Genomic DNA, 144179 nt, shown 5'->3' on the forward strand with positions numbered 1-144179 from the left:
AAAAAACCTGTAGAAGAAACATCAGTAATTCAAGACATGCAGATGACATATTACTCGCAGAAAGCAGAAGTAACTTAAAAGGACTCTTGATTATGGTAAAAAGGGACAAGCAAAAGCAGGACGGCAACTGAACATTAAGAAAACAAAACAAAACAAACACAGAAGAATTAATGTGGCTTTAATGCTGACAGTGAAGAAAATAAAATTGTTTAAAATTTTGTATGCCTTGCTTCAGACAATGTTGACAATGAAGAAATTCAAATATTTTCTTTGTAATAATTTTTGTCTTCTTCTAAGATAATTGTTATATTAATCCACATGCACCAGGGCATCATATTTTCACTCTGTGGAGCCTCATGGCAGAATGCATACAAAATTATATCTACAATGTAGGCATTCTACAACATTGCCACCTGAAGATCTGAAAAGTATCCCTGAGTATCATTGATGGAGCATGTACAGGCTTTTTTCAGACCAAAAATAGCTAGGTCAAACCTAATAAATATACTGTATTTTGTCATGGGCTGCTTTTTTTTAGTTAGTTTTGGATAATGAAATGTTTTGGAATAAATTTTAACAGTGAGACATGATGCAAATACGGAAACTAAAATTGTTATATTCTGGTTATCAATGAGTGGGTTCCATTTAGGTGAACCTCAACTGGTAAATTCAATGACTCTACCAAGATCGTGCAAGCAGATCTGGATCCCCCCGCCTTGCATTTGATGCAGGATAACGTCTTAGATATTAAGGGAACTAGTTTCAGGTCATGGCTGTGTAAAATATTCAATGACTGTCAAAATGTTTAATTTGATGATCTGATTTTACTTAAAATGATCAGCAATAATTCATCCTAGCTCCATTAAATAAATTTGGCTAATTATCCCCTTTAGCTATAAATACTCAAGGGCTATTTGAGTAAGTTACCACTTTGACTGGGTAATTAATTCCTTCTGTGTTAATGGTGCTATCATTAGCTAACTAAGTTTAATTTCCAGAAATAATTAATTAACAGTAGGAATAAAATGAAAAAGAACCAAGCAGTTCTGGGAGGAGAAAATTCAGTACATTGGGGAAAAAATGAGATTCTACATCAATAATAATATGAGATCAAGGACTAACAGTCGATGACCACTGAAAAAATCCAGATTAATTTCTCTATCATTTCAGTGCTCACTAAAATTAGCATCGTTTCCCAAGTCTAGAATTCCTTTAATGTTATCCAAAAGAAACTTCTGCCATGACAGATTACTTGGGTGGGATGCAAAAAGGAACATCCACTGGCAGAGGGGCAAAATCCGGTAGAATACAGTGGATAATGATCCCCCTGATCACAGTTCCCTAAAAGGAGCTCTGGATGGCTAAGAAAACTTCTGGAACGAATGTTTGGAGAGCAGCAAAACCTAAGACAAAAATGTGCTGAGAAAAGGAACAAGAGAGAGCATAAGCCTCCATTTCTTCTCTACTGGCACTCCATCATACATATATCTAGTCACTCATCTCTTACAGAAAAGGGGCTAGAGAATTCTGATTATGAAAACAGATTAAAACTTCTATTTTCTGCTTTTTAGTAATGCAAATTTTTCAATAGGAAAGGTGTGAATGGTGGCAGAGGCAGGAGGAGTTGCAGAACAAGCATATTCTGAACAAATACTCAATTAGATACATCTTCCTCAGCCCCTGAGACTCCATCAAAACTCTTTTAACATTTTTGTCCTGAAAGAGAACCAGCAAAGAGGAGTCAACATAAAAAGACCTGCAGTACATTGTTTTGACATCTTCCCACCAAAAGCATTGAAACTGATGAGTCTTGGTAAAGCAATTTGCCATTGAGCAGCAGAAGTTGGTAGTTAACAAAAGGACACTCTCCTGCTGCCCCAGCATCTTCAGACCTTAGGGAGAAATGCTATTAATGTTTTGGAAACACATCTTTTGTGTCTCTACATCCTTCTGATTCCAAGGAAGCCTCGAATGTGCTTAAGATTCAAATCTGGTGCTTTTCGGAGATGGCCTGTTTTGCCCCTGACATTTCCCAAAGCAATCTGATTCAGGTCTGGCTTTGGGATTCAGTGAAATGCAAGCACACCCACTCTCCAAATAACTGCAATGAACAAAGCACATGGTCAAACTAGGTGATATGCTGCTCATCATGTCCTTCAAACAGGCATTGCCTCAAGTACAGTAGTGAAAAATGTATTTGTTATAGCAGCTGATTTATTTTATCTGCATAGCTTGCATTTAGTGTGTATTGTGTTATTGTGTTACGACTGGTCATTGGAAGGCAAACATGAGCTTTACAGATCTGTTTGTAATTCCATTACAGGAAGGAAAAAGAAACTAGAGGAAATTAACGTTCTCATTAATGTTCAGTTTGAACCTCGGACAGGTTGCAGGTGCTTGTGGCTGGGGATTTCATATCTGCAATCCGAGATAAACACTTAACTAGGAGTAACTTCCACTTGAACTCAGAGAGACTTATCTGTGACTAAGAGACACAGAGCATATTGAAAGGATATAGTTCTACACACACACAAACACAGAGAGAGCATAAATTCCATTATGTGCAGGATTATAGCCTAAGGCAGTGGTTCCGAAACTTGGGTAATTCAGGTGTTCTTGGACTGCAGCTCCCAAAATCCACGGCCAGCACAACTGGCGATGAAAGCTTCTGGGAATTGCAGTCCAATACGTGGTTTCTCCAAGGTTGGGAGCCACTGGCCTAAGGCACTGAGTTCTTCCATGGCATAAAAAAAGAGGAAAAGCTCAATTAGCAAGTTGCTTGAAACTGTAAGCATCAACACTAGTCTATTTAATAGATCTAGTGTCAAGCTGGAAATGGTTTAAATAGTTCTTTTATTGTACCAGAAACAGGGTCTTTACAAACAACATTTTAAAATGCTTAAATAAAAGATTTAATAGGGTGGCCAACCATTAGTGCTAATTGGGAGGGTTTTTTTTTTAAAGTTCCTAATTTCAGATGAAGATTTGTTGGATATATTGTTTGAAAGAATGCTTATAATGTTACTTTACAAACTGAATTTTTTAAAAATAGAAATCTGTATCTAGCTGGTTTATATAAGCACTGTCAACCTATATGAACGAAGGGATCAGTTAGGAAGATACGAGGTACATTTCTGAAGGCATCTTCTATTGAGTTAAACACTCTTCTTAGTTTCTTCTTCTTCTTCTTCTTCTTCTTCTTCTTCTTCTTCTTCTTCTTCTTCTTCTTCAAGCCAAATCCCTTCACTCAACTGTGGCAATGTCTCTTTGCAATTAAACTGTAGGTGCAGGGCCTATATGCTAATCTGATTTGGATTTTTTTTTAGAAGAGGCATGGTCCCAACTGATCTGGATTCAGCTCACAGTGGGGCAAAAAATCTGGATTAGACACACACACACAAAGTCTGTAATTTTATTTTAAAAGCCATTCGTGTAATCTCTTTATTACATGAAGGTGTTGCACCTAGGTTGGTCCTTTGCTCTAGAGCCGGACATGCTCATAGAGTCCAAGATCCCAGCTACACAGGCAGAGGAATACTTTACTCCCACCCCTTTCCATAAATCTCTGCCAGCTGAGGAAATGGCTAACAGGCAGCCTTCACAGTAAGATTCCCCTGTGGAAAATGCATGGCATTTGGCAGCTTAACTTCCAAGTATAGAGAAGGTTACTATATAGACATCATTACTTCTGGAACCAATTGAAGGCAGCATAGGATCTTTCTGCATATTGGTTAATACTTGTGACACATTTCCTGTTATTAGCAAAGCTGTATTGGGAAGCAAAACATTTCCGTTCAATGGTTGTACCAGTATTTCCCAGCTTGGGGTTTGCAAATCATTTTCCGGGGGGGTGGGGGTGGGGGAAGTTGCGGGTTGTCTTCTATGTATTGTAGCCCTTGTTAAATAATTTCTTCCCTGACCTTTCAGAGCAGGATATTAAAGTTAGTGGGGGGTTTTTTGGGAAAGAAGTCTCTTCATTCTGAGAAGGGATGATTTTACCCTATTAAAATGCCTTTTTATGCAAATATAGTGGGGGATGTCACAGGTTACTTGGATACTATAAAAGGGGGTGTGATTTTTAAGAAGTTGGGAACCACTGGTGTAGACTATGTGTAATCCATTGCTGCACTAAGAGTTTCATTTCAAAGACAAGAAGGCACAAAGAACACCAACCATGTGTTGGTTAGTGAACTTACAAGGTCCTTGAATTACAGGCCTTAGGAGAGCATCATTAACCATCCGTTTTCAAAAAGCACCAGTGAGACTAGTGAGACTGAAAGGTGCATCAGAAGGTAAATATGTGATAGACTGCCTTTAAATAGGAAATATAATTAATTATATACAGTCATTTTATCACTCTTAGAAAGATGATCTGAAGACAGACTACTTCCTAGAAGAAAAGTATTTGTTACCATCTATTTTTCCTTTCCTCTTTAGCAGATGTTTTACAATTCTTTAGCTACTAATTATGAAGAAATGGCTGCACCTAAGAGCCAGTTGGAGATTCTGGTGTCCAATGATACCAGGCTGGGGATATCCTTTCCCTCCACCTGCTCTAAAGAGCCTATATCTATATCTATATATAGAGAGAGAGATCAAAAAGTTTTCCTTGTTTCTGAAGAAGGGTGTTAGGAGGCTGCTGGGAGCTGAAAGAGGAAGGATGAAGTCCTCATGCTGACAAAAGCTATGAGGTCCAGCGCAAAGATCGCCACTGGGTTTTGGGTAATATATACATATTTATTCAGGTTTTCCTGCCTCGTGCTCCTTGGTATTATAAGTTGGAATGATTCAATATTATTTTAGTATAATAGTAATTCACATTCCTCCACCTTAATCACATGTATCAGAAAAAAAGCCACATGTTTTTATTCAGTACTGTTCATAAATAACACTTAACAAAAGCAAAAAATAGTAATTTTAAGATAAAGCTATAAAATGAAACATGTTTTTCAAGTTTATCAGTATCTGGACAATACATTCTGTTCACTTAGTTTTCTCTAGTCCTTATTGAAGATGGCATTCTAAGATATGTTACGTAGTATTCCAGTTGTCAAGCCCTGTAGATATTAAAACTGCAGTAAAGAATTTTCTGCCCCAGATTGTGCTATTGTTTTAAATGAACATTTAATTTTTTTAAAAAAATCAGAGCTACTTTGGCTTATTCCAACAATTATTTTAAGAACAAAGTTCCTCACATTCTGTCCACAGGAACAAACCTTTCACTACTGTGGCAGTGAAACTGCCCACCAGCTACCTAAGCAATTTTGGATGCCAAAGTGGAAACTGCATCAGTGCGGGAAATGGATTTCACGCCTGTTGTGATGACCTACGTCCTTTCAGTGGCAAACACTGCTTGATTGCTGTTTGCCTCCTTCTCAGTGCAATAAAGTATTGCTATAAAGCTGGAGAGGTTTTTTCAACAGCTTCTATTTGCGCTGCATTCAGGAGGGTGCCCAGTCGCCATAAATAAATACAAAACAGAGGGAATTCATCTGAGAGGTGAAACACAGCCTGATTAAGGCTCTGTAGAATCTTCTTTTTCTCCTCATCACAATCTGATCTAGCCGCTTTTTCCTGCTCTGTTCCTCTTCCAAGAAGTTGTTCCAATACTTTACATAGAAAGAAAATGTTTTCATATTGGACACTGAACTTGGCTTGCATCTAGGAAGAAAACAGAAAAGGCAGTGTTATAGGCATAAAATACCACTGTGCCCAGTAACATACAAGCGGAAGAACCTTGTGGCTATTCGTACATGCACCCATTATTACTTTATTTGCTCATTCCCTGGTATTGATTACTCACAGCTGCATGTATGAACAGACTGCAATGAAATACACTGTGTTTGAAGTGATAATAAGTTATACCAATAGTGACTGATCTGTGATGGTTCATCCAGAGATGCAACTTGCCACTCATTACTGATGCAACCATCATGCCATAAGCAAGCATAGATAAACTGGCTCTCAGAAAACTCATTGTCCATCTATGTTACATTTGTACAGTACTTTTAAAAAGAATGTAAATTAAAAGAACAGACAGATCACTGTCTATTCTTTGAAATCATCTGCCAAAGAGGAATAGCAAATGCTTTGCTCATCAATGATAAAACACTATGTTTGGCCATGGACAGTACCTAAACTGCATTAGTTCCATAAAATAGAAAAATGTGTGCTTACCAGATCATCTTCACCTGAAAGCTCTTTTTTATTAACAATTTAAAAATAAAAACTTGTCATTTCCACAGTACTGCAGTGATGCAACTACATTTCCAATAGTGGGGTTAAAATCTACCACAGAAGAACCTTCATATGCATTTGCCAGTCTCTCTCTCTTGCAGCACCTGTGCTTTTTCTGGAAGATATTTTATTGAACTTCATCTAGTATTATCCAGTTGAGGAATCATGAATAAGCGAAAAGAAAGGTTACTTACCTGTAACGATGGTTCTTCAAGTGGTCATTCTGTGAATTCACACAAAGGGTTAATACCAGCGCCAGCGTTGGGCCTCTCGGAACGTTTTCTAGCTGCAAGAGAAAAGTAACAATGTTTAGGACTACCCCTACTGCGCACGCCCAGCCTAACCGTCCCTCAGTTCCATTTGTCCGCCATAGGCCCTCGAGTCAGAGAGACGCCAGTGACAGACAGACAGAGGGGAGGCCGGGCGGGATTGTGTGAATTCACAGAATGACCACTTGAAGAACCATCGTTACAGGTAAGTAACCTTTCTTTCTTCATCGTGGTCTTCTGTGAATGCACACAAAGGGTGATTAGCACGCTTACTAACCGGATGGTGGGCTGTCACTGAAGAGCCGATGCTAGCACTGCCCTCCCGAATTTGGTCTCCTCTTTTGCCCTCACGTCCAATCTGTAGTGGGTTATGAAGGTAGAGGCATTAGACCACGTAGCGGACCGGCAGATGTCGGGCAGGTCGACGCCACGAAGTAAGGCAGTGGATGAGGCAACAGCCCGGGTGGAATGGGCTTTAAGTCCCTGTGGAGGATCTCTGTGGTTGAGCTCGTAGGCAAGGGCGATGGTAGACACGAGCCACCGAGAGAGCGTGGACGGCGAGGCCGGGCAACCCCTCTTTGGGCCAAAGTGGCAAAGGAAGAGTCTGTTGGCCAGGCGAAAGTCCTTGGTCCTGGACACGTAAAAAGCTAAGGACCGTCGAACATCGAGCATGTGGAGCATGCGTTCAACATCAGTCGTCGGGGACGGAAACAAAGTTGGCAGAATAAGTGGCTGATTGACGTGGAAGTCGGAGACTACCTTAGGAAGAAAAGAGACGTCCAGGTAAAGCATAACCTTGTCCTTAAAGAACTGAAGAAAAGGTTGGTCATGGCGGAGAGCTGCCAACTCGCTAGCTCGACGAGCAGAGGTGATAGCCACTAGGAATAGCGTTTTTAAAGAGAGCATTTTGAGGTCACAGGTAGCCATAGGTTCAAATGGGGGTCTGGATAGGGCATGCAGAACCAAATGGAGGGACCACTGAGGGAGTGGAGGACGAACGGGAGGTCGGAGGTTAGAGAGACCCCTCAAAAACATCCTGACGGTAGGATGGGAGAAAAAGCGGGATGAGGGAGAAGCTCTGGGCTGAAAGAAGACAACCGCAGCCAGGTACACCTTGATAGTAGAGATAGACAGGTGGAAATCAAACAGGTAACGGAGATACTGCAGAAGTGTGGAAAGAGACACAGGTGAGGAGGCGAGATCCCTCTGCTGGGTAAATTTCAGAAAGCTGTTCCATTTGTAGGCATACAAGCGAGACGTGGAGGGTTTGATGGCATTGGTCAAGACCTCCTGAATTTCTGGACGATCCTCCACGCCGTCAGATGGAGCGTGTCGAGGTCGGGGTGAAGGACTTCGCCTGCTTCCTGGGTCAGTAGGTCCGGCCACATCGGAAGGGTTACTGAGTCCACAGCCATGCTGACTAGGGTGGGAAACCACACTTGGCGAGGCCAAAAGGGTGCGATGAAGATGGCCGGAGTCATCGAGCGTCGGAGTTTGATCAAGGATCTCTGTATCAACGGGATCGGTGGAAATATGTACAAGAGACCCTGGTTCCATGGAATCATGAATGCGTCGCCGAGCGAGTGGTGACCGAGACCTGCCCGGGAGGCATAGCGGGAGCATTTTGCGTTGTGAGGGGATGCGAACACGTCCAGCACTGGGGTCCCCCACTGGTTGCAAAGGTCCTGGAAGACCAGAGGGTTCAACTCCCATTCGTGAGTCTGATAGTGAAGCCTGCTCAGAGTGTCCGCAAGTGTGTTGTCCTCCGTGGCTACATGGATGGCCACCGGGTAGATATGATGACGGTAACACCATTCCCAAAGGAGGATGGAGAGATACAGGAGTGAATGAGAGCGGGTTCCTCCCTGCTTGTTGACATAGTGCATTGTGGTAGTGTTGTCCGTCACTAGCTGAACTCCGCGGCCGCGGAGGAGAGGAAGGAAGGACTTGAAGGCCTTGATAACCGCCAGCAGTTCCAGGTAATTGATGTGGAACATGGCTTCCTGAGGCGTCCAGAGGGCGTGAATGGTGCGACGCCCGCAGTGCGCCCCCCAGCCGGACGGACTGGCGTCCGTTGTAACTTGAACGGTGAGACGGAGTGGACGAAAGGGCCGGCCAACCGTGAGATGGGGTGTGTACATCCACCACTGGAGTTGTCTGGTGAGCTCCGGGGTGACACGAAGGCGTTTCCTTTGACTGTCGATCATGGGGTCGAAAAGGGTGAGAAACCAAGATTGGAGCGACCGGAGTTTGAGGCGAGCGTGCGCTAGCGCCGGCGTCGTAGAAGACATCAGGCCGAGGAGGTGCTGGGCATGGTGGGCTGTCACCCGAGCACCGGGGAGAAATTTCCTGATGGCTCGTCGAATCTTGTGTATTCTTTCCGGGGGAAGAAAGACTCGACCCTTTACAGCGTCCAAGCAGACCCCTATGTATTGAACTGTCTTGGAGGGAATGAGCCGGGACTTCTGTTTGTTGACAGTGAGACCGAGATTGGAAAGAAGATACAGAATGAATCTTGTGTCTTTCAGGGATTGCCTTCTCGAGGTGGAGACTACGAGCCAATCGTCCAGGTAAGGGTAAACGTGAATGCCCCTGAGACGAAGGTAAGCCGCCACCGGAGCCATGACCTTGGTGAAGGTCCGGGGAGCTGTGGACAGACCGAATGGCAGGGCCTGGAATTCGTAGACCGTGTCCTGAAAGATGAACCGAAGGAACCTGCGGTGGTCGGGGTGAATAGTGACGTGAAAGTATGCGTCCTTTAGATCTATAAGGACGAACCAGTTGCTCTTTTTCAGCAAGTGCATGATGGACTCTAAGGTAAGCATCCGAAACCGTCTGGGTCGCAGGTAAGTATTGAGGAGTCTTAGATCGAGGATGGGTCTTATGCCTCCTCCGCTTTTTGAGACGGCGAAGTAGCGGGAGTAAAACCCGCATTGTACGTCGTGAGGTGGTACTGTAGAGATGGCCTCTTTTTCTAAGAGAGATGATATTTCTTCCTCTAGCGAGGAGTCGAAGGGAGAATGAGTAATGAAACCCAGCGGAGGAGATCTTATAAACTCCAGCTGGTAACCGTGCTGAATAATTTTTAGAGCCCAAGTGTCGTTTGTGATGACAGACCAGTTGTGAAGAAACGGTTGAAGGCGGGTGGTAGGTGGTGAATGGGTGAAAACGGGGGGCCGAAAGTCAAAGATACTGTTTTTGTTTTCTGCCAGGTGGCTTAAAAGGTTGGCGGCGATGGGGCGGACGAGGGCGGTATCCCTGATAGCCCTGGACAGAAGAAGAGGACTGGCCAGAGCGCTGCTGAGGAAGGTGTTTGTAAGGACGGTATTGTTGGGAAGATTGATACTGTCCATAAGATTTACGCCATTGAGGGCGTCGCTGTCTAGATTGAGTCTGAACAGAATAGGACTTAGCAGTTCTCTTAGCCTTGTGAAGGTCCTCCAAATGGGAGTCGGTCTTCTCGTTGAACAGCCCGGTAGCGTCGAAGGCGAGGCTTTCAACCTTTGACTTGACGTCCTCCATTATGTCCGCAGAACGGAGCCAAGCATGGCGCCGGATAGAGATGGCAGACATGAGGACTCTGGCAGAGATTTCTGCTGCATGTCTGATGGAAAGACGTTCATACTTGGATACCGTCTGAGCTTCCTCATATGAGTTAAGAAAAGCTTGCCTGGTGTCTTCAGGTATCATTTTCAACCCAGGCAAAAGTTTGAGCCACAATTGTTTGTGATAAGCTCCCAAAACAGTTTGATAATTTATGACTCGAAGTAGCAAGGTGACAAGGGAGTAGATTTTCCTGCCGATGAGTTCCAGCTTTTTACCCTCCTTGTCGACTGGGGTAACATGAGCTTTGGCCGAAGGCCTTGAACAGCTTGTTTCAACAATGAGCGAGTTTGGAATGGGATGCTTGAGCAGAAAATGAGTATCGGCCCCATGAATCTTGTAGAAGTGTTCTGTGCGACGAGGGACATTAGGTGTAGTCGCAGGCTGAGCCCAGAACTCCTTGATGGCCTCCATAACTACAGGCACAAAGGCTATACTGGGGGGAGCGGTACTGTCCCTTTTTATGTCTCCAAAGAACAAGTCCTCTCCCGGAGGGGAAGGGAGATTCAAGTCCAATTTAAGCGTCTTGGCAAGCCTGGACATCATCTGAGAGTAAGAAGAAAAATCCTCAGATGGAGAAGGAGCGTGAGTATCGCCAGTATCGGAAAGCACCAGATCACCCGGAGGTAAATCATGCGGTGGTAAGGGTGGGGGTTGCTCCTGATCGGAGTCAGAAGACCGCTCCGTGGACACCTCATCTGGATCAGAGGAGAAGACGTCCCTCTTCTTCTTTGGAGGGGGCTTCTCGACGTCGACCTGCGTTGTCGGGGGTCGAACGGGGACCACGGTCGGTGCCGAGGTGGGAGGGGCCGGTTGCGGTGGAGGGGCAACCGGTACCGGAAGAGGGTGGTCTTTGGCTCGAATGGCCCGGCGTCGGCGTCGAGGTCGGGTCGACTCCGAAGAAGAAGAGACATATATGTACCGGATCTTTTTGCGGTACCGGTCTCGAGAGGCGGATGTCGACGACGAAGGAGGAGACCGCGAACGGCCGCGTCGACGTCGATGGTGCTTACGACGCTTAGGGCGGTCGGAATCCGCCGAACGGGAAGAAGAGGACCGACGTCGGTGCTTGCTACGACGTCGATGAGAATGGTGCTTCTTCTTAGAGCGTTTACGCTTAGAGGATTTCGAGTCCGAGCGATCGCTAGAGTCGGACTGAGTGGAAGCTCGATGCCTCTTCTTCGATCGTTTCCGTCGAGGAGACTTCGACCTCGAGCGGCCGGAGGATGGGGACCGACTCGGGGAGCCATGCTTCTCCGTGCGAGAACGTTTGCCTCGAGGAGATTTAGACCTCGAGCGCACAGGTGATCGAGGTATCTTCTCTCGAGGAGATCTCGAGTCCGAGTGTACGGACGAGATCGACACGGGAGGCGACCCCTGGCCCGCAGGAAAAGGGCTATGTGGGGCAGAAGCGAGGCCAGTAGTGACAGCGACTAACTGGCTCGGCGTCGGGGAAGACCTTCCCGAAGGTGGTATCACTTCAGTACGTCGAGCAGGAGGAGGCGCGGGTGCCTCGGCCGAGGCCCCGAAGCGCCTCGACAACTCCTCAAGAATCGGCGATGGGATGGAACCCGAGCTCGGAGAAAGTGGAATAGATGTCATTTTAAGCTGGGCGGCCGCCTTAGCTTTGGACGATTTCGACGGCTTAGCTTTCGGAGCCGGAGGCTCGGGTGAAGCAGGAGCGGCCGATTTCGACGACGCGGATTTCTTCGACATTTTGGAAACTTTGGAGACGACTGAGTGAACAGGAGCTGCTCGAGAAGTGGAAGCCATTTCCCCCTCCGAGGGCGCCGTGGAAGACAACGTTGACTCCCACAGATGAAGTTTAAGGCGCTGTTGGCGAGCCTTGAGAGCGGCCTTAGTGAAGGCTTTGCAGTGTGGGCAAGCTTTGGGATTGTGCGACTCGCCCAAACAATACAGGCAAGTATCGTGGCCGTCTTGATGGGGGATTTTGCGGTCGCACACCACACACCTGCTGAACGGCCCTGAAGGGGACATAGGGTAGTAAGGAAACCGAAACGACAAGTCCAAGGATAAGGCAGAGCAGTCCAAACACAGTCCGAGTAAGCCAGAAAATACACCGGGTCGTCAAGTTGAAGGGAAAAAGCGCTAGGGTAGTCCGTGAGCGAAGCAAAGGTCAAAGCCAAAAATCAGATAGATCGCAATAACGCAGCAATAAACGCAGCTAAGACGAGAGGCTCCAAACCGCTAGGCGGAAAAATGGAACTGAGGGACGGTTAGGCTGGGCGTGCGCAGTAGGGGTAGTCCTAAACATTGTTACTTTTCTCTTGCAGCTAGAAAACGTTCCGAGAGGCCCAACGCTGGCGCTGGTATTAACCCTTTGTGTGCATTCACAGAAGACCACGATGAAGAATGAGTTATCTTTCCTTCACTATCAAATTAAATTTAAATTCCTAACTAGAGATAAGTATATACAGTCCATGCCAAGTTCATGTGGATTCATTATGTCCTTTTAACACCTGTCTGCACCTGTTTTAAAAATGCAGGAGAAATAACATTCTTTTTGAAGGCAACTTTCTCTAATAATTCTATACACAAGGTTCCCTAATAAACATATTTGTATATACAATCTTTCTGCATTATCTGTGTCAAAGGAATGTGCAGGGTTAGGATATGTATAACCTAAAGGAGTGTATTGATCTGCTCATTTGTCTGGCATGTCATCTCTAGTTAGGAGTTTAAATTTAGTTTTATACTGAAAGAAATGTAACCCATTTTGGTTAGTCATGATTCCTTAAATTAGATCACTTTGCTTAAAATTTCAGACCAAAATGGAATTCTCCTATGTGGTACTCACAAACTTTCACTACCTTTATTTGTCACTGCCCAAATGACAACCACCTCTAAGCACCTACACGAAGTTTGGACTTACTATTTAAACCAATGAACAGGGACACCACCTCTTGGATTAGCTTTGTCACTAATTAAGACATAACAGTGCTGTTATGACTCTGCTAAAAACTTCACACTGCTTTTTTAAAAGAATGTTTTGGTGAAACATAGGGCGCGGCTGCATTATCGTCACAGAGCGAGCTAGTGTGAGCTGCTTTGGAATGGTCAGGATTGATTAGAATAATGTAATTGAGCCCAACATTTCATCTGGCAAAGCCCACAGTTTTGTTTACATTGGTGACACTACACAAACTATCTGTTACACCAATACTTCAGCAGCATACATGGCTAAAATATAATTTGACTGCTACTAATAAACCAGTAAGTAGGTTTATTAAACCAAAATGAGTTTTTTTAAAAAATAAAGGAATACACAAATTTACTGAAATAATGAAAACAAAGTATAAATACAATGTTTCAAATTGCCAGGTTCTTCAGCAGACATCATAAACCTTTATTTTTATTTTGTACAACTAAAACGCTTTCTGTTCTATATTTATAAAGTGTGTGTGTGTAAACAAGGCAAACCATCTATTCTCAAAACAAATCACACTCATTCTCACTCCCTGATAATATATCCCTTTCCACTCTAACTAATCAGCAACTCTGATGAACTCTCTTACGCATCCCTTATACAGAAATAATCTTTACAGCCAAGAACCATACAGACCAATCAGCTTGCAGTTACATTGATAAACATTGTTTTATACTTCTCAGTTGTCCTAACAGGCACTCTCGGCACATACCCCACAGGTGAATCAACCCTATTAATTTACATTCAAGGAAATACAACTCTGTACAGAAAACCTTGACACTGTGATGTTCTCTATCACTAACCTGAACAGCCATACAGAAGTATTAATAAAACATACTTAAAAAGTGAACCTTTCTCATCTAATTATTAACATTTATAGTAAAATGATTTTCAAAAGTCAAGCCCGTGTGTCAAGTCTTCCAACTATACTGTATGTCTGTACATCCAGAAGTATTTTCCTGTACCTTTCCCTCAGTATAGCAGATTGTACAAAGCAGTGATTCCTCCGTTACATAATTTAGTACCATATGAAGGAGGAGGTACTGGATAGTGACTCTTGTTTATTCAAAGCAATCCTGGTAAGGTTTTGCATTGACTTGTACACTCCTATATTGGTAGAAACTCTGTATCAAACCCGGATTACTTGCAAACAGTTTTTATAATACATTTGCTCTGTAAGTGTCACTGCATTGGACTGTTGTTGCTTCCTTTGCTCATTCCTTCCATTTTTGCTGTTCCATTAGATCAGACTACAAGGGTGGTGGTGGAATTTAGTTGAGAGATGCTGTGTACAAAATAGTCTGTTACCTTTTTTGCCCCTTTCTTTAATTATTTTACCCATTCCATATTTTTTTCAAATAAGGAATTTAGCTGCTTGCTGAATCCTGCCCGGGAAATGGCCATCTTGCCTATCCAGAATTATTCTGTCTCTTATGAACCTGTTTTTTAAAATTGTTCCACTATTTTGCACCAAATAAGCAGTTACACTGTTCTGCACCAATAAAAGCTTCTGCAAGTTCCATTCATTTCTATTAAATTTTGCTCTTTCAAATATGACATTTTGTCTCCCTACAAAATAAATTATGAAAAGCCTTGTTCCCTTCCTTATAATCTTTTCTGGTTTTTGTTTTGCAATTTATTTATTTAATTTAAAACATTTTTATCCCACCTATCTCCTTAAAAAGGACCGAGTGAGAGGTAGCTAATGAGAATATCAACTGAAGCATCCCATATCGTAAAAATGAAACCATTTGCTTGATATACTCAGAGTTGCTCCATGAACCCTGAAGCCGTTCCATAACTCTTAATCTTCTGCTCCAGCCGGGCCAGATACTTCAATATTGAAAATCACATTTCTGAAGTGGAGCTATCTGTGTAACAAAAATCATATCTTCACACAAGAAAGTCTTCTAATTCTCACGTGGCTCTGATTGTTCTGGGCTTCCCATCTTTGCCCCCCCCCCCTTTAAACTTTACCTTTCACTTGGCAGACTTTATTCCCTCCTCTGTTTTGCCTGATTTTAAAATCTTGTTTCTGGTCATCCTCTTACTTTTGATTTTTTGCATACTTTTTGTGTCCCCTTGGAAGTATTATTTACCACTTCGCTTCGCACCAGTTCTTCTCTGCTGTGTCAAAAACCTGAAGCTCTGGTTTCTCCCCTACACAGACCTCTATCTGTCCTTCCCGTTCTCTCTTTAACTCATGAGGAGTGCCAACAGTATCATGCCATGATCCATCATCAAGTGCAGCAAGAATCCTGTTAACACAAACAGGGCACCCCCTTCTCTCTAACTGGAGACACAACTTCTCTCAGGATTCCTTCTGTCGTTCATTCCCTTCTCCCTCGTGCACTGTATATGGAGCTCTAGATTAGTGCTGTTTTCAATGGAGACCTTTAAAGTATTCTGCTTAAACCCTTCTCATTTTATTGGGACTTGCACGGGGATTTGCTGCCTGCTCATGTTTGAAGTGCTGCTTAATAACAGCTTGAGTTCTTATTTTCTTTGTCAAAGATATTCAGTCATCACTGCACCATTTCATTCAGTGTAATGGGCAGCCTCCGTAACAAAAAGATGCACAGGCACTTAGCCATGATACTCAATGCAATCATAAACACACTCTTTTTTTAAAAAAAACAAACAAACAACAAAACAAAAGAATCCTCATGAAGCTCTAAGTCTGAGCAGGAGAAAGCTCCTTAGACGCCCCCCATTATTTTTTCACCATGAATAAAACAGTAAATGGCTTGCCTGACCTGGTTTCTTTATGGGCCACCACTGCTTTTATTTAAAGGCTGGCAACACTGCTGTGGGAATTAACCATACAATCCTGTTGCTCGTGTTGCCAATGTAAATGCCTGAACTAGCTGCAAGGAGGTTAGTAGAGACATCTCCGCAGGCTATCTTGACCTGGCCCAGGGCCCCAAGAAGGTGCTGTACCAGATCTTTTAGGGGAAACTGTACCGGCTGCAAGACATGGCAATGCAGACAGAGGCTGACTCCCAAGGAGAAAACTCATGCCTCTGAGTTCGTGCATGCCCCAAAGGGTGGTATAACTCAAAAGGGAGAAACCTCCTGTCAAACCCTGAGAGAATGCAATGGCCCCTACTCTAACACTCCATGACGAAGCAATGCAAATAAACTTTCCTTCCCAAATCCTGTAGAGCAGTGGTCCCTCACCTTTCAAAACCAGGGTATGTACATGTGAGGCGGGTGTGCAGGAGATCTGTCTCCACGGCCCAGCCCTGGCAAAGGCAATGACCTGGTACCGGGCCACGGACTGGGCATTGGAAGCCCCTCCTGTAGAGCACAGCTGGCTTGGTCCCAGCATAATGTCCTCTACAGGAGAGAGAAGAGGATAGAAGGGATTTGGAACCAGGGATTTAAGGGAGGCATTGGAGGAAGTGGGTGAGAAGTCAGAAGGAGGGATGGGAGACTCTTGATCTGATAATGAAGAAGGAAGGGACTTGGGGAGATGCTCAAGAGAAGTGGAGGAATGATTTCCAGAGTGAGGAAGTTGCGGGAGATTCACCGGAGTCCCCCAAGGTGTGGGATTACATGGTGAAGTAAGATCCCTGGAGAGCTTAGGGTCCTTAGGGAGAGGAGCACACACATCAATATCTTTGCCTTTCTCCCCAGTCCTATTACTAGGAGGAGAGACATGCATGATACAGCCTTACATCTCAAAGCATCACTGAAGGGAACACGACTCCACCCCAGCTGCAGCACTGGAAGCGAAAATGCCAGAAGATCCATCTATGCCATTTCCAGAAGGATCAGCAACAGGGACATCCCAGCACCCAGCCAGAGGGACACAGATACCTCACATGCCTTGCCCTCATTGTGGATGTACAGGGCATTGCTTCTCTGGGCCTCAGGTTTCAGAACCCCCTGACACCCAACATTAAGGAGGATATTACACTCTAACCTCTAGTGGTATTAACTAAGGGGAGCCTAGGAAAAAAGACTGACCTGAAGTGAAGTCAACTAGCCCTGAAAGTGAACTGTTGATTGATTTGTTGATTCTCCTTCCCGATTCAATAAACACCGCTACAATTACTAACTCTGGATGGATGTGGGAATAGAGGCGAGGCCACCTGTTGACTGAGGGAAGTTGGTGGGGCATACTGGCCCTACATTTTAAGCAGTGCTGAGGTTCAGGGGATGTTTTCAAACAGGTTTTTTATTCAGATTGATTTTTAACATTTTTTTAGTGTTTGTGTGTCTGCATGTACACTGTACAGCCATATGGATGTTGCGCATAGAAAACAATAAAATAAAAAATTGTCCCTACATTTTGGGGGAAATGATTTTTTCACTCACTTCCCCTGGGCATTCACATCTATATATGTTTATGTATTTGTGTGTCAAAATTAATGTGAAAACATAACATATCTGCCTGGATATCAAAATGTCTTTGAAATGGGGAGGAAAAAAGACATATTATGAGTAATAGAAAAGGAGAACAAACCTTAATTCAACAGAAATGCCAAAAAAAGTCCTCTACTTACGAACAGCCCTAGTTACGAATGTTTCAAGTTACAAACCCAATCTCATAGAAAACAACAGGCCCTACTTACGAACACTGGCCGAATTACAAACCCAGTCCATAGAAACAGTGGGCCCTACTTACGAACCTGTGGTTCGAGTTACGAACAACAAAAACAAACAAACCAAAAAAAACGGTGAGGGAGGCAGGGAAAGAGCGAAATTTGAACTTTCAGTTAACCGTGGGGCAGCAAAGAGGGTGGTTGTCTGCTTCCTCGCTCTTCCCAGCATTTTGAGAGTGGATTTGGTGACAGTCTTCACACTGCCTGGTACTGCCTGGTACTGGCACAGTGCTTTACGGAGAGTACAGTACAGTACAGTACTCTAAGTTTTTTGGCTTTTTAAAATTTTTTGGATCTTTAATTTTTGACATTCTGAGAGAGACTGCCTGTTCCGGGTGAGTACACTACAGTATGTTTTTACTGTACGGTACAGGGTTTTTGCAGCTCGTTGGGGGGGTAGGGCTAGGTGGGGGGGTTTCTGAGCTCGGATGGGTCTTGCTGGGTAGATTTTACAGTTTTAAAATGGCTGCATGCTTGCTGGAATCTTTCCTTGCTGCGTGTCTCTGGGAGTGTGTGTGTGTTCTGAATCTGTCTGTTAGACAAAAATATCATCTTATACAGAGAAAAATACGGTATATACAATCCTGAGACTGAAGAGAATAAAGCAGTTTCTGCTCATGGGAAGCTTTGTGAGTACATACCAGCCCACATCCTGTAAACAGCTCCACCAGTGTAACAGGAGTGACATCCCCAGCAGTGGCAGATTATCGATACTCAAAAGTTATGTGTGAGTTGTACATGAGAAAAAGTTGTGCATAACCTGAGACTGAAGTAGAAACTCTTTTGTGTGTGCTATGCACCATCAAGTTGCAATCGACGTATAGGAACTCTAATAGGGTTTTCAAGATGTGAGATATTTAAGGAGTGGTTTTACCAATGCCACCTGAGTTCTAGTCCATCACTCTATCCAGTACACCATAATTAAAACTCTTTAATTAGCAGCACCGCCCCTGCAATGACAGAGCTAAGCAATGGTATTTTGTCACTACAGCACCATATGGTAACTTTATAATATATATCTACTGATATGTGCACAACATACATTTGTTAAGTGTCCTAAAACATGTGCTACTATTCTAATAGTCAAGAAGAAAAATAACTTTTTTAGATTGAACCAAAGGTAGTTTTCATCCTTTACATTTCTAAATACATGAGAAAGACACCTTTGGTAGAGGTTTATACAGTATCACCATAAAATTAAATCAGTATCGGACTAGTTTACTATAGGTATGCAACATCGTTGCAATAATAGTTTATCTCTGCTTTACTGAGAAGCAACACTTTCTCAAAACAATGAAAAAGCACTGACATTTTGAAATGATAAAGCATCATATACACTTTAATATTAAAAATGTGATGAAGTTCAAATATATTCTATACTTCAAGGCAAAAATGAATCTTCATACAATGTCTCCACTGTAGACAAATTGTTTTTAGTGATGTAGTCTGTCTTCCTCAAGCCAAAGCAGAAACAAGTATCTCGGCAAAGAAATTGAGTGAATGCTTCTTGTTTTGTTTGATCATTAGTTATAAATGCTTCATTCCTATCTCCAGAATTTCTTGAACTGATCTCTTTAAAAAAAAAGGTTTAGCCAGGTCCTCCATGTAAAATAAAGAAAGGATTAAATAAGGAAAAAACATCAAGCAAATCTCTCCCACAACTTATAAGTCACACTTCTGCAAGTTTTTGTCATAACACATATTGTAAAATCACACAGGCAAAAGCAGCCAAAATACTTATAAACAAAATTGGCAATATAAATAATAAGGGAAAAAAAACACCCAGTCATACCACAGTTCTAGGCCTGAATCCAATGGTATCATTGTGCATTCACAAGGTCTCTTGAGTCAGCTGAAATGAATTTCCACAATTAGTGTAAGGGAAGGATCCAGTGCAGTTTCCAATATACAACCAGTTGTGCAAGAAACAGCACATTGTAAACTATTTCTTGTAGCATTACTCAGTGGTCAAATCCAATGTAATTATTATGGCAGAGGTTTCTGATCCATCCGCATCACATTGCAATCCAGGCCAATTAGACCATCTTTCTAACATTTCCCCTTCTAGCAGAAGCCTGAAGAAAACAGTCATGACTGACAGGGAGAGACTCCTATAAATTATTTCACATAATACTGTCACTGAGCAAGTAATATACTATATAAGTCAGATACGTTTGTAACAAAGACGACAAGAGTATCAGACACAACAGATTTTTGGAAATTGTAGATGTGCCCCCTATCCCATGGCCCTTGTTGTCTTCTCCACGATGAAAGGGATTCCAATGAATCTTGAGACATTTGCAGGGCCGGCGGAGGGCATAAGAAAAGAACTGCTGGATAGCTGTGTGGTTTAGGTATCTGGCTGCAGAACCAGAGGTTGGTGGTTTGATTCCTCACTGTGCCTCCATGACAGGCGCTGGACTTGATGATCCATAGGGGCCCTTTCAGCTCTGCAGTACTAAGATGATGATGATGGTTGTTGTTGTTTAAGTTGCAGCTGATCTGCCTTACATGGGTAAGTTAAAGTAACAGAATTTCAGCCACTGTGTCAGAGAATGAGAGCTGTCATTCACCAAGATTATGCTAAAATAAACCTGTTTAAGGTGCCATAAAACTTTGGTTTTGGTTTTTGCTATACATGCTGAAAGAGGCTAACACAGCTACCTTTTTGAACACTAGACAATTTTGTTTGTTCCTCCTTGCTTATCCCTTTAATTCTGTTCCTTTTTCATTCCTACCCATAAACACATTATTTGGACACGACTACAGGACCAGGCCCTTGTTCTGTAGTAAGCAACCATGGTATTTCCCCAACCCTGAACTGCTTTCAACTCTTGGAACAAGGGATATAAGCTGAGCTGCTGCGGAGGCAAGCTCAAAACACCAAAAGGGACCATTCCTTGTGTCTCCATGCTAGGAGACATAAGGAGGAGAACCAGTCCTCCTGAGTAGGGACAGGAACTTCACAGGGCTCACTGCTAAGCTGCCTGCTTGCCTTGCTTTCTTTTCAGGACTCCATGTTCTCCATAATTACTATGGGTCTGCCCCATGTGGGCTTTGACCTCACTAATATAACAGGACACACTGTGGACATCGTTTATGAGCTAGGCAGGGTGACGGTGACCTGGTTGTGGAAGCAGTTCTGTTTGTCATGAACAAATCACTACATCGTGGGTGTGTGAGTGAAGGCTGCAAAAGCGCTGAAATTTAGGGAAGTCCAGGAGAAGATCCAATAGTAAGATTAGTTATAGTTCAAGCTCATGGTCAAGGAACCTTTCCAGAGGGAGAAAGGTTAAAGCTTCCTTTAATATGTGCACTAGCCCTGGGTTAAACAAAGTAAAGGAAGAGAGCACAGAGGAAAAGGCAAGAGACACAATAGTGCTGCCTCAATTTCATGAAAACTAGGCTCTTAATCCAGTTGGGGCCACCCACTGATGGAACTACTGTACTTCCAGCAGCAGGGAGGCACTTCCTTTGTCGAACTGCGTGTACCTGTGGACCTCAAGGGTTGGAGCCTATTTTCAGGTAACAGGAAACTCTGCAGTGGGGAAGGGAAGAAAGACTTTGGATTTAGATGTAATTATGCAAAATACAGAACTGAGAGTTTAGAACTAGAATAGTTGAGAACTTCGGGTATTTTCTGTGTGTGTTGCAGGAAGAAAGCACCTTCAACATATCTTGTAGATAATATTGGAATTGGATGCAAGTTCAGTATCAGAAATGTCTAACACAGGTATCTGAGAGTAACTTTTCCAACCAAATGATCCTCCTGTGGTCACATAGCTCCTTCAGATAAACCAGAAGTGATCAGAAGCTTACTTCTTGTTAAAAAGAGACAAACATAAACATTTTAGAGATCAAATGTTTTTTGTTTTTGTTCTGTTTCCCCACCACCACCCTTTGCTTTAGAGGAGAATTACATCTTCTAGAGTAGTGCTTCCCAACCTTGAGTCCCCAAATGTTCTTGAACTACAACTCCCAGAAATTCTGGCTAGCACAGCTAGTGGTGAAGTCTTCTAGGAATTTTAGCTGAAGAACACATGTTTACCCAAGGTTGGGAACCACTGCTTTGGAGGCATGATCTTCAAATAAACAAACAACTTAGATAGACAGACACTTTTGTGGGAAACATTTTCCCTGAAAGGACTCTAAAGCCTACAAAAATGTCTTGGGAGGGTGCCATGAAGCCCACTGGCTACATAATTCCCACCCTTGGTCTAATATAGTTGAGATCTTCAAACAGTCATGCAAATTGAATAGAATTTATCAGTATGACTCAGAAGAAGCGTCTAGTCCAAAAGATATATGAGTATGTAACATTTCTAATATGCAGTATTTGGCTAAGTCTAGGCTAACGGTACCACTGTGAGCATGTAAGTAGAAGTTCCAATGGAGTTAAAAACCAATGAGATGTTATGCTTTACACTTTCATCAAATATTCAAAAGACTGGCCCATCCCTTATTTATGTAGGATCACTGGATTTCTGCACATGCATTCAAGACTGCTGAATCAGAAGGGGCTCTGTGGGGTTTTTTTCAACAGACATAAAGTTCATACTGCAAAATATAAAATATTTTACTAATTATTATAAAATACTTTGCTTCTTATTCTACTAGTACCATTCTTTTTTCCATCAATGCAACAGAATCTACCATTGGAAAAACTGGCAAGCAGTATCAATATTTTGTGCAAGAACACATTTCTCTCTCCCAATTGTACGTTCTGATACAAGCACATATCCTTCACATTCTCCTCCCTCTCTGACTACTTGCAACCAGTTAGACAGGATATGATACCTGGCAAAGGATGTGCCTTGACTAGAATAATAATTATATATGGATCATTACTCAGTAGAACATTATTAATAAGCAATTTTTTTGTTGGTCATAAAGAATGTTAGTTTTTTTGAAACTCTTTAAATATAAAATATCAGGATGGTTCCTACCTGTAGCACATCTGGAAAAGGTTTGCTAAATTTTGATGGACCTGGCAAACTCTTCATTTCATTGATGTGTAACATTAAGTATATACTTATGAAGAAACAATCATTCCTATTTTACTACGTAAGATTTTAAGGGTTATATATATATTTTAAAAATAGCTAATTCAAGTTACTGAAATCTCATTTAGAGAGGAATAAGTACAGTATAAAGAACAAACTTTATACTGAACTAACAATTTATGGATTAATATTTCAGAATGTTATTGTTCTGGATATTCAATAGTGGTAAATGAAATATGTATTTCTTACCTTACATTTCAGGAAATGTATCAGAATATTCTAAAAATAATATAATGGGCTGTCACACATGGAGGTTTATTATTTTTAAGGGGGTTTGGTATATATGTTCAACAGTAACTACAGAATACATATTTCATGGGGAAAAACAGAAATTTGAAACAGTTTCCTACACAACATGCCCCCCAAGTTAAAGGGAATTATAAAGGGATTTTTTTTCTTTTTTTAAAGGCTGAAATCCTATGCAAACATACTTGGAGTTACTGTATGCCCCATTGAACTTAATTGGAGTTCTGTCTGAGCAGGTATGCATAGGATTATACTACTGATAACATTTATTTATATGGCTGGTCCATAGAACAGGCCACAGAAAGCAAGTGTAAAAATGTGACTTACTTCTGCAGAAATATGTATAGAATTATAGTGTAAGTCTTTCAAAAGAGCTAGAATTTATTCACTGGTTAAGCACCTAAACCATCATTCGTGGTAAATTACTACAGTCGTGCCCCGCTTTACGATTGCCCCGCATTACGATGACGTTTTTGCGATCGCTTTTGTGATCGCAAAACAATGGTCTGAATAGGCTTTTTTTGCTTTGCGCTGATCGGTTCCCTGCTTCAGGAACCGATTCTTCGCAAAACGACGATTTTCCTACAGCTGATCGGCGATTTCAAAATGGCCACCGGGTAAATAAAATGGCTCCCCGCTGTTTTCTGGGATGGATTCCTCGCAAGACAGCCACCGAAAATGGCCGCCCTATGGAGGGTCTTTGCTGGATGGTGAGTTTTAAGCCCATTGGAACGCATTAAACAGGTTTAAATGTGTTTCTATGTGCTTTTTATTTTCGCATTACGACGTTTTCGTTCTACAGCGATTTCGCTTGAACAAATTAACATCGTAATGCGAGGCACCACTGTATATGCAGGGGCACAGAATAAAACATTGATCTAAGCAAGCATCTTTACTTAGAAGTAAAGGCTCATAAAACTGTGATGCAACTCACTTTCATAGCTGGCAACTAGATAATAAAGTTTGTTCAGTGATCACCACTATACTGAAATCAAATTGGCGAGTTCTAGCACAATGTAACACAAAATTCTATCTAATCATGGAACATAGGGCTCTATGAAGCTAACATCTGTTAAAGTACACTGAACAAAATCCTATGGGTTAGTTACACAGATGTAAGCACTGCTTGTATCACACTCTATATTATGCAGCTGGTATGCAACGAGGGACAGAAGTACTGTACACATTTGTTAACTACCATGTTTCCCCAAAAATAAGATGTGGTCTTATATAATTTTTTCTCTCCAAAAACCGCATTAGGGCTTATTTTCGGGGGATCCCCCCCCCAATGTACAACAATCTACATTTATTCAAATATAGTCATGCCATCTTCTGGTTGCTGCACAATGGCGGAGGGCGAGGTTTCACTTAACTGGGGCTTATTTTTGGAGTAGGGCTTATTTTACGAGCATCCTGAAAAATCATACTAGGGCTTATTTTCAGGTTAGGTCTTATTTTCAGGGAAACAGGGTAGCAGCAATTTGCCACTTTCATTTACTCCATTGCACTTACACAGGCACAACTAACTAATAGCATGGCTTATTTATATTTATATAGATACCTTTTATTTTAGGAGAATGCTTACAAAACAGTTTATAAAAGTGTAAGATAATAAAAACATCAAGGCTTTCATGAGCTTTTTTGGGGGTGGGGGGGTGGGGAAGGATTTTCAGAAAAGTTACTTTTTAAACTGTGGCCTGCATATAAACCCCAGTAAGCTTTCTGATTTTCCGAGACCAACCAGGAGAAAGTGTGGTGACTCGGGAGGAGGAACTTTTGAACCTTCTAGAAGAATCCTGAGATACAGAGACCCGCTACCACTACACTATTGATTGAACTATGTGTGTAAGGGTTATCACACAGTTGTTTTCCTCCTCCAGTTGACGTTTATTCACAGATGTTGTCATGCGACTGGTTATATAACAAAGAGTCTGCCAGAAAGGGGAAACACATTTTTGTTTCTTCTTGCACTTCCCATTTTGCAAACAAGATTCTGGCCTAAATCTTTCATACATATGAGGAAAAACGTCCCTATCATTTGCATAGCCATTTTGATCTCACAACTAAATTACACCATATATTGGGAATATTTATTCACAAAAGTGAATGCATAATTTTTGCAACAGTTGCATTTTCAGGAGCCTGAGCAGTATAGCTGAATAGGCTGTTGGGACTAGGATTCAGGAGACCTAGTTACAAACTCACTGGGATGGGTAGCAATGGTAAACTGAACACTCTCACATACCTTCAAAAAATCCCTGTTACAATTATCCTTAGTGGGAAGCAATGGCACATAACAACAGCATTTTCAAATGGTTAATTCACATCTTAGCATACAATGTGCACCGTGCTTCAAAGTATTTCTTTGCTTCTTACCTAACGAAGATAGGCAGTCAGTCCTATCCCTGGTAAGAGATCCCATCCAGAGTGATTGGGAGTGGGGGGACTAATGGGGGCATGTCCAGTTGGGAGAGCCACTACAGTCCCCCATGGCGCATGACAGTGTGGCTGCCCTAAAGTGGTCTCATGCCCAGAAAGCGTTCATACCCACTTGGTATTCAACTTGGCTGTCCAGCAGGGGCTGGGAGGGTGGCATCGGCTATAATAAAGTTATTACTGCATACTGGTGGTGTGTCTTAGGCAGGCCAAGGAGAAAGTGCAGGGCAACCTCACCCGGGCCTGTAAATGCATTATTTTGTCTTCAGTGTGGGATTTTGAGAAAGTTTGAAAAATGTGTTTGCTTTTTATTGTTATGTGAACATCTACATCCCTTCTACAGACAGCTGATCAGTTCTACATAGGAACTGACAGCTACACAAATACAACTTAATATAAAACAAACAAACAAACAAAAAAACCCCCACACATTCAGAGGCCTAAAAGGCAAAACAGAAAAATTTGACTTACTGTCAGTTAAATCAAGTTGTGCTGCTTTTTCGTTTAGTTAATACAGATGGTACATGAGACAGAACTCTCCAGGGAATAAATGTTGTGCATGGAAAATCAAGTTTGTAACAAAAAATTAAGATTCTAAGTGACAGGCAAGCTGAATCCAAGATTTATGAAATATTTAAAAAATGGAGTGCAATTCCTCAGAGGTATAAAAGTGTAGACAGCTGTACCCAACAGATACAGCTCAAAACTGGAAAAGATTTAAACAAATGAGGTAACTTCTTTTACTTCAGAAGTAAACCAATGAAAACTCTACTAGTTTATTTTAATTAAATTCAAACTTCAACTGATCTTCTTTGTGACGGGAAGGACAATTCATTCTTCAGGTTCTCTATCATATTGTTTCACTGCTGATCTTGTAATTCTCAAAAGAAAATATCTGAATACTTTTTCTGTCTTTCTTATTGAACTATCAAAAGAAGAAAATGTGTAGTGCATCAATAGTCAACTTCATTAAATGCTTAAATTATGTATATAGAAACATTTCATTGACTTCCACAGGCCTGACTACAGAATACGCAACCCCCTACTTTTCTTTCCGAGTACATAGGTCAAAGTTACTCTCCTGTACTAGCTAGACTGGAAGAACTATATTCACTAAAACATAACCTGCAATGGTAGTGGTGAGGAGGGGGAAGACACTGTCCTAGGTACAATTAGTTTCAAGATCTGGAGTTACACAGCAATGTACTGTGTATCATATACATCAACATACAGTAAGCTATATACTCAAATTTACCTCAGAGTAACCTTAAAATAACTAGGATATTAGCTATAGAGAAATACCTGCAACTCACTTTATAAGCATTTTTCACATTTTGTCCCATAATTAAGCATGAAAATTATCAAGCAAAAATACCTTAAAGATAAAATAGGTTAATTTTTAGATTTTTATCATAATTGTGTGTTGACATAGCTAACCACCATTCATACATTAAATTTTGCTCTTTTAAATAAAGCACTGCAGTTATAAAACACAGATCAAGTAATGTAACATGCTGTTTCAATCTGCTCAGCAGAATTAACATGTTTCCTAACACAACAGTTTGAATCACAAAGCAAATACTGTATACTCAAAGAAAGGCTTATTAGTTCTGTTAAAAAGAAGTCAGCACAATACATCCCTGTATTTACTGCTGAAGAGCATAGAAGTAAATTGAAAGTTGGTCATCATAATTTAGTCCACGAAGGCTGACTGGAACTGAACAGTCACTCTGAAAATTAGTATCAAGCCTTTTTCTTCTTCTCTTTGAGCAATCCCAGCTGGATAAATACAGGAAAATTCTTCTACAAATAGTTATTTGTCAGAAATCTAATATATAGGGTTGAAACCGTCACAGAAAAAATACGGATTCTAATCTCTGTTCTCATAGGTCGAGCCATTATAAACACACACAAAAACAACTCTAGCTGATTGTACAGTTGCCCTGTTTCTGGTATTCAAATGCCTGTTGCTGGGAACACATACAGGTAGAAACAGTGGATAATGAGAGGATTAGATGGACAATGATACATCAGAAATAACACATAATCAAATCGGAAAAAACTTACCCATCTAATGCAACAAATAACCTCTTCAGAGTAAAGCACATGTCCAGCACTAATCACAAAAGGCTGTCTACAAGAACTGTAGCTTTTTTGAATTCATTTTCTATTTATTGGTATGTGTTGGCACAAAGTTTGTGGAACTGAACTAATACCCCATTTGAAGAGTACAGTACATGCAACAAGGCTATGTGTGTGACAATGACCACACGTCACGTCAAAAATAACCCACCACTAAAATGTTTACTTGTATGGGTAGAGAGAAAAACGTCATGGTTAAACTGGTGTACTGCAGCAAAAACTGTGCTCATGACCCGGGATTGGCTCAGCCTTCTGTCCTTCCGAGGTTGGTAAAATTAATACCCAGCTCACTGGGGAGGCAATATGTAGCCTGCATAATTAACTTGAAAACTGCCCAGAGAGTGCCCTGAGCACTATGGGGCGGTATATAACCAGTACAGTACGCTTTGCAAAAAACCTGCTCAAATACAACTTAATATGTATAACAGCAAAGAAAAATTCCAAATGAATTATAACTGGAGCCCTGTGTTGGCATTTGCCAAAATACACAAGGGAAACAAGAAGGTAAAGGGGCATATAAGGACATGTGAGCCCTTCTCCTACACTTATACCGTCATATACTCCCATCTCTTTACAATGCCCAACCTTCCTGTGATGAGCAGGGAGTTTGAAATATGTACCACTCAGCTGATCTGAGCATGAACAGAAGCTTCATGTCATTAAGGACTCAAACTAACAAACAACCGCAGGCAACTAAATCCAGCAAATCAGGGAAACTATTTTGAATTTAAATTGGATTCCATTTCTTCATGGCTTACCAGTTCAACTTTATTAAGCACATTCCCAGTTCTATATACAGTACTGCCCTTCCTAATTCTGCTGGCATGTCCTTAAAATAAGGTTATATATGGGGAACGATATAGATGAAAGCCTTGAGAGGCAAATACGTATGGGAATCAAAGGTCACATAGCGTGTATAAGTATTTTAAAAATATTTTATTTTATATTATTTCTATGCCACTTTTCTCCTAATTAAGAGACCAAAGGCAGCTCACAGGTCAGTAAAAATCTCCAGGACTTTTTAAAAATTCAGTTGCTCAAATAGCAATGCCTAGGGATCCAAGTCTCTCTTCTCCTATTCCATTTCTACCCAAGCAGTGTACTGTATTCATTTTCTTTTATTAATTGTGCTAACTGTTTGAACTGGTAATCAATATAGTATTAACTGCAAGTTTAATATAAGCAAGCCAGTTTGGGTAACAGTTTCACAAAAATCGTTTCTGAAAACCTCACCTTCTTTCTATTTGCTATAAACTTCTCTAGAATTTTTTGTTAACTCTACCATTGAGATTTTTCTGGTTGAAGAGGAATTATTTTTAGTCTATTAATTCCTTAAATTTTCAGCTACTGGTTCATTTTGTTACTATTTATAACCTAAATACTTTAGGTTATAAATAAATAAATGGTGCAGTGGTTAAAACGCTGTATTGCAGCTAAAACTGTGCTCACGACCTGGGGTTCAAATCCCAGGTAGCCGGCTCAAGGTTGACTCAGCCTTCTATCCTTCCGAGGTCGGTAAAATGAGTACCCAGCTTGCTAGGGGGGGGGCAATGTGTAGCCTGTATAATTAAAAATTGTAAACCGCCCGGAGAGTGCTTGTAGCGCTATGGGGCGGTATATAAGTCCAATAAATAAATAAATAAATATTTATATGAGAACATGTTACAAATGGATTGGCAAAAAACAGATAACTGAGTTGTTGTAATTTGTGATAAAACTGATCTGGATATTGTTCAACACCATGTTTCAATTATGAATAAATGTGACTAGTCTGCGTAACATTTTTCTCCATTACTGCTAAAAAAAATTGATAATAACTATAAGCTTACTATGAAATACTCTAATTTTAAAGTTGAAAATTTTAAGATAATTTTCCTACTTCGTCATCAATTAAAATATTATATCACAAATCTAAAACAAATTCATCCACTGAAAAATGATAATACTGAAAATTCATTAATAAATAGAAGTTTTGTTTTCTGCATGGAAAGGCACAGCAATTGCAGTATCAGCACTATGTCCTTTAACATTGCTAATATGCTAAATATGTTATTTATCACTGCTGTCCTAAAACTGAATTACCTGCATTAAAATATACCCAAAAGCCTGCATTTAGAATCTTGCTTTTACAAGACTTTTCTATTGTCACCAGCAACATACTATGGACTTCACTTATTCTTTTTGAGATTCATTCTAATTTTTCCTTCATCCATCTTCTTTTAAGACAAGTGACTGGAGACTGGAGAAGAGCCAGGATTTTGCAAAAACATATTTTCTGTATATCTTACTCTATGTATATCAATTAAAAACTAAAACACATAACCATACAAGCTCAAATCTTATTGCAGAGCAAGTCATAATTATAGTACATTCCTTGGCATATCTACTCAGAAGTAGATCAATGCTATATATCCTCTCAAGTAAATGAATATTTACTTCATGGATTGCTGCCTTGTTGTGGCAAAGGGGCTTGAGTAATTCAGAGAAGCTGTGGGCTATGCCGTGCAGGGACACCCAAGATGGACAGGTTATAGTGAAGAGTTCTGACTAAATGCAATCCACCTGGAGTAGGAACTGGCAAGCCACTCCAGTATCTTTGCCAAGAATGCCCCATGATCAGAAACAAAAGGCTAAAAGATATGACGCTAGAAGATGGGACCCTCAGGTAGGAAGGCATCCAACATGCTACTGAGGAAGAGCGGAGAACAAGTACAAGTAGCTCCAGAGCTAATGAAGTGGTTGGGCCAAAGCCGAAAGGACGCTCAGCTATGGACGTGCCTGGAAGTGAAAGGAAAGTCCGATGCTGTAAAGAAAAATACTGCATAGGAACCTGGAATGTAAGATCTATGAACCTTGGTAAGCTGGATGTGGTCAAACAGGAGATGGCAAGAATAAACATTGACATCCTGGGCGTCAGTGAACTAAAATGGACAGGAATGGGCGAATTCAATTCAGATGATTATCATATCTACTATTGTGGACAAGAATCCTGTAGAAGGAATGGAGTAGCCCTCATAGTCAACAAAAGAGTGGGAAAAGCTGTAATGGGATATAATCTCAAAAATGATAGAATGATATCAATACGAATCCAAGGCAAACCTTTCAACATCACAGTAATCCAAGTTTATGCACCAACCACCAATGCTGAGAAGACTGAAATTGACCAATTTTATGAAGATTTACAACACCTTCTGGAACTGATACCAAGAGCCTCGTGGCGCATTGGTTAAAACGCTGTACTGCTGCTAAAAAAACCTGTGCTCACGACCTGGGGTTCAAATCCCAGGTAGCCGGCTCAAGGTTGACTCAGCCTTCCATCCTTCCGAGGTCGGTAAAATGAGTACCCAGCTTGCTGGGGGGGCAATGTGTAGCCTGTATAATTAAAATTGTAAACCGCCCGGAGAGTGCTTGTAGCGCTATGGGGCGGTATATAAGTCCAATAAATAAATAAATAAATAAATACCAAAGAAAGATGTTCTTCTCATTCTAGGGGATTGGAATGCTAAAGTCATGAGTCAAGAGATAAAAGGAACAACAGGAAAGTTTGGCCTGGGAGTTCAAAATGAAGCAGGGCAACGGCTAACAGAGTTTTGTCAAGAGAACAAGCTGGTCATCACAAACACTCTTTTCCAACAGCTCAAGAGGAGACTCTATACATGGAAATCACCAGATGGGCAATACCGAAATCAGGTAGATTATATTCTCTGCAGCCAAAGATGGAGAAGCTCTATACAGTCAGCAAAAACAAGACCTGGAGCTGATTGTGGCTCTGATCATCAGCTTCTCATAGCAAAATTCAAGCTTAAACTGAAGAGAGCAGGAAAAGCCACTGGACTAGTCAGGTATAATCTAAACCCAATCCCTGATGAATACACAGTGGAAGTGAAGAACAGATTTAAGGAACTCGATTTGGTGGACAGAGTGCCTGAAGAACTTTGGATAGAGGCTCATGACATTGTACAGGAGGCAGCAACAAAAACCATCCCAAAGGAAAGGAAATGCAAGAAAGCAAAGTGACTGTCCAACGAGGCCTTACAAATACCAGAGAAGAGAAGGGAAACAAAATGAAAGGGAGATAGGGAAAGTTACAGAAAATTGTATGCAGACTTCCAAAGAATAGCAAGGAGAGACAAGAGGGCCTTCTTAAATGAACAATGCAAAGAAACAGAGGAAAATAATAGAAAAGGGAAAAACCAGAGATCTGTTCAAGAAAATTGGAGATGTAAAAGGAACATTTCTGCAAAGACAGACATGATAAAGGACAAAAATGGGAGGGACCTAGCAGAAGCAGAAGACATAAAGAAGAGGTGGCAAGAATACACAGAGAAATTATACCAGAAAAATCCGGATATCCCGGACAACCCAGATAATGTGGTTGCTGGCCCTGAGCCAGACATCCTGGAGAGTGAAGTCAAGTGGGCCTTAGAAAGCTTGTCTAACAACAAGGCCAGTGGAGGTGATGGCATTCCAGCTCAACTATTTCAAATCTTAAAAGATGACGCTGTTAAGATGGTACACTCAATATAGCAGCAAGTTTGGAAAACTCAGCAGTGGCCAGAGGACTGGAAAATATCGGTCTACATCCCAATCCCAAAGACGGGCAGTGCCAAAGAATGCTCCAACTACCGTAGAATTGCACTCATTTCACACGCTAGCAAGATTATGCACAAAAATCCTACAAGGTTGTCTTCAGCAGTATGAGGACCAAGAACTCCCAGAAGTACAAACTGGATTTCAAAGGGGCAGAGGAACTAGAGACCAAATTGCTGACATGCACTGGATTACGGAGAAAGCCAGAGAGTTCCAGAAAAAACATCTACTTCCTTGACTATGCAAAAGCCTTTGACTGTGTGGACCACAGCAAACTATGGCAAGTCCTTAAAGAAATGGGAGTGCCTGACCACCTTATCTATCTCCTATATGTGGGACAGGAAGCAACAGTTAAAACTGGATATGGAACAACTGATTGGTTCAAAATTGGGAAAGGGGTACGACAAGACTTTATATTGTCTCCCTGATTGTTTAACTTATATGCAGAATACATCACGCGAAAGGCTGGACTGGAGGAATCCCAAGCCGGAATTAAGATTGCCGGAAGAAACATCAACAACCTCCGATTTGCAGATAATACCACTCTGATGGCAGAAAGTGAGGAGGAATTAAGGAACCTTGTAGTGAGGGTGAAAGAGGAGAGTGCAAAAAATGGTCTGACGCTCAACATCAAAAAAACAAAGATCATGGCCACTGGTCCCATCACTTCCTGGCAAATAGAAAGGGAAGATATGGAGGCAGTGACAGATTTTACTTTCTTGGGCTCCATGATCACTGCAGATGGAGACAGCAGCCACGAAATTAAAAGACGCCTGCTTCTTGGGACAAAAGCGATGACAAACCTTGACAGCATCTTAAAAAGCAGAGACATCATCATGCCAACAAAAGTCCGAATAGTCAAAGCTATGGTTTTTCCTGTAGTGACGTATGGAAGTGAGAGCTGGACCATAAAGAAAGCTGACTGTCGAAGAATTGATGCTTTTGAACTGTGGTGTTGGAGGAGGCTCTTGAGAGTTCCCTGGACTGCAAGAAGAACAAACCTATCAATTCTAAAGGAAATCAATCCTGAGTGCTCACTGGAAGGACAGATCCTGAAGCTGAGGCTCCAATACTTTGGCCATCTTATGAGAAGAGAAGAATCCTTGGAAAAGACCTTGATATTAAGAAAGTGTGAAGCCAAGAGGAGAAGGGGACGACCGAGGATGAGATGGTTGGACAGTGTCATCGAAGCAACCAACATGAATTTGACCCAACTCTGGGGGGCAGTGGAGGATAGGAGGGCCTGGCATGCTCTGGTCCATGGGGTCACGAAGAGTCGGACACGACTGAACGACTAAATGAAACTAAACAAAATGAATATAAGACTAGGATTACTAGGGGCTGAGGTAGCTAACTTTAAAAGTCCTCTTGTAATCACTCAGTTTATGTACAGTACTGTTTTTCTTTACACATGGTAATAGACTTCTTTACACACAACAGTATTTACAAAAGATCTGTATGCGTGTTTTCTCAAAACTAAAAAGCCCACTTGAGAGCACCTTTATTTTCACTTCCAATTCTTTTTCCAATTGCCACTGAACTAGATTTCCCTATATCTCATCTATTTTGGGTCCTTTTCCCTTCCGCATGCCTGATGGACCTCAATGAAGTAAAATTTGAAAACCATTCAAGAAACACTGGTAAACAGATTTCAAGTTTGAAGCCCAACATTTTAGCTTTCTCTGGGGTTAACTTGTACATTGTCAAAGACTAGCAATACTTTGTGGTTTTTATGTTGTTTTGTATCTTTATACAGTATTTTAAAAACCAGTGTTATATAACAAGCATTTCACCCTCCTTTGCTTTCCAAACCAGCAAAGTGAACAAGGTGACTGCATGTAACCTTGCTTTGTTTTCCACAAAGCAACATACAACTGTGCCTCTGAAGCGCAGTCCATTTATCTGAAGGAAAGTAAATGCAAATACTGTACTCTGATATGTGATTTTGTATGATATTCTTTTCCACAGCATTTATCGCACTCAGTTTTGTTACGTAAAATGAAAACCAAGGCTACAAAGAAAACAGAGAAATATTTTTGACGTTGGTGGTTCCACAGCTTCTTCTCTACATACAAAGAAAGCTAGTGCTTTTGAACAACTAACTGATTATATATTCCCACTTTGCTACTTGCTTGCGAGTATATAACAACAACAACAACAACAACAACATTAGGTAAATTCTAATTTATGGCAACTCTTTCCAGGGTTTTCTAGGTAGAGAATACTCATAAGCGGTTTACCATTTCCTTCTTCTGGGGGCATCCTGGGGCTGCAGCTTGCCCAAGGCCACGCAGGCTGTCTCTTCTGGGGCGCACAGTGGGGAATTGCACTGTCAACCTCTGGCTCTGCAGCTAGATATCTAAACCACTGAGTTATCCAGCCACCTCAAGTGCATTATTACAGAGGGAGCAGCGAATTCTTCTGCATTTCTTAAATTTAGATGAATAATTTCAACTGTAGCTGTATTCATGTGAAACTGGATTGTAATCATTGCTTTGCTTTTTGCTTTATATACCACCCCATAGTACTTAAAGCTTTCTCTGGGTGGTGTATAATTTAATTATGCAGGTTCCACATTCCCCTGCCCCCAGTACTCACTTTACCAACTTCTGAAGGATGGAAGGTTGAGCCAACCTTGAGCAGGCTACCTGAGCCCAGGATCAAATTCAGGCTGTGAGCAGAGTCTTGACTGCCTTATGGCAGTTTAACTGCTGCACCAATTATCTGCTGTTTCCAGGGAAATCAAAACCACAAGGCTCTTGTTCTCTTAAAGCATCTGTAAGCAATGATTGAAAGTGCTGATTTCTGAGAGAAGGGTTTTCTAAAATGATTTTCAGAAGTGAGGCAAATAAACTATAACACAGAATTTTAATCCATGGGATAACTGCACTGTTTTGTTTCAATAAAATGTCACAGTTAACTCTGGGTTTTGGAAGACAAACAAGAATTGGTACATAGACTCTAAAGCTCATAGAATGGCAAAACAGAAACTTGACTGTGGAGCTTTGGTGAATTATCTGATAGCCTGTTCCTCGAGGGAAGAAAAAAATATCTGCAGCTAAAAATTAGTATAGGAAGGTGTGGTCCAAACTTTCTCCTTGACATCTAGTCTTCTGTATACATGTAGCTTAGATGTTAATTTTTTGTTTATAAAACAGAGAAACATTCTGTCATATGTAGTCTATAATGATATAAACCAGATTTAGGATTATCAATGATAAGTAGAATTTGGATACATTTATGGATATGAATTTACTGAACACAAACCTATACTTCCTTAGCAACCTAGCTTGTTTTCTCTTGACCAACTAAGTATGTGCCATTCTCTGGCTTGGGTCTCAGTACATCTAACTGGCAGAACAATAAAGAATATTTTCTCTTTGTTTCAGGCAATAATAGGATTGGTTCAACATAAACAAATGTCAGCCTTTTTTCAGAAAGTGAAGAACATTTTGAAAATGCAAAGCAACATGGCTTTCTGACATTTTAGGTATGAAATAATTTTATGTACAGGAACTGGGTTATTAAATGCTTTGCCTTACAGAGTTAGGAACGGCTAGGAATCCTCTATCCTAAATCATGTGGATTCCTTCTACTTAAAGCAAATGCCTGGTAAAAACTATTTTTCTCAGACTAAGAGTGCTTTGGCAGCTGTCATCCATTGAAAATTATTATCTGCTTTTCTCTATTATAAGCAGGTGCCCATTGTGACTACACATTATAAATAGAGTGCATTTCAATTTATTTTTTTCTCTGATGTGATATTTTCAGTATATCCACTTACAGAAATACCTCCGACATGAATGAGCATGATGAAGAGTGTGAACCATATTTCTCTGGAATAATTTGTTTTTGCACAGAAGCAGGTATGTGGTATAATTAAGCAGGGATGTCAGTGAACAAGGCAGGGATTTAAACAGGTGCATCTTAATTGTCCATAACCACTAAGATTCACCAACAAGAAAATGATCCTCTGGACTAATGCATGAATGAAAAAGGCTATGCATATTTACAAGAGCCACAGCTGTCAATTCCTAATGATAGCTGAATCAAAAACACTGAGCTGTAACTAATTACTGTAAGAAAGGGAAAACAGGAGGAGGGTAATCCAACTCTGGAATGGTAGAAACACAGTCTTCTGTTAGCTTATTCAGAGCACATCAATATATCACATTATTTCAGCTTGGGCCGCTTCCTCCTGCTGAGGTTCCATTCCATCCCACTTCCTTGTTTTCATCAGGGAAGGAAGTTACAAGGCTCTTTCCTCATGTATGGCAGATGCCTTTGCCAGCTCCACATCATGACATCTGGTGCCCAAGAGAAAACTCAATGCTCAGAAGCAGCACGTGATGTAGCAGTTGGCACTAGGTATTACAATAATGTATGTGTAAAATCGTTACACAGATTAGTCAGATATTGTAACACAGGGCTGGGCAACTCTAGCAGGCCTGGGGACAAAATTTTCACACCCAGCACCTACCCATGGGCTTCACCATGCCTGGAATTGGCAAAAACAAATCTTTCAAACAGACAAATCAAACTGGAAGTGACAAGATGTCTACTTCAACTTTCAATCTTTGTGAAAATCAGGGGTCTGCGATCCTCCCCTGCTACATAAATCACTGTATGTTCAGTACTAGGAGATACATTGCTTTTGAAAAATGTTTTTTTTTCCTAGAATAGGAAGGACATCAGGGTGAAGGAAGGCTGCTGCTCTCAAAAATGGCATTAGGGCACCACATCTGATAGGCCAGTGCTTGGAGATGTTACTGTTTTGGACTATAGCTTCTAGAATCCAGTTTGTGCCTTGTGCAACTATTCGTGGAGGGTCACTCTTTGAATTCTGATGAATAACAGGGGAAACTGTGTTATGTACATCCTGCTGGTAGGAGGAAACATTACTTTGTCGGCATCCTGCTGATAAGTGGTGATTGGTCTTCATATCTGTGAACAGAGGAAAAAATAGCGTACTGCTTGCAGCAGCTGCTAATAATGGATGATAGAAAAATGTGCCTGGCTTCACGGCACAGCACCAAAATTAAACAGAAGTCCTTACTGTGTGATGTTTCCAGGCTGCACCAAACCCAAAACCAACCAAATTAAAACAAAACAAAATAGGAATAAAAACATGCTGTAGTATGTCTGTCGCACATAAGTATCAATAGAGATTGTATAAGAGGATTTATTTTAAAACCCCTCAGTGTCCCATCAAGATGCACTTCAATTAGCAAAGATCATGCCTCCAACACTCAACAGTTTCTTTCCAGTGAAAGCGGAGCTTGCACAGCAAATGAACAAATGCCATCTAAAAGGGAGCATCTGGTCAGCTGCATTACTCTCTTCACCCCCAGATAGGGACCTGGCAGAACTGTGCCTGCAGAGCAATTAACTGGCAAGGGGTTCACAGTCTGTTTGGCTCCCACTCAACAGGGCTTTGTCAACAGGAAGGTTAATAACGGAAACTTAGAAGCGACCAGGTGATTTCAGGAATTGTGCATGCAGTGGATACTGAGGTGTCTTGAAAAGAGTATGGAAGGGAGAGGAAAGAATATTTCTCAACATTTTGTCAAAGGTGATGCAGCTTTTCAAAAACAAAAAGACTAGTGATTATAAAGGAAATGGTAGACCTCTGAGAGTAGAAGAAACAGCCCACACATGAAAAAGTATGTGAAAAACTGGGGAGTTACGTGTGTTCCAGCTATCACTTTCCTTGGCTAGAAGTCTAAAAGCTCTCTGTAACTTGAGGGACTACCTCTTCAAAAAAAATGCATTAACGTTGCTTAATGGTTCCCCATTTCACCAAATCTTTGAAGCATGTTTTTTCCCACTCAGGAGAGTGAAGAAAATACCGTACACCCAGAATCCCAATGAGCTTGCAACCGTAAACATTTGAAGACGAGTGATTTGCACAGGACTGTGAAAAAGACAAATGTGTGTCTGTTGGACTGAGACAGTTTGGATATTTATTTATTGGATTTCTATCCCACCCATCTAGACCAAAGGTCTACTCGTGGTCTACAAATTTAAAAACAATAAAACCAGAAAAATATACTATAAATCCAAGGTGCCAAAAGTATAAGAAACTAAGTTATGGCAGGAGGGAAAGCCTGCCCAAATAGCCAGGTTTTAAGTTTGTTCCTGAAAACACTCAGAGAAGGAGCCAGGCGGATCTCCAGTGGCAAGTTGTTCCAAAGGTGAGGGACCACTGCCGAGAAGGCCTGGTTTGTGTATAGGCTTCCGGCAGTTGGTCTGATTGCAGCTGTGTGTTCTGCTCCAAGCACATGGTGCTGGGGGAAGGGCTACTGCTGATAGGAAATGAGTCGCTGATTTAGTTGGAGAAGAAGCTAGCAACCACAACACCTACAGTACAGCTGCACTCAGAGTCCCTGCAAATTCCTAAACAGGATGAATGAACAGGGGGATTTTGTGTGGGTGCTTAACAAGAGTTTGCAAGGGAGGCCAGAAATGTGTTTCAGCACTGACATCGGATGAACAGGACAGATACTGAAGAAGCATTTGCAGTACCTGTAGCATGTTTGTTCTCCTCTCAGAGGATGTAGAAATCTACACATGCAAGGTCAACTAGCTTGTACCGGTTGCTCCTGGTGAGCCAAAGTACAGCAACTTGAGGCCTGCCTTTCTATACTTTGGCTCACCAGGGAAAATGAATCATTTCTGAACAGAGCTGGAAGAGCGAAAGAGGGAGGTTGTCTCTAGGAAAGGAGGAGAATACCAAATGAAAGTAGAAAGCATTTGGAGGGATGTGACACCGATAAGAAAGTAGCCATGGAGGATTCTGTAGATGGAAGGATTCCAACCACCTTCCAAAGGAGGAAAAGACATGTGTTGGCAACAGGTGACCCATTCTGAGGGGGAAGAGGCAGCAGTTTGTGGGCCTGACTAGATGTCTCAGGATGTGTGTTGTCTCCCTGGAACAAAAATGCAGGACATGACAGACTCATCAAGACTGTTGACCATCATCCCTTCTTTCTCTCTGATGTAGGAAGAAAATGCCAGGCAGGACTTTCAATGTATTACAGATGCCTATAAGGCTCTGTATAGAAAGGTGAAAAGCCTGGAGAACTGCTGTTGTTTTTTCCCCTCATTTTTTCCTGTTAAAGGTCATGGCCCTGGAACAGATGCTGCAATAATGGAAATGAACAACTCATGCAGATGGTGTTATTGGGAAAGCTTTAGCTGCTTAGACCACGATCTGCATTTTCACAGGAAGGGATTCCTGAAAAGTTATGGCTGGCATTTTATAGGATTTGGGAAGAATGTGTTTGCTGCAGGGGACAGAAAGGTAAATTATGTACTAGAAACTGGGATGTTGGAACAGGATGGGAAGAGACAATAAAGAAGCAGTTGGTGGGTATGACTCATAGTTTCAGATATCTCTACCAGTTTACAGAGCAGGAGAAACAAACAAGATGAGCTTGAACTCTTTACACAGGAAGGCTTATATGATAAAACAGGTATTATGGAAACTTAGAGGTATGATACTCACAACTAGGTTAAAAGGAATTAATTGACTAAAAAGGAAGATCAAAGGAGTAACTTTGGATGTAAAGGATGTATACAACTGCAAGATGGCCCATAAACTGAAATAGAGAACATTAGCGGAGGCCATTTGGAAAAAAAAAATAGAGAAGAAAGAAACAACTGTGACACTACTGTGCGGGATCCCCTAGCCATACTGAAGATTTGGATTATACCCTCTTAGTTCAGATTCAAGGAGGAGAGATGTAACAGCACTGGAATACAACTACCTGCTATCTGTTAAAAGTCCACTTTAGGTAAAAAGGTCAAACAAATTCTTCGATCGCTTTGCCAACAACTTTGTCTTTCAGAAAGTGGAAAAGCAACAGTAGGATTAACTATTCTGCACCCAGTTCTTAATAATAAGGAAGAACTGGTCAACAAGATGTAAATAATGTGAACTTCAGGTGGACATGACCAAGCCCTCTTAGACTTTGTTACACTGAAGAAAGGGAAAGATTATAATGTACTCTTTGGATTTTATGAACGCTGATTTCTATGAAATTAAGGAAATAATGGATGAGATATCAGGATCAAAAATCCTGAAAGACAAGGGAATGCACAAAATATGGGAGTGTCTCAAAGGTGAGATGCTGAAGGAGCAATCACAAAAAATCCTACAAGTTGGAGCTACTACATAAGGTACTTTCAGATGAGCTAAGATTTACAGTATAGGAGGCATGACCAAGGAGGTGAAAAGAGGAGCAAACCACCAAGGAAGAATATACATAAGCCAGTGCTTGTAGAGAAAAATTCAGAAGGACTAAGAAGCTCAGAGTGAGTTTACACTGGCAGGAGAATATAACCAAAAAGGGCTTTTGTCCCCCCCCCCCCATGCCTGGAACAAGAAAAACAAGGAAGTGACAGGTCTGCTGCTTGGAGATGGTGGAGAAATGCTAACGGGTGATAGAGAGAAGGCAGAATTACTGAAGACTTACTTTGTTGTCTCTTCTCCAAAAGATAATAATGCTCATCCTAGTGAAAACAGACTAACTGAATCTGGATGCCCAGGTTTTGGCAGTGGCCAGGAGCACATTTGCACAACTGAAACTAGTGCACCAACTATGACTATTCCTAGAGAGTTCTGATCTAGCCATAGTGACACATGCCTTAGTTACATCTTGACTGGATTACTGTAATATGCTCTACATGGGGCTGCCTCTGGAAAGTGTCTGGAAACTTCAGTGGGTTCAAGATGTGGCAACCAGATTGCTGACTGGAGCTGGTGAAAAGTATCACATACCCCACCTCCTTACAGCAGTTCCACTGGCTGCCGATCTGTTTCTGGGCACAATTCAAAGTGCTGGTTCTAACCTATAAAGCCCTAAACAGCTTGCGTCCAAGCTATCTCAAAGATTGTGTCTCCCATTATGAGCCTGCTCAGGTTAAGACCATTAGGAGAGGCCTTTCTTTCAGCCCGACCACCTTCATAGGTGTGTTGCACGGGGACACAGGAGAGGGCCTTCTCTGTTTCTGGTCCCAGACTTTGGAATAGGTGGCCAGGCTGGTGCCATCTTTGCTTTCCTTCTGCAAGCAGGCAAAGGCCTTTTTCCTCTTCAGTCAAGCTTTCCCTCAGTAACTGGCTGCATCAGTGTTGTTTTTAAATGCATTGTTACGTGAAACTGCTTTGAATGTGTTTTTAGTATTGCTTGTGTTTACCATTTCTAGAGTGGCTTTTGTTTGATCCCTTTTAGTATTTGTATACTTACGTTTTTAGCTTTAAATACGGTCTCTTTAAATTATGTAAGCCATCCTGGGTCTTTTTTAAGGAGAAATGTGGGGTGAAAATAAAGAAGCAAATAAACAAATAAAGGTAAGAACAAGTGGTCTGCTGCCAAGATAAATAAAGAGGTGGTATGGGAAAACCTATCTGCATTAAATGAAGTCAAATCAGCAGGACCAGATGAGCTCTATCCAAAGGTGAGGGTATGCGGAAGATGTTCACAAATTTGTAGATGATTCCAACTGGTAGTTTAATACTTTAGGAGACATACTCAAGGTTATCTCAACAAATTAGAAAACTAGGCACGAACAACAACATTAGTTTCAACAGGGAGAAATGTGAAGGTGCCACAAAGCAGTGGATTGAAATTACAAGAAGGAGATTCTAACTAAACAACAGAAGGAATTTCTTAACAGTTAAGAGCTATATGACAATGGAATGAACTATGTTAGAAGGCAGTGGACATCCGTTTATTGAAGGTTTTTTAACAGAAGTTGGATGTGGTCTTTTATCAGGGAAGCTTTAGTTGTGGCTCTGCTACTTCTTGTTGACCCTTAGGGTTTTTTCCAGCTCTATAATTCTATGAGATCAGGGAGGTTAAAAAAAAAAACTACAGTTATGCCTCTCTTTGACAGTTGCCAGAATTATGTTATTGTCGCTCAGAAAAGACTTGCAAGTGAATCTTGGAAAAGATGAAACACAGATAAGAGATATATCTCAGTGGGACATGTGTTGTCTTTTTTAAAAGCCATAACACCTATCTTCTCTTGAATGGAAAACTAGGTTCTTACCATAAGTAATTTCACAGACCTTGCTGATAAAGGGATCACTTTTCTTCTTGAAATCCATTTCAACACTTTTTTTTTCTGCTGAAGAGAAAACACCTGAGTTTTCTGATTAAATGTCATCCTCAATTTTGTCATACAGGAAACCAAAGCAAGAAGCATCTGCTCTTTCATTGCTAGAATTCCATACAGGTATTTCTTCACAGAAATAGTAAAGACGTAAGAACCATTCATCTCCCTCCTAGGTTGACTGGTGTGTCACTTTCTTTTGTACATTTTCTTGACATCTGTAGAAGTCATCTGCAGCCAAACTGAGTTCTAACCAACAAGCTGCTGCTGAGCCATAATAGAAAAAAAACTTGTTCTGTCTTGTTTCATGAGAAATGCCAAACCCCAAATGAAATACTACCTGCACAAATCCTGAACAGAATAAAGGAACTGTGGATAACAGTTGCCTGGTACACATGGGGTTCCGGTTTTTATTTTATTTTTTTATTGAAGTCATTTTTCTGCAGTGCACAGTAATTCAATTTCATTCATATTTCTCACTGATGCCTACAAAAATGTAGCCTAAGGGTGAAGTCTTGATATATTACAAAAAGTGGCAAGGCATATTTGAGACCCAAAGACTGTTGCACAACACTGACAATAAATCTGATGAAGACTATGTAGGCTGTAGGTATGCACATGAACTAATGTGCACGCACATGTATGCGCCTATTTAATATACCCACTTCTGTAAACCATGGTCATTTTCACACAGAGAGCTCCTGGGCTACCTGTCAAAATGCACTGCACACTGGATTGAATATGTATGGATAGTACAAAATTCTTCCAGATAGTCAGAATAGGCATAAAATAGATAGCATCCACTCTTTCGTGGATTTTTCCTAGTATGATGGTAGGAAGAAGCCACAGGAAAAACAGGCTTATTTAAAATTGTACATATGTGCTATTTGAACCCCTTGTAGAATTCCATAAGTTAGACCAAGCAATTGCCCAAGAAAACCTTCATCTGGGAACATCCAATGTTGCATGTGTACTATTACACAACAGGATCTTGCCCACTTATTGTGAAAACTACGATGTACCAAAAGAAAAACAAATTCCTTCCATTGAGAAATATCTCTATTCATATTTACGTTCCAATAACAATATCAAATTTGCTAATTCCAGTTTTTCTGCTGCAGTAGTTCTTAGAAATGGTTCTGTTCAAGTAAAGTGATCATAAAGTCACAGAAGAAACACCAAGTGAGACTTAAATGCTCCCCCTTTGGTTTCTTTCATATATGTTCCTGTTTGAAACATCAGTTTTTAATCTTCTCTCTTGAGTGGGAATCTCAATTAGTACTTTCTGTGATCTGGCTCCATGTACCAAGCTGCAGGGGTGGGATCCCCATGAGATTTTTGATGGACAAATGTGTCACACTTCACTCATGTTTCTAAAGTCAACTTGTACCTCTTATTTTTGTCTTTATCCACATATATTTTCCACAAATACCTCAATATGTATACACATTTGTAAGCATTTTTCAAAATCTACATTTTGCAAACTATGTTTTCTAGGATGATGCTTTTTAGCTGTTTATTTTCATTTTATGCATTTTTTTCATATTTTAAGTGCAAATATTCACCTCCATGTGCATTTCACTTCATGTATGGATTCATCTAATGTGAATTTTAACAGATTCCTACAAAAATGCTAATTCAAAAAACTGCCCACCCAAATCTCTAGAGACACTTCTATTACTATTTCTTACCGACCTGTGAGTTATAACTCTCTGCTGAAAGACATCAGTGTGTGATTCACCTCTCTACTACTGTGAAACCTAACCAGTCTCTACACAAATTCACCTTTGGAATACAGCTCAATTCTTAATCCCAACTGCCAGTGAAAAAGCTGTAGGCACAGCAAAGTTGTGTAACTTTACCCATGTATAAACTAAAGGACAAATTGGAAGATGGCTGTTCAAAATGAGGTAGATTTGTCAGTGAATAAAGTGACTGATCACCAAAAGGAGAAACAGTTGCTAACTGTGAAAAATAAGATTAAAATAAAGGCACAAGTGGACACCTCCAACGTTTAGGAGATGACAGGACTCAGAGGATCAGCAGGTAACAGAGATAATTAAAAATGGTCAAAAAAGAGAGGAAAAAATAGCAGTCTCCATCATTCAATTCCCTGAGGGAAATAACATGGAAACCTTCATTAACTATACCTATACAATTGCTAGCATATAATAGAGACAAGGTCCAAAATGATGGCATGGGATAACAGCTGAGATATAGAAATACTTTCTAAACAGCAAGGCAGGCTGGATGGCACTGCACATGGAAGAGTTCCAAATATGCACCTTAATCCAAGATCAAAAGCTTAGTTAGGGCTTTTTATGTCTCTAGTCCAAGACTACATATGCCACGCTCTAGCTCTTCATGCAAAGTGTCTGTTTGAAAAAGCTACACCTTTGGCTTGAAGTCTACTACAGTGGGGTCTCAACTTACGAACGGTTCTACATACGAACTTTTCGACTTACGAACCGCTCTCATAGGAATATATGGACTCGATTTGCGAACTTAGATTGGAGTTACGAACTCTTTTCTTTCCTTTTTTAAAAGGAAAGAAAAGAGTTAGGTTAAAAGGAAAAAAAGAAAAAAATATCCCCCTCTAGTGGCAGAAGGTGGAATAGCAGCTTCCCATTAGTTTCTATGGATGGAAAAGAGCAGATACGGATTAAATGGTTTTCAATGCATTCCTATGGGAAATGCAGATTCGACTTACGAACTTTTCGACCTGAGAACCACCTTCCAATATGGATTAAGTTCGTAAGTCGAGACCCCACTGTACCAGGGTGGATATGATTTAAATCAAAGTGACTTAAATCATGATTTAAAATACAATTTCATTTTTTAAACATGGGGTTTTTTGCTATTTAAATTAAAATGATTTTTTTAATTTTAAATCATGATTTAAATCGTAATTTCTTCATCATCTTCATCACTGAACTGCAGAGCTGGAAGGGACCTATGGATCATCAGGTCCTGTCCCTGTCAGGGAGGCACGGTGGGGAATCAAACTCCCAACCTCTGACTCTGCAGCCAGAGACCTAAACCACTGAGCATCCATCAATTTAATTTTTAAAAAATCTCTGATGTTTATCCACCCTGCTCTCACAGCAAGAAAAATTTGAGAGGGCATTCTGATATGAGTGGATGTCCTTCAGTACTGTGCCACAGTCTGATAACTGTTCGAAATAATTTCACCTTAATGTACTGCAAATACACATTAGCATTTTTGGGTTGCTTAGAATTTGTTTCCTGGATGAACTGTACTTAAAAGGTTACAGGCAGTAATCACTAAATAATTTTGCATTGTATAAGCTATATTTATATAATTATCTACTTGTGTTTTTATACCTCCTCTATTATGTTATATTTTGCAGTGGCCTGTGGTGATAATTAATAAACCTTTTCATCATATTCATTAGCAGCATGCTGGTGACAAACCATAGTGGCTAGTAGAAAATACGGTAGTAATACTTCTAAGCTGTAGTAATATTTCTTGCAAAGACTTGCAAAGAGAGGAAGAAGATACACATCCTCTCCTTTTTCCACTGTTTTCAGAAGGAAGTGGAAAGTATGTTTCAAGGACCTGGTCTTACAAGCCAAGATAGCTCTCTCCAGTTCAAATTTTGGGTGCTCCTCCAAGGTAGATTCTCTGAGCCCTCAATGTTTACTACAAATCCTGTTTCAAGTGAAATCTGCCACTAGCGCTACCAAATCATTTCTGTACACAATTTTAAAATATAGTTTGAAAACTAATCTCTGAATTACAACTGAAAATCAAAATGGAAATCTTTCTGGAGGCTAAGTTTACACTTCATGAATGATAGCTCTCTGGTGTCAAGGTGAAATCTATAATGTTGAAATCTTTATGACAGCATAAAATCTCAAGCACAACAGTACCTCATTCATATGTTGCAACTCTTCAGCGAACTGAGTCACTTCTCTGAAAAGCAGGGATACTGTGAAGTTCCTTAAAGTGCTGCATCGGCCAAGCAAAACAAGGGCATGGGATATAGAATCCTGCATCTGAAACTGATTAAAAATTAGAGTAAGCTTCATCTTATTATTTTTTTTAAAAAAAAAGCTTTTAAAAAAGTAAAAGTGTGGAATGTTCAAAGGACATTAAAAACATAAGCAAGTAGAGATGGAACAAGCAAGCTAATACAAAGTAAGTTTGTGAAATGCAATATAACAACAGAATTATAGAATCATGTAATCATTTAGTTGGAAGGGGCCTATAAGGCCATCACGTCCAACCCCTGTTCAATGCAGGAATCCAAATCAAATTAGATCTGACATATGGTGGTCTAATTTTCTCTGGAATGCCTCCAACATTGGGGCACTCGCGTCCTCCAGAGGGAATTGGTGTACCAATTGTTGCAATGCTCTAACAGTTAAAAAGTTTCTCCTGATATTCAACCAAAATCTGGCTTCCTGTAGCTTGAGTCCATTATTATGCGTCCTGCATTCTGAGACAACTGAGTCCAGATCCTGCCCTTCCTCTGTATAACTACCTCTCAAATATCTCATATCTCCCCTCAGTCTTCTTATCTCAAGGCTAAACATGCCCATTTCTTTCAGTCTTTCCACACAGGGCTTGGTTTCCAGTCCCCTCATCATCTTTGTTGCCCTCCTTTGAACTTGGTCACAGTGCTTTAGATGAGGCCTAATCAGTTCTAGAGGGGGACTAGTACTTCACAGGATTTTGAGACTATACTTCTGTTAATGCATCCTAAAATCACATTTGCTTTTTTTTTTTTTTTGCAGCCACATCACACTGTTGGTTCATATTCAGATCTTGATCAACAACAATTCCAAAATCCTTCTTACTCACAGTATTACTGAGTCAACTATCCCCAATCTTGTAACTGTGCATTTGGTTCCCCCTACTCCAGTGTAGAACTTTGCACTTGAATCAAACTTTCAACAGGAAGATATCTACACCCCTGAGCTTCCAGCCAGGTAAGTGCAATATAGCTGCCTAATCATGATATGGCACAATTCAATCTGAAAAATTCTACGCATGTTTGCTGAGAGGTAAGCCCAGCTAAATGCAATGGGATTGATTCACAAGTGTAAGTGTCCCTGACACTGTAATCTCAATTACTGAAACAGTTCCCATTCAGTCCAATGAATTCAGCACGTCTGCCTGCTGAAACAACACCAATTTAACTTGTCCACAGGAAGCTGAATATTTATACTAATTTCTAATTGTAAAAACATCAGAGTACGGTAAAGAGGTTTCATATGGGCAGATCTGTGAAAACTCACTACTGATGAGGATAACTGGTTTTCTTAATGAATCACAGTTTTTTTTTGAAAAAAAATGTAAGAACAGCTTTAAAACCTAGCCACTACATACAACTGTCTTCCCCACAAAACCCTTGATTGGTGACATAAATGCTTCTATAGAACAGGGGTCCCCAACCCCCAGTCCGCAGCCTGCTGACAGTCCGTGGGCTTCCTGGAACTGGGCTGTGGAGACAGACCTCTGCCCCCCCCACGGTGGGCATGTCACATTTTGCGGAGGGGCATGTTGCACTCATGTGCATGCCCCTTCACGAGTGCAGGAGTGCCCCTGCCCCCCGCACACAGAGCCTGCACCCACCAACCGGTCTGCGGTACCAAAAAGTTTGGGAACCGCTGCTATAGAAGTTCAAAATGGCTGGGTATGGAGAAATTTAGCAGTGATACAAATATTATTTAGACAGTGCATGGCCAGAATGAGTAAATTAAGTCCAAAGGATGTTCTAAGTGCTACAAGCTTAGCATGTTTCAAATAATCACTGAACATTTGCATGCATAATGAAAAGACAGACTTTAACAAGTAAACTTCTTATCTATGCAGAGCTATAATTAACAAAAAATAAGGTTACATAAATGCAAGTAGAGCGTCCAATACTTTTTATTGGACCACTAAAAAATAAAACAAATAACAAGCATTTGTGGATGAACTCCACTTTCTCAGGCTAAAGCACACCTCTTTCATGGACAGTGCAGAAAAATAAATCAAAAAATTTATGATACATGTCTGTGTTGTTATAACCCAACTGCTGCACACCCACTTGGGAGTGGTGGTTATACAGTATATTCCAATAACAGGGTTCCACTGCAGGCACTAAATTCAGGCTGTCCCCCAACCAGTGGTAGTTTCACCAGATGTGGAAAGATTCACCACTGCTGCACAATGAACAGAGACTAGTCCTCTATTGACCATGCTTCTGATGATCCTGATGCATTGCCTGGGTATCACTTCATACTGCAATTTAGTAAGTAACCACCGTTTTCTCAGTGGGAACTGGAACCTGTAGCTTTGTCCATCACTCAGATGATCTATAAAATTTCAATGCCTCGGTCAGCTAATGATCATTCATTGTGCATCTTTTAACAGCCAATATATCACAGTTCCACTACACAAGATTCTTTGTTTCTGATATTTTATATTACCTGTTTGTATGCAATTAAAATGTGCATTTTTAAATGGGAGATATAAAAATGATAAATATGGCAAACGATTCATGTTAATTCTAGGGTCTATATCATTATTTTGGCACACCACCTATCACTAAGCTGGATTCATGTCTGATCCCTGTTTTATATGATAAAACATTATAATTATAACATACTTCATTCCTGTTTAAAGCTTCTATATCTGTCCATAGCCCCCACTTCTACCCACATTAACTTCAGCAGATAACTATCACAGCTACCTAGCACCGTGACTTATTCTACATCTCACTACTGTGTGCAACAAGCTTCCGAATTAGATGATTATTGCCTTCATTGTCTTTCACAGCACTCATTTTCCACTGATGGGTTGAAGTGATACAACAATTTTTTCTTGTATTTTTGATGCCAATTTTAATAGGAGGAGGAGGAGGAAGACTTCAACCACAGTAAGGAATCAGAGCCGAGTAATGGCAGGTTCTTAGCATGTTCTAGCTAGTTGGTACAGAAGAGAAAGTGATGAAAATCAGAGAGAATAGCAAATAAAATTGGTTTTGTACTGAAGTTTGCGGTCCGAAGGGAGATTAACAAGTCAATACACTGTTCTCTTTTTCCAAAAAAGTAGCTGCAAAGTTGAGGAATTATGGGCATTTTGTTGCCCTTTTGTTTCAATTCATACTAGCAGAATGATACTATACATTCCTAGTCACAAACTGGGCAACTAAGTTCAACACAATTTAGTCGCAGATACAGCTTAGTTAGGTATCCGGCTGCTGTGCCAGACGCTAGGAGTTTGATTCTCCACTGTGCCTCCATGGAGAAGACCCAGTCTGTGTAGGCTTTGGCAAGCTGCACAATCCCACCATATCCCCAGAAGAGAGGAGTACGCCACTTCTGATTACTCTGTAGTACAAAGAAACTGCTGGAAAAGTACATCATAAGTAAAAATTTACTTGACAGGACAGTTATTAAACATGTATAAGAATGTCGTCTGTGTGGCTCATGACAATACTGTAAGAAGGAGGGGGCAGCACGGAATGGACACTGTTGGACTGTAAGGGCATTAGCCAGGTCAGGCCTGCCAGAGACTGTGGACGAGGGACACAAGCTCCCCAAGCCCTGAGGAATCTCTGGCCACAGTCTTACAAACATTAGATTATCTAAATAGACTCTTCACATCAAAAATATTAAAGAAGACAAGTTAGTCTACCTTAAATCATGTCAGAATAAACAGGGATCATTCAACTTTTACAAAAGGAACTGGTTGTCAACTGTTCTGTTGACACTTCCTTACTAGAGCAATTAATTCTGCCAGGCAGTACAGTTCACAATATCACAAAGTGTCAGAAAGTGTGGAATAGTTTACAATATTATAATGAAAACTTTTTTCCATTTAAAAATGCATTATAGTGCTGTCACTTTTCCTCCTTTGAGTTATCACGATTTTATATGCACAGAACAAAAAGGAAATCATATTTCAAAGATTAAAAGGGTTTTGAGCTAAAATATTCCCCGATGATACATGGAGGCTACTCATTCTGTTCTCTAAAACCGTTCTTTTATGTAAAGTCTGTTGAAAGGCGAATTACTGTAAAGAAGCCAAAAGAATATGCTTTAAAGACAAAAAAAATGTACTTTTCACCCTGGTTCTTATCACTCTACTATGTATTAATTGCTGGAGGAACATCTTGCGGAGCCTCTTTTTCTAAGTTGCCAGGCAATCTACCCTCCAGTTTTGCACTACAAAAAACAAGCAGGTGCACAGCCTGCTAGAGAAATGTTTAACCAGCCAAACTACAAGTAAAGGAAGACACTCCTTTTCACTTTTCCCATTTGAGTCCTAGGACTTTGTACAAATATGGAACCCCACAACAACAGGCAGTACTCTACAACCTTCATAATTAACACTATTTCCACTTGTCAGTGAAAATGTAATAAAAAACCTCCAAGCACATGCTGCTCCCTTTCCACCATGGATGTGCAGCTTTAGCCTTCAGAGAAGATAAACAGCACAGATGGACCAGTCTCCATGCTTGAGTGCCCTGTAGATCCCTTTGTGAAAACTTAAATGTGATCCTCACATACTTGGCTAGTGGACTATTTGAGATCACACTTCCCCCTTTATCCAAATCCAGTTCCAGTTTTTGCCAAGCTCCCATGCAGCTGTTCTATACCATTAAAACATCTTCTTTCAGTTGCCTTGCCATAGACAGGTTCTCAGTCTTTTGAACCAAGGACTTATTTCAGCCCATTCAAGCAAACATGTTTTGGATTCAAGCCTCATCTCTCCCATTCCATTCACAAAAATCTTGACCACACTTTTTTTCCCCATCCCTGAAGCAGCTCAGTTCACGGAGAATAAAACTTTGCCTCTTTCCTCTCACTACTTTGCACTGGCACTGAAATAACAATACAACCCATTCTCTTTGGAATTTCCAAAGGAGGAGAAAGCAAGATGGTAACACAAGAACAGCCCTAACCAACCACTCTGGTGGTTTTTTAATTATTCTGCCATATTTACTCTAGTCTAGACTACTTTGTTTTCTTCTCCAATCACTTGGTTTGGATCAGCCTTTTTAAAAATCTCCTAGGTATTTAAGGAGGGCTGGTACTGCCACTAAAATAATCTACAACTCTAGTGCTAGACCATGTTTTGCACTGAAAAACCGTTTCAACTGAAATGATTGCTGTTTAATAATACAAACACATTTTGTGTTACACTGATATACTGCTAAACCATCTCAGCACTATGTTGTTGTTGTTTAGTCGTTAAGTTGTGTCCGACTCTTTGTGACCCCATGGAAGAGCGCATGCCAGCCCCTCCTGTCTTCCACTGAGTTGGGTCAAATTCATGTTGGTCGCTTCAATGAAACTGTCCAACCATCTCATCCTCTGCGGTCCCCTTCTCCTCTTGCCTTCACACTTTCCCAACATCAGGGTCTTTTCCAGGAAGTCTTCTCTTCTCATGAGATGGCCAAAGTATTGGAACCTCAGCTTTCAGCACTATACTGGCTGATAATAATTAAAGAAAAAATCATGTTGAATCAGCAGCTATGTGCAGTGGAAGCATGAAATACATGTACAACAACGCCTTTTGAAGTTGTTTACTGCTTGTGTCTCCTTCTTCTCCTTCTGTAGCCCAGTGCAGAAAATCAGAATAAAATCATTATCCTCAAATCATTATTTGGCTGAAATATTTAATTAATAGCCTATATACCTCCTTTCAACCAACGAATCCAGCTTGCGTACATAGCTCTCCTCTTTCTCCATTTTATACTCACAACAACTGTATAAGGTAGGTAAGGATGGTCCACAGATCATACATCTCCCAAGTCCACCACTTTAATTTGTACATTACACTGGTTCTCAATTTAATTATAGCCTTATACTTCTAACCACATATAAAGATTTCAAGCATGAAATCAAAGCTAACCATAAAAATGAAGGAGGTATGCCCCTCCCTCCTTTTTTAACACAGGATACTACAGTAGATTTCTACAAAGGCTGGTGTTTGATTATATTTCAGGTAGCAGAACTAAACATTGTAATAGTAAGACCTGGCAGAATTTCCTCAAGCAAATCCTTCAAGCAATACTTATAACTAACAGATGAAAAAGATCACAGAAAGAGTACAGAGGGTTGGGGGAAGAAAATATCAAAGTTAATAGCCAACAGATGAAATGAGGCATGAGGAGAATTTAAGGGAAGAGGGTGGGCAGGATCAGGAACAGCCCCCAGTCAATGACACATCAACTCTTTTGTAAAAGTACTTTAACCAGCAAAGAGAAACAGACAACTGCATATAGTCTTCCATTCTGAATGGCACTTCAGTAGCTCTGCAAAAATCTATCTGTCCTGATTATGTTAATAGATTTAAATCAATCCCTTAAGCACTTTTTAAAAAAATGCTTGGAAAGTTACAGGAATTATTATGTTCTGAACAAAACTGAAATCTATTATATTCAATGTCACAGGTAACAGATGAAATTAAAATAGTCAAAGTAGCAGCTTTTTGATTTTTTTAATTTTTTAAACCTCAGGGTAATCTGTTTTATTTTTTAAAAAGTTCTTTTAGGCCTGCACAATATGTGACTCACCAGATCAATGGCAGCGCTGGCTAGGGCTCCTAGTATTCGTAGTCCAATAAAATCTGGGGTTGCAAATTTGAAAACCACTGCCATCTACCTACTGCATCATTCAGAAGACAGAATTTGCTAGCTCACTACTTGGAAGTGCATGTGTGAAGATGGAGAAGTGCCGCATATATGAACTGGCACAAACCTCTAAACCAAGGTTCCTGCCCATCTCTACTATAAACTACTAGTACAGTGGTGCCTCGCTTAGTGATCACTCCGTTGAGTGACGAAATTGCTTAGCGACGGAATTTAAGCGATCGCAAAAGCAATCGCTTAGCGATGGTCCCTATGGGAAAAATTTGCTTTGCGATGATCGTGGGGAAGTGATCATCGCAAAGCCCCCATTTCAGCCAGCTGATAGGCAGTTTCAAAATGGCCACCGGGTAAACAAAATGGCCACCTGCTGTGTGTCCTCGCTTTAGAGGCACCGAAAATGGCCGCCCCTATGGAGGATTTTTGCTTAAGGTTAGTTTTGAAGCCCATAGGAACGCATTAATGGCGTTTTAATGCTTTTTGATGGGCTTTTTAATTCCATTTAGCGATGAAATAGCTTAGCAACGTTTTTTCTGCACAGATTAACAACACTAAGCGAGGCACCACTGTACATCTAATTACTACTTACAACATTCATATAGCCATTTGCTGTATTACCCCAAATATACAGGCTTCATAAATCTATGTTGTTTTATTTATACCTGCTTTTCTCCCTAAAGAGGGACCAAGGTGACTTAAAAAGTTTTAAAACAGAAGTATTAAAACAATTTAAAATACTATACATTTCTTCCTTTTTAATTTTTTTATTAATTTCTTCTTTACAAGGGTAGGGCAGGGTAGGGGGTAACTGGGACAAGGATACATTTAGAGGGGGTGGATTTGAACAAACACAATACAAATCATTATTTTCATAAGTTCCAGTTAACATATGAGAATATATACAATATATGAGGAAAATCCAAAGTCAGACCAATATTTTGTAATTCTAATTATTAATTATGTAGCTGTTAATATTTATCTAGTATTTAAAAGTAACTCTTCATGTACTATGACTGTATATCAGCCTACCATTCTATTTTGTGATCATATATATAGTGACCACCAAGTTTCCCAGTGCTCCTCTCTCTCTCTCTCTCTCTCTTTGAATTCAGCTAGTATGTTAACATATTGATTTCTGCAGTTCCCAGTATTCTTACTATCAGTTCCTGCATTTGTAGTGTTCCAGACTCCTTCCAGTGTTTCACAGATACTAATCTTGCCGCTATTGTTCCTTCTATCGTTTATATAATCAGTTTTTTCAAAGTAATTCTAAATAATTCCTTTTAAGGGTAATTCCAGATACCATATCAAAGTATATACTATAAAGAGGATCCAAATTCAAACACATATTTTATAATTCCAATTATTAATTATATAACTGATAATATTTATCTAACATTTAAAGTAACTCTTCCTAAGCTATGATTCTATATCAGTCTACCATTCTATTTTGTGATCATATATGTAGTGACCACCAAATTTCCCAGTGCTCCTTTTTCCTTTTTTGGATTCAGCTAGCCTGGTAACATAGTGATTTCTTCAGTTCATGGTATTCTTACTATCAGTTTCTCTATTTGTGGTATTCCAGACTCCTTCCAGTGTTTCACAGATACTATTCTTGCCACTGTTATTCCTTCCATCTTTTATATATTGCTTATCTTGCATTATTTTTAATATTTTATTCCTATATGGATCTTCATTCTGGATTTCTGGTATCTTCCGAATTCTTGAGATTTGTGGAACATTCTCCATCTGGATTTGGATCACTGATATCTCGTATTGGTTTTGCTGAATTTCCATCTTTCTTAAATCTTCCTAAATTCTGTCACTTTCTTCTCCATTTTCTTTGCTGTTTTTGCCTTCCTCTGTAATTCTTGATTTTGTTGTGTTACCTCCTCTTTCGTTTGGCTCAATTGTGGGTTTATGTCCTCCTGTTTCTTAGTAAAGTCTAATACTTTAATTTCCAAGGTTGAGATACTTTACTTTATTTGATTTATACCCCGCCCATCTGGCCTAAAAGGCCACTCTAGGCGGCTTCCAGTGAATAGAAACAATAAAATAATACAAAGAGTTACATAAATCATAATTATAAAATACACAAACATCTTGTCTAGATGTTGTTGTGTTACCTCCTCTTTTATTTGGCTCAATTGTGGGTTTATGTCCTCCTGTTTCTTAATAAAGTCTTATACTTTAATTTCGAGGGTTGAGATATCAGACTTGATCTCATCAAACTTCTTTTCCAAATGAGCTATCTGTTGACTAAACATAATGCTCGTAAACTTCTCAAAGCTTTCATTTGTTAGTAGAGAAGACTGGGTTTCCTGCATCAGTCTTAATGGTGTGGTTTCTAATGCTAGACTTCCTTTCTCCAACTTGGGTTTTACAGTCATTTATATATATATAGACAAATAAAGACCTTTATGTGTCAATTCTTCAATATTCTTCCCAAATACCTGCTTTTTCTCCCTCCCTTCTTACACAGGTTTAAATGATCCAGTAAATTAAGAGTACATATATATGAAAAGATATAAGGGCAGCCAACGAAGGCAGTCACAAATCAGTCAACCAGCAGATAAAGATCTCCCAATATATGTTAAGTTAGACAAAAAGTCAACGTTATTAATGAAGAGGAAAAAAATTCCAAAGAGAACACAACCTAGGTTGTTTCACTTCAGGTATCCATTTATGTCTATGTTTGGAGGGGAGGAAAAGAGAAAGAGGCAAAACTGGCTGGTTTAATGTTCTGGGCAGCTTTCCAGACCTTGAGTAGAGGGAGAGAAGATAAGGTTTATGGAATATAAGCTCCTGGAAAAAAAAGAAAGGTCTCTTCCAGCATCGTCACAGATTTTCATAAACAACAAAAGTTAAAAAAATAAAAATAGTAAAAATAATAAACCCAGAAAAATTTATTCTTTCAACGCCTCCCTCAACCACTCTCAACAAAAGAAATAAAATCAAGAAGTAAATTAAACCCCAGTCTATTCCTTTTTATAATCCAAGGTGTCACTCCAAACCTGAATAATCTTCATTAAGTAAGCTTCCAGTGGGTGTAGGCATCTTCTTTTTTTAATAAACATTTTATTAGTTTTTCAATCTATCTACATTGTTTTGTGCTTGTCAAACATCGTGTTACATGCTTGCTTACAATTATTTGTTTTTTACATCTTAGTGTCTTCCCAGTTGTCCCCCCAAATTCCAAACATCTTTCAAACATTCAAACCATTCATGTACAAATTTTAGTATATAGTATGACTACTATCATAATATTACTTTCATATTATATAATATTCTCAAGGTCCTCTAATAACATTCTTATTGAAAGTGGTTCCAGATCCATGACCCAGCTTTATATCTAGTTTAGTTTACTTAAAATAAAAAAAAAAAACCACCATATTACATCTTTACCCTGATTAGGGCTCCCTTATTTCAATTTAACTCTCCTTTTTAATATACAGAGTATACCCTTTTACAGTTCCCGATGTTAAATATATACATATTTTCAATATTAAGGGGCCCTTCCTTGTTTTCCCTTTTTTCATCTTTCTAGGTAATTCCCTCTCTGATTTCTCTTTTCTCATTTAGTATTTCTGTGTCTCTAAGCATTCTGACATCTTTCATATCCTCTGAAACCATTTTATACATCTGATTTATGTCCACTAACTCTTTGTGTACTTGGTCTATTTTCAATGGACCTTCCAGGCTTTTTTCGGTTGATTTTGCTGTTGTTATCTCTTTGTCTTCCCTTAGTACTCTCCTCTTCTGCTCTTGCTTTGATTGGCATACATCATCTGGAATATTCTTATTTCCTTCTTCGTTGTTCCCTGTTGCTTGCGGACTATAATTCTTCTGATGTTGATTGGATAGTTTTGCCTCTAGATAGTGGGATCTCACTATTTCTAGTATTGTTTGAAGAGTAGATTTTATTTCATTCCAAAATTCTCCTTGTTGTGCCATTCTGTTCCTGCTGCCCAAATGCTTATAAACAGATATTCAAAGTTTCCAGAGTCATTTCAAAAAGTCTGCTTTGGCTAAGTAGGCCTGAACCAAATTTGAACCCCCAAAATACCAGGGTGCAATATTTGTATCCGCGGCCTGATGGCCTAATTCCACAGGTTTATGAATGCCCAAGGAACAGTTTTTAAAAGTTCCACTTTAGGGTTAAGTCCTCCAGCCAGACGCATAAAAAAAAAATCAAGAAGAAATAAACAGATTCTCAGACTTAAGCAACAGCAGAGTGCTCAAGGTCACCCCTCCTGGGCTCCATGCCAAACAACTTCAAGTAGTCAAAACAATGTCCAGGTTTAGCTTACAGGAAAATCAAGCTCTATAACGCCAAATTGTAATATTCTTGAAGTATATTTTAAAAAGGTTATTTTCTTCAGCTATCCCTCTCACTAGATTTTTTGGTGCTTTATAAGTTACTGAGATAGATAGTGATTCTTTTTTTCCATATATAGAAATTGTTTTCTCCAGGGGTATATAGGTAATCAGTTGTAAAAAAAATCTCACCCGATGGTAAACAGCGATGCCAGATGCTGATCGTTGCTTCTCTTAGATGGCTGCCGATGACTTGCAAGCGAGCCCAAGCTGCTTGTTTCTGCCTGTTGGCTGATTAGGGAGTTTCCTGGATCAAACAGGGTGACCGCCGTCCCCCCCCCGTGATCAACAGGCTTCCCCCCCAGTTCACCACCCCTCCGGGGTGGTTCCGACACCCTGCGGTGTCCCAAAACAGGTCAGAATTCAGCCCAGGGGACAGAGCTCTGTCCTCCTGCTGCTGTCTCGTCACGACATCAAGCCGGAAGTCCTGGTGTAGGCAACTTCTGAATTATCAGGATTGTTCAATACTATTCACTAGTACTGGACAAGACTTTAAAGGGGGAACTTTACAGAGAGATAATTGAGCTGTTCATTAAAAATCTCTTTGTAACAAACTTCCATGTTCTATGTTCCTCCCATCCTCTTCCAGTCTGCTTCTTCACTGTTCAATGTTCAGTCTACCAGCCTACTCCCACCTATCTTCGTATATCACAGTAACTTTATAAATGTTCAACCCAAATATAATAATGGAGTAGATTTGCTTACAGTAGTGTCTGTAGATCTTGAATACAACTGTGTGTCCGTCATCCTCCAGCCTTCTGGACTGCGTTAATTTCTCAGACCTTCATGGAGTCCTGCCGAAAACAATGCCGATCTTCTGGGATAGGGAGGTAGCAACTGACTCCCCCAACCTTCTCAGACAGCATTTCTCTTCTTTTTGAATACAGTGGTGCCCTGCTTAATGGGCGCCCCGTTTAACTACGAATCTGCATAGGGATACGGATTTTGAGATCGCAAAAGTGACAGCATTGCGATGTTCCCTATGGGGAAAAATCGCTTTGCGATTTTTTCCCATAGGCCCCATTTTCCCCCAGCTGACCGGCGGGTGCTTCGGAAGGACTCCCCCATGGTCCTTCCGCCGTCCAGCTAGGCGAAAATGCCAGCGGGGGCTTTGGGAGGACTGCGGGGGAGCCCTCCCCCGCGGTCCTCCCATAGCCCCCATTTTCACACAGCTGATCGATGGTTCCAAAATGGCCACCGGATGAAGAAAACGGCCGCCAGCAGCATTTTTGCGCCGATTCCCCGCTTACCGAGGCGGCGAAAATGGCAGCCTTATGGAGGATTCCCACTTAGTGGTGAGTTTACCCCCCACAGGAACGCATTAAATGGAGTTTAATGCATTCCTATGGGGTTTTTTTATTCCGTATAGTGATGTTTCCGGATAGCGACGTTTTTCCTGGAATGGATTAACGTTGCTATGCAGGGCACCACTGTATATTTGCCTATCCTGGAAAATTATTTAGGCTATCTCAAGCCTACAGAACCTCCATCAGCGGTTACAGATGAGAGATAACTCTCAGTTTGCAACCTCCATCCATCTTGGCCGCGCCTCCTCTCAAAATACTATACATTTCAATCTAAAAAAATAATTAAGCCTATTATTCATTAAAAGAACTTGATAAAGCCCCTTTAAAACAATTGAAAACCATCTTTAAAAGATCTCAAAGACAATTCCCATATTAAAACTCCTTCCTCTGCAGCAATTTACATATCACAAGCTTGCCCAAAAAGAAATATCTTAGCCTTTCTTTTTAGGCAAGTAGGCAGTAGAAGGAAAATATGGAGGAGGCAGTCCAGTCTCCCATGAAAGGCAGTTCTACAGGCTATTAGCAGCCTCCAAAAGGGCCCTTTCTCATGTCTGCACCAAGCGTGCCTGTAAGGTTGGTGGAACTGAGATCAAACTCCCGAAGATCTTAAAATGCTACAGAGAGGAACAGGATCCCTGAAACAGCCTACACCCAATTTGTTCATAGCCCAAAACCAGCACTTTGAATTGTGCCCAGAAGCAGACTGGTAGTCAGTTAAGCTATTGTAACATGGAAATTCTATTCCACCTGCAATCTGTGGCCAGTCAGGAATCCATTTGCAGCTTCTTGAACCTGCTAAAGTCTCCGAATACTTTCCAAAGGCAGCCTCACATACAGCATGCTACAACAATCCAAACTGGACATAACTAAGGGACATAATATAATTTAAAAAACAGAGTTCTTCTCAATCTAGGACATTTTTTTCTTCTTATGCACTAAACTAGATCGCCATTACAAATGCCTTCTGGTTTCGCCAAAGTCTGAACAATATAACAAGAAAATTCCACTCTCCTTACATTTTCCTGGAGGGCCTGTATGCAAATAAACTTCTCTGTGCACTCTGAGCACCCCACTCCCTTGGAAATCTAGTACTTTAGACTGTCACTCATCATTACAAGGAACAGTTTCATTTAGGCAGCTACTAAAGCATGATCTTGTGGAATTAATGAAGAAGGTTATCAGTCAACTGAGATCAAATGAAGAAAGCTTTAACGCCTTTCTGTTTTCTACACAGAGAAGAAAATGGGCCACTGGCAGTTTTTAATTGCTATGGGTGAGAGTAGTTCAAAACATTCCCTGAACACAGCGCAGGAAAAGGAAAGGAAATGATTGCAATAATGGCAAAATGTTATTTCTTTTTAAACATTGAAATGGATAGCACATGTACCCCATAGGCCTGTACTTAAATTCCAGATACCATAACTTTCATTAAATCAAGACTTCTGGTAATTATGATGGTTAAATGAATCACAGGGGAGCTTGATTGCAGGACTCAGAACTGTGATTTTGAGAAATCGACAGATCATCTGGGTCATTCAAAATGTTGAGATGAGAAAAATTTCCCCTACAGAGCCGGAATGGATGTTGGTCAAGATCCAGGGGTCACAGACCTTCTTTGAGGGACTAACTGAAGGACTACATAATTCAACAAGAATACAGATCATGATGATGGACCAGAACTAGCATACCGGAACTCCTCAATTCTTCAAGAAAACCCAAGAACATCAGAATACTATTCAAATCCTGCAGTGATACCTTCCCAAGCTGATGCGATAGAAAACACCTGACAGACTCTCCTGCTCCCCTAGTTGGACTGACTTCAGATTTGACCATGAAGGAGGTTGAAGGTGAAGGGAGTGCTCAGGAGACAGCAAATGTCATCACAGAGGCTCAATGACTAGATTGGTCTTACGGGCCAGATGGACGGTTAATTAATTAATTAATTAATTAATTAATTAATTAATTAATTAATTAATTAATTAATTAATTAATTAATTAATTAATTAATTAATTAATTAATTAATTAATTAATTAATTAATTAAAAATAAAATTTCCCTCATATCATGGAATGCAAATTGATGGATCGGACTCTCCCAGGACCCTGAATCAAGAGAGTATCTTTCCTCTAAGGACATGGTATTGATGCAAGAAACTTGGATCCAGGAAAAGGTGTCAATCAATGGTTTTCACTCACACTCCATCAGTGCAACCTCCGGGGTAGGTCGTGGAAGATGCAAGGGAGGCTTAGGAGTGCTGATTGCCACATCCCTGTGTGTAAACACAAGGCTGCTACCATCCTTCAAACAACACACAATGGCCATCCTTGCCCATTTTGAACAATGGGATTTGCTGATAATAAATGTGTATTTACCCCATCAAAAGAAGAAATCACAGACTCTGGCAACATGGACAGAATTTGAAGCTCACATAGCAGAGCTGCTTCATTCTTATCCCAATGCATATGTGATCCCGGGAGGGAACCTCAATGCTCGTATGGGCGCTAACAATCAAGCCCTATATTCTCAACATAAAGCATACCCTTCTACACCTGGCCTAAATGGACTTCCATTTAATCGGCAATCTAAAGATAGCAAAGCAAATTATGCCAGGCTCCTCCTACTTCAAATGACCACCAGGCTTAACCTGCACATTTTAAGTGGTGCATATGGGAATGACTACCCAGCTGAATTTACCTACCTGGCAGGAACTAGAATGAGCCAAATAGACTATTTAATCATTTCATCAAATTTAATTCCACTACTGGAGAATCTGGAAGTAGCCCCAAAATTCCAAAGCGACCATCTCTGTGTCTTACTAATTAGGAAAGCCCCTTTGCCTTATCTAAGAAGCGACAATCAAAACCTACCCATGATACTCCCTGAGGGGAGAATATACTGTTGGGCCAAATTGACCCCAAAAATGGACTTGGATCTACAGACTTTACTTGCATCTGACAGCATGCAAAACATTAGGACATCTATAATGCACACGAGCAACCCAGTGGAAACTTTTGAGGAGCTGATCTGCAAGCTGAAACCGTCTATTACTGGTAAGGCAAAAGCGACCCAACAATGACAATATTCAACTTCAAAGTCATGGTTTGACAAGGAATGTGTACTAGCTAAAAAGTCTTACAGAGCACCTACCAAACCTATAAATTAAGTTCAGATCTGAAAGTATGCCAAACCCTCCTGAAAGAGTAAAAAATCTATAAAAAGCTACTAGGGCAAAAGGAAAGAAGCACAGAAAGAAAATGGGAAAAATTGATTCAAGCAGCAAAATCTAAGGACTTGACTCTGTTCTGGCAGCTGATAAAGATGTCCCCAACCTCTGGGCCAACACTCCCAGATTGTTATGCCAGAGACATGGGAGAAGCACTTTCGAGACTTATATGAAGATACAGATGCGGCCCAGTTGAGACAGAATAGCACACCTGAGAATGTTCCACTATAGTCACCTGTGTCAACTTCCAAAATACACAATTTAATAGCCGAGATGAAAATGGGAAAAGGCTCTGGAGAAGATCTGATTCCTCCAGAGGCGGTCAGAAATAATCTAGAATTTTGGACTCCGGTTCTAGCATAGCTATTCACATATATCGATGCTACTGGCCAAATTCCAGAAAACTGGGGATTTGCTATCATAGTCCTCATTTTTAAGAAGGGAAAGAGAGATGATCCTGTATATTACAGGTGTATTAGTCTCCTTAGCACAATCTGTAAATTATACACCAGGCACTTATATTGGAAATTCAAAGATTGGCTGGAGCAGGATAAGATACTTGCAGAAGAGCAGGCAGGCTTCAGGGAAGGTCGATCTACCATTGACCAATGCTTGATATTACAACATCTTATTGAAAAATATACCTCTGATAAAGCAACCTCACTCCATGTAGCTTTTATAGCTCTCAAGGCAGCTTTCGATTCAATATCAAGGGTCAAATTATGGAAAAAAATTAGAGGTTTCTAATATTGACAGGTGTCTGCTTCAACTTATTCAGCCTCTCTATAGAAATACCTCACTCAAGGTAAGATACAGTGCACATTGCCATCTTACTACTGTAATGCTATTCAAACCCAAAAAGGATTCAAACAAGTCTGCCTTCTGGCTCCATTTCTGTTTAACTTTTACATTGATTCTCCAGTGGACCAGTTAAATAATATTGACTTTCATCCCCCTAAAATTGCAGGGAGGCATATAACATTATTACTGTATGCTGATGATGCAGCTATCATCTCTAGGACTCCAACTGGGCTTAGAAGAGCTTTGCGAAGGTTGTCTATATATTGTGAGCAGGAAGATCTGATAATTAATTTTCAACGAACAAAAATCATGTCTTTTGCCAAGAGGCCAGTAATGCGAACATGGATGATAAATCAGCATAGAATTGATCATATCCACCAATTTAAATATTTAGGTGTCGTTTTCCATTCTAACGGCTCTAGGAAAGCACACTGTGATTATGTGGCCCAGAGAAGTTCTGCTGCAATATTACAATTTATGAGAACAAAGGGGAAGCATTACAGTCCCTCGGCCATTAAATTGTTCCACGCAAAAGCAGTAGCCCAACTACTGTATGGCTCCCAATTGGGACCATTCCCAAATACAGTGCTGCCTCACATTACGACGTTAATTCGTTCCAGCGAAATTGTTGTAGAACGAAAACATCATAATGCGAAAATAAAAAGCCCACTGAAACACATTGAAACCCCTTCAATGCGTTCCAATGGGCTAGAAACGTACCGTCCAGCGAAGATCCTCCATAGGGCTGCTATTTTCTGTGCCTGTGCAGTGAGGAATTCGTCCCAGAAAACAGCGGGGAGCCATTTTATTTACCCGGTGGCCATTTTGAAACTGCCGATCAAATGTAGGAAAATTGTTGTTTTGTGAAGAATTGGTTCCCGAAGCAGGGAACCGATCATCACAAAGCGAAAAACCCCTATTCAGACCATCGTTTTGCGATGACAAAAACAATCGCAAAAACGTAGTCATAATACGGTTTCGTCATAATGCGGGGCAATCGTAAAGTGGGGCACGACTGTATTGCAACCTTAGAACGTGTGCAATCAAAATTTTTAAAAGCCGATGAGCCTCCGTGTAACATACAGCACTGATGGTACCTGTCTGTCATGGGTTTGGAGGGAAAGTTCCATCCTATGGGGAGTGGAAGGCGGGACATCAGGGGGAGGAGCTGTACTGTATATATATGTGGAGTTTGTGTGGAAAAGTTTAGGAGAAGCTGGAGTGGGAGTCTGTGTGTCAGACTGGGTACAACTGTGTGTCAGTTAGTACCTACCTGATAGGTTCAGGTTTCTATGTGGGTAGCCAGAACTGATAGGTTCAGGGTCTGTGCTTTACTTTAAAGTGTTCTGTTTGAACCAAACTGTTGTATGTATGATTGAGACTAAGCCACGTTATAGTACCTTATTTACTTGATCTTTTTATTTACCCTGTTTGTTATTTGAATAAACCTTGTTCTTTTGTTTGTTAAAAATCCATTCCTGGTCTGTGTGACTCCTTATAGGGAATGGTTGGTGGCAGCTTAGTTAAAGTGTGGCATACTCCAGTAGGTCTGGGGTTGTCACATTGATTGGTGTCCAGCGTGTGGGATACGACTGGTCCAGTTGTCCAGTGGTCCAACAAAACCTTGGCAAGTGTGCCCAGAGCAAGGGGGGTCTAGTCAGGGAAAATCTGAGAGCGCGTAGGTAATCTTCTAGGCTTACCTCACGGGGAGGTACGCTAGTGGAAGAACGTGCCACCTCAGATTGGGGACTAGATTAGGGAGCTCTGAGGCAACCCGTTTTGGCGGGAAAAGGCTGAGGCAAAGCTGTGTGAAGTAACAGTGATCTAGCCTGTCTGCTGAGAGGCCTAGCAGAGGGGGTGGATTCTGCCTGGCAACAGTAGCAAGTTAGTGCTGAAGGAACAGCAGCAATCTATAGAAGGCTGTTCCTGAGGCAAAAGAAAAAAAAAAGTCGTCATTTTATTTTGAGGCTTGACTTTTGAAGGCAGCCTGTTCTGGGGGGGGGGATTATGCCCTTGACTCGAAGCCAAATGGCAGAAATGGGGGAAGTAAGAGACCCACAGGTAGACCAAGGTTCTGAGGAGGAATTTGGCTCAGTGCAGGATGAGAGCACGGGAGAACAGAACCCAGAACTCAGAAAAATGGTCCTAGCCCAACAGCATGAACTGAGGGTGAGGGAAATGGAGGAAAGATTAGAGAGAGAAAGAAGGGAGGAAAGGGAGAAACAGAGACAATTCGAATTAGAGAGAGAGAGAATGGAAAAAGAAGAAAGATTAGAGAGAGAGAAAATTGCTCTGGAAAAAGAAAGGATGGCGTTTGAGTTAAGAAAATTGGAAATGATGAACCAGAACAATAATAACAATAGGGAGTCTGAGGTGGGCCAATTGTCTAAAACTGACCTGAAGAAATTCCCTGTGTACAACAAGGGAGATTGCCCTGAGGTGTTCTTTTCCCTCGTGGAAAGAGCGTTTGTGGACTTCTCAGTAAGGGAAACTGAGAAGATGACTATTATGCGATCTTTGATCAGTGGCAGCCTGGCAGAAGTCTATGCAGAGATGCCAGTGGAGCTGTTGAAAGACTTCGCTGAGTTTAAAAGACTGGTGTTTGCCAGACATGGGATAAATGCTGAACAGCTGAGGCAAAGATTCAGGTCACTCACCAAGAAACCAGAGCAGACTTTTACCCAAGTGGGGGCCCAACTGGTGAGGCTGCTAGAGAAATGGCTGTCTCAGGAGGGGACAGAGACCTTCCAGCAGCTCAAAGACCTGATAGCGCTGGAACAGTTTTATTCAGTCCTGCATGGGGAACTGAAGTTCCAGGTGAGGGAGAGGAAACCGAAATCTGTGACCGAGGCGGCAGAGATCGCAGATTTTATTTACCAAATAAGAAAGCCCTTAGGTGCTGAGGGGAAATCTGTAGGTAAACCCAAAGAAACCTACAGCAAGTACTCTCAGGGACCAGGGAAAAACCAGCAAAGGGGAGGGGCCCATGTTGAAGGGAAGCCCTCAGACATGAAACCACAAAGACCTCAGATTTTGGAGGGAAAACCAAAACCAGATGAGAAAGACTCCAAGTACAGCAGAAAATGTTATTTCTGTCAAGGAAAGGGCCATCTAATCTCAGAGTGTGAGAAATTAAAGCAGCTAAAGGGAAATTTGCCTCATGATTTGAGTGGAACCAAGCCAAAAGCTGTGTTCTGTGTCCAGACAGAGCAAAGCCCTTTGCCACTGAGGGAGCCTGTTGCCATGGCTACTCAATCTGGAACAGTTACATCTGCTGATCAGGCTGGGGAAAATGGTCCTCTTGTGGAGGTCAAGCGCTGCTTACTAGTGAGGACAGATTCGCAGTTGTTTGAGACCGCAGGGGTGGACGTAGGAATACTTGACCATCAGTATAGGGGGCTAAGGGATACTTGTTCCCAGGTGACCCTGTGCCATCCAGATATTATTCCTAGGAAGTATATAATCCCAAATGAGAGCTTAAAGGTGGCAGGGATTGAGGGACAGGTGATCTCACTGCCAGTAGCTGAGGTACCTGTGAGCTTTCAAGGCTGGAGGGGAGTTTGGCGGCTAGCGATTTCATCGACACTCCCAGCAGCCGTGCTCGTGGGAAATGACCTGGCTGAACATGTGAAACGGGTGCTAGTGATTACACGTTCACAAGCTACCACGGGGACAGTTCAGGGGGGTACGGAAGAGCCTGAGACGGAAGCAGATGAGGGTAGTCACGAAGCTGTGGTAGAAACCTTAACCACAGACAGCAAATTTGGCCAAGAGCAAAAGGCAGACGCCACTCTCCAAAAGTGTTTTGAAAAGGTGACAGACACCCAGCTAACACCTGAAACCCCAGTGAGATTTCGCGAGAAAAAGGGAATTTTATATAGAGAGACCCTAATGAATATCTCAACAGGGGGAGATGGGATCAGAAGTCAGCTGGTGGTACCTGAAAAGTATCGCCCCATGATCTTACAAAGGGGGCACTCTGACATGTTTGCTGCGCACTTAGGGGTGAACAAAACACAGCAGAGAATCACACAAAATTTTTACTGGCCTGAAATATGGAAGCAGATCAAGGAGTTCTGTAAACAATGTGATGTGTGTCAGAGGCAGGGGAATAACCGTGACAGGACCAAAGCGAAGTTGTGCCCTTTGCCTGTGATTGACACCCCGTTCAAATGTATAGGAGTGGATATTGTGGGACCTTTGCCCAAGGCCACAAAGAGGGGGAACCGGTTCATCCTCACCATTGTGGACCATGCCACGAGGTACCCCGAAGCCATTCCCTTGACTAACATCGAAACTAACACAGTGGCAGATGCCTTGGTGGGGTATATGTCCAGGATGGGATTTGCCTCAGAAATAATCACAGATTTGGGTGCATCGTTTACATCGAAGCTCATGAAACGGTTATGGCAAATCTGTGGAATTAAACACAAGGAAACCACTGCCTATCACCCTGAAAGTAATGGGTTAACGGAGAAGTTCAATGGGACTCTGATGCGCATGATTAGGGCTTACTTGGCAGAGAATCCAAACAATTGGGACCAGAAGCTGCAATCCCTTTTGTTTGCTTATCGATCAGTGCCACAAGCCAGTACCGGGTTCAGTCCATTTGAACTTTTGTTTGGGAGAAGGGTGAAAGGTCCACTAGATTTAATCAAACAAAATTGGGAACAGATCACCCAGGATGACCCACAAGATGTTGTGACATATATAGACTCTTTAATGAATGACCTAAAGAGAAACCTAGAGCTAGCAGCAGAGAACCTGCAAGCTCAGAAGGTTAGACAGAAAACCTGGTATGACCAGAAAGCCAGGGAGAGGCACTTTGACCCAGGGGAGGAAGTGCTTTGGCTTAGGCCCTGCAAAGAGAACAAACTGCAGCTCAAATGGGCAGGACCATATAGGGTCATTTCCAAGATGTCGGACCTGAACTACCTTATAGAGCAGGAGGAACACCAAGCACGGAGGGTGGTACATGTGAATGCCCTGAAACCCTACTACAGAGGGGAACAGAGGGTTTTGTTTGCAATAAAAGCAGCTGAGAGTGAGGAAGCTGAATTACCCTTCTGGGAGGGTAGAGGGGAAGTAAAATACAACCCAGATGAGGTAAAGATCAGTCCTGCACTCACCCAAGACCAGCAGCAAGAACTAAAAGTGCTGCTCACCAAATATAAAAAGGTTTTTTCAAATAAGCCGGGGATAGTGAAGGGAGTGATGCATCGGATCCACACAGGGGATGCACCCCCGCAAGCAGTATCCCCATACCGAGTAACGGGACCCTATAGGGACAAGGTGCGGAAGGAGCTGGACGAGATGCTTAGGGAGAACATAATCGTCCCCTCTTCTAGTCCGTGGTCCTCTCCGATAGTCCTAGTGGACAAGCCTGATGGGAGCATTAGGTTTTGTGTAGATTACCGGAAATTAAACCGCGTAACCACTCCTGATGCCTACCCAATGCCCAGGCTAGACAACCTGATTGAAACCATAGGGGGTTGTCGGTTCATTTCATCATTGGACCTAGTAAAGGGATACTGGCAATTAAGGATTGATCCCAGGGATCAGGAAAAGACCGCATTTTGCAGCCCTTTTGGTCTCTATGAGTTTAGAGTCCTGAGTTTTGGTCTCAGAAATGCACCAGCCACATTCCAAAGGCTGATGGACCAGACCTTAGCAGGGCTCAGTGACTTTACTGTGGCCTACATTGACGATATAGGGATCTTCAGCAATACCTGGGAAGATCACCTGAAACACCTGGAGATAGTGCTGCAGAGGTTAAGTGCAGCAGGGCTAACAGTAAAGGCGAGCAAGTGTCAGCTGGGTAGCCCAGAAATAAAATACTTGGGTCACATAGTAGGGGGAGGAATGATCAAACCCCTGGAGGCCAAAATAGAAGCCGTTCGTGATTGGCCCAGACCCAACACCAAGAAAAAAGTCAAATCATTTCTTGGGTTGGTGGGCTACTACAGAAAGTTCATCCCGAGGTTTAGCGAGATGGCGACTCCGCTGACCGATCTGATGCGGAAGAAGACTGATGACCGCATCCCGTGGACCAGCGACTGTGAGGAGGCGTTCCGGAGGTTGAAGGAGGCGCTCATCCATTATCCAGTGCTGCGTGCTCCTGACTTCGACCGGGAGTTCATCATCTACACCGATGCGTCTAACAGCGGGGTAGGAGCAGTTCTTTGCCAGGAGGATGAAAATGGTGACCAGCATCCAGTGTCCTACCTGAGTAGGAAACTCCAGAAAGGTGAGAGACATTTGGCAACAGTGGAAAAGGAGTGCCTGGCTATAGTATACGCGATTCAGAAGGCCAAGCCTTACATCTGGGGAAGACATTTTGTTCTGTGCACTGACCACTCACCACTGCAGTGGTTAAAGACAATGAAAACCCATAATAGTAAACTTATGAGGTGGGCTTTAAACCTGCAAGATTATGACTTTGAAGTGAAGGTGGTCAGAGGGTCAATGAACTGTGTTGCTGACGCCTTGTCAAGAAGACCCGAAGAGTGAAGACGGCGAAGAAACATGGACTATGTATATTTTGGTGACCAAAAGTTAATTGTACCTGTTTATTGATCAGTCTTGGTTTGTATTAATAAAGGTAACTTAATGTATTGTAAATATGAATGTTAAAATGCCTAATTGATATGTTTAACCTAGAGTGTAAGTATGGGATTGTGTTACTGTATAACTGTTTTTGTGTGTTTTGATCCTGGTTGTTTTTTGGAGAAAAGCACTTTAGCTTTTCCCCTGCAACACAACTTATAAAGAGGGGAGGTGTAACATACAGCACTGATGGTACCTGTCTGTCATGGGTTTGGAGGGAAAGTTCCATCCTATGGGGAGTGGAAGGCGGGACATCAGGGGGAGGAGCTGTACTGTATATATATGTGGAGTTTGTGTGGAGAAGTTTAGGAGAAGCTGGAGTGGGAGTCTGTGTGTCAGACTGGGTACAACTGTGTGTCAGTTAGTACCTACCTGATAGGTTCAGGTTTCTATGTGGGTAGCCAGAACTGATAGGTTCAGGGTCTGTGCTTTACTTTAAAGTGTTCTGTGTGAACCAAACTGTTGTATGTATGATTGAGACTAAGCCACGTTACAGTACCTTATTTACTTGATCTTTTTATTTACCCTGTTTGTTATTTGAATAAACCTTGTTCTTTTGTTTGTTAAAAATCCATTCCTGGTCTGTGTGACTCCTTATAGGGAATGGTTGGTGGCAGCTTAGTTAAAGTGTGGCATACTCCAGTAGGTCTGGGGTTGTCACACTCCGTAGTTAGGGGAGATGTTTTGATGCTGTTGTTGTTCACCTCAGAACCGAGTACAGTGGTGCCTCGCGCAACGGTTGCTCCGTAGAGCAACGAATCCGCGCAACGATGCCATTTTTGTGATCGCAAATGCGATCGCAAAACGGCACCTAGATAGGGGGAAAATCACAGAGCGAAGGTCGGTAAGCGATTCGCTTACCGACCTTCGCTTTGCGACCCGCCGATCAGCTGTACCCGTATAGGCAGCCACAAGTAAAACAGGAGCCACGGAGGTTATTTAATAATTAAATTAAAGTGCAGACTTGCATTCAGTATTGTGCAGTGCCCCCCACAACACAACAGAACAATTACCTAGCGTGGCCAGCAGCAGACACCAAAAGCTCCTAAGAGGGGGCCCACTTCGCGACGGGGCAGAGAAAAATCAATGAGAAATAAATGGCTGTCCCGCAATACCGCCCTCTCTCAGGTCGGCTGCTTGCAAGAGAGCCGGAGCTGCCACGTGGCAACGAAGGGGGTGTGTGGAGAAGCGAGTGAATTGCCAGCGCCGCAACAAGGGAGAACAACAGGGGAGCTGGAAACACCCTATCCGCAGGTAAACGGAACCGCCGCCGCTAACGATAACCAGACCGGGGACCCAGAGGGTTAGTGTCTTGTAGCTCCCGCTGTGTTGGGGACTCTCCCGCGGGGCGCGGCACCAGGAGGCTGTGTACTAAGAGGCTGTTTATTCAGCAGGCAGGGCACTTAAACAACGGGGAAGGGAAGAAACGAAGCAGAAAAAAACCCCAGGAGTAAAAGGCAAGGCTCGGGAATGTGAGGGGGGGGGGAACGAAAGCAAGCAGGCACCTCTAGCAGCCCCGTCCACGCGGCACAGCCCGGCTGCTACCCAACGGAGCTGCCGCCTCACCACAGAAAAAAGGGAAGCCCGGCTAGCTAGAACAAGCTCGGCTGGGGGCTGGGAGGTTGTGAGGCAGGGAAAGGCAAGGCCAGCTTCGCTGCTCGAGGTCAAGAGACCCTCCAGCGGCTGGATCAAGAGCGAAGGTCGGTAAGCGGTTTGCGACCCGCCCATCAGCTGTTCCGCGCGCCCCAAAATGGCCACACGCAGCCTTTTCGCGCCCTCGTTCTGCGAGGGGAGGGCGCGAAAATGGCTGCCGGCCATAGAGGAACATCGCACAACGGTGAGTATTCGGCCGAATTGGAATGCATTAAACGCTGTTTAATGCGTTCCAATGGCTTTTTACTTTCCGTTGAGCGATGTTTCACACAGCGAGGGTTAATCCGGAACAGATTAACCTCGCTGTGTGAGGCACCACTATATTTGGATTTGATCCCAATATTTTTGTATACCTCTGTATATTTATATATTTCGATGTTTTATTTGTGGCTGGTCTTTGACCGTAATAAAGTTTTATCCTATCCTATCACTTTCCTTTGGGAGTTACTCTTCCCACGAAGAAATCAAATCAAATCAAATCAATCAATAAATGACATTATTTAAATATCCTGTATCACCACATCAAGCAGACCTAACTTATATTTCTCTATAGAAATCAATGGTGTATCCACCACAGGCCGACTCAATGCCTCCCATAAACCTCCTTGGTGCCCAAACCCTGCTCCCAATGGTTTCTCAGCCCTCTGGAGCAGACTTTTAGGATGGGAAGGGCTACTGCTGGAGGTAGATTACTGACTCTGGCAGAGACAGCAAGATCCAGCAAAGGCAAACCTTTAGATCCCGACATAGTAAGAATCTAGTGGGGCACTTCTGCTGGATTCTTCTAGTCAGTTACTTTAAATAATGACAATTGTTGAATGGGTAATGGCCTTCTTCAATGACCATGAAAAGATAAAACTGGCCAACACAGCTTTCTATTATCATCTCACTTTGCAGATATATGGCAATACAAGAAAAATTCCAGTAATAATTAAAAAAAAAAAACATGAAAACTAAAGGACATTCCATTTTATTCAACAAAGTAATACATACAACCACAAAAAAGAAATAGAAGTACTTGACTAGGAAGAGCACCAAATTAGCTCTTTAGAGAAAGACAAGAGAGTCAGCTTGGGAAGCTGCATTAATTCAGTTTTTCAAAAGGGCATTCTTATACAATAAAAATATGCAGATGCCTGCATTTATGCATGCTGAATTGAAAAAAAGATACATCAATCACTTGGCAAAAACCCTTCATAAGTCCTATGACCTCTCCAGCTCACTCGAAACTTTCATACACCACTTGATAACGATCATGTTCTCCACTCCAACTTTAAAAGAACAAAACACAATTTTAAATACACATCAAACCTATCATCTTTGCAAAATGATCAGTTCAGGTCCAAGAAGAAAAGTATTAAAAATGAGGGTCAAGTTAAAGGTGCATATCTAATAAATCAGTTTTCCAGGGACTACTACTAGGGCAAATTACTACATTTCTGTTCACATTTACCACTGGAAAGCAGGCTATTATGAATAATTTATTTTAAAATTAGTTTTCTCTGACTGCATGAAGAGGCCTCTCTTGATAAGAGAGAACTGAAATTGAAAAACACTCATCAATTTTTTTAAAAAGAAGACAACATACAAGTATCAGTAATGTTCAAGCTTCCATTATTCAAATGTCTATAAAAATATTCTATACACCCATGTATTCTGAGTTCTTTTTTTAAGGGTTCTTCTTCTCACCCAATATTATAGTTTTCTTAAGTCCAAGTATATATATATAATAAGCTATGTTGCCATTTTCCTGCTTATTCTATTTATTTATTTAAGTGGCTTTTAGTTGTTTGACTTATTTTCTCTTATATTCTGACAAGTTATTCCTATACATTCCTATGAAAGGGGAAAAAAATACTTATACTGTACCTGGGTTCACTCCTTTTGGGGTTCTTATTTTCCATTACTTTTATTTGGATGGCCACAACACAATATTGCAGATTAGTCATTTGAAGCAATATTTTTAATTACATGAAATAAAGCTCAAGATTAAACATTAAAAGGACAACATAAAACGTTATAGGGGACCTCTAGAGTTGCTGCTTTGCTCTTGAAACGCATGGTGTGATACATATTTCATAGTCATTTCTCCTTGTCTCAACAACCTCACTTTGTTTCAAAGCACAGCTTGAACAGCTGCCAGGAACACCAGAATACTGCAGCGACATATCAGCTACAGAGTGCGCACTCCCCCCCCCCTTCAGTGCAATAAAGATTGCTGATCTCTGCAACTGGGGAAAATATGCAAATACCTGCCTGACTTCCATGCTGCCAGCCAACAAACCAACAAATTAACTGAGTTGGCCAGTTAAAAGTCGCCCTTTCCCCTTCAGATCAGTGTGGTGAAACACTACCTCACATACCTTCAAAAATATACTTTGTTTCTAATAACGCATTATGCTATTGTGAATGGGTAGTGCTAACACAAATTTATCAAGCAGGAAGAAACTTCTTTGAACTTCCTATTCACTGTATTTGTTACATGCTGTCAAGTCGGTGACAACTTAGGGTGACCTTATGAATGAGTGATCTCCGAAATGTCCTGTCTTTGACAGCCCTACTCAGCAACTGTAAACTCAAGCCTGTGTTGTCCTTTAGGTTAGGGAGTCAATCCATTTCATGTTCGGTCTTTCTCTTTTTCTGCTGCCATCCACCTTTTCCAGAATTACTGTCTTTTCCAGAGAATCCTACCTTCTCATGATGTGCCCAAAGTAGAACAGTCTCACCCTCAACATTTTTGCCTCCAGAAATACAGTGGTGCCTCGCACAACGAGTGCCTCACACAACGATGAATTCACACAACGATGCCTTTTTCTGTTAAATTTGCTGCCTCACACAGCGATGTTTCCTATGGGGGATTTTCACACAACGACCTCCCTTTTCGCTCCTGTAAAAGTGTTTTACAATGTTTGGACGCTGTTTTAAATGATTGCAATGGTTAGTCCACCTCCTGAAACCTATGCAAACTGATTTTGGTGTTGTTCTGACACTTCGTTAATTTATGATGATTTTTTGAATTTTCTCCATTGGAAACCATTGGATGGTCTGTCTAATGGTTTCCAATGGAAAAAACAAAAAATCATCATAAATTAACGAAGTGTCAGAACAACACCAAAATCAGTTTGCATAGGTTTCAGGAGGTGGACTAACCATTGCAATCATTTAAAACAGCTTCCAAACATTGTAAGACACTTTTACAGGAGCGAAAAAGGACTTCGCAAAGGCATTGAAATGTATTGAGTCGGCTTCAATACATTCCAATATAGGAAACATTGTTTCACTCAACGATGTTTCCTATGGGGATTTTCACTGAACGATGGCAATCCATTCCAATTGGAACGGATTAACCGGTTTTCAATGCATTCCTATGAGAAATGGTGTTTCACAGAACGATGTTTCACACAACGTTGATTTTTTTGGAACCAATTAACATCGTTGTGTGAGGCACCACTGTAGTTCAGGCTCGATTTGGTCTAGGATGCACTTGATTGTCCTTCTGGCAATCCAAAGTATCCACAGAGCTCTCCTGAAGCACCACACTTCAAATTAATCAATTTATTTCCTGTCAGGTTTCTTTACGATTCAGCTTTCACACCCATTGATGGTGACTGGAAATACAAGAGTCTGGATGGTCTTGGTTCCCAGTGTCACATCCTTACATTTGATTATCCTTTTTAATTCCTTCATTGCTGCCCTTCTGAGTCTCAGTCTTCTTCAGACTTCTTCACTGCAGTCTCCCTCTGGATTGAGGACTGAACTAAGGTATACAAAATCTCTATTTCAACTTCCTATCCATTAAATAAAACCAACTTTTGATTTTATTGTTTTGACACAAATGGAATCTTGCTTCTGAATCATCAAGTTTTTATTGTCTTTCGTCTTGAGCTCTGTTACTTCCTTGATGCTCTAGAAGTCATTGTTCACTCTTTTTGAATGGCTGCTCCCGATGTCTGAGAATCAATCCAGAGTTTCCTTGGTTCTTTTCTAGAATGACATTCTGTTCTACTCTTTGCCACCTGGATGTTTTCCAGGACAGTTTCCTGTCACATTTTACTACTGAATGGCCTTATTTCTCTCTTTTGATCTTGTACACTCAGAGAGAGAGCAATTTATCAATGCTGGTGAATTATTACTGAAAGCCAGGCTTCATCTGAATGAAGCTCTGAAATGAAGGTACAGTGGTGCCTCGCATTACGATGTTAATTCGTTCCAGCGAAATCGCTGTAGAATGAAAACATCGTAAAGCGAAATTTAAAAGTCCATAGAAACGCATTAAAACCCGATTAATGAGTTCCTGTGGGCTTAAAACTCACTGTCCAGCGAAGATCCTCCATAGCATGGCCATTTTTGCTGCCCGTGCAGCGAGGAATCCCTCCCAGAAAACAGCGGGGAGCCATTTTGTTTACCCGGCGACCATTTTGAAACCGCCGATCAGCTGTAGGAAAATTGTCATTTTGCAAGAATCGGTTCCCGAAGCAGGGAACCGATCATCGCAAAACAAAATTCCCTCATAGGAAACATTGTTTTGTGATCACAAAAACTTCATCGTTATGCGAGTTCATCGTAAAATGGAGCGCTCGTCTTGCGAGGCACCACTGTATGAAGCTTGGGAGTGCTTCTGGATTTGTCTCTGAGCCTGGATGCCCAAGTTTTGGCAGTGGGCAGGAGTGCCTCTGCACAGTTAAAACTAATGAGCCAGCTTTGTCCATTCCTGGAGAGGCCTAATCTGGGCATGGTAACACAAGCCTTATGGCTTATCTACATTTACATCTTCCCTCCAATAAGCTCCATTCTAAATGGATTAGATCTAAAATCACATGACTATTTGAAACAATGTTTGTGTTCCCACCCAGGGGACTAGCAGCAACAGCAGTCCCTGTGTGGGGTTTTGTGTTTGGGTCTTTTCTCCCGCTCACCCCCCAAAAGCATGGAGACAGGTTACTAATAAATAATAAACAGGGTGCATCCTAGGGCATACTCTAGTTGGGATGTGTTTCTCCCCTCCACCATTTTCTACCTCTAGTCCACCCCTTTATGCCTCTTCAGTCTTCCTTTCCCCCCCCTTCCCTCCTGCCTGAGGAGCACTTGGCTTCCCTTTCTCCCCTCCTTCGCTCCAAGGGGTAGAAGATTCTTGGCAGCTGGAGTTTGCAAAAGAAATGAGGTTTCATATCCAGACCCCTCCCCCTCTGCTTCCATCGCTACCACCTTGTCGTCCCTCCCCATGTGTGGGAGAAATAAAAGAAATAAATAAAAGAAAAATGTGGACCCAGCACACCTGAAAAGCTGGCACAAGCATTTCCTGGGATCCCCGCTGCCTGCTGATCCAGCCCTCCCCTTCTCTCCACTTCTCAGAGAAAAGCATTCTCAAAAAGATAGAAGCAGCCAGGCTTTGCACAAACAACTTTCCAGCACATGTTCCTGTGACGTGCCACTTGCATGTCCCCAGATTATTTCACTAACCTAAGGCCCACGCCATGTTCCCATTTATGCTGCCACCAGCTGATCTCTGTTAACAATATTTACTTAGAAAGATTGAAGTCCATGCTGCGTGTAAACTTTAACAAAACAGGTTTATTGGATACAGTTCACAGAAACAGGTTCTTAAAAGACTTTAAAATATTCAGTAGATTCATACTAACTTATTCCACATTTAATTCTCTCTAAGTTCCTCACTCTCAACTGCCTCCTGACTCTCTATCTAACTTCCCACGCTCTCACTATCTGACTAACTGCTCTTATCTGCCTCATCTCTCTCTTCTATTTTCTCTGGCTCCATCTCCCATTGGTGCATGGAAATAACTTCATACATGAGCAAAGGCAGGGTGATCGCTACAGTTCCCTCCCTCCCTCCTTCCTGCCTGCTGCCCTCCCCCAAAGCCTCTGATGGTTACTCCATGGTGCAATTTGCAGTGACAGGGGTGTACATATGCAGAAATGAATAAAACAAATCAAGTTTCACTTGCATATTGTTTTAAACAACCCTCTAGCAGAACAGTATTTTAGCTTGCGTTCCACCTATAAAACACTTTTCCCTGACAAAGTAATTTGGGATTGCATTTGTGTAATGGAGACACTCTTTTGAACATTGACTTGTCTGAAGGCTGATACATTTTCAATAACATTTCTTTCGCCTGTATAATCACAGCCTTAGTTACATCCCAGATGGATTACTGTAACACGCTCTACATGAGGTTGCCCATGGAAAGTGCTCAGAAATGTCAATGGGTCCAAAATGCTGTTACCTGGGCTGGTTACAGAGTTCATCTAATCCCCCTGTTACAGCAGCTCCACTGGCTGCCAATCCAGGCACAATTCAAAGTGCTGGTTTTAACCTAACAACGTGGATCCAAGCTATCTCCCACGTCTCCCTTTATGAGTCTGCCTGAGTATTTAAGTAATCAGAGGAGGCCTTTCTCTCAATCCCACCATCCTCACAGATACACTTGGTGAGGACACAGGACAGGGCCTTCTCTGTGGCTGCTCCCAGATTCTACAACTCCCTCCCATGGGAAACCAAGCTGGGCCCATCTCTACTGCCCTTCCACAAGCAGACTAAGACCTTCCTCTTCGAGCAAGCTTTCCCAGAGTGATTGGCTACCTGAGAAGGGTTTTTTAATGGATTGTTGTACCTTGTTGCTTTTAATGTGTTTTTGGCATTGACTTTGTTTAAACATTTTTAGTGTGGTACTTCTTTGATCCTTTAAAAAAATATTTGTATATTTATAGTCTTTTTAGCTTTTAAATATTGTATTTTAATGATGAAAGCTGCCTAGGGTCCTTTTCAAGGAGAAAGGCAGGGTAAAAGTACTGTAGTTTAAATAAATAAATAAATAATATGGGCAGGAGCTAAAACATTAAGGCTAAGGGAGGTGGTCTGCTAACTGGAAACTGCTCGTTAAAAGGCAGAAGCACCACTGGATGTCCTACCTTTTGACTCCCTCTGAGATAACATTATCCAGACTGGTGAAGCGCCTTGCCAATAACACAATGTCCCACGGCTGAATCTGACACTTAAAACTACAAAACGTGAGGATAGTCTAGACTCACTATATTTTCATACCCTTTGGGAACCAATGAGTTATCATTTGGATTTCCCTTTCTCTTTTAAATAGCCATAGTTTCTCTTGCTGCATTCCTCCCACCTTGTCTTGCTTCTATCGTATTTTTTTACCCCACCTGAACCAACAATATAAGCGGCACTCAAGCGCCCTTGATCTGCCATTTCCTCAGCACTATGGTCCTCAATGAAACCTTAGCTCGATGTAAGTGTCAACCAAGTGTGCGGTGGCAGTGAAGAAGGCTAATTCCATGCTAAGGATCATTAAAAAGGGGATTGAAAATAAAACAGGCAAAATGGTAATGCCATTGTACAAAACACTAGTAACGCCGCACCTGGAGTATTGGACACAGTTCTGATTGCCGCACCTGAGAAAAGACATAATGGAACTGGAAAAGGCGCAGAAGAGAATGATTAAAATGATGACTGGGCTGGGGCACCTCCCTTATGAGGAAAGGCTACAGCGTTTGGGGCTGTAGGCACCTGAGAGGGGGACATGATTGAGATGTATAAAATTATGCAGGGGGAAGATCAAGTGGATAGAGAGAAGCTCTTTTCTCTCACACACAATACAGTGGTACCTCGTAATGGGACGAGGGAGAAGCCAAGAAAGAGCAATGGGACATTCATAAGTCGAGGTACCACTGTACCATAACCAGGGGACGTTCACTCAAATTGAGTGTTGTCCATTCTCAATGGGAGAGTGAGAACAGACAAAAGAAAATATTTATTTACCCAGTGTATTGTTAGTCTGTGGAACTCCTTGCTACAGGATGTGGTGATGGCATCTGGCCTACTAAATGTCTTTAAAAGGCAATTTGACAGATTTCTGGAGGAAAAGTCCATCGTAGGTTACAAGCCATGATGGGGATGTATAATCTCCAGGCCTAAAAGGAAGGCACTTCAAAATGCCAGATGCAAGGGACGGGTATCAGGAGACAGGTATCTAGTTGTCTTTTATGCTCCCAGAGGTATCCATTCCGGATTAACCCTCACTATGTGAAATCGTCGCTAAACGGAACATAAAAGCCCACTGGAACGTATTAAACATCGTTTAATGCGTTCCAATGGGCCCTAAACTTGCCGTTCAGCGAAGTTTCCTCCACAGCGGCAGCCATTTTCGCGCCCTCAGTAAGCGAGGGGAGGGCGCAAAAACACTGCGTGCGGCCATTTCGGGCGTCCGGCAGCCATTTTGGAACTGCTGATCGCCTGACTCTGTGGGAGGCTTGGGGGGGCAGCAGCAAGAGGAAGAGAAGAGGGACACCGTACTGGACACCGTACTGGAATGGATGCAGTCAAATGGATTGAGGCTGAACCCGGACAAGACGGAGGTCTTGAGGGTGGGTGGCCCTCCCGTCAGCGGCATAGGTGACTCCCTTTCTTTTGGAGGGACGACCCTTGCCACAAAGAGTGAGGTCCGCAGCTTGGGGATACATCTGGACCCGGCGCTAACCATGGAAACCCAGGTGGCGTCCGTGGTCCGTTCTGCCTATTTTCATCTACGGCGGATTGCCCAGCTGCGGCCCTCACTACTCTAGTCCACGCGCTCGTAATCTCAAGACTAGACCACTGTAACGCACTCTACGTGGGGCTGCCTTTGAGGCTCTTGCGGAAACTCCAGATGGTCCAGAATGCAGCAGCCAGGCTTATTAGTGGGGTGAGAAAATATCAGCACATCTCCCCCACTCTGGCTGCGCTGCACTGGTTACCTATTCGTTTCCGCATTGACTTCAAAGTATTAATGATTACATATAAAGCCCTAAACGGTTTGGGACCTCAATATTTGGCAGATCGCCTCTTCCCACCCAGATCTACCCGAGTCACCCGACATAGCCAGCAGGGACGGCTGAGGGGACTGACGCCGAGGGATGCCCGGAAGGAGAAAACAAGAAACCGGGCCTTCTCGGCAGTTGCCCCTCAGCTGTGGAATACACTTCCCACTGAAATTCGGCTGGCACCCTCGCTGGGTGTGTTCAAAAACCAACTTAAAACATGGTTATTCAGACAGGCCTTCCCTCCAGTCACCTAAGTTCCTTCCCCTTTTTTCTGGTTCTTAATGTTGCCATCTTGGATAATATTAATTATAATAATTATGTTAGTTATTTTTCTACATTGTTTTAATGTGTTTTAATGTTTGTAAGCCGCCCCGAGTAGACGTTGTCTAGAGGGGCGGGGTAGAAATTGAATAAATAAATAAATAAATAAATAAATAAAGTGGGGGGGAGGACGCGCGAACATGCGGCTTCCCTCCCTTTGCCTGCCTGCCTCGCCGCCTGCCTTCCTCCCCGGGGGCGTCAGGAGAAGGACGAGGAGGAAAAGGGAAAGCGGGGGGGGTGGCGGGCGACCGAGCAAGCGCCATTTCCCTCCCTCCATCTGCCTGCCCGTCTGCGTTTCTCCCCGCCAGTGGCAGGAGAGGGAGGAGGAGGAAGAGGGAAAGCGGAAAAGGACAAGGACGAGGAGGAAGAGGGAAAACGGGGGGTGGCGGCCGAGCGAGCAAGCGCCGTTTCCCTCCCTCCATCTGCCTGCCTGCCCGCCTGCGTTCCTCCCTGGCCAGCGCGGCCCCGCATCACTTTCGCAGCGGCTCCTTCCTGGCACCCGTCTTCGGTAAGCGAGTTTTTTCCATAGGGACCGACGCTATGCCTCCGCATTAGCGATCCCGGAAAAGGGATTGCTATGAGGATTCGTTGTTATACGGTGCGCTCGTTATGCGAGGCACCACTGTATTCCTTTTCATCTGAAGTGGCCTTGGCCAATAGTGTTCAAGTCCTTTGTCTAAAATCTTACCACTGATTTATATTTGTGTAAGGAAAATTTTGTTACCGTATTTTTCGCACCATAAGACGCACTTTTCCCCCACAAAAGAGGGGGGGTGGAAAGTCTGTGTGTCTTATGGAGCGAAGAAAACAGATTATATTTTCCTGTTTTCTTCTCCTAAAAAAATTGGTGCGTCTTATGGAAAGGTGCGTCTTATGGAGCGAAAAATACGGTAAGTCCTTGTGGCACAATCAAGTTCACAGACAGGAAAATGAATATCACTTCATTAAAGAGTGGCAATCTGCCACCAACACTTATATTACTTCCCTTATGCAAATGTAAATCAGCAACAGGATTCCGACCTTCGTCTATTTTAATCAGCCTACAAGTAAAAGCTTCAAAATTTTGTTTCAGAAAGAAGAAATAAGGACTATAGAAGAATAAAATCATAAAAGTGGTTCACTAACGAGCCTGCTCTCACATATTAAGAAGCCTAAAATCAGGAATAGTAAATTAATCTATACCACCTGCATATCATTCTACCAATTAAAACTTTCTGATCTTTAAAACATTTCCAGCAATTTTGGAATTGTTGCTTGCCATTCATATAACTATTAGTTATTCTAGTGCAGAAAAGCAATTCATAAAGTAGAATGAAGTTTAGTGTTTTTGAGGACCCAGTGGTTTCCAACCATAGGCTATAAATGCAAGCATGGTTTTCTGGGATGCTGTCAACAGGAAAAAGCCATTATGAATTGCTTGGTTGTGTAAAGTCACATAACCGTACTCTTCTTTTTTTCCAGTTATTTCGGCAATTCGTCCTGGGCATCAGACGCCCCAGTATTCTTTACTCCTGTTCTCTTTTATTTTATTTAGGCCATCTATGTACCTTTCTGGTAGTAGTGGACAGGGTATTCTTTCTCTAATGTATTACAATAGAAGCTAGGGTTTGTTATTGGGTTACAGGTTCCTGGGTTCTTTGAGGGCAGAATGCTTCCTGGTTAGTTTTTCATTTTCACCAGTATATGTAGGCATCCTTCAGTCTCGAGAGACTATGGTATCGTGCTCTGTATGGAGGTCTTGGAACAGTGTCTTGTGTGGCTGAGAAGGCCAATTCGAGAGTGACAATCCCTTCCACACTGGAGACAAATCCAATCTGTCCCCTGTCCAGCTCCCTGGTTTTGCTTGTTTCAGGACTGCCTCTTTGCCTCAGTCTCCTGTACAAGTGTCTCTTCAAATTGGGAGAGGCCATGATGCACCACCTGCCTCCAGGCTGAATGCTCAGACGTCAAGGTTTCCCATCTGTTGAGGTCCATTCCTAAGGCCTTCACATCCCGCTTGCAGATGTCCTTGTAACGCAGCTGTGGTCTCCCTCGGGGGCGGCTTCCCTTCACTAATTCTCCATACAGGAGATCTTTTGGAATCCGACCATCAGCCATTCTCACGACGTGCCCAAGCCAACGTAGACGACGCTGTTTCAATATTGTATACATGCTGAAAATTCCAGCTCGTTCTAGGACTACTCTATTTGGAACTTTGTCCTGACAGGTGATACCAAAAATGCGTCGGAGACAACGCATATGGAAGGTGTTCACCTTCCTCTCCTGCCGTGCACAAAGGGTCCAGGACTCGCTGCAGTATAGGAGTGTGCTCAGGACACAGGCTCTATAGACCTGTATTTTGGTGTATGCCGTCAACTTATTAAGCCATACTCTCTTTGTGAGTCTAGAGAACATGGTAGCTGCTTTCCCAATGCGTTTATCCAGCTCGACATCTAGGGAGAGAGTGTCAGAGATTGTTGAGCCAAGGTACACAAATTCATGAACAACCTCCAGTTCTTGCATGGAGATAGTAATAGAGGGAGGTGAGTCCACGCCCTGGCCCATGACTTGTGTTTTCTTCAGGCTGATAGTTAGTCCAAAGTCTTGGCAGGCCTTGCTAAAATGATTGGAGGTCTTCAGCAGAGTGGGCAACAATGGCTGCATCATCAGCAAAGAGGAAGTCCCGCATGCATTTCAGTTGTACTTTGGTCTTTGCTCTCAATCTGGAGAGATTAAAGAGCTTTCCATCTGATCTAGTCCGGAGATAGACACCTTCTGTTGCAGTTCCAAAGGCCTGCTTCAGGATGACAGCAAAGAAGATCCCAAACAGGGTCGGCGCAAGTACACAGCCTTGTTTTACTCCGCTTCGGATGTCAAAGGGATCTGATTTTGAGCCATCAAAAACTACAGTGCCCTTCATTTCCTCATGAAAGGACCTGATGATATTAAGGAGTTGAAGTGGACATCCAATCTTGGGAAGTATTTTAAAAAGTCCATCCCTGCTAACCAAGTCAAAGGCCTTTGTGAGATCTATGAAGGCCACAAAGAGTGGCTGTTGTTGTTCCCTGCATTTCTCCTGCAACTGTCTGAGGGAAAATATCATGTCGGTGGTGGATCTATTAGTTCGAAAACCACACTGTGATTCTGGATACACTCTGTCTGCAAGCACCTGAAGTCTCTTCAGCACAACACGGGCCAGCAGCTTCCCTACAACGCTGAGAAGAGAGATACCACGGTAGTTATTGAAGTCGCCCCTGTCGCCTTTGTTCTTATACAATGTGACGATGTTTGCGTCCTTCATGTCCTGTGGTACTCCACCTTCTCTCCAGCAAAGACAAAAGAGTTCATACAGCTCAGTGGTGATGATCTCTTTACAGTACTTCAAAACTTCAACGGGGATGTTGTCCTTTCCAGGTGCCTTGCCAGAGGCAAGGGAATCCAAGGCCGCTTTTATTTCTGCTAAAGTTGGTTCACTGTCCAGCTCTTCCAAGAGAGGCAGGCACTCAATGTTATTTAGTGCCTCTTCCGTTACTACATTCTCTTTGGAATATAGCTCAGAGTAGTGCTGCACCCAGCGTTCCATCTGCTGTGCTCGGTCCTGGATGATCACGCCTGTAGTAGACTTCAAGGGAGCAGATTTCTTCTGTATTGGACCTAAAGCCTGCTTGATACCATCATACATTCCCTTGATGTTACCTGTGTCTGCTGCTATCTGTATCTGAGAGCAGAGCTGAAGCCAATAATCATTGGAACATCTCCTGGCAGTCTGTTGGACTTGGCTACGAGCAGCTCGAAGAGCCTGCAAGTTGTACTCACTAGGACAGGCTTTGTATGCTGCTAGAGCTCTCCTCTTATCCTCGATGGCTGGAATCAGCTCCTCCAAGTGGGCTTCGAACCAGTCAGCTGTCTTTTTGGTCTTCTTGCCAAATGTGGACAAGGCAGTATTATAAACAGCGTTCTTGAAGTGTTCCCATCGTTCAGGTGCACCAGTAAGAGGAGACAAGCAGAAGCACGCAGCACCACATGCTAATCATGAATGAAACCAGAATCTTCAGTCATTCTGGCTTATCATTGTGGGTGAACACAACCAGTGACTGGCCCCTGACAACCTAGTGAACGTCTAACCCAGACTCGGTTTAACACTTTTACACTGGTTGTCCAGTTTTGCTTTCTGCATGTCTACTGATTCTGGTCACATTACTCATGCATTCATGCAGTGCAGTGGTTAAGAATGTATGCTGGTAAATTTTCAATTTAAATCTAAGTACTGTATCATGATTTAACTAAAAGACCTGAGTCAAACCATATTTTTCTGAGCATTCACATAGGAAAATGACAACAGTATTGTAACAATTATTCAAAACTCATGAAAAGTACTCTTGAGTCCTTAGGAAAATCCAATATAAAGTCTATACACACGACTCTTTTTCTAAGACCTGGAGGAAACCTCAGATTAAAATTTTTATCTTCTTTTTTTCTTTGACCACACACAGTTCCCCAAGGGAGATAAGATTCATGTTTGACTAGATACAGGAGAGGAGGAAATTTTGGTTGCTACAGGGATGTTTTTTAAAATGCTACATTAGAATACAATACAAAACAAAAAATACAAAAACACAAACAGTATTTGTTGCAATCAAACAACTCAACCAGCATATGACCCCAGGTCTACATTTAACTATGCCTTGGCCTGAAAACAATGTTATGCTGCATGGATGACTGCCGGCTTCCACTGTATTTACATCCCACATTTTCCCCTCATTATGAAATGCAAAACAGTATACCAAAAGGGAAAAAAAGCAGTTGCTTTCCTAGGTCATCTGCTTTCAGGCACAGACCAAGCCTCAGTCTTCCAAAGCAATTGTATCATATGCCTTCATCTCATACTGTGGGAAACGAGCTAATTAATTTCAGTTGGAGGTACAGAAAAATCTACAACAGACATGAAGTCAATAATTAAAATACACTCTGCTCACTCATCCACACACATTATGTGTGGATGAAAATGTAAGCAATTTAAAAAAAAACTAGTGCTCTTCAAGATAATAACCACTGTTTGAATTGTACTGTTACCTCAATAAAAAGGACGATACTCAGCAGGAAGCAGAATCCTTACTTTCTTTCACACTCTGTATGTTTCCAAATACAAGTCCAATAAATCTTGAATATTTAAAGACTCAGCTGTAGTTCTGCCATCTTATATGATCCTTATATGATATTCTTAAAGCTGATCAACGTGTCTGAGTTTCTCAGTCATACTCATAATCTCTAAGGACTCAATTAATTGAAAGCAACCAAAGCTTTGTAGCTTTAAACTTGAAAGGAAACAGAGAGGCTTATTAATCTATTTTTAAATATTATCTGTTCATGTGTTGAGAAGCTCTTCCATGCAGCACAGGAGTCAACTAGCATCACCAAGGCAGCTCACAACCTAAGGCAACCTTGTAAACTCAACCAAAGTAATTTTACTGTTAGACAGTGAGGTTATTACAGGTGCAAATAAATAAGCCAGCAAGAAAACTCAATACACAGAAGCTAACAACAACAATGCCTGCAAGATTCATTTCTTCTTAAAAGGTCTTGCCCACTAACAAGGCATACAAAGAAAGTATTAAATGGTATCCTTTACAAAAAAAATTTACCATATTTTTCCATGTATAAAATGCTACTTTTTCCTAAAATCATTACACTAAAAATTGAGAGGTGTCTTTTGCATGGAAGTAAGCTGAGATAACTGAGGAGAGAACAAAATGGTACGTACCTTGCCTCTATAAACAAGTTCCTTCAGTCACGAGGCTTAGTTTGCTACAGTCAGGAGACTTAGCTTCCTCCAGTCATGAGCCTTATGGAATTGACATCAGCTGATGCTGTACAAACCAATTGGAACACACCTGCTTGGAAGTGGAGCCTGTAGGCTCAGATTCAACAGGGACTCCCACAAGGGCCAGGGAGCATTGCACAAAAAAGACCAGTTAACGACACCCATCAATCACAGTGACAGATAATCTCTCCCCCCTTTATCACAACAAAAACATGCTGACCACCCTATCTCCTGAAAAAAGACAAAAGCTGTTCCCACAGCTATAAATACTCAACTATCCAACAAACAGCAACAGAGCATGGACAGTTCCCACTCCAGTCCTCTGAAGACACCGGCCACAGAGACTGGTGAAACGTCAGGAAGAACAACAGAACACGGCCAAAGAGCCCGAAAAACCCACAACAACCAAGGGACTCCCAATGTCCGAGCGTTCTGAGCCCAGAGGCTGAATACTCAAAGCTAAGTTTTCTTAATTTTGGGGTTAGAAAAGTGTGTGTGGGGTGTCTTATAAATGGGGTCTCTGTGTTATAAATGGGAAAATATGGTAAGTTTTTTGTGAAGTATTTCAGGCTCAGATCACCATTTCACATCATTGTCACTCCTTTCAGTTCTCCATTTAGCCCCAGTAACAGTCAGCAGAATTAAAATGCTTATATCATGCTTGTCAATCCAAACGGATCCTCAGCATATGTTCACCATTCGTTGGCCTGAGGTTTTCCTCTCCATTTGCATGTCCCCTTCATTCTATTTGTTTGGGAAGACATTACAAAGGAAAGTCATGCACCAAATCACAGCCAGATAAACACATTCATTCCCCACTGGTATCTATGATCTTTTATTGGATCCTTGGATAGTTCCTCAGTACAAACTAGAAAATGACCTATCCAGAGAACATGATGGATCATTATTTTTCAGATCTGCATCTTCTTTTTCCATTTGCATTCTTCCCATTGTGTAGTTCAGTGCTTCCCAACTTTTTTTGCGTTATTAATCTCTGGCAACTCCTGCGACATCGCTGGGACCAGTTGCATTCGCTCTTGCCTTTCCATTGGACTATTTCAGTGATGTGGAGAGGGGGGATTTGCTGGGTAACAGCCTATCCTCCATATTATTTTACCCAGGCTTCATGCTCTGGAGAGGACACTCCAGCTTCACATACAGCTTCAAAGTCCTCTGTACAGAGCACATTACTATAGTCTTTCAAGACTAAAGTATGTCTATGATGATGAAGCCCTTTTATAGCAGCCAAGAAACTTGTGACTCCCCCCTACATATTTTAATGGGTTACAGTCATTCCTTTTAAGAAAGGAGAGACTTCTTTCTCACCCAAAGGACCTGTTTCTCATACATACACATACACGCTAACTTTAATATACCATTCTGAAAGGTCAAGGAAGAAATTATTTAACAAGGACTACAATGACCTGCGGCACCCTCTCCCCCAAAAAACTTTATGACCCCCCCCAAGGGTCATAACCCCTAGGCTGGGAAACACTGGTGAAGTTGCACCATTAGAGAACCTGGACCAGGCAGATATTGCAATGGGGCTTAAACTGCAATTCATTGCATACTTCATTATTTCAGAGTAAATCCCCTTGAACTCAGTGTGACTCATTTATGAGTAAATATGCACAGAATTGGTTTGCATGAGAGTGATTTGTAAATATATCATTGCCACAAAAGTGTTTATCATTTTAATCATTCCTACTAAAACAGCTTCAAACAGCATAGAAAAGTTTGTGAACTGGGAATATTGTCTGTCTGTCTGTCTGTCTGTCTGTCTAGCTATCAAATGAATAAATACCAGAAGGATTACTGAAAATGCTTAAAGGAAACTCTGTGAATATGTGAAGGATACTGTATTGGTGCCTGATCATAATCCCTAATTAAACTGTTGAAAATTGCATATATATATGATTATTCCAAATGATGTCCATGATACTACCACCTGTAAGGAATTCAGATGGTTTTACTGGCCATTCTTACATGCTGACAAAATGCTACTATTGACCTGCTTTTAATGTGTCCACTGTATCCCTGTGCAATTCAAACTACTTAAAGCTAAAGCAAAAGATAGAACGATCTATCAGAACATCCAATGCCTTGAATGCATGCCATCAAATCAATTCTGTCTTGTCGTGACCCTTCCCACAGTCTTCACCCCTCCTTCGGGGTGAAGATACTTAAAATCAGAATTTTAAAAAAATGAAGAAAATGTTGACAATGAACTAAAAGATGACATTAGGCCCACAGTTAAGAGTTCATGGAAAATATCTTCCCAATTAATGTCTTTGTAATCAGCTGCAAGTCTTTGTTGAGAGGCTTTAGGTCACAGCTGTACAAAAGGTTTTACTCAGAGAAAAGATACTTTCATGCATTTGTTTTCTGAAGTCAGACAGAGTAGTTCTACCCAATGTCTCCTTATAAAAGTAAAAAAAAATCAATACTAGTTTTAGCTAGTAATTATCCAATTACTTTGACTTACCACCTAGACAAGACAGATATTTTGCCATAGACCACTGGAGGCAAGAAATCATGAATCAGTTATGCAGTATAAACTTGCTAAACATCACATACACCTGACTACAGTCATGTATAATTCAGAACACACTAGATATGTTACAGGGGACCATTAAAGATTATCAGGTCACAGTAGTCAGTCAAACTAGATGGACTTTTTAGCTTCTTTTATCATCTTAACATAATTCTGAATCTCCGACCTCTCCGTATATAGCACCCAAGTTGGAACCAATGGAGATTACAATTTTTTATTTCAAAGTTTTCCAAACACATTTGGTGACATTAATTAAAATGTTATCTACAGTCACGTGAAAAAGATTGATGGGCAGCAGCAATTGCTTCTCTACGATCACTGCTGATGTTTCTCTTCTTTGGCATTGTGTTGACACACAACTGAATGCTGCAGACCAGAAAACATTTAAAACTTAAACTTTTATAGAGGTGGGCACACTTGATGATGATAGTTACTCAAGGGCATGTTGTTAGCAGCACCTGGCAACTACTTAGCCTCTTAATTCCTATGGAAGCAGTAAGGGTATACTTACTTTTACCCAGTTGGCTTCTCCATTTTGGCTTTATTTTCATAAAATAAATCATGACATAGTGTAATATATCATGTGTTGCTGTTCATCTGAGGTTGTATTTAGCTAATTTTCAGACCTGTTAAGGACCTATTAATTTGTACTATGTCCTGATACGTGAAACCACAGAATTCAAAGAGGGTGTACAGTGGTGCCCCGCATAACGGGCGCCCCGTTTAATGATGAATCCGCATACCGATGTTTTTTTGTGATCGTTTTTGCGATTGCATTGCGATGTTTTAAATGACAAAACATCGCTTTGCGATGATCGGTAAGCTGTTTCGCTTACCGATTTTCGCATAGCGATGTTTTCCTAACAGCTGATCGGCGGTTCCAAAATGGCCACCGGGTAAAAAAAATGGCCGCCCGCAGTGTTTTCGCACCCATTCCTCGCTTACCGGGCAGCGGAAAATGGCGGCTGTATGGAGGATTTTTGCAGAACAGTGAGTTTTTTGCCCATAGGAACGCATTAAACATGTTTTGATGCATTCATATGGGCTTTTTTGTTCCGCATAGCGACGAATCTGTATAGCTACGATTTTTCCAGAACGGATTATCGTCGCTATGCGGGGCACCACTGTACTTTCTTTTTCACATGACTGTGTGAAAAGGTGCTTGGCTGAAATACAAGTAAGCTAAAACTGGCAATGATTTTTTTAAAAACGAAATATTCTAGTGCTGGTATAAAAGCTCAGGTAAACCTATGATGTGAGAGATCCTGGTGCCAAAGTATTCCATGGATTGCCATTATATTTTGCTGTACTGTACGTATTTTTTTCATTGTAAATGCATTTTCTAATGCTAAATCTTCTTGAAATGCAGTGCTGAGGTATTTTTAAACCACCTGTGTTTATACAGGTAAGCATAAACGCCTTGAACTCAGCTGGCTAGGAAAAACTTGATTCTCTAGCACTAAGAAATACTTGAATTCAGATGATATAAGATACCCTTAAAACCCCATGCATAATGTGCTCTTTGAACATTTCTCTGATGTTCCAGATTCCTAGCATGCTCATTAATCAACTTGTAATTTTAACAACAAACTACATGAACATGATAGCAACTCTAGAATGCAAATGTTGTCCTCTTTTACAATACAAGATAGCTTAAGGGAGGTAAAAGTTTCATGGCAGCTTCCTTTGAAGAACGCAACAACACTGGCTATTTACCCTTCAGTTTGTATTGGATGCAGAATGGGTAAAACAGAAGTAAAAACTGAGGACTACATGATATAAAGACAAGAGTAAGGAAGCTCCATGTCTTCCACTGGGAATCTTTTCTTTTTTTTTCAGCCTGCAGAATAATTTATTTTGCTGCAAAATCATTTTTCTCTGCTTTCTGGCACATGTGATCACTACATATTCATATCAATTTTGATACCATTTTAACTACCAAAGTTCCATCCTAAGAAATTGCAGGATTTGTAGTTTGGTGGGTACTTGGATATCTCTGTTGTTCTTCAAGGAAGTACACAACCTCTTTGTAGTAGAGACTTCTAAAGACTCTGTAAAATTACATATCCAAGGTTTCCTTAGGATGGAGTCATGACTGTTAAAGTGGTATCCAAATGCTGTCACTGCACAGATATATATTAACAGAAATCAGTCTACCTCCATTCAACCATGGGCTGTAGTTTGGCACAAAGGCACTCACTCCTTCCAATAAAGACCTTAAACACACAATGCTCTGACTTGGTATAAGGCAAGATCATATGCTTCCTCTCGCCAGCTTCCAACAAGAAATGCTACAGTTCTTGCAGTTCTGAGTAGAAATTCACTCTATGTAAGGGCCACATCTGGACTGAGTTTTAGAAGAGATAGTCATGTAAGTCTGTGCTTGCATATTAGGCAAAACAGAATAAAAATGTTAAAAAGACAAAAATGTTGTATCACCTTAAAGACTAACTGCTATATTTTAATATGAGCTTCTGTGGACAAGTCCACATCTTCACACTTAAGAGTGGGACTGTATGGCAAATATTTATACATTTGGACTGAGGCGACTGAAAGATTAGAGGACAAATTCACCTCTGTGATCTGTCCTACTTTACAGATACAGATTTAGCAAGGCTATGGTGTAACAATAGTGAGGGTCCATATAGACATGATTCCTGGTAGCACTGTTTCCCCCAGAGTTCACCTGCATGCTCCACAACTACCTCATTACATGTCATTCTCTAGACAGAGGGCTACACACGACTATACCCAGAATTTCTAGGACATTAAAATGTTTGACATTCTGGTAAAAGAAATATCAAATGAACATGTTTGCAAACTCAGTTGCATACTGAAATCCCATGTGGCCATGGGTGGCATTTTACTTACCCTATTGAGGTTGTTGTTCTTCAAAATAATTGCTACAAGTCTTTTCACAAAGTCTTCTAGCTTCTTGATACACCTTCCCAGAATCAGACAAGACAAATCGGCATCACTTAATAACCTGGTTATGACACAAACTGCCTGAGTCACAACATCTGAAAAGGGGAGTTCAGGAAGGCTATATAAAGTGACTAGGCCATCGATCAACCGAGAAAAGGAATCAAATATGATGGAGCCATCCTTCCCAAGTTTTTTCATGTCTGTTCTCAGACCTCCAGCCTCTGTCAGTTTTCTCAGTTCAATGAAATATTGTAGGAACTGTATATGGGAAAGCAAAGACTTACTGCTCTGTGCAGAGACAAAAGTCAATATTGGAAGGGTATTTGAGGAAGCATCAGACACAGAATTGACGGAGTTGTGCTCCCTGTAGTTGAGACTAGGGCAAGTTTTTAATGTATCAGCCACATGGTCACTTGAGGTATCACATCCAGAGTCTTCAAAATGATCTGAGCAATCTTCTGTATTAGAAGGCAGCACAGCCTCACCTAAACCACCTGAAGTCCCTGAAACACAAAGAAAATCAATGAGGCAATGCACTGCAGTGAACAAAGTGTGGGACCTCTAGCTGGGTGACTAGGGTCCAGATCATCACTAGCCATGAATCTCACTTGAGCATGTGAGGTCTTTATGAAGTTGAAAGAGAAGAGGGTGTGTAGAAAATGCACTCAATCCAAAGGGCAGATTCCCCCATTGGCTAGTTTTCCAGGGACAGCATAAAATGGCTTTGCTTTTTTCTTCCAAGCCAGACTGTTGCAGAAGGGAAAGGAGGAAAGGGAAAGTGACAGGCTGATGGGGGAGGATCAGTGATTCTTTAAGGGAGGGGGAACAGGAACACAAGTGGACAGAACAAGTAAGATGAGGAGGCAGCAAGCACTGACTTTTCTAAAGGACGTTCTGTCAAACTGAATGGGTACCAGAATGGCCCAAGCTGAACTGAGCTGTTCTTTAAATCACTAAAATTTGTCCAAACTACATCTCTGTGGTAGGTGCCATATCAGCTGATCACCTACAATAAGGTGTGGATGAGTTTCTCATTGCTTCTGTTTTACTCATTCAGAGATAAACTAAGCTATTTCCACCTTTACATATTCCAGTCCAAATAAAATCAATCATTCACTCAATCAATTTACATACAGTACATACATACATACATATCCCGCCCAACTAGTAGCTAGGCTTCTACTCCGGACATCTAACAGGACACACAGTTATAAACAATGATAAAAATAGCATAGTGAAAAAAGGGGTTCCTGACATAGACAGTTACAGAAACCGCAAAAGAAAAAAAAAAAGGAAAATTAATGGCAGGCTGGTGGAAGAAGGGATACATAAAATTAATTGATTAGGAGCAAGCTATTGAAAGGCTTGGGAAAACAACTTCTTCAGTCTTGAGCCGCTTCCTAAAACCAGGAGGGATGGGGCCAATTGCACCCACACTACCTCTAGCCTGGAAGATTGTGGCAGACAATAGTTGTAGGAAAGTGGAGCTGCCGTTTGCATCTCTAGTTCATGGATGCTGAGCTGCAGATCCTTGTCTTCAAAAAACACATAGCAGGGTTAGGTCAGGGGAATCCCAGAAAATTACACACACAAAGCAGCAAGTTATAGAGAACAGGCAGCATGTGCTCATCTATTCTCTTGTGTTCTGCTGATAGGAATGGATGTTGCTAATCTGGTACAAAGTCCCTTGATCAAACTGAGAAACACAAGGCAGGTTTAAACCATTCTGCAGCCAATAAATTAGTATAATCAATTCCAATTTAAGATTAATGGCAGGTCATGTTGCAGAACTTAAGCAAGAACAGATTCTGCAATATTCTCAAAAGGAGGCAAGTCAGTTCCACCCCCAAAACTGAGAAATGGTTTGATTTATTTCCAAGCCCAGCGAAACTAAGAGGAAACCACTGGTCCAGTTGAACCATATTGCTTCTTGGTGCCCACTTCCAGGTAAGTCATACCATTGCTGAAGAATTGGATGTGGAAGACTTTCTCAAGGCATCAGTTCTGCCATCGTCACTTGCCAAAGTGCAAAATGATCCTTTCTGATGCTTCCAGGGCAACATCCAGTGTTGCCAAGTGTCCAAAGGGATTCATGTGTATATATGTGCTCACATTTGTCTATGCATACAGTGGTGCCCTGCTTAACGATTACCTCATTAAACGACAAATCCACTTGACGATGGTTTTTTTTGCAATCGCTATTGCAAAATGATGTTTCTATGGGCTTTTTTCGTTTGACGACGATCAGTTCCTTGCTTTGGGAACCGACTGTTCACTTAATGATGATTTTAGAACAGCTGATCGGTGGGTCGCAAAATGGCCACCCGCTGTGCAAAATGGCCACCCGCTGTTTTCAGCACTGATTGCTCGCTTTACAGGCACTGGAAAATGGCCGCCCTATGCAGGATCTTCGCTGGACAATGAGGTATTTCACCCATTAGAACACATTAACCAGTTTCTAATGCATTCTAATGGGTTTTTTAATTTCGCTTGACGACGATTTCGCTTAACAGTGATCTGAACAGAATGGATTATTGTCGTCAAGCGAGGCACCACTGTACATGCATGGCCTCTTGCTTTTTCTCTCACATACAAACATGCATACATATTTAATTCTTCAAACAAACAAACAAAACAAAACCTTCTGGTTTATAAATATGGGATATTTTGCTTCTGTAACCACAATTCAGAACACCAGGACACAGCCCAAGATTGCTACACAATATCACACTCACCTTGCAAACAGGAAAAAGAATGTCAAGCTTTATAGAGGGCAGTGTGAATGTTGACAATACTAATGGCAGCAGTCAAGATGGTCTGCAGGACATCCTCTTATGCTTACTATCATTCACAAAGTTACACTAAACAAGGAAAAATCCCAGAAACTCCTTTTCTCACCAGTTAACCACTTCTCATCCAAACACAAAACAATTATCATGGCTGGTTTTTGATAAGTGTGCATGGCAATGAGCACAAGAGTATATGCTGTAGACCAGTGGTCCCCAACCTTGTCTGAGTCGCAGAGGGGTAGAATGGGCCCCCGTGCTCATGGGTGGGAGGGCCGCACTTGTAGAGCATGCTCACAGAGGGGCGGAGCGCATTCGCATGTATGCGCAAAGGGGCAGAGTGTGCTAATGTGCATGCACGACGGATGTGCTCGCAGAGGTAATGGGCGCACTTGTGGGTGGGAGGGGATGCATTTGCGGAACATGTTTATGCACATGCACAAAGGACCAGAGTGCGCTCATGGAGGGGCGAGCATGCTCACGCACAGTGGGGCGTGCTTGCAGAGGTGAGGGGCACACTCATGGGTGGGAGGGGCACCCATGTGTGCAAGTAGTGGGCCATGCGTGCAGGTGGGGTGGGTGGGAGGAGTGCATGGGGGGGCAGGAGATCTGTCTCTGTGGCCCGGTCCTGCACCGGACCATAGACCAAGAGTTGGGGACCTCTGCTGTAGATCATCTTGACTAGAGATACATGGCAAAATGTTCCCCTTTTTGGAGGACTGCCAATCCACTACTTTCCCTAAAGCAAGCATGGCTGTGATTTTTTTTTTTTACTTTTTTAAAAAGTGTCTTTTGATTATTTCTATAACCTTTTATTGCCCTTCAAACATGTCTCCCTCTGGGCCATGAAGTTACAACAATGTATCTACTTTGCAATGCTCTTGCTGGTAAGCCTATTCTATATATACTTGGTTTATAACAAAGTCATTGCTTAACCCTTTTTTTGTAGGGCCAGTATTTCAGCCCCTGCATCTTGGATTATTTGCAAATAATAATAGTAATTAAAAAAAGAAACTGGTGGGGTTGACCCTTCTCTTTCAAGACAGTCAGGGGGGACTTTTCAATTTACAGTATATGAGTTTTTGACCATAATAAAGTTAATGGGGAAAATTTTTTAAGGTCACTTCTTTCTGCATGGGAAGGGGGGGGGGTTAAAATAGTGTTACTTTTAAAAAACAGTAAGTTGAAAACTTTCCCCCAGATTTGGCACAGAGCAGCAACAGACTGTCTGCTATATCTGCACCAAATCTGGTGCTAATCCAAAGTCCAGTTTCAAAATTAAATATTTTTTGTTTGGGCTGCCACCATTTTTAGAATTGACTTGTAGGAAGTTGATTTGCTCTGCTGCAAACTCTTGTGCAGTGTGATAATATAAAATTTGTAATTGTAATCTCATCCCATTCCAGTGATTACACGCAAGAATGCTAAGATGTGGGAGGACAGCTGCCCACTGAGAAATGGGAGCTAAAGTGCCCATCCCTGCCTTTACTCTGATGACAGTGCCACCATCTGCAGCAACGGGGGAGGGTGGGGCCCTTCTGGGAGGCAGGAGGCTTCAGTCTTGTCCTGTCCTGACATTTAGCCATGAAGTCCACAAGAGGAGCCTGAGCGCTACATATCACATGTTATGTGTTTCTGTTGTACTGGATAAATTCTCCTGCCCTAGAGATAAAGAAGGAACGCTATTTCAAAAGATGGCTAAGGGGAATCTGGAAACAGATGTTCTTTCTTTCTGTGCTGATCCAGCATGGAACAAATTGTTAGTTTTTTATAATTAGTTCTAAGCCTCTAATTATAAAAAAGCATTATACAATACAGTATAAAATAGTCTATTTGTAATAATATCATGAACACACAAGGTAGGATACTACGTTTAGGTAATGGGGGATGAACAAAATAGAAATTCATAGATAAAGGCCCTCTCAATCTTAAAGCTGAGGGGGGAAAAACCCAAGGCTTTCCAGAATCTTAGGAGAAGGAAGTACTGAAGGCAAAGATGTAAGAAAAGGATAGTCTCTCTTTGCTTTGATCTAGCTGAATTAATAACTAAAAAGTCATTCCAAACTAAAATGAGTTCTCAGGAAATACAGTCCAATGTATGAAAAGAAAGGTGGCAGAACACTCTGAATATCACCAGATTGCACTTCAAATGAGATGTGATTTTATGGGCTGTGTATCTCACTAACTCATTAGTTTCAGAAACACCTCAGAACTGATGCAACTGACTACCAAAGAAAAGAGCCTCTGAAAATATTATGTGCTGTAATTTAAACTCTACCTACACATTTTCCTTACTTCAGTGGAACAGTGCAAAGTAATAGTTTGATGTCTGAAAGGAAGACTCTGATTAACCCAATCAAATGAATTCTGTGGAATTCTGGGAGGAAACGCTGCTCTTCTCCCTTTTAACTAATGGAATAGATGCCGAAGAGAGGGAAGAAAGGTTATATATCTTACCCTAAATGCAGACTGAGGGTTAAACTAGACAATGGGTATAGTTCTTAAAGGACTGAAACATTTCTCTTTGTCCCAGCCTGTATTTTTTCAACTTCCATATCTTGCACTCAAGAATGCTTTCTTTTGTGACCTGACACTAGAAAGTAAACACTGGTTTAATTGCACCTCTGGTTGCTGAGGTCCAGCTATGATAGATAAAATGGTCATGAGATAAAACCCCTTTAACATTTAATCTGACTCTGAGCCTGGAGAGCTTGTGCAATGGAAGAGAAGGCAGTGACAGAATAATTCAGGCATCTCATCCCACAGGATTTCATGAGAGTGCAAAGACTTACCAGTAATCTAAAAGGGAAATGGTAAGGGAGGTGCAGTACATAAGTCGTTGAAATTGATGGATAATGAACATGAATTAATATGAACAAAAGGTGTTAGAATTTGTTAGTTAAAAAACACACACATTATCTAAAGTGTGTTTCACATCAAGAATTGATAACTCACTATTTTCTACAGAGAATCCTGAAGAAACTTCCTTCAAAAGGAGCTGCCGTCTTAAATGAAGAACTTCTGCTTCTAAAGTTTCAACTCGCAATTTCCATTTGGAATTCTGTCCAGATACCGCTTTGGCCAGCTGCTCTGCATATTCTTTGCTGCTTTTATCTGGCGGCTTTGAACGGATAATGGCTATCGCCAGCGCCACCTGTGAGGTTTTCAAGTACCATGTCACATCTTCTTTGTGTTCTATGTCTGCCAGAACACAAAAGCAATAAAAGCTATATTAGAGTTCTTCTCCCTAAATAAATAAATAAATAAATAAATAAAAATAAAAATAAAAATAAAACAAAAATAAAAACAACAACAACAACAACAACAACAACAACAACAACAACAACAACAATAATAATAATAATAATAATAATAATAATAATAATAATAATAATAATAATAATGTTATACTTTAGTTACATAAAATAAATATTTTTGAAGGAGATCAGGTTTCATAGGCCTGCTGAGGCCTCATATCGATCAAAGGATAGAGCCAACCACAGTAAAAATAATTAAGTATTTACAAATACCACCAAAAGCATGTAGTTTTGACTGTTTGAAAACAACAGCATGAATCAAAAGGCTCACTATATAACAGGTTCACTATAAAGGGACCCTATATCAATATATGCTACAGGAAGCATGAAAATTTTAGAGAGTCAAAGAAAATATTCCAAAATTGGTGGTAAATACTTTCATGGGGTATGTATGACATGAGATAGTAAGGAAGCCCCTCCCTACAGCCTGAGGATCATTCCTGTGGAAGTATCATGTGGAAGAGGAAATGCCCAGCTTTCACATTATGCTCCCATGTCATTTAAGGTACTGGTTCTACCTTGGGTTACTCAGGAGTTTTGGACTGCAACTCCCAGAAGCCTTCACCACCAGCTGTCCTGACTGGGGTTTCTGGAAGTTGCAGTTCAAAAGCATCCGAGTAACAAAGGTTAAGAACCACTGATTTAAGGCATAACTTTTCAAAAGTTACAAAATTGCTTCTGTGCTGAGAGTCAGATTAGAATCCATGTTGTAGCAAAACACCCAAACACATTATACATAACATGGCAATAACTGTCCTGACTGCAGAGAAAACTAAACATGTACTGTACTTCAGTGAAAATGTAACATTGGCACAACTGACATACAATACTGAGCGGGGAAACACAGCACATTCATTACAGTAGAGGGCAGCTGTCTAGCAACTCCCTTAATCTCAAATTTCTTTCCCTCCAAAGCACATGCACTGGTAAAATGTGTATACTGTATATTTTTATTAGCACCATATGCTGAAGGAGAGGGAACAGGGAAAAGATATGGAGGGCTAGCTCTTGTAAATGCAAATTGTGATGACTGCAGTAGAGACGAAGAAACAAATACGAACGATGGCATTAAGCAATCAGAAATTATGTATGCGAAATCATGTTTAACATACATTTTCTTAATATTTCAGAAATGCAGCTTTTATCTGAAATATTTTTAATCTGCAATCCTATTTGAAGTTTCCTGGGAGGAAAATACCATTGAACTGAATGGCTCTTACTCCTGAATAAACATGTTTTGAATTAAGCTGCTGTTCTGCGTTTATGTAAAATCACAGAAAAAAAAGGGATAGGGAAAAGAAAGGAGAATAAGAAGGAGAGTAATATATAAACTGCAGTTCTATAATTATTTGGGATTAAACCTGAAATATAGAATTGCATTTTAATTGTTGCTGCAATCACTGTAAAATTTTCAGACTGGTACTATTTTTCCATGAAAATAAGACAGGTCTTATATTAATTTTTACTTCAAAAACACATTAGGACTTATTTTCAGGGGATTTTTTTTCATGTACAGTACTGTACAACAATCTACATTTATTCAAATACAGTCATGTCATCTTCTTCTGGTTGCTGCACAATGGCGGAGGGCGGGGTTTCACTTAACTGGGCCTTATTTTGGCGGTAGGGCTTATATTATGAGCATCCTAAAAATCATACTAGGGCTTACTTTCAGGTTAGGTCGTATTTTCAGGGAAACAGGGTAGTACTCATGAAAGTTACTACCCTACATCTGGCTACCATAAACCATAAGCTATTCGCTACTTCCGAAACACCTGCTTCTGTGAAGTTCATTGGAACAAATTACAGTTGCCAGAGTTCTGAGAATCTTGGCAGCCTAATCTGCTTATTACGCAGATTATTAGGTAACCCTATTTACATAATATGCACATTTACATAATGTGCAAATTAATGTGGATTTTCCGTATTAGGTAAATTAAGGGCATTATTTGTTGCACTGTTTTTTCTCTGTATGTTTAAACTGTGGCATCAGAATTTCAGAAGAACAGTCAATGCTTTACAGACTACAGCAAAGCCTTGGACTGTATGAATCATGAGAAGTTATGGACTCTTCTGAAATAAACAACACTTGATTGTCCAAAGATGCCACACTGGTTGAAAAAAAAAGTTCAACATGGACATAAAGAAAAAGGCTTGCTGGACATGTTTTGCCCTTTGTACCCCCTCACCCAATAAAGAACCAAATAATGAAAGAACAAAAGACATATACACTGGAAATGACTGAACTTTGAGGATACTGTCCACAACTTTTGAAATGACAGTTCTGCAATTCTGCATAATGCCTAAATTGTAAGGTTTACTTCTGTGTTGTTTACGCAACAAACCAGACTGCAGAAGGATTTTTAAAAGGTTATCTTCTAGATACTTTTAATTTCAAATGCTCTTGCTCTAAATTGTTCTCAATTTTCAAGGCATTTTCAAAGACTGAAGATTAAGAAATCACAGAGGAAAAGGAGTATTTCAGTATTAAGAATTAGTCTGAATTTCTGGTGGTGATGGAAGAATGAAGTGTGAGATTAAGATTCAAAATGCAGATTCAGCCACTTTCCACAGATTAGTCCTTGCTGAATCTAAAAAAGAATGGAAAAAAGCTCAAGCTTAGCTTTGTAACAATTATCATTAAGTTTGTATTTGGAGCACTATTTCCCCTTCTAGATAATCCTGTACTGAAATGATAAGATGTGGAGGAATAAACCAGCCTAAATAGCTAACTGGCTAAATAGCTATTAGCAGGATATGAGTTCATCTAGAGACAAAGGAATTCACTGCAATTCAACTAAATTATGCCAAGCCTCCCCCCTCTCCTCTGGCTGTTATTATCATTTGATGATTCAACCATTTTCCTCCTCTACTTTTCCTCCTAATTTGGATCATCACCCTTCTCAGCCCACCAGCATTTATGCCTAATATTAAAGGGTTACTTTCTATTTTTATTACTAACTTAACCAGTTGCAAGGGGATATGAGTAGAAGGATGATATTGTATTCTGACTGTGAAGACAGCGCAACCCCGAATGTAATCAAAAGAGAAGGGCTCCTACTGTTTCTAGCCCAGTTTTCATTTAGTTGAAAAAAGGTTATAAATAGACAAACTGCTTTGCTGTAAGTTCCAGAGTAAATGCATTTCATTTTCCCCATACTCCAAGTAGAAAGAGGCTGTGGTTGGGAAAACAGGTTATGATAGCAAAACACAACCATCCATATCCAATGGTGTTGATCAGTTTCTTGTTGATAACAATTCCACAATCCTCTTTTACCAGCTCTGAAATCTATTGTAATTTCAGAGCTAAATTGAAACTGAAGAAATGTAACAATCCTACAATGTTATCCAAGCAACTGGACCAGCAGAGATATACACAACACTCCTGCAGTGTGGTTCCTTGCTCTGCCCTACCCTAGGTTGGAAGCCTGGCACAGAGATAGACTTGCTGAACACTGCTCCCAAATGGAGTCCACTGTAAGTAATATGGCAGAAGCTGGAATCAATCCCTAGTCAAATGTCACCCATATCTAGCATGTAATTGGATGCAATAGCCTTATATCTCATTTACAGTGGTGCCTCGACTTACAAATGTCCCAACTTACGACCATTTCAAGTTACCACCAGCTCCGGCTGCAAAATTTTGCTTCGACTTGCGGCTGGAGCTTCGAATTACGAACAGAAAAAGGCAGGGGAAAATGCAAGGAATTCTAATTGCTAACCATTGGTAGACGAAGAGGCTGCTTCTTTGTAGCTCTTCCGCCCCAGATCCGAGGAGGCGAAGGTGCTGCTTTCTGCTTTTTAAGGTGGTAAGGTGCTGCTTTCTGCTTTCTAAAAACTGTCCTGGGTGGGTTTCGCAGTGTGGTTTTGCGCTGGGGGGTTATGTTTCTGTGCTGTGATGGGTCTTGGGGGTTTGCTTTTTTGTTCCCATGTCCGATGGGTTTTGGGGGCGTTTGTTTTTTGGTTTTTCCCCCCATTTCCGATGGGTCTTGCACGCTGGCTTGCTTTCTGCTTTGCTTTTTTTTTTTTTGCATTTCCGATGGGTCTTGCATGCTTGGCTTGCTTTTCTCCCCCTCCCCTTCAACCGGAACGGATTAATCGCATTTCGAATTGGTCTTGCAGTGTTTTGTGGGGGGATTGTGATTTTTTTTCTTTGGCCAGAACGGATTAATTGCATTTCAATGCATTTCAATAGGAAATGGTGCTTCGACTTACGACCATTTCGAGTTATGACCATCTTCCAGAACAGATTAAGTTCGTAAGTTGAGGCACCACTGTACTTGCATGCTGACTGCTTGCAATTTCAAATGTCTAAACGCTTTTAAATCATGCACATGAAGTCTTGTGCAAAGACTACTGTCTCTGATCCTAACTTCTGACTTCTACAAAAATCCTCATCTATAACCAGACATAAACACGGGGTACTTCCAAAGTAGGCTTTTATTGCATCACCATCTTATCTCTTTCACAAATCCTTGCAGATAAGTTAATCTATACCATCCTCTGCTCCCGAACCTCCCATTATTTCTCCACCGCTTCCTCCACCTTTCTTTTAAATCAGAAAACCTGTACAGGAAGAATAGACAAGACAGCTGCACAGTGTCTTCTGATTTGAGTCCCCAAATGTTCTAGGACTACAACTCCACAAAATCCTGGCCAGTACATTTCCCCAACCACTTCATGTCACAATCTCACAAAGATGACATCACATCCTGTGAGGGTTCAGCTTGCGGGACCTCCCTTTCCCCAAATAAAGCAGGAGATGTTTTTAAATCAAAAGTGTTGTCTTCATTTATTAACTCAGGTAACTGGATAGAAACATTATGTAAACTTGGAACAAACTTCTCCTGTGAGAGCAACAGCTCAGACAGGGGCAACCACATGTCCATTTCAAACGGGCTGGTAGATTTGTGCTCCCAGGGACCTGCCAAAACCCTCTAAGATTCTCAGGACACATCTTCCTCCATATCCGGTATTAGTAGGTGGGTGGTTTCTTCGTCCCCCGACCAACCCCCAAATGGTGATCCTTCTCCTGGGCTGGTGCCCCAAGGTCCAGGTAACAACCCAGTCTCTTCAACTCCTCTAGATGCCATGCTCTTTTGGCTTCTCTTTCCCACTCAGCAGCCTCTTTCTCCTCCCTCAGTTTGCGCCGCCACTCTCTGGTTTCGGACTCACCCCAGTAGGACGGGCGTTGGAGAAGTCCCTTTCTTCTCCGGCTCTCGGCCTCTTGCTTAGGAACCTGGACCTGTTCCCATAGCCCAGTCCACGGATCCTGCAACCAAATAATTTCCCAGCCACTCGGGATGTCGTCCCGGTTCGCTTTTATATTGCCCACCCCTGCCTCCACCACAGACCACCCACTCTCCTCTTTTCCCGCCATTTCAGGGTAGGTCTGGGTGGCCACCATTAACCCCTTCATGCCCCGGGTTAACTCCTGGGTATCGACTCCTCAATGCACCAACCTAGGAGGAATAGGGGGTGGAAGCGTCTGTGTCCCCTTAGATGTTCTAGGGAGAGATGGCACTCCTAGCATAGCTTCCTGACCCGAGACTTGGGTTCCACACATCCCTTATTTTATTAAATGCTACAAGGCTACCATTTTATGCAGCAGCCACTCCATTTCAATGCAATTTAGCTCCAGTCTACTGAGAAGAATATTTTCATTGGAGTAAAAAGCTTCTGTGTCTCAGTATACGTGTATACAAATACTGCTTCAAAGAGCCTCTTGAGTTGCAAACAATGAAAAAATGGTGCAATAACATTCCAGCAACTATCTCAAGATGATATTTGTCTTAATTGACTTGTCAATTACAGTTGCTGATAAGGATAACAAATTGTTTATAACTGATATTTGGTTCCCATTCTGTGCAACAATTATCAAGAAATGAACTCATAAATTATAATTGTAGTGGCATAAAGTATAAAGAAGTAGGGGGCATATATCTCAAATGGAGTTGTATAGCTGTGTAATTCAATAATTCTAAGTAACAGTATGATAAAATTGGCATTAATTAGTACACCTATCACAACGGCATGTGCTCATAATAAACAGCACCATCAGCAGGGCATTTCCACAATCAGCAAAGATGAGAGGTTACTCAGCATGACATGTTAAGCAGCTTCTCCATAAACAAAGGAAATCCAAGAAGCCCTTTTTTTAACACACTCTATTACCTTCTAGAAACTTATTTATAACGGTCAGATTTCCCACCAACTTTAATTTAGTGATTGAAAGCACCAGCATAAATGTTATCCCACTACCATCATTTTTTGTGCAAATGCTCTTTCATTAATTTTGCAATGAACAAATATTACATCAAAGTTCAATGCTGCACTTTAAAGTGAAAAGAGGAGTTCAAATATTGCACTGTACTCTGATGAATGGGGCTTTCAGGAATATCACACAAGCAAATATATTTGAGCAATATAAACAATGATTTTCAACCATGAGCAAAGGTTCTAAATTAGCAAGGTTCTGGAGCCTGCTTTGTGTCCTGCAGATAGAGTGAAGAGGTAACTCTGCTCTTCCTCCAGAATGTGACACATATGTTCTGAGTGCACACCTTGCACTGACTACTTGTCTCTCCTCCTCATTCCAGTGATGGGGGCTCCCAGAAAGAAGGAAAAGTCAGCTCCCTCTCTAGTCGGTCTGGGAAACTTAAATACATTCCTCTGCAATACTGCTCAGCCTCTTTTTTCAATTGACCTCCTAAGCCAGGGGTCTCAAACATGCGGCCCGGGGGCCATTTGCGGCCCGCCGGATGATAATTGGTGGCCCCCGCCTTGCCTGCCCCCCCGAAGTGCCCATATGTCCTCTGCTGTCGAGAGTCAAAAAAAGCCTAGCCTCACTCGCTGGCTCTCTCCCATAACAGCGCCTCTTGCACCCTCCATCCGGAACTGCAGCCTGTCAGCCAGCTCGCATGTCTGCCAGCTGACAGGCTACAGTTCCGGATGAAGGGTGCAAGAAGCACTGTCTCGGGGGAGAGCTGGCGAGCGAGGCGTGCTGCCAGCCCCTTTCCCAGAGCACCTGAGCCGCCGCCGAGCAGAGCTCACTCCTGGCCCATCCTCGAACAGCGCCTCCAAGCCATCAACAGCAGCTGCCACCGCTGCTTATTCCAGGGAAGCAGCTCTCTCGCTCTTTCTCTCTCAGCAACCCCACCACCAGCCCCACCTCAGTATTCTGGGATATGTAGTCCGTAGTCCGTAGAAATGACACATTATCATATGTGGTAGACTTGCAGGGAAGTTAAGAGTTTTTGGAAAGGGGTCAATGAGATTTTACAAAAAATGTTATCCTGTACAATTCCATATGAACCTGAACTGTTTTTGTTGAATATAATACCAGATTTGACAGAAAAAGAAAAAAAAGTATTAGATCATACATGTAACTACAGGAGCAACAATTTTGTATGCCAAATACTGGAAAAAAGAGGAGACTCCAACAATTCATGAGTTAATAGAAAAAAATGTCAAAGCAGCAGAGATGGATATTTTAATCGAGGTATTAAAAGACAAAGCAATTGTTGAGGCTAGAAAAAACGGGAACCTTTGTATACAGTGGACCCTCGACTTACAGATGGCTCCACTTAGACTTTTCGAGTTACAGACTTCTCTGGCCACAAAATTTAGGTTCGACTTGCAGCCGGAGAATCGACCTACAGACCGGGAAAAAAACAAAGTGGAACAAAAACGGCCGGTTACGGATTAATCGGTTTTCAATACATTGTAGGTCAATGGAGGTTCGACCTACAGACTTTCCGACCTGCAGCCACCGTTCCAATACAGATTGACTCTGTAAGTAGAGGGTCCACTGTAACTGGATGAGAAATGAGAACATGAATGGGTTAAAATTAGAAGAAAGAAGACATAAAATATAATTGTAGATCTTAAAGGCTCAGAAAAAATTGGCAAGATTAGTGTGAAGGAAGCTTAGTAAGAAAACAAACACATCGGTAAAGGTAATAATGACATACAGTGGTGCCTCGCATAGCGAGGTTAATCCGTTCCGGATTAACCTTCGCTATGCGAAAACATCGCTAAACGGGAATAAAAAAGCCATAGAAACTATGGCTTTAAAACTCACCGTTCCTATGGCTTTAAAACTCACCATTAAGTGATGTTGTCCCATAGCGCCGCCATTTTCGCGCCCTCGGTAAGCGAGGGCAGGGCGTGAAAATGCGGCGTGGACCTTCCGGCGGCCATTTTGGAACCGCCGATCAGCTGTTCTCCCGGCTTCGTTATGCGATATTCGCTAAGCGAAACGCTTAGCGAATATCGCAAAGCGAAAAATCCCCATAGGGGCCATCGCTGAGCGAATGCTCCAGCGATGGCCCAGAGCGCCTCGTTAAGCGATTTCATCGCTCAGCGAGGCGCTCGTTAAGCGAGGCACCACTGTATATTGTTCTCTACCACATTCTATATTTTTTATTTACCCCAGTACCTTGCTCCAAATCCCCTTCCCTATGATCTTCCCAATGGAAAATTAATAATATTAAAAAAAAGAAATGACACATTCCCAGGGCCTACAAATAAGCAAGACTCTTCCCTTCAGATCCAACACTGAAACCACGAAGAATGTGACAATGGAGGGGGAAGGGCCAGACATTCCTCTCTAAGAATGTTATCTTTAATGGGTTCCACAATGCCTGAAGATGACGATGAATCTAAAAGTTGGGAAAATGCATTCTATCTTTAGTGAATAAATTAAGGTTTTAGAATTTTTTAAACTACCATATAAATAAACCAATAAAAAAAAAGTCTGTGGCAACAAAGTCCATCAACTTCATCCAAACAGGTGGCTCTTTTAAGGAAACTTAAGAGAAGGAGGTGTCATTTAAGACTCTCTCTTAAACAGGCAGTTCCTGAGGCTTCAAGCTTTCAGAATGTGGCAGGACTGAGTCAAAATGTGGCTGAGGCATCATGAACAACAATCCTAATAAAAACACTGCCAAGAAAAAAAGCAACTGAACAAAAACGCACTGTCACCACCATTAGTTTCTATGAGGGGTATAATACGGTTTAAGACCACCACATAATCCAGCAAGAATTTTTTTAAAATTTCTATCCCATGCAGTGGACATCACACCATCATGAAAAACTTTCTGCTAATTGCCCTGAATGGCCCTCATCGAACACACATTCCAGGCATCCAAAGCTTCTGCTTTTCTGGAGAGTGTGGCAGTGTTATCTTCCTAGTTGATTTTTTTGTCTATTTCTCTTTTTCTGCTGACATAACCTATTTTTGCAGCTGTCCACTGAGTCGCCAGACCTCTTCCTCAATGTTCTAGGAAGAAGCTGCCTGGGCTGCTGCCACGCTTGTCTGCTGTCCTGCTTGGCAGGACAGAAACCACTCAGTAATATCCCCTTTATTATTCCATATGGTCCTATGTATGTTTGCTCATTACTGGATTTGGGTTATTTTTTCTTAATCCATCACAACATTATTCCATTATACTACTTACCATAACCTTATTGGGCACTTAGATGGATCCAGCTTTGAAGGAAAGCAGGGCACTCCCTTGTATGTTTGGGACCCCCTTAAAAATACTGGGGATGAAGGCTCAGCTCAGAGGCTATTGCACTAGATCCACTTCCAAGCAGCAAGGATTCCCATGTCCTGTCGCTCTAACTTTAACTTAATTGGAATTCTGAAGGGTACCCATTCATCACTCATCTCGCAGGCTGTCTGATGCCTGGACCCACTGCCCTACACTGAAGGAAGGCACGAAACTGGTAACCTATAAAGTTTTGGCCACATTTCTACTCAAATTTTAAGTATTTCTTCTCCATATACTCTAACCTGTCTTTACTCCTGGGGAAATGATTTTTCAAAAATGGAATGCAGTGCCTCATCCCAGTTGATATGAACCATTTTCCCTTGGCCTACTCCTCTGTAACAAGTGGTCAAGGCTCTCAAACAGCAAACTACATACAACTACAGTATGCCTAGTTCCTTGAACTTCAAATGGCTAATATTGTTAGGCAGCCAATGCCAGGATGAAGCAAGCACCCTTTAAAAACTGGTGTCTGAACCACCTCTTCACATTCCTGGATCTCCATAGTTACTTGAAGGCACAAATGTTTTCATGTATTCAAAGAGTTTTTTCCCCAGAGGAAAAGTGAATATACATGCACACTTTTCTTTATAGATTTGTTTTTATCTGTTCATTTCACAACAGGGCGGCAGAGAACTTTGGAGCTGGAAGGTAAACATACTCTCCTTTTCAACTGACTGACATTCAGTTCTTCCATACAGTCTAATTTCCTTGCCTTATGTGGGTAACATTATACTGTCTCACCACAACTCTCTTGGGCTTTCATTCCCTTACTTTCTGGGGGAGGCAATTCTCACCATGGAGGGCCCCTCTGCAGCAGAGAAAGGAAATTGGTCTGAAATCTCAGTGACACTCCTTAAATTAAGTTTCAGAAATTGTATTTTAGGGCAAACAGAACATGGAATGGGGAGGGGGGCACCAGTCAGACTTAAGCATCTGCTGAAATAGCTTAATTTGTCAAGTTTTTGTCCAGCTACTAAATTGCTTGGGAGAGAGATTAATGCTGAAAATCTGGCTTGGCCCACTCTAACCCAAATCTCATCCCAAATTTACTTGTCATGCAGTGATTTATAGAGAAATAAATCTGCATCCTTTCCTATATCCAAAGGATGAGAGTCATCTCCCTCCTTCAAGACACAAGCTACAGTCTTCAAATGTACTAATTATCCTTTATGCAGCCTGTGAAGCAAGACATATAAGGGGGTTAGAGCTTCTGAAACACACAAAGAGAGGGGTGGAGGATGAGACTCTTTTTCCCGCAACAGATTAACTGATTTCAGGCTAGCTTATACTGTAGCCATTTTATTAGTGGAATAATATGTTGTAATTGGAAATGTTAAAGTGCAGTTTTTAAATTAAAACATTTTATTAGCAAGCCCCCTCATAAGAGTCATTACAATTTTGGGAGGGGAACGGTGATAAATGGAGGTAAATGGTTGCAACTCCCAATTGAACCCAGGGGAGGGGGAAAGCAGTATGGATAGCAGATATTTGTTAATTGCTTATTAGATGCTTATATGATATTGTTCATTTGTTTTTCTTAAATAAATAAAATGATTTTGATTTTTTTTTTAAAAAAAGAACATTTTATTAGCAGTCTTGAGCAACTGTGGGGAGAAGAAACATTTTAATAAATAGATTTGTATGTTGTGAGATAGGAGTTTTCACCCCAAGGACCTGCTAGGAAAGCATGGAATTTGTAACATAAAAGTGCCTCTGGGCATGTTCTGGGTGTTGAATGAATTTTTCAAGGGAATGAGGAACAAGGGAATTGCAAATCTTAGCCAGAAAACTCATACTTATCATGAAAGCACTTAGAAATTAGAATAATAAAGTGGAAAATTTAAAAAATCCAAAGCATGGGACTTGAATGTTTGCTCTTCATAAAATCAATAGGATTTAGGGAAAAAATGTTAAAGATAGGCACATTCATGTGAAAGATACCATTATTTCTCTTAAAAGTCCCAGCTCACATGGGACAAAGGCCACCTCTTCCAACATAATTTGCCAATTTCGTGTTTCCACTTCCCTGCATTTTTCCTTTTAATTGCTGCCACATTTCACTAATAACTGCTTATCAGTACAGATTAATGCAGAAAACTAGGGCTCCCATGTGCCCCACATGGCTGCCATGTCCGAAGCAAAAGGTGTCAGTAAAAACATATGCCCTAATAAATTGGTTGGGCTTTAAGATACAATTGGTTTGGTTTTAAGATACAATGAAGCTCTCCACTATTAATGAAGCATGTCTGTGTCTCTTGGCATTCTCCTTCTGCTTGAATGGACTACAGAACTCTACATCCTCCTTTATTATGACTGCAGTATGCCATAACATGCTAAAGATACTACACCATATTGCTTCACTGGGTTTCCACAGTGGAAGACAATCAGTGGCCGCAACTGTGTTTTCTTTCACAGAAGAAGAAGAAGAAAAACACAAGTAACCAGTTCACTTGTCTCACATTCCTAGAACCAGCAGCTTTAGAAGCTGCAGAGCCAAAAGTACTGGGCAGCAAAGACGAAAGGGCAACCAAAGCAGGAGATGAACAGGAACAATGTCCACTTAATAACCAGAGATCTGGAATTAATTACAAAGTTGTAAGTGACACAATTCATAACAATACGTTAAAAATCCTTGAGGTTTGTATTCTTTATGGACTTAATGCTTGAATTGTCAATTTATGAAACTTGTTATCACACAAATTATCTCCCTGTTTAAAAAACAGTCTCTTCATCTTTGTCACATGAGGGTATTTAACTTTAAAGACTCCAGAGACAGTGAAGAGTAACCTTAGTTTTAAACTTCATGAATAAAAGCTATGTCTAAAAAGTAACAGCAGAAATAGCACCCATACTATTAGAAAACTAACAAAGGTAAAATATATCCCCAGTCTCATAAATCAATACCCATTAGAGGTGGCCCAATTTAAGTGTGAGGATAAAATGAGAGTTTTCATATCAACTTCAGATTATGAAGAATACTTTCTGAACAAGCAACCATTGTTCATATGTCCATTATTGACTTGTAATGTAAGACACACATGCCACTCTGATCAGGACTACAGTGAGGAGCAAAGGTCTAAAAACCTCTTTACTCTTACATTAGTGCAGTGGTGGTGAACCTATTTGGGCTCACGTACCCAAACTGGAAAGAAAAAAAAATAACCAGCGGGTGGCATGCCGTGGCAGAACTGGAAGTGGAGGCAGAAGGGGGAATCCTGGGCACAGAGACCCCACTCCCCCACTCCAGATCCGCCACCAGCACCAGCTGCTCCAGGTCCACCTGTTCCAGATCCACCTGTTGAAGCACTAGCACCGGGCTGCAGCCATCTTCTCAGGTTTGGTTGCGGGGGGGGGGGGAGTAGCGAACTGGTGACTTATGGCTCGCGTGCCTGCAGAAATGGCTCTGCATGCCAGCTGTGGCACTCATGCCATTGGTTCGCCATCGCTGCACTAGGGTGTCAATACAAAACTGCCCCATCCTGAAAGGAAAATAAACATTCTGCTTCCAAGATAGTGATGGCAAGCACCCATTCTAGTTGGGAGAAAGGGGGCAGAAGGCATAGCAATCAGTGATGGCCAGAATAAAATGCAAAAGCGACTATTTAGTTATCCTAAGTGAGGGGGAAATAGAGAGGACCAGACAGGTAGGCAACCAAGCATTCAGTCATGCAGAGATTTTCTGCCTCTATTTGGATGCAGGCAGGAGGGGAATGACTAGAGACAACCTATGCCAGAGGTTGTACACCGCTTGCCTTGCCTTCAGGAATAAACTGCCCTTGACTCAAGATCACAGTGTTAATGTCATGTGTACTGTGGCCTTCAGAAGAGGCATTACATCCTGAGTAAAAGAAGGTTGTCTCATTTATACAGCCCATCATCTGCATTTTTCTTAACGAACAAAAAGTTTTTTTTCATTGCTACCTTATCATGATTTGAATCCTTTTGACTCATGAAAAATATGTTGTTTAATCAGACCATTTGCTCTATTAGATTTGAAGCCCTGGAAATCACACTTTCTGAAGCTATGTGTTTTCTACATTATTTAAATACTAGCCGTTGGGTTGAATCTCTCAGAAATTGAGCAGTGTTCCTTCACTCACTGGACATAATGGGGCAACTGGTGGAATAAATAACTTTCTGTATTTATTCCAGATTATTAATATGTTTGAGGAAGAGTGTTACTACTTTTTATTATATTTGTATTTATTGATTGATTTGATTTGATTTAATTTATATACTGTCCGTCTAGCAAACTGCTACTCTGGGCAGTGTACAACAGAAATGAAAAGACATAATTTATGTAAAACAAATTATATAAAAATGAACTATAACAACCTAAACCTAAGTAACGATGCAAACTCAATACATGTATTCTCATGTCTGAAGGAAATAGTTACCAAACTCACATAAAATTATTGTGTTTAACCAAATTAGTCTATCAGGCTGAGATATCACATCTGAAATATGTCTTAAATGAGTAGCAATATAGAATAATCTTATATTAGGAAGTCCTAAATCTCCCCTTTTTTCAGATCTATATTTCCTCTTATTAATCCTAGACTTCTGATCTCCAACACAAAATTTAGCAATCGTATTTTGCCAAACTCTTAGCTCTTCTTCACTAGCTCTTCATCAATAATACGATGTAGAAAAACTATTCTTAGGTAAAATCTTCATTTTATATGCTGCAATTCTGCCAGACTATGACAATGCAATTTTCTTTAAATCTTCAAACGTATTCATGATTACTTGTTTCCAGTAACCTTCACTGCTAACCCAACTACGGGCTCATCTCTGAGGGGAGAAATTATTTTCCACACTTAATCGTTCTTTATTTCGCATGCCTGTGACCAGAAGTGACAAATTATAAAGAAGCCATGATAACCTGTTGTCTCAAAATAAATTATCTGTAAGGCTGATTAAAATATTCGCTGCCACAGTATCTTTACTCCAGAAAACAGCTAAGCGTCTTTAAAGCTCGTTTCCAAAAGGGGAGGCCAAGCACGTTCTGATGGTGTAGGGAGGTTATCTGGCAGTACAGTACATGAAATGGCGCCCATTTTTCCCCCCTCATTGGAGCCCTCCGAGTGGAAAGAACCCCATCCCAATAAACAGACTTACCGCCCGGACACCCCCAGGCAGAGGCCCCGAGGCCTTCCATTTCATTCTCTAGGTGGCGCCACCATAGATTACTAGGTGGCAATCCCACCCTTTGGCAATTCCCACGACGCAACACTGCCCCCTGCAGGGCCCCAGGGGGTGATGCGGTTCCCCCGAGAATGCGACTGTGGTTGCCAGCATCTCCTCTATTCCCCTGGTTTTACTTAGCTTGACAAACCCGGGAAGCTCAAGGAGGGCTTCCCAACGAGCGTTCCCGCCCTAAGCCCTTCGAATACTGTAATTTGCAAGGCTGAACCCTATGACGCCATTTTCGCATCAAATAGCTTGGGACTCCGAGCAACAGCGCTGGGAGAGGAAAGGCAAAAGGGGACCAAATCAGCTTGCAGCCTTCCACTCTTTCCAGGCTGTGAAGTATTTCGGGAGCAAGCCGGGACCGTGTTCTTTCAGCTCTCCCCGGGGCCAAAGGAGATGAGAAAAGAGAGCCCCACTGGCTCTGCGCACCGGCCCGGCCGCCCGTGCGGAGAAGAGCGCGGCCAATTGCAAAAAAAGAGAGCAGGGCTCCTATGCCTTTGATAATGCCGCAGCCGCGGGGATTTGAGGAGGCGCCCTTGGCACGCCGGCCGCTGCAATCCCTTCTTCCACACATGCGGCAGCCCTGTTGTCTTTTCTCACTCAGCCACTCGAAAGGGGAAATAATCACACTGTATTGCTGTTTCCACCCTTTCCTTCCCCAAAGTTAGCACGGGAAAATGTGCTATCAAGTTGAACATCAGCACAGCAGCAGCGCCCTGCTTCGGCTAGTTGTCTGTTTAATAACAGCCATGTGTTGGTTTCTTATTGTTGAATAGAGTTTGCTCTCGGCTCCCCCCCCCCCCGCCTTTGGGGAATGCTTGGGAAATAAACAAACAATCAAACGATAGCTTTAGGAACAGTCACGCGCCCCTTTCCACTACAGCAAATAGTATTGTCTGTGGGGTGTTGTCTCCTCTCCAGCCACCATCCGCCGGCGTACTTCTGCCTCCTTACCCCCGAATATGAGTGTCATTATCCTCCACCACCACCAGCAGCTTGCTGAGCCCGCTTCTCCTCTGTCCGCGGTTGCGCACCAGCCGGTATGTAGGTCCCCCTTGCTTTTCCCCTGGCAGTGGTTCAGAAAACTTGGGAGACCCAGAAGTGCTTGAGCTACATCTCCTAGACCAGTGGTTTTTAATCTTTTTGAAAGAAACGCCCCCTTGAGCCATTGAGGAAGTTATCACTGCCCCCCTCCCTGCGGTGATGATATCTTTCTAATTTATTTGTTTGTTTGTTTGTTTGTTTGTTTGTTTAATTATTTATTTATGACACTTAAATCCAATGACCCCTGAAAACAAAATTCAGTTCTAAGAAAATGAAATGCCCCAAAAACATTTAATGATTTAGTTGCAAGCGAATTTTAAGACGCAAAAAGAAATATAAAAAGGGCATAAAAACAAACCACAATGCAGGAACTAAAAATTTCAAGACAAAAACTCTGAAACTAAATTAAGATTGGAGGAAAATATATATTCATGCACACTGTAAAAAGGCTGCAGCCATCTTAACAGGTTTGGCTTGCTCCAGGGCCCCCTACCACCCCCCTTCTGCTCCAGCGCTCCCACACCGCCCCTTTTCGTTCTATCGCCCCCCTGAAAAATGAAATCGCCCCCTGGGGGGCATTATCGCCCACATTAAGAACCACTGTCCTAGACTAGAGAGCTTCCGGAAGACAAGAACAGCCGTGGCCCCAGGTCTGGGAACTTTTGCTCTTGGGGGTGGTGGTGGTGGTGCAGAAAGAATATCTCTTCCCAGGTCCCTGTTTGCTGAAGGAGGCTGGAATAATGCACATACCTAGCAGGAAGAGTAGCTCAACTCAGTGGAGTTACCTCAGGGTTCGGGTAAGGAAGACTGTTGTAAGGTGGAAGACTGACTCACTCCTCACTAGAAGTGCCCTCGTCCCTCCCTGCTTGCTATAATGCTGGGCTCTGCTGGCACGGGCAGGTGGAGGGGGGCATCCCAACGCCACCCTGGAGGGCCCCCATCGCTCACCTACTGTGCAAGAGGAGCAGACTAAAACCTAGCATTCCGTTGTTCGCTTTTACTTCCCTCTCTTTGTCCTGCTGCTTTTTCAAAGAACGCAGAGCTGCATCCCTCTTTACTCTATTTGCTGCCTCCTTCTCCACCCCATCCCGTGTTATCCTTGATCATCCTGTGGAGTAAAAGTGGAGTCTTGGCCTAAGACCCCTTAGTAAGCTTTCCAGCAGAAAAAGGGACCTGGACTGGCTTCTAACCGGACTTCTACCAAGGCTGTAACCCAGTCATTTCCAACCTGCTGCCTTCCAGATATTCTGGACTACAACTCCCATCCTTCTGCCTTCCTGACTGGGGAGGATGTGGTCAAATACATCTGGAGGGCACTGGCTCAGCCAAGACAGCATGTTGAACAAAGTATATTTTCATTCCAAAACCCTGTACTTCAATCGCTTTATTGAAAACTGAATGCATATATTATTTTTAAAAAACATACAGTACATGCATTGTAGGGCAGCATTTATAGTGCATAAATTGCTTGATTAAAAATAAGTCTTTTACAGACTAAATGAAGCCCTGACTTTATATTTTGCCACTCTTTCACATATCATTGTGCCGTACTCCAAATGCATTGAAGCTGGTATTTTTAAAACTACGTTGAATGAATATAGTTAAAAAGATTTATCCTGGAAAGCTTCAAGTAAACTTTTATTTGTACAGTGCACTGTTATCTCTGGGTTAAGAAGACAGCATGTTGAACAAAATACGCTTTCATTCCAAAAACCTGTATTTCAAACCCTTTATTAAAACCTGAATGCAAATATTATTTTGAAAAAATGTATGTGTTTTTGTATTGCAGCACTGAAAGCTTTATGTTCTTCCCCCATTTCATTCTGAAAATAAATGTTTGATAAACAAGAGAACACGGAATAGAGTGAGTAATGGGAGGGATTTGGATATGCATTTAAAAGGCATATTTGTGTTACTGTTCAAAAACATCCAGTTCACTTTCCCAAAATAATGTGCTCTGAAATTCAGCGATATGGCTGTATTTTCAGGCTTTTTTTTAAAAAAAAAAAAATCAGCTATCCCTGAGAACAATATCCAAACCTTTTTAACAAGTGTGAGGGCTGGATAGGTGAGCGTAAAATAATATTTATGTGAGCTACATATAGTGTTGTTGTTTATAGCTAAAAAAAGGTCAGAACCTATTTCAAGTGAAGTTTTTCTAACGTAATGTTTTATTCTGGAAGCTAAAGTGTTCATTCACTAATGCATGTTTTATGTCAATAGTGAAGCAGTAATGAGCATCAATATTTGTGATACTGTTGGTGTCAGAAATCACTGCTTGTGCCAGATTCAGAACACATGAAGAATGTACTGTACTCTGCATATGCAGTCACCTTGATCAGAGTGTCCTTAAATCAGTTTGTAAAAAGTGAGTGTGCTGGTCTATGAGTGAAAATGAAATGCATGCACAAGAGCATGCAGATTTTTCCAGTTTTCCAGAGTTTTCCTTCAGGCCAGGTAATACAAATCTTTCAACCCCACCCCCCCCCCAACTTTCTGTATCGCCTTCTGTGAAAAGGATTTCTGAGGAACTTCAAACCTTGCAGATTATGGTGGCATTTTTCTTGATTAAAAGCCGGTATATGAGGAAGGGGCAGAGCCACACATAGTCAGTAGCAGCTCATAACTTAAGAAAGCTACATGTACTGAGCTCATTTACCACACACACACCTCCCCAGTGTAGTGAGAAGGAGGGGAAGATTTAAAGACAGGAACTAGACAGTTCCAGGTAAGTTTTATGCAGCTTGTGTTATATGTGTTATGCAGCTTTGTTAAATTAGATTTATACATTTTAAAAAAAATCTCAAGATCCAGTTATGAGAGAAAATTGCTGCCATGTCACCCAGTATATTATTTTTCTTACTGAAATTGCTACTGTCCTTTTAATGAAAGATAAACAATTTGATTAATTGGTCTTCAGTACACACTGTGTAATAGATTATAATGAATTTGTAACTGTCTGGGCCTTATTATGTTGATAATTAAGATGACAGGAATACAGTTCAAATACACACAGGCTCCTTTGATCTCAATTTGCAATTCTAAATGAGTGTGTTGAACCAGAATGCTAGAAGAATAATGAAAATTTTTCTCTGCCAACCTTTCAGAATATCCTGATAAGCCTACAGCTTTCCACTCAGCTGAATTCCGGCTAAAATGGCTGACAGAATGTGGGATATTCCTTGCTTCTGTTTTATGTCTAATCTAAAAGCTAAGGACTTTGCAGCGGTTGATACAGATTTCCCTTCATTCATTCCACATTTCTCAGAGATGTTTTTAAAGTTAGCTTTTTATGACTTTGAGTGGCACCTATGGCATTTTAAATGTTCAAAACCAATAATATTATTCAATACCATAGCAGTCTGGTAAAACAAAATGCCATCATCAAAATAATAAAGGCAGAGATCAGTCAGTGTGTAACCTACTCACACTTTGTTTTAGGTCCATAATCAAGGTAAATCTCATGATATATAGCACAAATGTTTGGGGAAGGCTTAAGAAAGTAGCCCTTTTGATTAAAGGTGGCAATGTGGTGGTAACAGGGCCTGCAGAGAAAGACATGATCTGCATAATGATCATAATAATTATTATGTGCTATCAAGTCAGTTTTGACTTATGGCAACCCTTTTCAGGGTTTTCCAGTGATTAATTGATTGATTGATTGATTTTATTGATTGATTCCCTGCCTTTCTCCTTAAAAAAGGCCCAAGGTGGCTTACATAAGTTACCATTTCCTCCCTCTGGGAGTGTCCTGGGACTGTGCAGCTTGTCCAAGGCCACACAGGTTAACTTTACTTGCAGGATGCACAGCAGGGTATCAAACTCCTAACCTCTAGCTCTGCAGAAAGATACCTAAACCACCAACCTATCCAACCAGCTAGAAAAATCCATAGACGGGCAATATCTTCATTAGGACTGAATGTCACAAAGATGTCCAAGCTTCCCCCAGAACTGGATGGTAGATTAGGGAAGGTTAGTGGGGAGATACAAAAATGTGGCCAGAAGATATAAGATATGCCTCACTGTTCTTTAAAAGTAAAGAGTCAGCCGGCAGAAAGAAGAGAGACCACCACTCATTGTCAGGCAAAACCAAAGCAGATTAGAAAGACAAAAGCATTGTGGCACCTTAAAGACTTACTGCTGTGTTTTAATGTGAGCTTTTATGGACAACTCTCCTTCATCAGACATGAGAGTGGGACAGCCCACTTTGAAGAAGACTGATATTGTTGCCCATGTCCATGTCTGAAGAAGTGGACTTGTCCACGACAGCTCACGTTAAAATATAGCAGTTAGTCTTTGAAGTGCCACAATGTTTTTGCCTTCATTTTTTAAATTTTTTGTTATGTTTTCGGCTGACATGCTAGCACAGAATAACACAGCTACCTCTTCTAAAATGACATCACTCATTGTTGATGTTACAGGCTTTATCCAATTGGTGGATGCAAGAACAGCACTTGAGGAGACAATGTGTCAAACAGGAACACATAGAGGTTTGGAGTTCTATACCAAAGAGAAATGCCTAGGGAAAGGAATTGGATTTTGTTTGAACAAATTAGTCTGAAGCATATTTCAGTTGATTAAAGGCACCACTTTCACTATGCATGTGTGTTTCTTGTATTTGAGCAGATTTCATTTTTATTTCTTTCCTCCTAAAAAGTCTTAACTGGGCAGTGATAAATGTCAACACTGTCAACATACAAGAGAAGGAAAAGCCATATATGCTGCAAGGTAGAATTGTATGAAACAAGATGTTTTTCAGCCACACATTTGTTGTTGTGTCCGATTCTTCCTGTCCCTATGGACCAGGACACACCAGGCCCTCCTGTCTTCCACTGCCTCCCAGAGTTTGGTCAAATTCATGTTGGTAGCTTCGGTGACACTGTTCATCCATCTCATCCTCTGTGGTCCCCTTCTCCTCTTGCCTTCACACTTTCCCGACATCAGGGTCTTTTCCAGGGAGTCTTCTCTTCTCATGAGATGGCCTTTTAAAGACCCATCTAAAAATGTGGATGTTTAAGCAGGCCTTCCCTCCAGTCAACACTTAATCCTTCTTTCTTTATCTATTCTTTGTCACTTTGCCATCTTGAAGAATTTGCTTATTGTTTATTATTGTTTATTGTTTATTGTTTAATGTCTATTTTTGTATATTTTTATTTTCTGTTATTTGTATATGTTATTATATTTTTACCTGTCTGGAAGCCGCCTAGAGTGGTCGTTTGACCAGATAGGCGGGGTATAAATATAAATAAATAAATAAATAAATAAATAAATAAATAAATAAATAAATAAATAAATAAATAAATAAATAAATAAATAAATAAATAAATAAATAAATAAATAATTGGAGCCTCAGCTTCAGGATCTGCCCTTCCAGTGAGCACTCAGGGTTGATTTCCTTCAGAATGGATAGGTTTGATCTCCTTGCAGTCCAGGGGACTCTCAAGAGCAACACATTAAGAACTAGTAATAGTGACACGTTCACTTGTTTTTCAGTTGCCTACTGAAGCAGTTCCCTTAACCTTTACTATTGAATGTCAAGAGTAATGGTGTCCGTAGAAACCATTCCTGGTGGAGAAATTAGAGTCAGCTATTTAAAAATAATGCCAGTTTTAACCAAAAGGCCAGGCTTGATGGTGGCAGATGCTTTTGCTTTGCATGTTTAAGAGCTCCCCAGCTTCAGTTCTTGGAACATTTAATGATGGGATAATAAAACAACAATACGATTCTTGTCCTTTTAAGTACAGTCACCAGCAAAGCAAGCTAATTTGCATACTCCCAGAGGCGAGAGAATCTCCTGCTGTGATGCTCAGATGCTTTTATTAGACAAGGGTTTTCCTCTTTTAACCATCAGCTATTTCTAACGTCTGTTTCTGGCTAAAGAGTGGTTACTGCACATTTAAAAATACTGTGCTATATGGAGAAAGCTGCTCCATACCTGAAGATAGTGTATGCTTGGAGCATTTATCAACTGCAAACACAATTGAGCAGCCTCTGAAAATTCCTTTGGATACAAGTGGAAAATATAGGTCCCATGACTGTGGTTGTCCAAGGACCCAGAAGACCTAGAAATGAGAGGGCAGCTAGAGTGCATAAATTTGATTCTGACCAGGAAGAATTAAGTGGAGGTAACAATATTATGAGAGACAGAAATTGAGTTGGTTACACTTTTTGCAAAAAGGAAAGACTGACACCCACTCAGAACAAATGTCCAGTGTTTGTGTGTTTTCTGCCTTTTTCAGATACATTGGAATGCCCTTGATTGCACACCCACAAATGCTCCTCTTGATGCAGCACATTTTTATACTATGCATCACAGTGGAGGTCCCATGTGGTCAGCAAATATCCCAAAAGTCACTCAGTCCTCTTTGCTTGTTTGTTTCCTTTCTTGCTTTATCCCCTTGAATGAAGGACAATATATTTTGGAAATGACTGGGTGCAACTCAGCTTAGACTTGAAAAGATGCATGTTCCTGCATGGTGAAGAGGAGAGGAGAAGAGAGAGGACCACAACATGTTGTCTAGGCTGTCTGTACCTGTTCTGACCTGTGCAGACCTTCCCTTAATTTTAGATTGTTATTCTTAAGGTTGCTGATGTCACTTCCTTCTCACCCCTCTCTTTTGTCCTCAAAAGAGGAGACATCTTGCCTTTGTTCTGGACTCTGGAGAGATGAATGTGAATGTAATTTTGTGCTGTTGTATTATGTTAGACTTTGTAAGGAGTTTACATGGAGTTTTAGCTGAATGAGTGATGCACGCTGTCTGGATAGCACTCTGATGATTTCCTTGCACATATAATGAGAATAAAGTGTTATTCTATTCTATTGTTCTGTTCTATGAAAAGAGCAGCCATGGCCAACTTAGCTAGAACTACTCTTGTCTTTCCAGTCCCATGTATTTCTCTTTAAAAAGAAGCAAGCTTTCTTACTTCCTTAGAATAAAGTGCAGATGCCATTCCTTTACAAAAGAGGAAGTGTGTTCTGGTAAGCATTCCAAATTTCAAGGGCTGAATTCACAAGTTACCTAGCTCTACTGCCACTGCATGTGTACTCTCCATCAATCTCCATTTCAGCAAAGCCATTGTCCCTATATCTAACATTGTCAAGATTTCAATCTGTTATAGATTTACCAGAGCATGGCTTTCTGAGGTTGGAATGGACAAGTTATGAGTTCAATTAATTAAATGTAATGTTGCTTCTACTTTTTATTTTTTTTCTGTAAGGACAATAATTTGTACATTATGCTTCGACAGATATTGGCTGAATGAACAAATTCATAAAATATAGTATCAACTGTAGTGATTCAGTGTATCAAGCAAGAGGTATGTTTTAATTCACTGTAGGTTTTTTTCCAAGTAAACACTTATTTTCGTTGCTTTTAAAATAGCACATGTATCATATAGTTAGCCTTGTTCACACATCCACCCTCCAGCCAATTAGAATCATATTTGGGAGGGAATGAGACCCGTCCTGCTCAGTTCTACCCACTCCACCCCATTCAGATCCCTTTGCTCCATTGTTCTCTGTGCATTCAGGACAGACAAATGTTTCCAGAACAGAGTTGGCTGTACTTGTGAGGATTCCCTCCTGAGATTCACAACTATGTTATGCAAAAAATCTAAATAGCACAAACTGCTTGTGAGACTGAGACCTAGTGGTCCCTTCAGTGCATACAGAGCAACAGAGCCGAGCAACAGAAATGCCATGGCGGGGCAGGAGGTGCTGTATGTGCCTAGAGGGCTAAAAAGAAATTCTCTCGGGGGGGGGGCAGTGCCCAGTAATTGCAGATGGTGTAAGGTTTATGAATTTTAGCCAGGAAGCTCTCAGAGGGTACAAGTCTAGGGTCTCTTGGTTTGTTCATCAATGCCACTGCTTAAATCCTAAGTCCTCCATGATGACCCTAACCTATATTGTGCCATACACCTCCATAGAGGCACCTTGGATCCTTTTTTAAGGAGAAAGGTGGGATAAAAATATTTTAAATAAATAAATAATTCTTTAACAAAGTTGTGTTCTGGTTGAGATAGGGAAGTACATCCTATTATGCTGTCAGAACAGAGCAAATAGTGCTATATATTATAGGAGGGGAAGAGGAGACTATGCAGAGATGCCAGTTTTAGTGTCATCTTCATTTCCCCCCAAATGTGTATTTCTCCCCTGAAGTACTTTTTACATATGTCCTTAAACAGCCAATAGTGGATGGAGATGATTTGCACTTTTCTATGTGAGACCTTTTTTCAGAATATTCTTGGGTCAGTCTACTTATTGTCTTTGTAAATGATGGACACCCAGCTGAAGGTTGGTAAGGTGAACCTGAGTCATATCAACATATTGCCCATTAAAGATTTATACAGAGGTGTCAAATGTTTGTTGGAAGTGTGAAGCACAAGAGGGAAGCTTTTACCATATGTGGTGGACTTGTAGAGTAGCAAAACAGTATTGGATAGCAGTACATACTGTGTTACAAAAAATACTGCTTTGTAATGATCCACTAATCCCAGAATTGTTTTTACTGAGCATGATACCATATACGATAGATAAGACAAAGAACTACTAGTTATATATATAGTCACTGCAGCCAGAATTCTTTATACTAAGAACTTGAAGAAATCAGAGATACCAAAACAAGAGCAACTTATTGAGAAGATGCAGGAAGCGGCAGAAATGGATATTCTATCAGAAGTGTTGAAAGACTATCCAATACAAATGGCAACTGAATGATGGGATTTATTATATAAATGGCTTGAATAACATAGAAACACTTAACAGATACAGTAGTGCTTGAATAACATAGAATTAAACTAAGATGTAACTGTAAGTTGAAACCTGAAGGGCAATCAAATTGTAGAAAGATGAAAAGTCGACTTGATATCGCAACATGAATAAACAGATTGGATGACAGTACATTTTGTGTTCTCCTTCCCCTTCTTTTTCCCCCATATCCCCCTTTGCCTTTTGTACTCCTTACCTTATCCCTAGTTGTTAAAAATAAATAAATAAATAAATAAATAAACATATTGTCCATTGTGTGCATGTTATGTGCCATCAAGCTGAAACCATCCTATAACAACCCTAATAGGGTTTTCAAGGTAAGTGGTATATCTGAGGAGAGGTTTTACCAATTCCCATCCTGCCCGCCATAAGTTTCCATTCCAAGTCGGAATTCAAACCCAGGTCTTCTTAGTCCATCCTTATACCTACTACACCACACTGGATGTGAATATTTTATACATACCTAAGTTTTGCTACTTCCATGCAAGATTCTTCAATGCAGAGAATATTTCTTGTTTGGAAGATTCTGGAAGTAATATTTCAAAAAGATAACATTTCCAAGTTCTTTTTAAATGTGTGACTTGTAATCCTGGAGGTCTGTTTGAGCTGCAGGACTTGGTGATGGTAATAGAATTTGATTGTTTGTTTCATTAAAAAACAAGCCCACGGTGTACTTGGCATGTTTCTAAAGCATCAGAATGTATGAGACAACAACAGTATGAGAGTTACCTTGCTATATTTGGCAGTTTCCATATAATTTACTTGAAGTTGCAATATCAGCTTTTACAAATTGTTTTGATTGATATGAAGTCATATAAACTTTATGTCAGATGTAAGCATGGTGTATTTCCTGCTGAAATATCAGCAGGAAGATCAATATGCAATGAAATTTTTTAGCTCCTTGTGCAATAAAACTTTTATGTACACTGGCTTATATTTAACTGTGCTGTTTCGAGTTTTGGTTTTAATTTGCTTGTTTTTGCTCGTACAAAAATCCACCAGAGCCCTGTTTGGAGATAAGTGCAAAGAATATATTTCTAATTTTCCTTCAATTTAAACAGACATTTGAAGCTCTCTTTTTTATGTGTTTATGATGAAAACATGTAGAACTTCTGCTGGAGGGGAAAAGCATGATCTAATCATTATTAATTTAACTGTGATCTTAATTTCCCAGTCAACATTCCCAGTGAATTATGCTTTCTTTCTGTCTTGGACAGTGATCCTGCCTTTGATCATTTACTGGAGACTACACTTTGTTAAATTCAGTGGGATTTACTTCTGAGTAGAGAGGTATAAGATTATAGTTTTAAAGTTGGTTATAGCTACTATTCCATACACAACCTCCTGGAGTAAGCCTAATGGATTTCAGTGGGGATTGCTTCTCAGTGGAGCACAGGATTACAGTGTGTGCCTTGATTGTGCTCACAATTTGATTCAAACTGGCCCAAGCTACTGTTTTAAGATATAGCAACCTTTCTTTTCTTTCTTTTTTCTTTTTTTTTGGGGGGGGGGAGGGTACATTTTCAGCTAAGATTTTCAAAATGTATCTGATTTCTCTCTAAAATAACCATTTATTATGGTTATATTTAATCATTATTTTAAGACCTTTAGTGCACATGCATTCTACAATCACATCAAGAGGACAAAATAGTACATCATAGTTAGATCATAGGATAGATTACAAAGGGACACCTACACTACCCAACTTGGCAAAAATGCTCATTTGAGGTTAAGTCAATATTTTTTAGCCTAATCTATGTAGCATTACTGCAAAGATAAAAACTGGGAACCATGTATCCTGCCTTAAGCTTCTTCAAGGAAATGTAGCAAATAGTTAACAAATATGTACCTAATTAATTACATCAACATGGACAACGACTTTGAAATAAAAATGGCTTTATTTCTTCTGGGCACCAAACACAGGAAAGGCAAAGATATTTGAAAATTGTGACTTTTAAGTTTAGTATTGATTAGAATACATGTAGACCTACTATTAATATGTTCCCAGAGAACTGAAATTCTGTCTCATAGTGAGAAGAGAAGTTGAGATCACCGAGGCTGACAGTGATATTTTCCATAGGTGTTTCAGTAAGGAACTGCTTCAGTGTTTGGAATGTTCGTAAGTTAGAGATTGCTTTCCTCCCCCTAAAGGTTTGCTAGTTCGTCATTTATAATGTAAAATTACTATTGATCATACCTAATTACATTTAGAGTACTTTCTTGTTATTATCTATTCAATGATCAGTTGCTCTCTCAATTTGAGTTGAAAACTACTTGTTAACTTTTTAAAGGCTATTCTATGATCCCAAATATTTTTCTAGGTCTCACATTTATACTAACATGCTTTATGTACCTATGCATAATAACAATCATTACTTTAGGTAGGTAGGTAGGTAGGTAGGTAGGTAGGTAGGTAGGTAGGTAGGTAGGTAGGTAGGTAGGTAGGTAGGTAGGTAGGTAGGTAGGTAGGTAGGTAGGTAAAAGATAGATAGATAGATAGATAGATAGATAGATAGATAGATAGATAGATAGATAGATAGATAGATAGATAGATAGATAGATAGATAGATAGATAGATAGATAGATTATTGTATTATGTGATATATGTTTTATGCTGTTACCTTGAATAAAACAAAAATACCTAACAATACCTAGCATACCTAAGGCTCCTTGTTTATATGCATAGGCTAGTTCAAAAGTGTATTTTACTATGTACAGAGTTCACTGCTGTTTTTATTAATCCATTGTTTATCATATTTGTTATTGGATTGTGTTGGCTCCAAACAGCATACAATCCTGAATACATTGATTTCATCTTACTTTGGAAGTGAAGCAAGGTCATGGTCAGGATGGGGGGGGGAGTGTCAGACCTCACTAGGAGGCACTGTGTATGATCTCCCTTACAAGCCAAACTAAAGGCGGACTTACAAGGTAAATCACAGAAACCTGTCCTGGTCAAAGGCAAGGTAAGCAGAGAATTTACAGTCAACAGCCTAGTTTGCTGATCATCTAGTTTGGATGTTAGTAATCCCATTCCCTAGGGTCCCCCCCCCGGTCCCTCCCCGGGCCTTCTTGCCTGTGCGTTTTCAAAGTGGAGGGTGGAGTACTGTCTGACCATGACTGCTCCTAAGGTAGCTGTTCTCTGCTGTATGCTTTTCTTTTGTGCTCCCCCGTCTCTATCTCTCTGCCTCTTCTTGTATCCTTTTCCTCTTCTTCCTTATCTCTTCCCTTTAATAGTTCTCCTTTTCCCAGGTTTATTTCCCCCATTTACCATCAGTTTTGAGAGGGTGGCACACAAACAGAGAGGGTCTCCTCCATGTCTCTCTTCTCACACTCAGTAAAGAGTCAATATCAGAATGAAATCAAAGACTAGCATTTCAAAATTCATCTGGATATCTTAGTATGAGTATTTTCTTTATTTAAATAATTATAAAACTTAATATATATTTCGTTAAGCTTTATTTATATATTGTTTCTAGCTTCCATAAGCATAACATGAAATGGAAATGTAGTAAAAACATGTAACTTTTGAGAAGTCGCATGGACATAACTTAAAAATCATTCTTCCCACTTATAAAATTATGCAGGTGTTAAAACTTCAAAATATAGGAACAAAATGCAAACAAATATAAAGAATGTTTTCAGTTACATTCTTAAAAAATATAGGAGCTTATAGCCTATGAAGGCAGAGAATAAATCTAGAGTACATCAAAGTTCTTAATCAGGTAATAGGATAGCCACTGGTCCATTGCAAAAAAGGAGGGCAGACATCATCCTTCCCCCAAAAAGGGAGGAAGCAACATGGAGGGCATGGAACACCAAAAAGGACAATATTCTTCACAAAAAGGAGGATGTTTTTACATTAAATTTGCATATGTAGTTTTTATCGTAATTAGATACTATTACTTTAAGTGGAAATCTACTACTGCTTACCATATTGCACAAGGTTGTGACTAGGTAACTATCTTAGGACATAGCATTAAAAAGATGTGATATAAATCAAATAGATATAGATAGATAGATAGATAGATAGATAGATAGATAGATAGATAGATAGATAGATAGATAGATAGATAGATAGATAGATAGATAGATAGATAGATAAATAAATAAATAAATAAATAAATAAATAAATAAATAAATAAATAAATAAATAAATAAATAAATAAATAAATAAATAAATAAATAAATAAGCCATAGTGGTTAATAACTCTCTGAAATGTCCCATGCCTTGTCTTTTCTGCAGCTTATTGAAATGAATATATATAAGGGGAAAAATAAACAGGGGTCATGGTAGTTTTGCTGAAATATCTAGCTAGACAATAATCAGTAATTTCAGAGGAATGGTCTGAACAGTGCTTTCAGAATGTCGGCTCCCGGGACTAACCTCACATCTGATGTTCATACAGTATTGACATACCCTAGGCATAGCCTTCCTGCCATGCATCAGTAATTAAATCAGGGTCTGTGGTTTGCTTATTTTATTTTAAAAAATGCCCCTTTCCAAACACTTTTACTTGAAAAAGCTTGCATGTCACTAAAAAGAAGGATTTGCATCACCAAAAAGGAGGACAGGTCTTCAAATGGAGGCCCATCATCCCTAATGGAGGACATACAGTATGGCCATCTTACCATGTGACAATGGTATGCAGGTAGATTTAGGAAAGAATTTTATTGAAAAAAATGTGGAGAGCTGCTGTCAAGTGAAGTTGACAGTACAAGGCAAGATGGACCAAAGGTGCCTGCAGTATTTAGAGCTTGGCGAGGTTGGCTCCAAGAATCTCCCATGATCATGTTGGTTGGCCGTGTGACCTAAAGAAATAGCTTTCCAAGCTCTAAATTCCTTGTGTTGATTTCTTGGAACCAGCTACTATTGGAAGAAGTGGGACTTATAAAAATCCAAACAATGTGTCTATGACAAAGGATGTTCATAATTAACTGTGATTGCATCATCTCCTTCAGCTTTCTCCAGAATGCTCTGTAAATATGAAACCTAAATAGGAACAACCTTCCTGTATCATCTGCTCCTCACTGTATACAAAGGTGGGGTTGCATCTCTGATGCTTGCAATTGAATTTAGGTAATTAGCACTTTAAACAATGAAGGCGTTTGCAGACAATTTTGAGTTGTTATGGTTCCCAGTTTTTACTATTAGTATCAGAGACACTATATTAATGTGTCTGAAAGAGCTGAGGGAAAATAAATGAGGCATTGGTTCTGAACCCAAACAGTACTTGAGCTAGAAAATTATAGTCCTAGTAGCATTCCATGAGAACCTGTAGAACAAGAGTCTGTTATGACAGTGCTTGCCTGTTGCAATTCCATTACAGCTGCTTTCTGCAGTGTGTGTAGGTGTAAATGAGTGACAAAAGAGAAGTCAGCTAAAAACATATAATCAGCTATTTCAGCTTCTGTCTTTGCCAGTCATCAGATTAGGTTTCAGGCATCAGAAACCAAAGTGAGAAGTCTATAAATGCTGCAGATTGTGAAACTCCTGAGTCAGAGTAAATACAGCATACAAAATGATTTATATAAGTGTAAGAGTTGTTTTAGAAATGAAGTAAACACATAGGTGAGAACTTGTATATTATACTCCAAGTTAAGGCATGTTGCATCTCTTTAAACTTTTGAGACTGGAAAATTTTTCTGATGGAAATGTTCCTAAATCTGCAATATTGTGGTCATATAATTTAAAACATTTGGCAACCAGCCAGTCAGATTTCTTTGTTGTGATTATTGATTTTTGGTTTCTGAAACAGACATTAATACCTCTAGCTGTTTTTCAAAGATTCCAGAGATCCGACGGGATACCATACTGAAAATGTGACCTAAAGAAGTAGGGGGTGTCTGTAATGCTCAGGCTACATAGAAAAGCCCTGGCAAAGAACTTAATCATATTTATATTTTTAAAAATGATGAGAGAACCTTTGCTGATGTTGACTTTGCACTTCTTTATGTTTAGGTTTGTGCAGTAATAATGTGGTTGCTAGAAGGATGAAAACAACCTCCACGAAATGATTACAAATCGCACAAATACGCTTGTTTGTTCTTCTCCCAAGCAAATTTTGGAAAAAGAAATGACAGATTTGTCTTTTGGAAATAAAAAATGCCCTTTTCTAAATGCAGCTTCTGTACATATATGAGTTTGTGTAATATGCAGTAATAACAGTTAATTTTCCCAACAGGAGCTCTTAAGTCAAGGAGCTAATTAGATGTGCAGAATTTAGGGTGCAGGCAGATAGAGCTGGAATACATTAAAGGATGCGGTGCAGTTCTGGACTGTGAATAATGTGAAAACCCAGTTGGCTTTATATTCATTAGGCAAGGAGAAGAAAGATTTAATCAAGCTCTTGTATTCACTTTTACAAAACATTATTTTGCTTGCATTAGTTTCATTATACTTTTTTTCATGCTAGTGCTCTCGGGAATTTTCATATTTCTTTCCTTCTTAACAATGTATTTTCTGTTTTCTCAGATAAAAGAAAACCTTTCTTCATTCACCTTATGTATGTATTCCTTCATGCAATACAAAGTCTCCTTTCTTTTCTAAAATCTCTTTTCTTACTGCATTCATGTATCTCTCTCCCTCCACCTATGTCACTTTATTGGGTTGCCAAATAAGTAGCATTCTGTTCCCTGACATTTTGGGCCCAAACCCTGACATCAGCTCTGCGTCTTTGTGATGTCAGAGGGAAAGGCTTTGGCGGTATCACAATGATGGGTCCTTGAGATAAGAACCTCATCATCGTCATCTTAGAATTATGTGTTGCAAATAAGAAGCAAGCATGGCAAAAGTGAGCCAGCACACAGAAACACCTTCTTAGGTGAAGAAATCGACAATATGAGTCACCTTGCACACCAAAATCAGCTTTTAAAGCAATTTCATCATGAGATCAGTCACCTTGTCTGAAGACCTAGAGAGGCACAGTAGCTTCCTTACTCCTCAACCGGCATCCAGAGATCCTGCAACCTCACATGACTTTATTCACCGCAAATCATCTCATAATCTTTCAGCCATTGTCTTTTCCCCAGATGGTCCAAATGTAACAACAGGTATTCTGCCTCAGTAATGTTCTTATGAAGTGTTCTTTGAATACACCAGTACATTTGTGATGCACCATGCAAATGGACTTCAAAAGTTTGCTGAAGCTTGATGCGTTCACAGCCAGTCTGATATGGGGTAAAGCTAGTTTATTGGTCAAGAATGGCCACATTTTTCAGAAATGCATCATTCATTGTGTCATTAGATTCCATTAGTTTTGTCATCTCCCTGTTCCTCTGTATTTGGTTTCCATCTGTCTGTTTAACCATGCTGACATGCTAGCATGTACAGTTTTTGAAATGCTGCTGAATTATAGAAACAGATGATATAAGAAGGGATGTTTTGTGCATTGTCCCAGCAATATTAAGAGCTGTGTGCTTCTATTTTGAGGAAAGAAATAAAAAAAAACCCATAGCATTAAGAATATTGAATGGACAATGTGCAACATGCTCTTTTATTTGCTTCCAATAATATTTGAAAGACTACATACTGCACCAAGGGCACAATGGTCAAATGGAGAAGCTGGCATGCACATCTTTAATTTTTGAAATATTTTTCCTCTCTTGGAAAATTACAGAGAAATTGAAAAGCCCTCTTAGATGTTAGCAGAGAAGGGGGGGGGACATAAAATTGCAGAAGTCACTCAGAAAGGTTAGACTAGTTTTTGCTTCGATACCATAAATTAAGTAATAAATTTATGTTCCTTTTGAGCTAAGGTTTGAACATGGACAATTACAAACTGAAATATTGTGAGATTGAGTTCTCCTTTTAATGTGAGACTAAAGGAATGCTGAAAATTTTGATAACAGCAGTTAATCATGTTAACTTCTGGAATATGCAGCCTGGAAGAACATTGTGCATGATTTCTTACCATTTTGAAGACTCAAACCCAAACCCAGCAAATAAAAATCAGTTGGTTCAGCAGCAACCATTTTTTCCAGATTTCTATTCTACTGAGCTGCAGCACCTCCACCGTGTAACTTTCTTCTTCCGTGACTGATTAGGAAAGTAAATGGACTGGAAATATAATGGTGATACATCCTATTGGCTAAAGTCTGAGCTGCCTGTTGACGGTTACCTTAGCCACGAACCCTGGGGCCTGTTTTCACTTACAAAACAAGAGACAAGTGTTGGTGCACCATATTTCTCCCTCCTCCCTCATGCATGAGGTTTGGGGTGGGCATCATTACTGTATAAGATAAATTTAAACCAGGATTTGTCTGCTGTGTCCAGAGCATGAGGGGAAGTGGGCACGCAAGGAAAGGACAAGTAGCCTTCTCCTGCCCCAGCATCCAAATTAAGCCAAGTACACCACCTGTAAGGTAGAGGTCATTCACTAATACCCCTGGCTCACCCTTCGCAACCATTGTATATTGTGGGAATAATGCATGTGAAGTACTTTTGAACACTTGAAATGTCAGGTATTGTACAGAGCCTAGCACAGCTAGTGGCTAATACATTTTGAATGATAGCCAACATACTTCTAGTGATAACAAACAGCAGGCAATCCAGGAACGTGAAGCTGAAATAACAAAAGTTCTTTCCCGAATTTAAATGGCGGCATTTCTGAGAGGGCCTTTCTCAGTGCCAACAGCTAAGCAAACCTTACGCTCAGTAAGGAAGGTCTTTGGTCAAGCTTTGAGTTATTTACTGCCTGCGATTATGGTGTACCCTCTTTCACACTGCCCTGTTTGAATGTAGCTTTGTATCAAAGGGCACTCAGGAGTGTCTGAATTAGTTTTACGTATTCCCACCTCCAACCCAGTCCAAGCTGATACATAAAAGAGTGTGGTTTAAATGTTGTAAAGGATGGGGGGGAATCCTGTCAACAAGTGCAGCCTATTATTTTGCTCATAAATATGCAATTCAACTTGAATGTTGGCATCTCAGCTCTGATTCCTGACCAGGAGTGGTATTCCATGGCCTCTTCAAAATAGTGCTGCCTGCCCTTTCATTTCAGCCTCACTGGAGTGTGTTAAATAATATGGAAACTACTTCCTATGGTGAAGTTTCATATGACTCACCGGTTTTCTTATTATGCTCTTCCCCCCTCCCGTGCCTGTGCTTTATTCAAAATGCCTTTTAGATCAACATAATGTTGTTAATAATCATTAGTGTATGGTTATGTAAGGATTTCAGTGCAAGTATTATCACAAGCCTCTCGAAAGAATTGCCTAGTTAAGTCAGTCACAACATCCGTCTAAAGTATCTTTATAAAGGATTGTTGCACCCACCACTTAAATGGAGTCACATGGAGAGTCAAATAAAGAAGGAAGTACATATTGGCAGTCTTACACAGTGTCCTATGAAAGCAGTAAACAAGAAAAGTTTAATTGCTATGTATTTATATATTAAAAAGCTGGTGGGTATTTGCCCCCAATATCTTTGTTTTAGCTCACACATGTTCATGACTTATCTTTCTATGCTTGACCATGGTCTCTTTGATATCTAAATTCACCAGATCAATGGCATCCCACTGCCCCTTCTGAAATTTCAGGGCCAAAAACAGGGTTGTGAGGCCATGGGATGGAAATTTTGTCACATTACAAAGGGGGACAGAAGAGTGTTGGGAGTGGAGGAGGGTAGAATGGCTGTTGTGGAAAATGGGCACAAAAGGAAAATGCACAGGACGTTTGAGGCTGTGGGAGGACTCCATATTCCCTTGTGTTGTGGTCTCACCTTCTGTTTTTCATTCAGTGTAGTGAGACTCTCTGGTTCACCTTGCCATACCCTCCTTGTTGTTCCTGCAACAAGATTGCCATGTGTCATCTTATACGGAGGACACACTTCTTTTCTTTTTGAATGTTTCCATTCCCATGGCTTATCTGTTGTTATGGTTTATACAGCCATTTAAGAAATGTTGCAAATAAATAAAATTACAAACCACAGACTATTATTTATGTATTAGTTACATTATATTTCGCCTTTGACCGTGAAGCTGGGGAATTCTCAGAGTTATAGTCCAAACAAGTGAGGTTCTCACACACTTTCTTTCAATGAGGAAGCCAGTCTGCTTCTTCTCACTGTGACTCATATCCTTCCTATTATCTGAACTTCATCTCTGACATCTGAGAAAATTAAAAGCAGTGTTCCATCATGACTTCCACTAAGCAGCCTTTCTCCTGCCATCCTATACACATCAGATGCATGGAATTTCACACTGCATTTGTCAGTTCTACCTCTCCTTCTCACATCATGAATACACTGCTCTCCGGCCTCAGCTGTCTGCTTACTTATGCCTTTGTTTCTCTGAAGCACATATTGTGGTTTCCCTCTGGCTACAGCACTTGCTTATGCCTTTCGAGTCCTTAAGTCAGTTGGGTGGGCTTCTCCTGCTTAAACATTTAGGGCCTTCTGTGGTATCTGTGAAACAGCTTCCATTTATAGCGTGCAAAATGCATGATCTGTTAAGCCTTTTGTACCACAAAAGCAAACCTTTTCCTTTGTAAAATGTCAGTAAGCAAGATATGGGATTTACATTCAAATGCATATATTTCATGTCAGTTGGAATTTTGAGAAGCACAACAGAGAAAGAGAGAGAGATGCATATTTGTTGTGAGTTTTCTCATGTTGCAAAGCACATAATAATCAATTGCCATAACACCTTCTTAAAACTGCTGCTGACAACTATTGTTTTTTTTCTCATGGGGAAGAAACCAGGGCAGGATACTAGTGCTATGCTGACCACCTCTACCTCCAAAGATGCTTTTTTTCCCCATCATGTCAGCATATTTGGCTGCTAGCATAATGGAAAATATTAAAGGATTAAGCTCTGGGTTTTTCTGCATCATTCAATCCAGTGTAATATAGGTGTCTTTAAAAAAAAACACCAAAAAAAAAACCTTGTTCAATTGTCCACACCAGCAATTTTGTCAGCTGCTGGAACCTATTTCTTATTGGAAGATGATAAAACCACTTTTGTTGAGCTATCGAGTTATTTTCTCATCAGAGCCAGACATTTTAAATTATTTTATTTTCACCATCAGCTGGAATTAATTCTTTTTCATCTATTTTTAATGCTCATTTTATTTTATTTTTCATTTTCCCACTTGCAGCTCATTATTTTCTTTTCTGAATGCCACTTCTTTTCCTCTTTACAGAGATTATGTCTAGAAACTTCGCCAATACAAGCTGAATATCAACAGTGAGGCACTGCTGTGTATCACTTGGATACATGGTGCATAGAGAGAAACAGAGTTAAGACCACTTTCTTTTCAGAAGTTGTCATTGGAGAGGAGGGGGCATGGAATTTGAGACATGATAACTTCTATATTTTTTTTCAAAAAAGGTTAATTTTAGAATGAGAAAATTACTGGTTGAAACTGCCTAATTGTGAAGGTTAGAGGCTCAAGGACATCGGGAATCCTCCAAGCTCCACCAACCTCAACCCATATGAATCCTATCCATTTTCAGAAGCTGGAACTCAGAGCAGGGTTACTTTTAAGAAGAATGAGTGTTTGACATGATGAATCCACCTATAACTGAGCTCTGATGCCAAAGCTCAGTTATTCAATGTGCCATCATTGTATGTATGAGTCTTGAAAATAACTTTCTAAGCTCTCCTCAGGCCCCGGGTGGATTGTTCAAGAGCATCCTTTTTTTTTTCTCCCCCAGACCAAAATGACACTGAAACAAGAGAAGCTTTGCTGTAGGCTTACTGAACAACATGAATGGCCCTTCAGCCATGCAAGGAAAAACATCATAGCTACTGAGAAGAAACAGATTTATAGTTTCTGGGGAGCTGTTTGAACCATTTTAAATCTCCTGTAGTATAGGGTAGGAGACTGCAACCTCTTGTATGTTGCATCCTTTAGTTGTGTATACCTTGGCCTTTCATTATGTCAGTGGTAGACTTGTCTAGCCCCTCCTTGATAAAGAAGTGTGACACTGCAGATGTGTTTCTGTAATTATGATTGTCCAATTCTAATGCACCTCCTGTCACTTATCAGTCTCTGGACCTTCTGAGACATCAGGAAGCCAACAGTAACTGAGTTATGGATGGCTCCACTCACCTTGTTCAGGCATAAATTCAGTATATAAAATATTTTATTTGGGTTTGCATGCCCAAATAAAATCAACCTTGGGCCAAATCGGTTGTATTAAATATGGCCAGAATGCTACTGGTGTTCATGTGAGGTTTGTGTTAATAGCTATGGCTGATTGACAAGGTGCCAGGGTTCATCTTGCTCTCATGCTTGTGCAATTGAAATGCACCCAGGCTCTTCATCAACCAGCCACAATTAGCCGCATCAAGTTACAAAAAAACTTACAAAAACACCAGCAGGGCTCCACTGTTATCTGTCATAATTTCCTGATTGGAACATGGCTTGAAATTCTGAATGCACTCTGAAATCTGCAGTAGGCAATAACTGTTGTTGTTTAAAATCCAGATCTGAGTAACAGAAGCTGGGGGAAGCATTTGTCTCCTCCCTCCATCACAGCTTTTCCCCCAAGCAGGGAAAAGCTTATTTTATTGGAACAGGTGCTTGGCTGCAGCTGCCAAGACAATAGCATCCTTTATTCTGAGATATCAGAGCCAAACCTGAGATGGGGGTCGGGTGGAGGTAGGTCCCTGTGATGTCACAGAGACAGAGCAGGCAAGGATCTGTAGTCTTTTCACATTTACACTGCTGACCTTGTGCAACAGAAAAGCTGATGTGTTGTGACACCGTTGTAGCCATTTGTTGCCTTGTTTCAAATGGCCTCTGGACCTAATGTTGGCGCCCAAAATAATCATGGATGGAGGAAGGGAGAGAGGCGGTGGGTAGGTGGCAGCTGAGCCCATTGTCCTGCCTGGAACCACAAACTCATAGACAACCTTAGTCTGCAACAGTGAACTCTGGAGCCAGGCAGCCAGAAAGGAGTTGAAGATAGGTGCTTAGGATTTAAAGCTATTACATACTAAGCAAGCAAACAAAGAAAGAAACCACCTTTCTCTTCCTCTGGCAGTATGCACCCTGAAGTTATTTCCCCTCCATTCTGGAGACCCAGAGAAGCATAACAGTTCCTTGAACCCTCACCTGGTATGCACAGACTTGGTACCACTTTACCTATCTAGTCTGATTTCTTTTCTTTATTCCACTCCATGTTTTAAGTCTTACATTACTGTAATGATGTTTTAACTGGCTCTAATAAATATTTTTAAATGCTGTGTAGGTTTTTACCGATGGAGCTAATCCGAGAGTGACTCCTCACTTTCTTCGCTGTATTGTCAAACTTATCAAAAACTGCTGGTGGGCAGTTCCTCAAAGTTCTTGTGTTGTCTGGAAGAATTCTAAAGAAAGAATTTGTGTTTGGTGTTTAAAGCAGCCAAGCACCCACAAACGGAAGAAAGGCCATTCAAGGACAGCCAAGGGGTTCTGTGCACCGGAAACATTTTTTCCTGGCTTTGGTGATTTATGCATCCAGCGGCAACGCCCACTTGCTGTAAAGGGTACAAAGCACCCCACCCCCAGCACCACCAAGGATGTAAGATGCACAAGAGTGAATGGGATTGACAAGCCCCTCTTTGCATCCTGTTGGGTGCCCTCGTGTTCTTCTTTTCAAGAGCCAGTCCTCAGTTTGAAAGGCTGTCCAATCCAAGGCCAATTTAAAGTCATAAAAAATGAAAGAAGAGGCCGCTGTGTTGCTTATCAGTGGTTGGGACTTTACCTGTGTATTGAGCAGGAACAATAGACCACTTATTCTTTCCTACTATGGGAAGTGGTATTTCTATGTAAGTCATAGTAATCTTTTCTACATTTGGATCTATTCTTGAAAAGTAGCAGATTAAAACAGTGCACAGATCCGTGATTGCTTTTGAGTTCTTTCATTTTGGTGGTGTGTTCCCTTTTTATTTCCTTCTCTCTCTCTCTCTCTCTCTCTCTCTCTCTCTCTCTCTCTCTCTCTCTCTCTCTCTCTTGGCAATGAGCAACTAGCCAGTGTCATGAGTAGAAAAGCTATTTAGAGCCCAGACTTTTAAAAATCATTCTTCAAACTGAAGACCATGTGTCCATACATACATGTGTGTGAGAAAGAGAGAGGGAGGGAGAGGGAGATTGACAGAGAGTGTTCATCAGCACAATCTAATCATTAGCATACTGGCAGAAATCAACAAATTCAAAAGATCTTCAGGTGATCTGAAGAAGCCTTCCCCCCTGTAATAATAATAATAATAATAATAATAATAATAATAATAATAATAATAATAATAATAATAATAATAATAATAATAATAATAATAATAATAATAATAATAATAATAATAATAATAAAAGGTTAAAAAGGATTGAAAGCTAGCATTCCTGTATGCCTGAAATATTGGCACCATCTCAAGAGCCATAGGAAACAGACAACCTTGCCGGATTTCTGTGATTTTCCCTTGCCTGCCCGAGCTGTTACATGTTCTGTGTAGAAAAGTATCTCTGTAGTACTTTCAAAGAGTAAATGTTGAAAAGATTACTTATGACGAACATATTTAACAAGTAGAATCTCTTGCTGGGTTATTGTTAATATAGACTTTAACATTTACCTTATGTATCAAAGCAATGGTTCAACCTTCAGATTGTCATTAAAGTCAATGAATGTCATGCTGCTAAAATACAATCAGCTCATTGGAAGTGTACCAGTTACTATGCTGGGTGCCTGGTAGTCATGAAAATGTCACAAAGGGGCAAAAACAAGCTTGAAAAATATAATTAAGATGACAGTCTACAGAAAAGTCACCAGAATAGTGCTATAGCTGGTAACTATGGTAACCAACACAACACAATTGGAAAAGAGTACTATATATGAAAATGAAAATGGGAGCATTTAATAAGGCTGAAAAATTGTGCCAGCATAAGAATGGTGGTAATCTTGATTCTTATTGTTAATTTATGTAACAGTCTTAATGAGTTATGCAACTTGTTTATGAAAAAATAGTGGAATGGTAATTTTATTATACATATTATTACTGATAAGGACCCAAAGAAAGATGAAGATTTGTGGCCAGCTAAAGTGAATGATGTCGTTGAAGCTACCAATATGAATTTGACCAAACTCTGGGAGGCAGTGGAAGACAGGAGGGCCTGGCATGCTCTGGTCCATGGGGTCATGAAGAGTCAGACACGGCTTAATGACTAAACAACAACAAAAAGTGAATGATGTACAGTATGTGATGTATGGAAGTGAGAGCTGGACCATAAAGAAGGCTGACCGCCAAAGAATTGGTGCTTTTGAATTGTGGTCCTGGAGGAGACCCTTGAGAGTCCCCTGGACTGCAAGGAGAACAAACCTAATCTTTCTAAAGGAAATCAACCCTGAGTGCTCACTGGAAGGACAGATCCTGAAGCTGATGCTGCAATACTTTGGCCATCTCATGAGAAGAGAAATCTCCCTGGAAAAGACCCTGATGTTGGGAAAGTGTGAGGGCAAGAGGAGAAGAGGATAACAGAGGACGAGATGGTTGGACAGTGTCATCAAAACTACCAACATGAATTTGATTCAACTCTGGGAGGCAGTGGAAGACAGGAGGGCCTGGCATGCTCTAGTCCATGGGGTCACGAAGAGTCAGACACGACTTAACGACTAAACAACAACAAAAAAGTGAATTATGACAATAACCATAAAGTCAAACAAATACACATGTCACATTTAATTTATGCCCCCCTGTTCTGAATACAAATTTTGTGGTAACTAAATATTACCAGGACTAAGACTTATGGCCTTGCTAAGCCTACCCACAAAGAACACAGCAGAGATGAGTGTTAAACTTAGCAGCTTTTTGTCTCATTCTATCATGATCTTCACTAGACTGTGATTCAGTGCAGTGATAGTCAACTCCATGTAAACCTATAGTAAAATCTGTGGAGAGATGGAGGAGATGACACCTTGAAATAATTTTTGTTTCTTGCATAAATGACAATGGCTTAGTTAAATTTGGTTTCCCTGAGAAAACACTAGGTCAGAAACAGAAATCAAAGGGAATTCCAAGCAGGATGGGAGGAAAAGCAAACTCCTATGTTATATTAATTGGACAGCAACTGACCAGAAAATGTGGAACAACCTACAATAGCTGGTGGCGGGAAGACAATTGGCATATGAATAGTTAGTTCAAAAGGATAGGATCTCAGATATCTGTTGCTGGGATTCACAGTTTGAAGCCTTTGAAGAACTGAGGACAAATACTTCAGGAAATGCGCTGGCCACGTGATCACAGGAACTGTGTATGGACAAACTCTGGCTCTACGGCTTGAAAACGGGGATGAGCTCCGTGCCCTAGAGTTGGACATGACTGGACAAAATGTCATGGGGAATCTTTAGCTTACCTCATAGGAGAGAGAGAGGCTGGAGAGAATGACATGGAGAGAGAAACATCAATGGAGGAGTAAAAAGACCTGAGTTAGTTTGCAGCTATATGCAGAATACATCATGCAAAAAGCTGGACTGGAGGAATCCCAAGCCGGAATTAAGATTGCTGGGAGAAATATCAACAACCTCCAATATGCGGATGATACCACTCTGATGGCAGAAAGTGAGGAGAAATTAAAGAACCTCTTAGTGAGGGTGAAAGAGGAGAGCGCAAAACCTGGTCTGAAGCTCAACATCAAAAAAACTAAGATCATGGCCACTGGTCCCATCACCTCCTGGCAAATAGAAGGGGAAGATATGGAGGCAGTGACAGATTTTACTTTGCTGGGCTTCATGATCACTGCAGATGGTGACAGCAGCCACGAAATTAAAAGACGCCTGCTTCTTGGGAGGAAAGCGATGACAAACCTCGACAGCATCTTGAAAAGCAGAGATATCACCTTGCCAACAAAAGTCCGCATAGTCAAAGCTATGGTTTTTCTTGTAGTGATGTATGGTAGTGAGAGCTGGGCCATAAAGAAAGCTGACCGCCGAAGAATTAATGCTTTTGAATTGTTGTGGTGGAGGAGGCTCTTGAGAGTCCCCTGGACTGCAAGGAGATCAAATTTATCCATTTTGAAGGAAATCAACCCCGAGTGCTCAGATCCTGAAGCTGAGGCTCCAATACTTTGGCCATCTCATGATAAGAAAAGACTCCCTGGAAAAGACCCTGATGTTAAGAAAGTGTGAAGGCAAGAGGAGAAGGGGACGACCGAGGATGAGATGGTTGGACAGTGTCATTGAAGCTTCCAACATGAATTTGACCCAACTCTGGGAGGCAGTGAAAGACAGGAGGGCCTAGCATGCTCTGGTCCATGGGGTCATGAAGAGTCGGACACAACTAAGTGACTAAACAACAACAGAATGAGCAGCTAACCCTGCTCCACATGCCCTTCGGAAGAAAACTAAGAAGCAGTGGAACATGAATGCGACAGGGTAGAGAGGAAAAAGTGGAGTTCAATTTCCATGGCAGAATAATTTGTTTCTTGTTTTCTTAGTGTTGCTTGGGTTCACTGCTTATAAATATTTTGCTATTGATTTTAAGTTTGATTCTTTGTTTTGTGTAATTTCACTCCTTTTTCCTAAAGCTTGTTCTTTGATTTTGTAACTGTTTCTCATAAACTTGTGAACATTTAACTTAGGGCTTTGCCATGTACAATTTCCATTTTGCTCTTACCTTTCTTTTCTTTATTTCTTTTAAATAAAACTTTTGAAAGACCTTATGGTCTGGAGAGTGCTCTTCAGAGAACCACAGGTTAACTAAATCTTGTAGAAACACAGGGAACTGGTACATCCAATGATGCCAGAAATCAGAATGGGAGACTAGATCTCAAAATGTAGAAAATGTTAACAGTCTTTATTCTAGTTTTAAAATGCCCAACATCTTTCAGTGCACAGCCTTCTTCAGGAGCTGTGTATAAAAACAGAAATAAATTATTTATGAACAACAGGCTCTGGACAACTGTGACTGTCTATAACTAACAGTATTTTTTGTATTAATCCCAACAGTTTTGTAACAATGAATATACATTCAGTTTTTCTTATGAATTCTCTACATTATAATCTCTATTTCTAGTGGTGCTAGTCGGCCAATAGGAATCTATAACAACATACTGTATATGATACACACCAAGATTGTAGAACTGAAACTTCACTAGCTCATTTGGTCTGTATTAGATCCAAATAGCTCCAAATACTTAAAATTACAGGAAGAGTGAGATGCACTTATTATCAACCAGCAGCTGAGTCAAGGACATTTAGATAATGTCAGATTTCTCTGTCTGCGAGACTATGGGAGAGATGCTACAGCAAAAGCAGAAAATTTATTTCTTCATTAAGTCCATAAGGGGCCACAGTGTTGAGTTCCAGAATCCAGCCAATTTCTTCTCTAAGCAAGGATTTATCATATTTCACGGGGACTGCATCCACAGCCCAAAAATTTAAGTCTCTTTCTGAGTGGTTGAATTCCCTATAGTGACTATCAAGGTGCTCAGATGTTCTCCTATACATAGCTTGAGGGGTCTGGAGGTCTTAGCTATATATAATTTATTGCAAGGGCATTTTATAGCATAAACCACTCCCTTAAAAAATGTAAGATGTTCATTAAGTGCAAGTGGAGAGTAAACTATGCAAATAATAAAATAACTACTTTGCTTCCTCCAACAGATCATTTGAAACTATCTTTGCAATCAAACTAGCAACCTGCCATGCAAAGAAACAATCAACAGGAAATTCACTAGACTGGAAATCAATAACCTAAATAATAGTCAGGAGGCACATCAGTTTGCAGCACGTAGGAGAAATGAAACACAAGGTAAATGACCCCATGAACGTTAAAAGTAATAAAATTCAGGATGAAAACAACCCAAGTAAATGTGGTGCACCTTTTTCATTGATTGCCGATAGGACTGTCATCTGGCAGACAGTTTCTCCACTCCCACACTGCAAATGCCCATTGTCATATCAGCATAAAGTGATCAAAGGAGTGGACCTCCTATTTCAATGACTGCAGTGTCTTTTAGGTGCCACTGCCATTAAGAGTGATCCAGAACATGTACCTGTTTCAAAATAAAGCCACAAGATTATTACGGTACCTGGGACTGAGCATTTCAGTGGTATTTATGCCAGTGCTTTGCAAGCAGCCCATTTTCAACTGCTGCCTTTACACTTTAAAACCCTAAAAGGCTTGGGGTAACTTTGTGTGAAAGTTCACCTCTTCCCTCAGGTACTTAGCAACAGTGGAAGCTGCTGACTATGATGTTGTGGAGGTGGTGGATGCGCTGTGGGGCATAGCATGAGGAGCCAAGGAACTTCTGGATAGCTCAGTGGTTTAGGTATTTGGCTGCGGAGCCCAAAATTTCCTCACTGGTCCTCCTTGAGAGGAGCTGAACTCGATGATCCATAAGGTCCCTTCCAGCTCTGCAGTTTTACGAGGATTATTATACATTATTGAACTTTATCCCCCCAAACAGATTAAAAAACCTGGACAGCTCTAGTAAAATTCTAACAAAAACCCAGAATGGATTCACCATTTGGTGAAAGTGGAGTCATCAACTTTCACAGCTTAGCTGAACCTTGAGCTCCTCCTTATGGTTCCATTCATGTGTCCCTGTCAAGGGAAGAGAGATGTGGTTGCTAGCAAGAAAGCCTTCTTCATGGGGGTCTTGGTTATGGGACAGGGTACTGGAGAGGGTCACCTAATACCTTCTTTATTACCATGTTGGCATCAGGTATTGATCTTTTTATTCATTCAGCCCTCTTCAGTTCTCCTTGTGATATTTCCTAGCTTAAGCATGGTTTTAAATATGAGTTGCTAATTGTTTTGTATTGTCCCAGTATTTTTATATTTTTTAAAAATTACGACATTGTACATATATATATATACAAAAGATATATATATATATATATATATATATATATATATACACATATATATACGCATATACATATACATATATATATACATATACATATATATATATATATATACACACACACAGACAAAAGATAGATAGATATATATAACTTTGTGTATATGTGTGTGTGTGTGTGTGTGTGTGTGTATATATATATATATATATATATATATAGAGAGAGAGAGAGAGAGCGCTTTTGTATATATATGTATATATATGTACAATGTTGTAATTTTTAAAAAATATAAAAATACTGGGACAATACAAAACAATTAGCAACTCATATATATAGCTTTTTCTTTTTTTTGATCTGCAATCTGCTCAGCCAGAGGTATACATTAAAGAAATAAAATCAAATAAACAACCAAACGACATAGTTAAATCCTCCTCAGCATAGCAGAGAGAAAAGGTGCAGAACTACCACTTCTCTTACCTACAGTATTGTAGGAAGGAAGACGCTGCATAGAATTCTTAAAGAATAATTCCTCAGCAGGATTTGCCAGAGGGATCTTATTTAATTTATGTTTCCTTGCCACATGCCATCACTTTTTAGAGCTGCATATGCTTACCTACACACCTTATTTTCTAAGTATTTAATACTCAGTGGTTAGCTGACAGGTGAAATGGGCCAAGCAGCAAAGTGTGAGTAGTCCACAGTTTTGGCAGACAATAAATGTTAGACAACTGTTTGACAAGGTGGCAATTATAACTTACACTGTTTTAGTTGGTTTTCTTCATAGAAATATTCTGATGACTTGACAGTCCCGGGGAAAAAACTATCCACTAAGTATTAAGTCTATACCATGCAGCTGATCCTCCATTTCCTTCTTACGGCACAATGCTAAATAGCCAAGAAGGCAGAAGAAGTGGATCAAGACCTTTCTCTTCTTACAGATTTTCCTTTAGTGATTGGCTGTCTGAGAGGGTTTTTGAATTAGCGTGTTCTGCCTTCTTGCTTTGCATCTGCTTTTGGTGTTGATTTTGTTTACCATTTTTTGTAGTATTTGTTTGATGCTTTTTAAATACTTGTATGTTTACTGTTTCTAAACATTTATTGTTTTTTTAATGTTGTAAGCTGGCTTGGATCCTTTTAAAGAAGAAAGGTACAGTTAAATATTAGGAAGGCAAGCAAGCAGGCAGGCAGACAGCCAGCAGGCCAGCTTCTAGCCTAGGGACGTTGTAAATTACTTTGGACTGCCCTGGCCCTGGCCTAACTTTGTGCCAGAGTAGTGGAGTGAGTCTAAGCTGACAGGGCTCCGGGCGTAATTTAGCTCCTCCACCACCCTCTCCCTTCTCTGTCACATTTGGCTCATCAGGCAGCGTTCCTAGCAAGCAAAGTAGTTTTGCTGGGAAACCAGTAGATGCCTTAGAAAACAGTCCTGCCAGCAGAAGAGGCTTGTGCACCTATTCCTAAGGCTCTATAGTTAGCACATCCTTGTGTTAGGATTGTACTGTTTCTCTAACTATCAGTATATTATGGGCCTGACCAAGGTTAGGACCAGTGGTGGGATTCAAATAAATTAACAACAGGTTCTATGTCCCAATGATAAATAAATAAATAAATAAATAAATAAATAAATAAATAAACAAATAAATGAATGAATGAATGAATGAATGAATGAATGAATGAATGAATAAATAAATAAATAAATAAATAAATAAATAAATAAATAAATAAATAAATAAATAAATAAATAAATAAATAAATAAATAAATAAATAAATAAATGCCAGGACATTTAAAAAAAGGTACCACATAAGCAACAGTCTTATGTAGTATAAGCAACAGTCTTATGTGGTACCTTTAACTTAAAAAAATCATAGTAAAATGAGGACGGTTGGGTGTTTGACTGAAGCGGTTGTGACAAACCCAGACCTACTGGGATATGTCACACAGTTACACTAAGCTGCCACCAATCATTCCCTATAAGAAGTCACACAGACCAGGGATGGATTTTCAAACAATAAAAAGAATAAGGTTTATTTTAAATACACACAGGGAAATATAAACAATCAGGTGAATAAAATAAAGTAACGTGGCTTATTCTCACTCATACAAGCATACAGTTTGGTTCACCCAGAACCTTAACTTAAAGCACAGACCCTGAACCTATCAGTTCTGGCTAACCAACAGACACCTGAACCTATCAGGTTGGTACTCTGACACACAGTAGTACCCTGTCTGACACACAGACTCCCACAACAGCTTCTTCTTCCCAGCTGCTGCTTCGTCACAACCCAGTGTCTCTCAGCATCCCCCAGTGTGTGTTCTCTCACCACACAGGCATCACATATTTATACAGTACAGCCCCTCCTCCTGATGTCCCGCCTTCCACTCCCCATAGGATGGAACTTTCCCTCCAAACCCATGACAGACAGGTAGCATCAGTGCTGTATGTAACACCTCCCCTCTTTATA

At 40.8% G+C, this 144179-nt stretch overlaps 1 protein-coding gene and 1 long non-coding RNA gene across 6 annotated transcripts; one reads left to right on the forward strand and one right to left on the reverse strand.

The window, feature by feature from the left end:
• Positions 1-4843: 4843 nt before the first annotated feature.
• On the reverse strand, positions 4844-113254 carry MEI4 (meiotic double-stranded break formation protein 4). Of its 4 annotated transcripts, none has more exons than XM_020806167.3 (5): positions 113079-113254; positions 97013-97258; positions 91218-91774; positions 46154-46285; positions 4844-5661 (listed from the first exon to the last, which is right to left on the reverse strand). In XM_020806167.3, exons 1-5 carry the CDS (start codon positions 113095-113097, stop codon positions 5395-5397), a joined length of 1221 nt encoding a protein of 406 aa, XP_020661826.3. In that variant the 5' UTR covers positions 113098-113254; the 3' UTR covers positions 4844-5394. The 4 variants fall into 4 exon arrangements, with proteins under 4 accessions (XP_020661826.3, XP_020661825.3, XP_072855498.2 ...); XM_020806166.3 differs by lacking the exon at positions 113079-113254 and adding an exon at positions 112053-112466; XM_072999397.2 differs by lacking the exon at positions 113079-113254 and adding an exon at positions 112053-112465 and having other exon boundaries at positions 91218-91765.
• Positions 112683-117991, forward strand: LOC140707013 (uncharacterized). 2 transcript variants are annotated; one of them, XR_012087020.2, is made up of 3 exons: positions 112683-113164; positions 114958-115032; positions 117590-117991. It is a non-coding gene; the product is annotated as an uncharacterized LOC140707013 (long non-coding RNA). The 2 variants fall into 2 exon arrangements; XR_013541812.1 differs by lacking the exon at positions 112683-113164 and adding an exon at positions 113781-113818.
• Positions 117992-144179: the final 26188 nt, after the last annotated feature.

Source organism: Pogona vitticeps, chromosome 1 (genome assembly GCF_051106095.1).
Source record: "Pogona vitticeps strain Pit_001003342236 chromosome 1, PviZW2.1, whole genome shotgun sequence".
Taxonomy (NCBI): domain Eukaryota; kingdom Metazoa; phylum Chordata; class Lepidosauria; order Squamata; family Agamidae; genus Pogona; species Pogona vitticeps.

Coding starts and splice junctions, on each gene's coding strand:
- MEI4 (XM_020806166.3), bottom strand. CDS start 112,092: ATGGAAGGCCTCGGGGCCTCTGCCTGGGGGTGTCCGGGCG. Junction 97,259..112,052: donor TGCCTGGGGGTGTCCGGGCG/GTAAGTCTGTTT, acceptor GTGTTCTGGCAG/ACATAGAACACAAAGAAGAT. Junction 91,775..97,012: donor AGGATTCTCTGTAGAAAATA/GTGAGTTATCAA, acceptor TTTGTGTTTCAG/GGACTTCAGGTGGTTTAGGT.